At 38.7% G+C, this 144,179-nt stretch overlaps 1 protein-coding gene and 1 pseudogene across 2 annotated transcripts; both read left to right on the top strand.

Moving 5' to 3' along the window:
* Positions 1 to 3,355: 3,355 nt before the first annotated feature.
* LOC143752055 (tetratricopeptide repeat protein 33 pseudogene) lies at positions 3,356 to 4,503 on the top strand (annotated as a pseudogene). The gene has a single exon (XR_013207320.1). The product of XR_013207320.1 is annotated as a tetratricopeptide repeat protein 33 pseudogene (transcript).
* A 51,978-nt stretch (positions 4,504 to 56,481) lies between these two features.
* hs6st1b (heparan sulfate 6-O-sulfotransferase 1b) lies at positions 56,482 to 124,197 on the top strand. Its single transcript, XM_077245020.1, has 2 exons — positions 56,482 to 57,360; positions 122,147 to 124,197. Exons 1-2 carry the CDS (start codon positions 56,840 to 56,842, stop codon positions 122,847 to 122,849), a joined length of 1,224 nt encoding a protein of 407 aa, XP_077101135.1. The 5' UTR covers positions 56,482 to 56,839; the 3' UTR covers positions 122,850 to 124,197.
* Positions 124,198 to 144,179: the final 19,982 nt, after the last annotated feature.

Below are 144,179 nucleotides of genomic sequence, written 5' to 3'. Positions count from 1 at the left end.
TTTGAGGGATCTTTGGAGGACTGAGGAGATTGGAGCTTTAAATTTTATTTCTAAATTTCTATAATTAATTATTTCACACCGACATAATGGGTTGTTCTGCAGCAGAAGCGCGTGCTTACCATTGATTCAGCGAGAGTGAGGGCGGGACCAGAGCGGGACGTTGATTTCACGGCTTTACTTCTTGCTCACTACCTCGCATGTCTGGTCCCGAAATTGCAACTGCGCAGACTCAAGTCCCAAGATGTCAACGCCATATCGGGACAATGGCGGCTTCACTTCACGCCTCCTTCTTCTTACTGAGGACGTATTAAAGTATTGATTTATTTTAAAAAAAACTTACTGACCAAACTTTTGAGGAGCAATTTAAATAATTTTTATCAAATTAGAAAAGGCATCAGTATTATAGAATGACCCATGGAGAGGACAAGTCTCTTTGCTGAGGATCAGAGTCTCACTGTTGGACATACAGCCATCTGTGCAGACCATTCTGGAGATCTGCTCAACAGAGAGGAGGTTTTACACACACATTCACACAAACACACACCCAACACACCCATGCTGCATGTAAAATAAAAGTGCCAGCTGATTTGGCCACAATGGCTGCATCTTTAAATTGTCAGTTTACAGCTGTATGAACTATCCTAAGACAGATTTAATTGTAAATGTTTCTATCTTCTTGTCAGCAAGAAAACTTTGAGGAGGCAAATTCAGCCCTGAATTTTGAAACTACATGTCCAGCAAGCAATTTTGTTTTTCAAAGACGTCTAATAGCCATCCAAACACAGCCCTGACATCTAGGCTAAAACAAGGCAAAATTTAGACTGTCAGGAGGCGTGATTCCATTACAGATTTGCGCAAAACTTTTGCGTTTTTTTGTAAATTTCGACAAAAAACTATTGTCAAATGACTGCTTTTCCATTAACCAATGTTATGCGACTAAAACTTCCCTTTTTTCTCTCGCGATAAGTCATACCAAAAATCAAGGCAATGGACATTGGTAGGTGTCTATATATATCCCAGCCACTGCACTAGCCATTACTATTAATCGAAGGAGACATATGTGTATTATCCAAGCATTAATGGTAAGGAAAGACCCTTATACTTGAGAGCGGCACCCAGGTGTTTCTGGGTGTTTCTCCCTCATATCTGCTTCGAGGTCTTGATTGTGTCATTTCTTTGTGGTTTAGAATCCAGTATTCCTGTAATTCTTTTGTCTTTTATGAATATAATAAAGAACTCTGTCTGGTATTCTGTCCAAACATACCATGTCATCTACGTCAGGTGACCTGTAAATGCGCAAAATCTGTTTCCATTGCAGTTTTGTGAAATATTTATTTTTCGGATTGCCTGAAAAACCACCTCATGTGAGCGTAAAATCTTTTTTGCGATAAATAGGAGTTTTTGCAAAATTGACGTGTTTCCATTGGGGTATTTTCAATTCGCAATTTCAATTTGCGCAATTTGAAGAAACACGGCTAGGGAAAATGTTATAGACGCCTAACTATAGCCCAAGAATAGAAATAGCCAGTCTGACAAGAACATAGAACATGTCAAAGAAATTAAACCAAACACCTTGTAATAACTGTTGACTTTTGGCAAAACCGACATGTAACCAAATTCACGGTTATTTTGGCTATAAGTGCAGGCCTGATAGCGCTCCGGCGCCACGCCAGATTTCCGGCGTACAGACGTGTCTGCAAAAACAAACAAAAAAGCAACAGCAAATGAAACGGAGTTCGACCAATCATAGTGCTGGGTTCATTCCCCATATAGCAAGCGGGTATGATTGACAGATGCGTAAGGCCTATCATTAAAAAGAGACTGAAAATCGACAGCAATAAAGAAACCCGCTCGATCCCGCTTCCACTCCTGCGGCCGCCTCTGACTGAGTTCATGAGCGAGGACAGTAGGCTACAGTAGTCACGGTAGGCTACTTCTGACTCCTGAAGGTAAACGGGCTGGGGTGGATGTGGAAAGTTGAAGTATTGTATTGAGTTAACTTAATCTGGATTTTATTATCACACGGAGTGATCGCAATCGCATGGGTTATCTTAAAATACTCCGTCATTCATGTCACTCAGATAAGATGAAGACATCATACAGAAAGCTTAAGTATTGATGAACAATAAATCTAAATAAAATTAAAATCGCTATGGCTTACTGATTATGAAAGTGCTGTGATTTGTGGATTAGTTTACTGATAAGCGCGAGTCCGCAAACAGGCGTTTATTTATTCATTCTCAGTGTTGAGAAACGTAGCCTGCATGTGTTACGTTATTGTGTTATAATAACTAAAGTACCTAATTATGTTGTTACATAATAATTTTGTATGAAAACTAGCGCGTTACTAGTGGATAAGACACCGTTGTATCAGTGCTGCGCGCTCTCTCTCACACAAACACAGACCGCGCGCACAGAGAGAGATGATAATTGTAAAATAAAAATTGACGAACTGTTTTGTTCTTGGTTGTGGGTTTTTTCCTGTCAAAATGCCAGAAAGCATTTTTTATTATCCATCCCGTGTTTTTAAAAGTCGTTAAATGACGGACGTTTTACTATTAACACAGCCGTATGTCAGATTCTTCTAACATATAGGCTACTTGATATTCTTTTTAGAATAAGTGATTCGTTTTGCTATTATTGGTCCTGTGACAGGACTTCTGTCAATTCATTGTCAACTATTTTCTATAAGTATGTTTGTATTGGCTAACGTTTATTCAGCTAATGCGTGTCCTGTTTAAAATGTGCAATGTTCAAATGCAAAGACAGCACGTCTCAAATAAAAGCCCTTTTTTCTTTTCTTTTTATCAAGTCGGCTATCATATTTGGATATTGGAATAACAAATTAAGTAGAACTATCTTAAATGTACAAATGTTTTTTTACTGTTTTCTAGGGGTTTCTTAATTTTAGACTAGTTGACCAGCACACATTATTTTGCAATGCAATATTAATCATGAAAAATGAGGATTACAGAAAAAATTTCTGTAAAAAGCAGTAAAAACACTATTATCGCTATTTGTTCTTGACAGTCGTCTGCCATGTTTGTTTACTCTAAACTCATGTTTGACTGTGAGAGATTTTGCAAGATTTCCCGTGTTCACAGTCAGGACTCTGATCTGTTGGGGACCATCAAAATAAAGTGTTAGAAGAGGCTTGAGGCTTGATCACCTTTTTTTCTTGTGTAAGCAAGATTTAATAAACCATCACAATTGAAGACTACTTGCTCCCTGTTTTGTGGCGATGGACTAATTTTTGTTGTGATTTGCTAAGGCACATGGCAGATCCTTCACAACTGGTGGCAGCGGTGGGATCGCCACTAGGGGCAGTAGTGAGTTTTTTTTTTGAAAACCAAAACATACGTGAGTAACGCGTTGTTGCGACAGAACCACAATCTGTCAAGTGATGTTTTCGTGAATTCATTGCTATTTATGAATCAGGATGGCCTCATTCGGCTGGAAGCGTAAGGTGGGGGAGAGAGTTTCCAAGACGACAGTGGAGAAGTTTCAGCAGGACTCAGAGAAGGTGGATGAGGAGGCTGATGTGGAGAAGGAGGGAGTTGATTGGTTGCACGTGATCAAACGACGGCGAGAGGTGCTGCTGGAGGATTGTGCTGCTAAGAGCAAGAGACTAAAGGATGAAGGAACGCTGCTCGCCGAGCAGGGCAGAAACTGGGAGGCATTGAAGAGGTGGGACGACGCTCTTCAGCTTACACCAGATAATGCCGTTCTGTATGAGATGAAGTCACAGGTGTTGATCACCCTTCAAGAGGTGTTCCTGGCTGTGCAGTCTGCAGAGATGGCCACCAAACTCCGCCCCCTTTGGTGGGAGGCATGGCAAACTCTGGGCCGCGCCCAAATAAGTCTTGGCGAAGTGGAGCTAGCTGTACGGTCCTTCCAAGTGGCGTTGCACCTGCATCCGTCTGAGCGCCTCCTCTGGGAGGAAGACCTAGGCTGGGCCTTACAGCTCCGGGAAAAGCAACAAGCTCTCCGTGAAAGGGCGACACAGGAAGAAGACGCCCGGAGGCTCCTTGTGGAAGCTCCAGAGCTAAAGAGCGATTATGATTTTGAAAGCGATGAAGTGATTGAGGCTTGCACAGCCATGGCTGATAGACAGAAAAAATATGAGGACTTAAAGAAAATGGCGGTTGTTGTGGACACATGTGGGCTGACCAAAGAGGTGGTCGTCGAGGATGACAACAAACCCACTTCATGCTCACAGAGTGTTTTAGTCAAGGCAAGAGGACTCTGAGGGAAATGGAGGCTGTTTTTGTGTCTCCTCATCTGTGTATTTTGTTTAGATTATGTATGTACTGTTGATTTGATGATCCAGGGTTCTGATTGGCTTCCTCGTATTGTTCAACACAGTTGTTCAATTATCCCCAGTGAATTTGTAAAGTGAGCACCAGATTCCCAGAAGAATCTGAAATGCTTCTGGATCATTTTCACTCAAACAAGAGCATAAATTCCTTCCTTTAAAAAAAAAAAAAAAAAAAAAAAAAAAAAGGCAAAAGTCACAGGGCAAAAAAAAAACTCACTACTGCCCCTAGTGGCGATCCCACCGCTGCCACCAGTTGTGAAGGATCTGCCATGTGCCTTAGCAAATCACAACAAAAATTAGTCCATCGCCACAAAACAGGGAGCAAGTAGTCTTCAATTGTGATGGTTTATTAAATCTTGCTTACACAAGAAAAAAAGGTGATCAAGCCTCAGTAGAGAGGAAAAAGGTGGAAACCATTGTAACAGTTAAAAACAAGAAGGTCCAAAAATTGTACTCCATTCAGATTACATCACAGGAAACATCCAGTAGTCAAAAAGGACATAATCGGGCTTGAACCTCTCAAACTGACAGAGGACAAATTTCAACACCACCTTTCCCAGGGTACAATAGGGAAAAAAAAAACCTCTACACAAAACATACACTGAATTTATAAGAGATGGCCCACACCATGAAAACAAAGAAGAGGAAACATAACCATACACATTTTCACAACATCAACAACCCAAACCCTGAAATGAAGACCATACATTTAACTAAATTTAAAGCCATGGATACATTTTAGTTAATGCAAAAGAATCCTATTAAACAAACATCACATTGATCAAAACATCACATTTTCCTATGTCCCCCCTAATACATCAAAGTTGGTACGGTTTCATTTCCTTTAGAATTCCCATAAAACAGATCAACTTCCTGTTTGAATCTCTTTGTCACTAGGCTGGTCCATACCACAACACATCAGGTACTAAACATTTCAAGTCATCTTAATTACAAAATGAACTAACAATTTGAACCATGTTTTTATAAATCACAGTTTAGCCAACGAGGAATTTTAGCTGATTTTAATGTTTTAACCTTAAACCGAATAACTAAGCCTGTGCACTGACTCAGTACAATGACAAATAAAGATCTTAAACCAAACCATAGTAATGTCCTTTTATTTATAGATCAAATGCAAATATGAATAGATAAACTTGTGTGGCTTAAATACTGGCCATCACAGAAGATATTAAACAGACAGTCTACTAATACTCTATTGACTGGTAGTTGATATCTAGTTGCAAAGTTACTTATAGAATGTATAGAACTTATAGTTTCTACTTATAGAAACTTAAGGGCATTGGCACTGCTATTTGTGTACGAACGTTTGTGCACTTTTGTGTGTATGCTTGATCTGCACAGACATGTTTATGATAAAGAATGGAGTCTCCAAGTAAGCATTATGTATTTGTGGTCACTGGGTGATTTGCCATTAACACTACAAAGTGACTTTCTAGACTAGTCTATTATAGAAGAGAAGGAAAAGAGAGTTGCTTTAGCTTCTTGAATTAGATTTGTGCTCTTCCCTGGAGCGATATACGAAATGTGTTTTCATAATCGTTGCCCAGAAAACAAAAGCACAAAAAACAAAAACAAATGTGGTCTTTAGGGTGAGATTGATGAATGAGAGAGGTGTTTCCGAGCTGGGCATCTCCTCTCCAGGTCTCACAGCTTTGCTGAGCTCTCGCTGATAAAACATGAACACACAAATCCTATTCCTATAGCCATCCCAGACAAGCCCCAAAGCTACATCAGATCAGATTGCTCTGAAACTTGACTGTTTCTGTAAAGAAAATGAAAAAAAAAAAAAAAAATGAAAATAAGAAACTCTAAATAAAAGAGATGAAAGAAAGATCAAAAGAGAGAATGAAAAAGAAAAATGACAATAGATGATGATAGAGAAAGCCAAAAAAAAGAACAAACGAAAGCATAAAACTAGTGAAAATAAACATAAGGGCAAACAAACTATATTGAAAGTGATTGAAAGGGAAAGCGAAATAACAAAAGAATAAACCAAAAAAAAATTAATGATTGTAAGCAAAAACATGAAAGAGAAAACAAAAGTGAATAATTCAACCATGAAACTCTATTCAAATTCTATTCGGTTGTTTCAATGTAACTTCCACAGCCAATCAATTTCATGTATCCATTACTTTTACATCCACGACGAATCCAAACAAATTCAATAACTTTGCACGCAATGCAAATTAATGCAAAAAAACCCTCCACCTCCCCAGCACCACCTGCCTAGATCTGCTACAGGGGTCTCCCTCTCGCTGGCAGCAGCAGCAGCATTTTTCCATTAATTTTATGTTCTGAGCATTTAGCAGAATCAAGTTGTATTTGCTCTGCAGCAGCATAGCAGATCTAGTCCACCAAGACCAAACCTATGTACATTCCAATGTTTTATAAACTTACTAAAGAGAATATGAATGAAAGGGTAAATTAACAGAAGTGATAGCAAACTCACAAAATAATAAATGACTGACTGAACGAGTGAATAATGAACAAGAACATAAATTAAAGAAAAAAATAAACAAATGAAGGCTATAAGTAGATGAGCCACATCTACATCGACAGGATATTTTGTCTGAAAAGCAGTCCTTGGACATCTTCGGCACGGCAATACAGTGCAGCATCTTGTTCCTTGTTGCCCCTGAACCCACGATAGTCGAATGCGTCGACGTCGAGGTAACAAGACACGCAATGTGTATATATATATATATATGTATGTATATATATATATATATATATATATATATATATATATATATATATATATATATATATATATAACTATTATATATTTACAATGTTTTTTTTTTTTGTGATCAGTGTAATCTGGCCACGGCACGAGCAATCGACCCGAGCAGTTCTCCTTTTATTATCACTGGAGTGATGTCACCGCCCGAGGCTATAAAAGTTCCGGGTCAGTTTCAATGACGTGTCGCACACATATTTACAGCTGGTCACGTTAAAGACGTTCCCAATGCGCTGATCAGCGCAGCATCGATTGTAGCTTTTGAAAGGGGACAGTTACTTATTTTGCATCTACGATTCCACGAAGAACCTTTTACACACATTGAACCTTTTTCATTGCACAAAGGGTTATTTATCGTGGAAAAATGTTCTTTAGATTATTAAAATATTCTTAACACTAAAAAAAAATATGTTCTGTGTGTTTATTGCTATTGTTGAGCTGTGTTGTCCCAGCTTGCTGATCACATCTATTATTGTTGCACCTGCTTTAAATTATGTTACTTGCTTCTCTGAAGTCATTGTTATCAGGTGCAAAATTACTGATATTTAAATATGTTGATAAAATGAATGGACCAATATTTGCAATACTGGCAGTTTTTCTGTTTAAAGGAAGATTGTTCTCTGTGCAATACCCATCCCTGAGAATATTGGTTGAAGCTCCACTAATTTGCTGGTGAGAGAGAAGCGAATGAAATCAAGAGAGACATCATCCTTCAGTGCTAATTCAATAATGGTGACTGTAGTGACTAACATTTCTGTTGATAGACCCATATCATACCCCATTCCTGCAGAAGAGCAAGGCGATGCCCAGAGGAAGACCGACAGGTTCTGAGTGCGTTTCCTGTGTTTGACTATAAATAAATTGCAGGTGTGAGCTGTAAACAAACTGGGTGTTGTGTCGGAGCAGCGAGCTAAGACCACTTTAATGATTCGGAGGGGAGCCTTGGGGTCCAGAGTCCAAATGATGATTATCACACGCTGTAATAACTTCAGCTTTATCATTTCCCTTTCACAGATCCCTGAAGCTTCCAAGGAGAGGCATAATCCAGTCAGGATTTGGATGGATTTACTAGTTATTCAGCAAATAAACATCAAGCCATCCAAGGGAAGAACAACAGATGGATGACTGGATATATCTGCGTGAACAGGCCAGAATCATCAGGGAAAATACAGAGAATTGTGGTATAATGTTTAATACACCTATAGCACATATTTCATACTATTGATTTAAATGCAAAACTGGGATAAGAACCACTGCACTACTGTTCAAATGTTTGGGGTCAGTAAGATTTTTTTAATGTTTTTGAAAGAAGTCCCTTACACTCACCAAGAATGGATTTATTTGATAAATTCAAAACAGGTATATTGTGAAATTGTATTACAATATAAAATACCTGTTTTCTATTTAAGATAATGTATTCAGGGGGTGTCAAAGCTGAATTTTCAGCAATATTACTCCAATCATTGTGACACGATCCTTCAGAAATCATTCTTATGTATATAATGCCAGATTTGGTGCTCAAGAAACATTTATTTTTATAATTATCAATGTTGAAACCAGTTGTGCTGATTAACATATTTTGTAGAAACCTTTTTATGTTTCCATGCTTAACTGATCAATAGAAAGTTCAAATTAACAGAAACAGAAATATGTTGTAACGTTAATGTCAATGTCTTTGTAGCATAACTTTTGATCAGATTAATGTATCTTTGCAGAATAAAAGTATTACTTTGCACATATCACATTGCAATGTCACGCTACTGTATAAGCAATCAATGTGAGGCCTGGTCAAATCAGTCAGCACAGATTTCTAAAATGAGAGTCACAAAGTACAGTTAGCAAATGTGGGAATGGATTGTGGGCACAGTTTTTCAATATGTGGGTATGAATTGCAAATCTGAGAGCACAGATTGAGAACTCGTGGGTACAATTTGATAAATTAAGGGAATCATTTAAAACTCTGTGAGAGTGGTTTATAAACTGAGGGGACAAATTGCAAAACCGTGGCCATGTGTCTTTTTTTTGTCCTACAGGTGACTTCCCAGGATCTGTAGGAAACAGCTGTAGCAAAAAAAACGACTGTAGCAATTGTAGCCAAACAACACCAGCACAAAGATCTGGAGCTGCAAATAGAGATAGAATTACAGCACCCCTTTTTCTCTCTCTCGACTTATCTTGTTTCCTTCCTGTTTTATCAGTATGTCTCGATGTTTCTTTTTACTTTTTACTTTTAATTTATTACTGTGCAGAGATTGTGCCATTCAACTTCTGAACACAAATTGCAGCAAATTCAATTTAAGGCTACCAAGTCTGAAAAGACCAGTTAGACTAACATCTGTGGCTATCTATGGAGCTTAGTCAGGATAGATGTCATGTTTCATTTTTCGTTAAATGAAAACAAATTTGTGCAGGATAGAGTTACTGTCCGTTCTGTGCATGGGTTTTTTACTGTTGTGTATATTTCTCGCAATTGTGCATTTATATTTCAGAATTATCACGTCAAATTATTCATTATGATTAAATTCTATTTTTTTAATTATTGTTAATTGTAATTTCTCTCTTTATACCATGAGTTTGATTGATTAATACAAAATGTTATTTAATATTCTAAATTTTATTTTAAAAATGTAATAGTAAAAGTATTTATGAACGTATGAATGTGATTTCTGATACTGGTGTTCCCATCATGCACTGGGCCTTGAATAATTAATGAGATTGATTTTTCACTGTTTTCCAGCTGTATTTACACTGTTTCATCATTGCTTTTGTTGTTAGGATTAGTAGCTTGCCATTTTGTGACATTTGGAGTTCATTTTCCACTCAAAATGACACATTGAAACACAAAAACTATCCATCAAATGTTACCGTCATTGTGTATTGTCTACCAAGTATTGAGGTATCTGCGTTCCCATAATTCATGACTCCTCCAATGTAGAATATCTATTGTATTTATTAGATGTTTCTTAGTAAAACATACTTTAAAAAGGTTGTTTAATTCAATGTTATATTTAATGAATGAAATGTATTGCAATGGAAACTTAAACTAAATAGATATTACTCAACTTTTTACTAGACCAGTTAAAATAACGTATTTATTTTTTGTTAATTTCATTAAGTAGAGTTTAATTCCATATGTGAAATTTACTTAATTTTTCTTTGGCAAGTTTTTGCACGAATATGTTAAGTACATTTTACTTATTGTTTTTTTTTTCAGTGTGGATTTTGAGTTCAAGGAAAGGAGAGGAAGAGTTTGAGATACAGAACAGTACTTATAAACATTCTTCTCAAGTCATGGGAACGGAGCAAATCTCTAAGAAAGGTCTGATCCCATAATGCATGTTTTAAAGTGCTGATTTCCTGAATGATGGATTAAACATTATGGAAAATAATAGCATTAGACCTCCAAATAACAAAGACTCCACCAAGAAACTATTGTAAGAGTTACAATAAATATTTGCTACATGTTTACTGCATGTTCTCAGGTCAGAGACAGATGTGTGTGTGTCTAATAAGTATTATGAGCTTCATCACAATTCACACAGGCTGCTATCCTAAACAGGATTATCTCAGATTAGAATTAGTGTGTCTCAAATCATAATCCATTAAAACAGTAAGCCATTACTATTTTATGCTTTTTCCTGTGATATGTTGAAGCGTGGACTACAGTAACTGTGTACTTGCCATCAGTAAGATGTTTTTTTTTTTTGTTTTTTTTTTCAAGGCTGCATTCAATTGACCAAAGGTGACAGTAAAGACATTTAGGCTACGCTCACACTGTCAGTCCAAATCCAATTATTTGTTTATCCGATTGGGATCTGATCTAAAAGTATTGAAAGTCCACTATTCTATCCCCAATAATAATTATTACTGCTACCTTGCTGCTGCTGCGTAAATAGACATACATAAATCCTGTAGCAGAACAATCCAGGCGGATGTGGAGGGTTTCAGAGAAACTCTGATAGCATATCGCAGGACTAGCTTACAGTAAACAATGAACCAGACTATTTAAATGTTGAGCAAGCAATCTCACTGGCTGCAGGATCAGCAGAGGCCAATCCGATTGTGCTATGCGGTATCGATGTGATTGCTTGCAGATTGCATGTAAAATACCTATCGGCCTGCGCCCTCTAGAATTTCATAATTGAACTTATATCATTTATAATAAACCAATTTTACAAAAAAAATAATTTCTATAAATGGTAATATTATTCTGCTTTTCGTCTGCTCTCTTGCAATTTATATTTATTTTTTAGTTGTTTTTCTGTTGTCTGACTGTTTCAGCCATCCTTGGCTCTGTAGTGGGCACTATGACTATACAACCCATTTTAGAATCAGGTTTGTGAAGAGGCTTAATTTTAAGAGACTTAGCATTTGCATTCTTTGAATTTGACTGTTTGTATTGAAATACTTTAGTAAAGAGATATGCAGTTTCAATATTTTGAAAATTTAAATTCCCCAAAACCTCTTGAGGCTCTTAAACTGAAAATGAAAAAACACAAAATGCCAACTTATCTCTGAAACACTCGATACAAATGTCTTACATCTTTCATGTGCAAATGCAAACCGTGTTGTTTACGCGGCACATGGCCAAAACAATTAGACTGACGCCAGCATACAAATAGTGCTTCAACCAGTATAAATTAGTACACCAACGCAAACAGGAATTAATTGGATATTTCTTCTTCAGAAACTAAAAAGTGCCCCAGATGAGTGAAAAAAAGAAAGGCAACAGTAGTTCCCTTTGCACCAGAGCACAGACATCTACTGCCCTTTATACCATGGCTGCTCATGCAGAAACAAGAAAGAAAACAACAGCTGGGCTCACTCCACGTTCCTCCCCGGTTTGTAGTAATTCCAAAACTGTATCACTATTAATAATGTTAAATGAACATTCATTCTGCTGTGGATTAGCATGCACATTCAGTGATCATGTTAACTAGCGAGAGCATGAATAATGAAGTTTGTATGGCTTCAGTAAGAATGAATAGTATAATTGACTTGGTCCACTTTCCTTAGCTCAGCCAGGACAGAGAGAAAAGACCCGCATTAAAGGGATAGTTCACCCAAAAATGAAAATTAGCCCATGATTTACGCTGTGCGTCAAGTGCAAGGGTCACTCTTTTGGCGTAAATCGACTTGCGTACGGCCGTCTGCCGGAAGCTAGTTATTTTAGTCCATAAAGTTTTTAATATGGATATTTTTCTTACACGAACGCAACGCTTCACTTCAGAAGACCTTTATTAACCCCCGCAGGGCCAATTCGAACACTTTAATCATGAATAGATGCGCTTTAATGTACTTCCAAAGTCAACAGCCATGCACGCCCATATTATCAAGCTTGGAAGAGCCAGGACATTTTTATATATAACTCCGATTGTATTCGTATGAAAGAAGAACGTCATATACACCTAGGATGGCTTCAGAGTGAGTAAATCATGGGCTAATATTAATTTTAGGGTAAACTATCCCTTTAAAGGTCTTGAATTGTGTAAAACATTGCATGTTGTTTATATGTGTTACAATTGCTGTGTAATCACAGAGTACGTTGTTGCCTGCATTCTATGTCTTACACTTCGTGTTTTGTTTGTAAAATCAGTCACAAGCAACTTCTTACAAGCTAACTTTATAATAACCACATTTTTTCCCTATGTATATGACATGAACTCTTAAACTTACTTGTTTAACTTACCGATTCCGGTAAGTGTGTGCTCTTCACCATCACCTGTCACATATTCACAAGCTCCAACATCACCTATAAAACAGTAAAAGACTCTAATTATCATTCCGTTTTCATTGTCATCTGACAACCTAGTTTGCTTTCCTGCCTGTCCCGTTTCTTCCACACTCCAATAATAAACCTGTATTATACTTACATTTTGCTGTCATCATCTCTGGTATTTCCTGACATTCTGCACCTCGGCAAAACAAAGCATAATGTTTGTTAATCAAAGACACATCGTGGGCCCTATCATACACCAGGCACAATACAGCGCCAAGCGCGGCGTAAGTGTTTTTTGCTAGTTTCAGCCCGATGCAGTTATCATTTTCACTTCCTGTGCCACGTTGTTTAAATGGCAAATGCATTTGCGCCTATTTATGTGCCCATGGGCATGCTGATATGAAAACGAGGTGTATTCAGGTGAATTTTTGGCTCGTTGCTATTTTGAGGCAACTGAAATAGACTGCGCCATTGACCAAAATTGTTTATTTTTTGTTATTTAAACAAAAGTTCCGTCAAGTTCAAGTTCCGTCATGTAAATAGCAATCCGCCAAGGCGCGAGCGCAACTGTCTATTAACGGGAATGGGAGATGAGACTTTGGTTGGTTTATTTCATGTTACGCCTCAAAACACACCCAATACTCATTAAGAGAATAGGGACAACCCTTTTTAGACCATGCACCACGAGCGCCGACCATTTTTCCCGTCGTTAAACTAGCAAAAGGGGATTTGGACGTGCCCTAAGTGCGCTTTAGACCATGCGCTTAGATCTTTAAAATAGGGCCCTAAATCTTTATTCAAAAAAAATAATAATTCATGCTAAACCCCCTCCTTTTCATTAACGTTCAAAAGTTTGGGGTATAAATGGAGAATTTCCATAATTTTATACATGTATAAAAAGATAGCAAGTTGGATGATGGGACTGTCAAAATTTCGGGAGGAGAAGGTAAAAACCAATACAATACAAATGATGTATACCAGTTATGTTGTTATTCCTTTTTATTCTTTTTCTCTCTGGCTGCAGGTTATTTGGTTAATTAAAAATAATAATTTGCCAAATAAGCTTGTTACATGCACTATAAAAAGTATCTTCCTTTAACTGTTAGGTAGCTAATTCCACTCACCTAACTCTGCCATTTTTGGTGTGACAGTTTGCCTACATTAGTACCCATTAATGAAAACGTTACATCATAAAGTAGGTTGTCACTGTTTCAGTGAGGAAATGTACAGCATGCAATACATTTTCTCAATTCCATTTGATTAAAGATCATCTTGGTACATAAGTTTAACAATTTAATCAATTTAAAGCCGTCAAGAAACAGAAGTATTTTCTTCCGTATTGTGACGTACAGTATATCTGAAAGAAACGGCTTTTCGAACAAGAAAAAATGTAGGGTGGGACTATTGCTGTGATGAGTGACAGGTTGTCCTTCCCTCGTGCCAGTAAACACATTTGATTAAAGGTTATGAGGACAGATATATATTAAAAAAATGTGCATAAATCATTATAATAAATATTCCATATAAAAGCAAGAATTGTCCATTTTCATTTCATCGACTTTGAGAATTTGAGCACAATTTCTAAAGTGAGGAACTGCAAAACTACAATTTTACTAAAGAAGTCTCCTAAAGGTGACTTCCTTGGCTCTGTAGTTTCCATTTTAAAATACTCCTTTTCCTCTTTCATATGTTTCAGAATAATTGTGGTGGGAGCACATATTTGTGAGAGCACAAAGAATAGAAGGATATTACTTTATTTCAAGGAAGGGCCACTTGTCTTTTTCGAAGTTCAACAGTGTGAAGTACTAAAACCATTTATGAAAATGGTCCATTTCTCTCAGTGGGAGCCATTTTGGCACTGTTGTCCAAAATATGACTCACTTTTGTATGGAAACAGATAAAAGATAGGGTTCTTGCAGCAGCTGTGCAGGGTTTTAGATATTTGAGGCGTTTCTTGTAGACCCAGAAAAGTACGCTGAAACACCCTCCTCTGTGAGGCAGAAGGTCACACACAGGAGGAGGCAGAATTGTGTGAAATGCACATGTCGTCTCTACCTTTCTCTCCGCCAGTGCTAACGCCTCTAACGGCACAGCCAATTAACAGAGGAGAAGGGTGTGAGGACTGCTGTGTTGACAAAGCGTTCTCATTCCCCTATGAGTGGTGCGACTCCCAGAGTGCCGCCGTACTGTTTTTCTCACATCGGCCTATGAGGCAGTGCCTCGCTTTCTCGCCCAGGTGCACATTCTCCCTTTATTTGTAGTTAGCACTGCAGTCTTTACAGTCAAGGTGACCCAGCATTTGCATACAAAGTGGTGCAGTACATGCATGTAAAGGGACGACAAGTCTGTTTTATGCTGTACACCATTTTATTAACAATGCAGAGGATTTAGTGAACGAAAAATTTCAAAACATGACGATATCAATGATGATTCCATATTCAAAACCCTTTGGGACATTTAACATTACTCTTGATAGAAAACACATATGGATTTTTTTCAGTTACTCTGTTTGTAGGTTATTGTTCGTCAGTAGATTTTTTTTTATTCAATCTTACAGCTAATTTGTTCAAAATCATTCATTCTCCAATTAAATAAGTGACTGTCTTTGACTGAATTGCTGAATCATTCACCGATTCATTCAAAACACTGATTCATTAACATATTTATGAGTGTATTGCTGAATCATTCACTCTACTGATTCATTCAGAGCACTGAATTAGTCTTTATTAGTGAGCAATTCAATCAATAAATCAACTAATTTGCTTATTCAGTAATCAAACAAGTGGGTGTCTTTAGGAGTGAGTCATTATATCATTCACTCAAACATTTAGTTTAAAAGCCCTAATCTTTTCGGGAACTAAACAAGTGGCCGTCTTTATGGCCTTGTTTACACATGGTATTAAGATGCATTTTGGCCATTTGATCACAAATGGGCAATGCTAAATAATTTTTATAATATAAACCAACATGGCAGTGAAAGCGGACTATTGCGTAGATGACTTTACCTGTTTAATAGTCCCATTTAGCAGCTTGTTAGCAACCGCCTTTTTCAAGACATGTAAAAGTTTTAAAGAAAGCACGAGTTGGGTATTACTGGTGTGTTTTATGTCATCGAATAAAATATGATAATGTCTTAAGCTTGTGTTCACCACAGACCTTATCTGAAGCTTTTAACCAAAACCCCATTCAAACAACCCATCTGCATTGTGCTTTGAGCAAGAATGAAACCTTAAATTGTGGTTTGCTCAGTAGAGTTGTGCTATTAAACTGATTGATTTGACATATGATTTTGGACTGGTGGGTGATAAAATACCATTTACACTTATGGAAAATCCCGAGCCATATCTATTGAGAAGAATGTGAGGTGTAGGCTTTACTATCAATCTTCCCAGCTGAATTCGTCGTGTACTGCTTGTTGATCTAGAATGAAGAAATCACCTATACTTGTTTTGTCTGTGTCACGGTAGACATATTCTCTGTTCCTTCTAGTCTTGTGTTTATGTTGTTGGGTGAGTGCACGTGTGTAGTGGGTGTGAGTGTATGACATCACCTGATCCGCTCCAGCTGATCGTCATTCATCACCAGCTGCAATCAATCTCACGACTCCTTAAATACTTACCACTGTTCTATCATCCCTGTCAGATCGTTGTTTGATGTCCTGCGTGTTGGTGTTCCGGTGTTCTGTTCCTGCTTTGTGTTCCTGTTCCTCGTCGTCTGCATCTGGTTCTCCTGTCTTCTCACCGTCACCTCCGCACCGCACTTCTTCACGGATCCTGGCCATCGAAGTCCCTGCGTCACGGTGTTCCTCCTGCTTGTACTGTATTCCCTTTATCATCCATTAAACTGTTAACTCGCAACTGCTTCCTGTCCTTCATCCAGACATTATGACAGAACGATCTGACCGTCAAATGGAAGCAGCGAGTTCATCTTCGGGATCCTTGGAAGAATTTATCCAACATAGCATTCGGAGGATGGATTCTCAGCAGCGGGATATCGGCGACACGGGCCGGGCAGTACAAGCATTAGTGACGCAGGTGTCCGAGCTCACCCAGCAGATCCAACGCCTACAGAATCCCGCTGCGCCTCCCACGCCGGCCGTTCCCCCACCAACTCCAGAGAGACCATCGCAGACCGAGCCCCGCCTACCGGTACCAGAGTCATACGCTGGAGAACCAGCCTTTTGCAGAGCGTTTCTGACACGCTGCTCCATGCACTTCGCTCTTCAACCACATACTTTCAACACGGAACAGGCTAAAGTGGCGTTCGTGCTGACGTTGCTAACCGGGAAGGCGGCGCTTTGGGGAACGGCGGTGTGGGAGAATCAGAATCCATGCTGCGCCTCGTTCCAGACCCTCGCCGCCGAGATGAGAAAAGTATTCGATCGGGCTGTCTCTGGGAGGGAGGCAGCCAGAGCATTGGCGGACCTTCGTCAGGGAGAGAAATCTGTCTCCGACTTCTCGATCGAGTTTCGGACCTTGGCGGCGGAGTGCGGCTGGAACGAGGAGGCGCAGTGGGATATGTTCCTGCATGGGTTGGCTGACCACGTCCAGAAAGAGATTTACGCCCTGGATCTGCCGACCACACTGAATGGCCTCATTGATCTTGCTCTGCGGGTGGACGCCCGACTGTCAAGAGTCGAGCGTCGGATTCCGTCCACCCGTACCTTCGGAGGAAATGACGGGACACGATCCAGCGGCAGGGACGTGGTCAGCCCCGTCTACGATTCCGAGCCCATGCAGGTGGGTCGAGCTCGGCTTTCCCGGGAGGAGAGGGAGAGGCGGAGGTCCCAGGGCCTTTGCCTGTATTGTGGAGGAGCGGGACATTTTGCTTATAATTGCCCGGTAAAAGGCCAAGCCCGATAGTAAACTTGAGGCTACTATCGGGTGGGATCTCCGCCAGGAAGACCTCATCAGCGACTACATCTACCTCCACGCTCCTCCCGGTGAGACTAAGATGGTCAGTCCATCAGCACGACTGCCAAGCACTTCTGGACTCTGGGGCTGAAGGTAATTTTATGGACCACACTTTTGCACAGAAATTTCAGATTCCCCTCAGAACTCTCACTCATAGGATCGCTGTTCACGCACTCAATGGACAAGAACTCCCCACCATTTCCCTCTCCACTCAAGACATTACCCTTATCACTTCTGGCAATCACTCTGAGACAGTTTCATTCTACATCATGGATTCACCTCTTGCACCCGTCGTCCTCGGACATCCCTGGCTCCTCCAACACAATCCCCGGGTGGACTGGTTTCATGGATCAGTGCTGGAGTGGAGCAAGGAATGTCATAAGTCTTGTCTCGTGTCTGCTTGTTCGTCTGTGCCTGTTTCTGTTTTTCAGGAGGAAACAGGGGATCTGTCTAACGTGCCCGCAGAGTATCTGGATCTGAAGGAGGTGTTCAGTAAGTCTCGTGCTGCTTCTCTTCCTCCGCATCGTCCCTATGACTGTGCTATAGATTTACTGCCAGGTAAGTCTCCGCCTAAGGGCAAGTTATATTCACTTTCTATTCCAGAAAGAGAGGCTATGGAGAAATACATTTCTGATTCTCTAGCAACCAAGTTCATTCGCCCTTCCTCTTCTCCAGCGGGGGCGGGGTTCTTTTTTGTGGGGAAGAAGGACGGTTCTCTGCGACCTTGTATTGATTACCGGGGGTTGAATAACATCACGGTAAAGAATACGTATCCTTTGCCGCTGATGTCTTCAGCCTTCGAGAGGTTGCAGGGAGCGTCTATCTTCACAAAATTGGATTTGCGTAACACTTATCATTTGGTTCGCATTAGGGAGGGGGATGAGTGGAAAACTGCTTTTAACACCCCCAGGGGGCACTTTGAATATTTGGTCATGCCTTTTGGGTTGTCCAACTCCCCAGCAGTTTTCCAGGCACTGGTCAATGACGTGTTGCGAGATATGATCGATCAGTTCATATATGTCTACCTGGATGACATATTGATTTTTTCTTCTTCTCTCCAGGAACATGTGCAACACGTCCGACGAGTGCTTCAGAGGTTGCTAGAGAATGGGCTTTTTGTCAAGGCGGAGAAATGCGATTTTCATGCACAGTCGGTTCCGTTCTTGGGACACATCGTGTCGTCTGAAGGTATGCGGATGGACCCTGAGAAGATCAAGGCTGTGGTGAATTGGCCAACCCCGGATTCTCGCAAGGCCCTGCAGAGGTTCCTGGGGTTCGCCAATTTCTACCGGCGTTTTATTCGCAATTTCAGCCAACTAGTCGCTCCTCTGACTGCCTTGACCTCCCCCAGAACTACGTTCAGGTGGTCTGACACGGCAGAAGCCGTGTTTACCAAACTGAAAGGCCGCTTTGTTTCAGCCCCCATCCTTGTCGCCCCTGATCCCTCACGTCAGTTCATGGTGGAGGTCGACGCGTCAGAGGTGGGAGTAGGTGCAGTGCTGTCCCAACGCTCTCCGGCAGACGACAAGATGCATCCCTGCGCGTTTTTGTCCCATCGTTTGTCACCAGCCGAACGTAACTACGACATTGGTAACAGAGAGCTGTTGGCAGTTAAGTTAGCATTGGAGGAATGGCGCCACTGGTTAGAAGGGTCGGGGGTACCTTTTATCGTCTGGACTGATCACAAGAACCTAGAATACATCAGAACCGCCAAAAGATTGAACTCCAGGCAGGCTCGGTGGGCACTTTTTTTCGGTCGTTTTGACTTTACTCTTTCATACCGTCCGGGTTCCAAGAACATCAAACCCGACGCCTTGTCTCGCATATTTGATTTTTCCGAACGCCCGTCTACTCCCGAGTGCATTTTACCCGAAACTCTATTCGTTTCCACACTCACATGGGAGGTCGAATCGAGGGTCGAGAAGGCCTTAGAAGGGGTAACGCCTCCGCCCGGTTGCCCACCGAATCGTTTGTTTGTGCCGGAGGGATTACGGTCTGACGTTATCCAGTGGGGTCATGGCTCCAATATAGCTTGCCATCCAGGAGTTAATCGCACTAGCTTTTTAGTCAAGCAACGATTCTGGTGGCCACTTATGGCTCGCGACATTCACGATTTTGTTTTGGCCTGCTCGGTTTGTGCTACTGGTAAGACTTCCAATCGACCTCCAGACGGGTTACTTCAGCCGCTGTCGGTTCCTTCGAGACCCTGGTCCCATATCGCTCTAGATTTTATCACCGCCCTCCCCCCCTCTCAGGGGAACACAGTCGTTTTGACTGTGGTGGACCGGTTCTCGAAGGCAGCCCATTTTGTTCCCTTACCCAAATTACCCTCAGCTAAGGAGACGGCGGTGACGGTCGTTGACCACGTTTTTCGGTTACATGGCCTCCCGATTGACGTGGTTTCCGACAGGGGACCCCAGTTCGTGTCCAAATTTTGGCAAGAGTTTTGTAGATTATTGGGGGCGACGGTTAGTCTATCCTCTGGGTTTCATCCCCAGAGCAATGGTCAAACCGAGAGGGCCAATCAGGATTTGGAGAGAGTGTTGCGATGTTTGGTCTCCAAGAATCCTTCCTCATGGAGCCAACAGTTGTCTATGGTGGAGTACGCCCACAACACGTTGCCAGTGTCAGCCACGGGCCTATCTCCGTTCGAGTGTAGCGTAGGTTACCAGCCACCAATTTTTCCCAGTATGGAATCCGAGGTTGCGGTCCCCTCCGCTCACGCCTTTGTTCAGAGGTGTCACCGCACCTGGACTAGAGCCCGTGAGACTCTACTCCAGGTGGGGGCGCGCACCAAGGCCAAGGCCGATCGCCACAGGTCAAAGCCTCCCGTATACGTCGTTGGTCAAAAAGTGTGGCTTTCAACTAAGAACATTCCACTGCGCACCGTCTCTAATAAGCTTGCACCCAAATTTATTGGCCCGTTTCCTGTCACCAAGATCATTAGTCCGGTGGCAGTCCGCCTCAAGTTACCTCCAGCGTACAGGAGGGTCCATTCCGCCTTTCATGTATCCAAAATTAAACCCGTGTTTCATTCTCATATTAATCCGCCCGTCCCGGTTCCTCCCCCACCGCGGCTCGTAGATGGGGAGACCACATATTCGGTTAATCGTATTCTGGACTCTAGGCGGAGAGGACGCGGATTTCAGTACTTGGTGGACTGGGAAGGTTACGGTCCGGAGGAGAGAAGTTGGGTGCCTGCTAGAGACATCCTGGATCACTCCCTTATCGATGATTACAATCGACAGGTAACGGAGTCTGGGAACGCCAGGAGGCGTTCTTAGGAGGAGGGGTACTGTCACGGTAGACATATTCTCTGTTCCTTCTAGTCTTGTGTTTATGTTGTTGGGTGAGTGCACGTGTGTAGTGGGTGTGAGTGTATGACATCACCTGATCCGCTCCAGCTGATCGTCATTCATCACCAGCTGCAATCAATCTCACGACTCCTTAAATACTTACCACTGTTCTATCATCCCTGTCAGATCGTTGTTTGATGTCCTGCGTGTTGGTGTTCCGGTGTTCTGTTCCTGCTTTGTGTTCCTGTTCCTCGTCGTCTGCATCTGGTTCTCCTGTCTTCTCACCGTCACCTCCGCACCGCACTTCTTCACGGATCCTGGCCATCGAAGTCCCTGCGTCACGGTGTTCCTCCTGCTTGTACTGTATTCCCTTTATCATCCATTAAACTGTTAACTCGCAACTGCTTCCTGTCCTTCATCCAGACATTATGACAGTCTGTGTGTATGCCTTTTGTTTTGTTTCCACAAAGCAGATCTGCATGAAGAGTAAGAGAGCTAAATCGCTGATTAGGAGACATAATAAAGGTAAGCATCTATTTTCTGAACAATGCCAGGAGAGGAAAGGGAATTGCACTTGTATAAATGCTGTCCTTTATTTTACTCTGTAAACTCACTGTGCCAAAATGAAGCGTGATTTATCTTGTGTCGTGAAACACTGGGGTTTCTGAGGAGCTCACTCTTTCCAGGAGTAAACAATTGGATGCCCTTAATGAGCATAAATTGCACTGTTGTTTGTTCAAGGTCAGACGTTTACATGAGAAATTGGTCAGGGAACATAGTTATTTAATTCCCATTGCTTAGTGTGTAATAAATTATCCCTCCCCATGCATAACCTATACCAGTTTAATAATGGGATTTTTTTTCTAAGGGTTATTATGTAACCACACAGAAATCTTGCTAAGATGAAGAGTCGTATAACCTCTATCCCATTCCAAGGTAAATCTGTAAAGGAAAACTCTAATGTGTAAGTTCTAATGTGTCATATATGACAGTAATTATTTTTTATAAATATGGAGGTTGATAGTGGCATATTCTACACAATTTGTGTGCAGTCTCCATTTCACCATTAACTCCCATCCCACTAGCTGTATTTTATCTATAATTTACATTTTACCACTATTAAGCAAATTACCCAAACCTTAAAGAACATTTAATCACAGATCATTACACAAGTCTTTGCTTAAACCTCCCAATTCTTCACCTGAGGCTGGTGAGAATTTGATCATATTACGCAAAATGAGATATAAAAATCAGATAGTTTTTTGAGGTATCACACAATATAAACTCAGATAGATTTTTGGAGATGTTTTATGCATGCATTGTTCCCTGCAGAGAGATAAAAAATCAATGCTTTGCATTTCACTTGTGCATATCCATCAATCCGCTCTTAAATGAGAGAATGATTGCATATACTTAAGCATGTTTATCTGTTGAAGACTGTTGGCTGCTCCCCAGTGTGTAGTTCAGCTTTAGTTTGAAAACACTCTCTCACACTTGGCTTGCATTTCCTCATTAAGTTCCAAAACAAACCTGTGGTCGTAACTAAAGAAAAAAACAGAATTTGAAATTAATAATAACCAGACTGAAGGAGACGATGACCACTGAGCACAGACTGAGAAAATGCCGTCTTTGCACTCTAACTCAAAACATATGCTTTGAAAAACAATCTAGCTGAACTTTGGATTGTTACTGGATCACAGTTATGTATTCAAGCACCTTTTATCTCTTGGTTTTAAAGGGAGAACTTGAGAAATGTTCCAGAGTAACCACATAATTTATCACTGAATGGCAGATGATTCTAATGTTTGCTGTTTGTTTTTTTCTTTTAGTTTTAAAGTAGAACACTGAGTTATGCTGTCATAAAGACAGGAATTTCCATTTCTATTTTAGGACTTTAAATTATTGGAAAACCGTGTATCCCAAACCTTCTTAATGTGATTGTCTTCAGCGTGCAATTCAAAGTAGGCTTGTGATGTTTTTCAGGTTCAAATCCATTTCCAAAATCAGCAAATGATCAAAAAGACTAATGTGCTAATTTGATTAGCTAATTTGCAAGTTACTAAACCGTTTGAACTTTTTCTTATTAGTGGCACGCTAGCGGATATTTTAAACATCTTTGTTTTAAAAAATAAGAAGTCTTTGGCTTGATGGCATGCTTGAATGTACAGAATTTTTTTTGGATTGTGCTAATTTTTAATTATTTTTAATGTTTTATCACAAGTCTCTTAATTACATATAATCCACTGTTAGAAATGATGATACTGCGTTTGACCTAACCGAATATTTGACTTATTTCTTACATCAGAAACTCTCAACCGGCTGCCAGTCCTCCTGAATACTGTCCATTCAGAATGTCATGTTACCTGACAGATGATTGACAGTCATGGGTATGCTTTAACTTCATGGCAGACAGATTCAGGTTTGTTTATTATAGTAGAGTAATGTTGAATCTGACACGAGGGGGGAACTAGTGGGTCATCCGGGTACTTTTTGCATACTCTTTTATGCGTACTATGAATTCGGCCATACTTCTTCATCTTGTTACATCATGTTCTGTTGTTGGTTTGTTTAGATGTCTTTATCATTGAATTGAATTCATATTTCAGTCGACCACACCAGAGTTCATTTGGAAGTGGAACAGGAGGGTCTCGGTTAGCTTGTTTGGTGTACACCATGGTTACATATCAGTCGCTCACACTCGACATTACGTCGACGTGACACCTCCCGTTCCCTCCTTCAGGGAACTATAGGGTTACATTAGTAACCGAGACGTTCAGATGGCAGTGTTCAAACTTATGCAAATGAACCGCACTAACAGAGCAATCGCACCAGAATTCGTTTTAATCAAAGCAAACCTGCCAAAGTGTGAACACACCCTGAATTTGAGGCAACATTGTGCATTTTATACATCAAAATGAATCGCAACAAACCCAGAATTCTTTTTTTGTTTTTATAATTTTTTTTATAATTTCACACAATATTTGTGTGTTGTATGTTTTTGTTCTTTGTAGGCTACTAGTGGATCTTTAATTTAGTAACTTGGCTAACTGTGAGTGTGACTTTTTTTTTGTGCATTTTTCTTGCAAAGCATCCTTCGAGCATAAATATATTTTTTTAAATAGTGTTTACTTTGTAATTTCAAATTGTTTTCTGCTGATTTTGGTGTGCAACATGTATAAAAATGTGCTCATGGACAGTACGGTGTGTGATTCAGGCTTTCAACAGTGGACAGCTCCCTAGATGTCTTTATCTCAGAAATAGTTGCCCTACCACAATGCTTTAACAAACCACAAGACAATTTTTGATCTTCAGTTACAAGAGCAATGCATTAGCATATTTATTTTTCCATTAGGGCTGTTGTTAGTTGTGAGTAGCTGTCGTTGCAGACAGTGACTGACTGATATCTGTGGAGCTGTCGCACACAGCTTCTGTCACATGTCTCTGAAGTTTCTTGTGTCTCTTCTCACCAAGAGTGAGTGTCAGTCAGTCACGCCACTGTCGTTTCTTAGCATGATGTCAGATATCAGACAGCTTGCATGTGCCTCCACATTTAAGCAGTTTATTTGTGCATACATTACATTTGACTGTTCTACAGTCAATGTTCATGGAATGCTGACCGACTGTTAACCTGGAAATAATGGTGGTGTGGCTTTGGTTAATATTGGTTAAAGATTTGGGTTGATGACCTAACGGTTTTGGGTTTGAACCCCACACTTAACCCTGGGTTTGTTTGAGGAGGACTGCTCTTATAATAAGTGGTCTGTCACTTTGGTTAAAAGCATCTGCTTTGAATTGGTTTAACTCATGCCTAGTGTTATGTGGTCTGTATTTCTTTGCCAGTCCTGCTAGAAAATATGTGTGGTCAGAGTTCAGATGTTAATGTCACATGTCTTCAGTAGTAGTTCAGTGGGTAATTCCAACGCTTTTTGCTGGCATGTGGGTGGTTAAATATTTCAGGACAAAACAACAGGGTAAAAGGTGTTTCTGTGAAGGTTGAAAAGCAGTGTCAAATTTGATTAGATGCATATTGGTTAAGATCAAGTCTGATCTGTGATACAAAAACCCTTCCCTTCTGTTTTTTGATTACATCTTTTTCATTTTATTTGATTATTTATTTAAGTATTTTCAGTCTGTGAGTATACAGAGTATTTTATATTGTTTCGTATTTTTATTTTGTGCTGCTTTTTTTATTTTATTTATTCTATTTTATCCATCAATTCTCCAAACCTTGTATCCTCTGTAAGGTCACAGGGACGATGAAGCATGTTCCAGTGTTTTGGGCCACAGGCAGAGAAAACACTCTGGACAGATTGCTAGTCACATTCTTTTTTTTCCTTTTTTTTTTTTGCACACTTCATGAACAGCTAATTACTTATAGATGTTTGTCCAATTTTAAGACTCCATGTGTTGGCTCATTTAACTGTAAATTAATTTATACACTTTAAAAAAAATCCCGTTGTTTTTACGGAATAAAAACGGCAGCTGTGGTTACCAGAACTTTACCGTCAAAAATACAGTATCAACGTTATTGGTTTTACAGACTTAACGTAAAATTTACAGTAATAAACCGTATTTCATAATCTGATTTAATGTTAATTTACCAACCCATTGAAGTATTAATATCTGTTTTGTACCATTGTAATACACTGACAACCAACAATCACCACAGCAGTGATTAGAGTCACGTGATAAATCAAAGCTTATCACAAGCAATCTTCCACGAGAAAGTTAATACTATTATATAGAAGCTGCACAGTCTCATTCGCACAAACATTAAACACCATCACTGTAACACACATGAAATTATACAAATGCAATAAACATTAATTTAACAACATTAAATGTGACATAAAACCCTAATGTACATAACTGATTAGAAAAGAACTAAGAAAACTAAGAAGAAACATAGTTATTTCAATAAAAATACATAAAATGTGAAGTGTCACGCAGGGAATTGTGGGAATGTCAATTTACGGTTTTTCACTGTAAATTATACAATGACTTGTTCTTTTTCACTTTCAAAAACTGTAAATTTAACGGTATTTTACAGTAAAATTACATTAAATGTACCGTTAGTTCCCTTTCGAACGGTCACTTCGTATTGCGTAGCTATACGCAGTGGGGGAAACTCCTTTTCCTCGATTTACTGAAGCCTTTATGTAAAGCGCATTTGCAGCTGCACAGCTAGAACATGAGCGTCTGGCTCGCTCATAGGCTGCGCTGCGGCAACTGCACATCCAATGGCGCGGGCGCCTCTGACGTACGACCAATGAGAACACTCTGCGTCATACACGTCAGAGCCCGCCAAGGGGGCGTGACCTCAGTCTATAATAGCCCCCGAATTCGCCATTATAGCAGATTTTACTCCTTCAGCGACAAACTTCACGTCTCTGACCATTTATTGAGCCTTCGCCGTCGAACAAGCCTTCAGCCTGAGCCAGCTACAGTTCAGCAGACGACACATTTCACCGTGTTTCTCCTGACGCCGTCTCTCCTGTGGCTATCCGGCGATATCCTTTTCATTGCTCATTGTATATTGTTGTATTATTTGTACGAGTGTTGTTCAAATGCCTCGTGTTAAGACCTGCGCCACGTGCGGATGCAAGCTGCACGAGGCGGACGAACACGCTAGCTGCATTCCATGCCTGGGACTTCAACACGCGGAGAATGCACTGTCTGCCGGCGGATGTCCGGCCTGCGAGAGCATGCCTATCTCCGTGCTGCGAACTCGGCTAGCCCTCTCCCGTGACGGCGACGCCGCCTCTCCCGCGCTTCCTTCTCCGGCCCTACTTCAGCCAAGGAAGAAGAAGCGCCGCAGCCAACGGCATCCGGAGAACATGGATGTTAGTGAACGCACGCCGGCCTCGTCCCCGCGTGCCTCACTCTCTCCAACCCGTTCATCTCCGGTCCTGTTCGAGGGAGATCAGCGCCCCCCCCACGTGGCGGGCCTTGTCTCCTTCGGCGGGCCTAGCGAGCACGACGACAGCCTGTCTATCGCTGCGTCTGAGGAAGAATGGCCGGGCTCTTTCGACCCCGTCATGGCTTCCCAGCCGACGCCCAACGCCTCAGCTACCAGGACTAACTCCGACGCGGAAATGCTTCGGATCCTGACGCAGGCCGTAACGGACCTCGAGCTCGAGTGGGCCGCGCCCGCTGAACCCCCTCGAAGTCGGCTGGATGGCTGGTTTCTGCCAGGGCACCAACAGGCCCCTCGTCACAAGCCAGCGCCATTTTTTCCTGAGGTACACGAGGAGCTTACCAAGGCCTGGCGCACTCCTTATTCTACACGAGGCCCCGCAGTTTTCGCGACGCTCTCCTCCGTGGACGGAGCAGCGGAAAAAGGCTATGAGTCGTTGCCGCCCCTCGAAGAGGCGTTGGCCGCTCATCTCTGCCCGAACACAGCTGCTAGCTGGCGAACTAGAGCTGTGCATCCCAACAAGCCGTGCCGTAGCACTTCAGCCCTCGCCGGACGCGCGTATTCCGCCTCCGGTCAGGCTGCATCGGCCCTGCACACGATGGCCGTGCTGCAGGTTTACCAGGCCAAACTCCTCCGGTCTATGGACGAGGCTGGCCCGGACCCTGAGGCTTTTCGGGACCTTCGGAGCGCCACAGACCTGGCCCTGAGAGCTACTAAGGCCACAGCGCAGGCTATCGGGAGGAATATGGCGAGTTTGGTCGTGCTCGAGCGCCACCTCTGGCTTACCCTCACTGACATTAAGGACGCGGAGAGAACAAAGTTCCTCGACGCCCCAGTATCCAGCACCGGCCTCTTCGGCCCGGCAGTGAAGGGGTTCTCAGAAAGATACACCGAGGCACAGAAAGCGTCCCAGGCCATGCGTCACTTCCTGCCTAAGCGCTCTAGCTCGGCGTCAAGTGCTCACAAGCTAGCCCCGCCGACGCCTCGGCCAACAAAGCCCACGAAGCAGGCCTCTCAGCCCCGCCCTGCGGCTGATGCCCAGCGCCAGCCGAGAGCAACCAAGCGCTTCCCGCTTCCCCGACGCCAAGGCCCCAGACCAAGCGCCGCGCCTCACACAGCGCCGCCAAAGTCGTCCTAGCATGCAGGGGAAAGAGAGAGGGCACGGGTCCCGCACTCGCCGGACCACCCTCGAAGAAGTCAACAAAACTTCCCACAGCCCCTTGTTCAGTTCAGGTGGCTGGGGATTTTATTACTGCAAACAGGCCCGCAACAGTAAGCGCGTTCTTGCAAACAAACGCCGTTTTCACGGCGACCCATATAAAGCACAAAAAGAGTATGTTTCACAAACACAACACGTCGGTTCACGGTCCCCCTTCATCAGGCGGCCCCTCCCCCGTTATAATACTGCCTTCCCTACACGCAAATGCTTGTACAGTCAGTCCAATACTCAATGTGTGCACAAATCACAATATAAGGGTATCAGGTCCCCCTTCACTAGGCGGCCCCTCCCCTGTTGTAACACTGACTTCCCCACACGCGAATGCTTGTACAGTCAGTCCAATACTCAATGTATGCACAAATCACATGATAAGGGTATCCGGTCCCCCTACATAAGGCGACCAGCCCCAGTCAGTGTGTCAAGCCCTAGCCACACGTGTTCTAGCCTGGCAAGCTATCCCCGGTGTGTCGAGTTGGGTCATAAACACTATAAAGCGAGGTTACTCGCTCCAATTCGCTCGCAGACCCCCGAAATTTCAGGAGGTTCTCGAGACTTCGGTGAGAAGCAACGTGGGTCACGTGCTTCGCACCGAAGTACAGAATCTATTAGCAAAAGGGGCGATAGAATTAGTCCCCCCCGCGCTAAAACACATGGGTTTTTACAGCCGCTATTTTCTGATTCCGAAAAAAGACGGCGGTCTCAGACCCATTCTAGATTTGAGACATTTGAACAAAGCTCTCATGAGACGGCCGTTCAAAATGTTAACTATCAAACATATCCTCGCGCAAGTGCGCACGGGGGATTGGTTTGTCACAATGGATCTGAAAGACGCTTACTTTCACATTCAGATAAACCCTCGTCACAGGCCATTCTTGAGATTCGCCTTCGAGGGCCAAGCTTATCAATACACCGTTCTGCCGTTCAGTCTATCGCTAGCACCCCGTACATTCACGAAGTGTGTGGATGCAGCGCTTTCTCCTCTGAGACATCAGGGAGTGCGTGTGTTAAATTATCTCGACGACTGGCTGGTGCTGGCACAGTCGAGAACCGAGCTATTAGCTCACAGGGATTTGATTCTCAGCCATCTAAAATGCCTGGGTTTCACAATCAATGTTTCAAAAAGCAAACTAACCCCCAGCCAGAGTGTGATCTTTCTGGGTACAGTTTTAGACTCGAGAGCGATGACAGCGCGACTCACACCAGAGCGCGCGCTCTCAGTGCGAGCGCTTACAGGCACTTTCAGAGCGCGCGAGCACGCGCCACTGAAGAAATTTCAGAAACTGCTTGGTCTCATGGCAGCAGCATCGCCAGTACTCCGCTTGGGATTACTGCGCATGCGCCCGCTGCAGCATTGGCTGAAACGACGTGTGCCAACTCACGCATGGCAGTCAGGCAACTTGCGCGTTATGGTAAATCACGGTTGTTTAAGAACCCTGATTCCCTGGCGAGCGCAGAACTGGTACCACGAGGGGGTGACAATGGGAACAATTTCCAGAAGGAAAATGGTTCTTACAGATGCGTCCAACCTGGGTTGGGGAGCGCTGCACGAGGGCATGCCTGCATCCGGCCTCTGGTCGAGCACAGAGCAGAGCTTACATATCAACTGTCTGGAGATGAAAGCAGTTGGATTGGCCCTGAAAGCATTTCTGTCGAACCTCAGGGGTCACCACGTTTTAGTCCGCACAGACAATATATCAGTGGTGGCCTACATAAATCGCCAGGGGGGCATCAGGTCAGGAAACCTGCATGCGATGGCGAGAGACCTCCTCTTATGGGCACAAACCAACCTGAGCTCTCTGAGAGCAGCGCATATACCGGGCATCCAGAATGTGGGCGCGGATATGCTTTCACGGGGCAACACTCCCCTCGGCGAGTGGTCCCTGAACCCACAGACGGTCAGTCTGATATGGAAGGTGTTTGGCGAGGCCGAAGTCGACCTGTTCGCCTCGAGAATCAACACCCACTGCAAATTGTTCTTCTCGAAGGACAGGGACGCGCTGGCCCATGTCTGGCCCAACCGTCCCCTTTATGCCTTTCCCCCCGTCTCGATGATTCCACAAGTCATCAAACGGGTCAGAGAGAGCGGGTGCCCAGTCCTTCTGGTGGCCCCTCTCTGGAAAACCAGACCGTGGTTCCCGGAACTGGTTCAGTTATCGGACACAATCCCATGGCCTGTCCCACTGAGGAAAGACCTCCTCACACAGGCGAACGGGACATTGTGGCATCCGAGACCCGATTTATGGGCCCTCCATGTGTGTCCCCTCAACGGGTACCCAAAGACCTTCCTGAGAAGGTCTTAAGCACTATATCTGAAGCCAGGGCCCCGTCGACTCGGCGCCTTTACGCTTCGAAATGGTCAGGTTTTTCCAGCTGGTGCTCGAAAAATCAGACTGACCCAGAGTCATGTGAGATATCTGTAGTTCTCTCATTCTTACAGGAGCTGCTGGATGCGGGTCGCTCCCCGTCCACGCTCAAAGTGTATGTGGCAGCCATAGCAGCACATCATGTTCTGGTGGCTGGCCAGACCCCCTCCAGACCTCCATCTGTGCCATCTTGGGACCTCTCCACGGTCCTGGGGGCTCTGAAAGGTCCACCTTTCGAACCGCTCCAATCGGTTGATCTAAAACCCCTCTCGCTGAAGACCGCTCTCCTTATGGCTTTGGCATCTATCAAGCGAGTGGGAGATCTGCAGGCACTCTCTGTGAGCCCTGCATGTTTGGAGTGGGGTCCAGATGACTCCAGAGTCGTCCTCAAGCCCAGACATGGTTACGTTCCTAAAGTGCTCTCAACACCGTTCAGAGCACAGGTGGTGACGTTATCAGCCCTCCCTCCTTCTGCAGAGGATGGAGAGGTTAATCTTCTCTGCCCTGTCAGAGCGCTGAGAATCTATCTTTAGCGTTCTGCGTCTTTTAGACAATCAGAACAGCTTTTTGTCTGCTTTGGTGGTAGATCCAAGGGGGATCCAGTCACTAAGCAAAGACTGTCTAGATGGATAGTGGATGCTATTTCTATGGCTTATACCGCAGCGGGTCAAGTTTGCCCTATAGGCGTCAAGGCCCATTCAACCAGAGGTATGGCCTCGTCATGGGCTTGGTCATCTGGCATTCCCATTAGTGATATTTGTGATGCGGCCGGCTGGTCCTCGCCTTCCACATTTATGAGTTTTTATAATATGGAAGTGCCTTCCCTGCAGGCGAAGGTGCTTTCGGTATGATTAAGACCCGTTGGTGGCCGGTCTTGTCATATATTACTGTGCACAATCACATTCACATATATACATGAAACCCGCTGCTGGCCGGTTGTAGTTCATACATAAACCCGCTGTGGCTGGTTATATTTATATATATATAAACCCGCTTTTGGCCGGTTATATGACATATATAAAACCCGCTTTGGCCGGTTATATGACATATATAAATTCCATACATATATAAAACCCGCTTCGGCCGGTTATATTCCATAACAGATATCAACCCGCTTTAGCTGGTTAAGATTTCATATATAAACCCACTTGACTGGGTATATGTTCGTATACTAATAACCCCGACAGAGTCTGGGTTCATTGGTGTAGTATATTGGGTATTTCTACTGATGTATACTACTGAGACCTGACGGTGTCTGGTCTATTTTTACATAAATTATGCGGTTATGGCTTGTTCTGTACGCTCAGGGGTCCTGAGTTGCAGTGACAGCCAGTTACTCAGTGCGGCGTTTTGCATGGCGTCCCCACTGCGTATAGCTACGCAATACGAAGTGACCGTTCGAAAGGGAACTACTCGGTTACTCACGTAACCTCAGTTCCCTGAGTTAGGGAACGAGTATTGCGTAGCCAGCCGCACTATGGTAACATGGCAAGTTGTCGCTTCAGTCGTTAAACCTGCTATAATGGCGAATTCGGGGGCTATTATAGACTGAGGTCACGCCCCCTTGGCGGGCTACTTGAATTCGCCATTATAGCAGGTTTAACGACTGAAGCGACAACTTGCCATGTTACCATAGTGCGGCTGGCTACGCAATACTCGTTCCCTAACTCAGGGAACTGAGGTTACGTGAGTAACCGAGTAGATCTATCACAGTTATTTACCGTATATAGTAAGGAAACTTTCTGTTAACCAATTAACAGTTTTGCACTGTAGCATTTTTACAGTCTTTTACCGTTAAAATCACGATCATTTTTTACAGTGTAACCGTGCATTTTATATGAAGGACTTAATTAGAAAAGCACAGTTATATAAATTATTTTACATTTACGTTCAGCCCAAGGACATTCTGCAGAGATTCTTCAACCCTCAGCTGGTCTTTCTGGACTGACCGTGTGATTGTAATCAGTCGAAGGAATCCCACTTTGATGCTCTGCTTCTTCCCCACTGTGATTATATCAGTGCTATTCTCTGAGGATGAAAGAAGTCCTCGCTCTTCTTATGAACTCCTCATCTTTCATAAAATCAGTGTCCCTATTGGCCAAGAGTTCTTGTGAGTCACACCATTCAGAGGTCATATTTCTCCATGCTGAATAATTTATTTTTCCTGTCTTATGCTCTGCATCGTGGTCAGTTTCAAATCTGATACAGCACATATCTGCACATGAGCCGTTTAGCCATAAGCGTAGAGAATAAGATAAAGAAAACTGAAGTCTATATTTTATCATGATGTCTCTAGACGGTTAGATGATTGGCAGTGTTTCCAACCAATTGTTTTCACCATAATGGATTTTGCGAGCATGTAAATGAGTTGTTTAACCTTGTTCCTTTCAGTATTTTCACCGGTGCGTTATTTAAACGAAGGACTGTCATATGATTCACAATTTAAATTAACCTTAATCCCTCTCCCTCTGTCTCCTTCAGGAACCTTGTGGCTGTCAAATGACATTCCACAGCTGGTAATTAAGCCAGTGTATGCTTCACAACGTCAAACCTGAAGCCCTTATATTGTAACTATATGTCTTCTTCAAGGACACCACCTCTAACTACCCTATTGACAGTGCCATGACCCCATCTAAGTTTGTAGAGGCACTAATTAGGGCAACCTCCCTTGTGTCCGCACTGGAGGAATCAAGTTGCAGTGAATGTGTCAAAGCAGTGACCAAACTACTGCTGTGAAAGCCAAAGGCATTTTAATGCTGTGAAAGGCATTTTTCTGGCCTTTGCAAATATATCAGTATGGCACAACTCAAACGTGACTGTGCTGCTAATTTGTTGATAGACAACACTGGATATCATGGAGACAGCTGAAAAATGTTTATGTATATGGTGGATGGCTCTCTGGGATCATGCATCAGTGACAGTGACTTGATACATGTATGTTGTTTCCCGAAAACTAGCATGTTCATCCATTTCAAGTTGTCCTGATTCTCTATTCTGAAATCATATTTATACCCCAAACAGAGTGTTTATAGTACCACTCTCTTAGATGAAACGGTTAAAAAAGTTTATCAAAAAATTGACTTGCTGTCGAGGGTTGTTAAGTTTCTTTGGAGATTAAAACACTTTATTGATGTTTCAAAGGTTCTTTAGATCCGCATATTGATGTCTGGGGGATTTAAAAATGTCATATATTTGAAAATCCCATTTTTAAAAGTTAAAAGTGTTTGATTTCCTGTGTACATTACATTCATATATCATATATATCTTCAGTGTTTAGCAACTGAACCCATCCATCCATCCATCCATCCATCCATCCATCCATCCATCCATATGTCTGTCTGTAGCCTTTTTAAAACTACAGTGTTATGAATGTCTTTGAAATTTTGTGTAATTATTTTTCTTTACATTCAAATGTGACAACCCTGCCATTGAAAAACAGTGGATCATTGGATCGCTGTATTTTACTATTGCTGTGATCTCATGAATGACATGTTGTCCCTCCCTCACGACAGTAAACCCGTCACCTGAGAAGAGATGTTGCTGCAAGAGGGAGGGGAATTTATTTTAATTAAAGATGATGAGGGCATATCTAAAAAAATAAAGAATTAAAAATAATAATTATATGTCAGTTTTGTTTCAAGGTGACATTACAGTTTTTCTCAGTCACTTTGGTGCATTTCTCACAACACTTTTTACATTTGCACAACAGTTAGTCATTTGTGCATAGCAGTTTTTCATTCCTTCCAACAAATTGCAAATGCTTTTGTTTTGGACATGCATCAATTGCTTTCATACAACTCTGCTGTTTTATAACATTATCATTTGCTTATGTCATGTCAGTCAAAATTAACTATACTTACTGTATAAATGCTGAATAGTCATTCCATATAAAACTAATAGTCCTCATTGCATTGCTTGAGTCATCACATACAAAAATGTTGAACTAGTTGTCAAAATCTGTCGAGCTATTTTTTTTTCCTGAAAATGTCTCCTAAATTGAACAGTTTTTTTCAGGTGAACCTATGTGCAGGGGCGTCATGCAAGCCAAAATTCTGGGGGGGCACAATCGGAGGCAGTTTTTTTCTGACGGTTAGACTAGGCTAGGTATCGATAACGTTACACTGACACAACTTAAGTTAATGCTCTGAATTCGCAGCTAATATCAAATCCATAACTATTTGATCAAGTTAAAATTTCCAGGTCAACCACAAATAATCCCACTACCTTTTAATATCATCCGATAACTAATTAAATGCAGATTTGTTGCTTTGCCCACTTACCACTTCAAGACCATTTTTAAAACATTGCCAGCTCAACGTGCGAGACGAGTGAGTTGCTTGAACATACACAGCAAAGATTCTAGAGCGCTGATTTGATATACACAGACACCATACTAGGAAAAAGGGGCGGGCTGATGCTGACCGATTTATTACACATCCAGAAGAATCAGGCATGTGATTGGCTAAGGACAAAAAAGCAGGAATATATACAGATTTTCTTGTTTTATTAACATTAAATAGATAGTTCTCCCAAAAAATTTAATCGTCATCATTTACTCTCTCAAGTTGTTTTAAACCTGAATAAGTTTTTTTCTTCTTTTGAAGTTATTTGGAAGAATGTGGGTAACCAAACGGTTGATGTACCCCAGTGATTTCCATAGTATATTTTTCCCTATGGAAGTCAATGCGGACCAGCAACTGTCTGGTTACCCACATTCTTCAAAATATCTTCTTTTGTGTTCAGCACAATAAATTAATATCGGTTTGGAACAACATTACAGTGAATAAATAATGAAAGAATTTATATTTTTGGGTGAACTATCCCTTTAAGGACAAGCGTCTGCATGTTTATTATTAGGGCTACTGTCTCTTTAAGACTTGTACGCAACGCGTCTAATTTGACAAGCAGATTTCTCTCAATTTTCTCGGTTTGCTTTCAGTTTAGACATAACCAACTTTCCTTATGTATTTATGTGTAACCTTGTGTGTATTTGAGAGTACTAGCGAAATAAGACTCGAAAGATAACTTAGTCCAGTAACCAGGCGCTGTTAGACAGGTTTTTAGTGCATGTGCACGTCGGGTGTTCGCGCTCAGTTAAGCGCATGTTAGAACAGCGCATCTGCAGTGAATGACATGTTTAACCGGCAAGGCTTTAAAGCACATGCAAATAATTAACTTTTGTGAACTCACTGAACTGATGTGTCCCGTTCCTCTGCGCTAACATTTGATATTAGTATTTGTCGCGTTGTAGCCTAACGTTACACTAATGCTGTTGAGACGGAGGCGCCAGAACTGCAACTGATAGAATGCACGATATGTATTTCTACAAAAGCAGTCAGCAGCTTGTTTGGAGCAAGGATCATAGCGCAAATTTGAACTATATCGATATGGTCTAATTCCATATCACATTAAAAAATATATAGATATATTTTTTATATCGATATCGGCCAGTCCTACTGGTGGCCTAACGGCGATGTTTTTGTCAACTGACAACGATACGCGCAATGTAGCGCGAGAGCGACTGAGGTACGAAATTGAGCAGGTGAACAAGCTGAACGCAAATACGTCCTTGTTGATACTTGGAAAGGAAGGAAAAAATCTGTACCCACGTCACCCTGTTATGTCCTCATATCTCCTCTCCTTTTCACTCCGGCAAATCGGAAAATCCGGAAAAATCACATTCCTGAGAATAGGCTACATTTGAGTCGTTATAGGCTCTGGTAATTATGGAGCATAATAGGAATCCAAACAATTATCAGGGAGGAAAAATTTGAATGGGCGTGACGCCACTTCCTATGTGGCCAGACAGAGAGGAACGTCTGAATGTGCATGAATGATACAGTAGTATGTTGTAGGTTCAGTTCCAAAATGTACTGAAATATTGTTTACAGTTGTGCACAGCTCTACCCAAAGGGACTTTATGTTTGTTGTAAATAGTGGTGTATTTTTTTGTTTTGCACAATGTTGTGAACAAATTAGAATTGCAAAGAGCATATGCAGTAAAAATGTGAAACATCCATATTCAGTGTCTTGTACTCAGTTAACTCACTAAATACAGTAATGTGTAACTTTACTGTAGTTTTCAAATGGCTGTGCAAATAGTATATAGTGCTGTCTTGAGCATTTTCAGGTAGTGTCACCAAGATCTGACTTTTTTGCATTGGAAAACATTTACAGTGTAAACTGTCATAATGAAAACATGACAAAGCCTTGTTCATAAACAATGGTGTCAGGACTTTTCATCTTGATGACACTGACACTTTCATTGACATTAATACTTGCTTTTGAGGAATGAGCTATCCATTTTGAGCAAGTGACCCGCTTTTGCAGGTTATCAACTAGGTTTTGCAGTTTGTACTAATTGTTTTGAGAACTGCATTAACTGTTGTGCAAATGTAAATAGTGATGTGAGAAATGCACCAAAGCGATTGAGAAAAACTGTAAGATGTGGTAGGAAAGTATTTTAACAAATAAACTACAGCTTTAAACTCTTGTTTCAGAGGCTTTAGTCTCTGAATCATATCGAGATTGATTACATGAGAGTTTCAAGCATTAAACTTACTATAAAGAGAAAGTTGAAGTTAAATATAGGACCTCAAGAACATGTACGAGTGCATTATCCCAGAGTGTGTGGAAAGGTGAACACCCAGTTTGTCCCAGTTTGGTCAGCTCGCCTCTGGGCATTTCTGACTGGGCTGGGGTGTACAGTAGGACTTCAGAAGACTGTGTATGACTCTCTCCACCCACTCGCTGACTCCTGCCCATGCACCCGGGCTGATTAATCTCCATTTCCACTGCAGAGCATGGAGGAGTGTAGAGGGGATATCACATGCTCTCACTTATTCCCTGCATTAATACAGTGGGCGTGGGTCACCTCGCTGAGGAGTCTGTAGACGCTTTCTTTATCTCTCTATTCTCAGCCCACGTTCTGAATCAGCTTTCAGGGCTACAGAGGTTCCTCTCTTCCAGCAACTTTTGTTTCTGCTGAATATTATAAATAAACCTCAAACACACCTCTTGATAGGATGGGAGATTTAGTGTGATTTGTACAGGTTTAACTGCTCCATATAATCCCCTTGTCTTGCATGTCACTGAATGGATGTACAGTAGTTGCTCTTTAATGGCCTCTCAAATTTTGCCATTTTTCTTCCAGGCATTTAAGTTCCAGCAGGACTTTTCCTCAGGGAAGGATGTGTGTCGTAATATTTGTCATACGTGTTTTGTGTCATAATATTTATTTTTTATAAAGTTGTCTGTAGGAAAGAAAAGTCTCTGTTTCTATTAGACAGCAATGAGATTGAATAGAGAGCACTGCATTATAGCACTGTTCTCTTTTGTATGTCAGCAAATGTCTAATTTGGTTCTATTTTATTCTTTTAGAAGAAGCATCTGAGATAAAGTCAGTACTTTTGATTTTGCCGGTTTAAACGATGTAGGCATCGCAATGGAACAAATGGATCAAATTATGTCTCGCATTTATGCGTCGCATGACAAGAAAAGCACAATATGTCAGCATGTAATGTGCACATATGTTCAATACTGCCGTTTGTTGGCACAATCAAGTATTTATATCCAATAGCGCATTTTAGTGCGAATATAGAGGCAAGAGCCAAGAAACTGCTGCCGTTTGCTGAAAAATGTCTGTTTATTTCAAAAGAAAAATACTAAATACTAAGCTTTTAATTGTCTTACCCACAAATTATTATTCAGGAAATTAGCTAAATTTAAGTAAATGCACTACTTAAAAAGCCATTGCTGTCTCAGGAAAACATCAAAGACAGAATTAAGTTTTTGGCAGTACATTGGAATTTGTTTGTGGAGTGATGAATCATAAGGGAACACGAGTTGCATGGTGATGCTCCAGAGCACTGTCTTCAACAATCTGTCGAGAAATAATAATAAATGCATCTCTTCCACAGTCAGGGGTTAAAGTGGGCCGGAACGGTCCGGAACTGTGTTCCGGCACCTCAGGTAAATTATTAAATAAATAGATTCATTAATCTCAACGAATCTTGCTGGTCCCGAGATGGACCGACTGGGCGACCAACCTCCCTTCCTCCCCGCTAAACGCGAGTGATTATAAATGCGTGAAATGCACTCACGGTGGTTGAGCGCGGTAAAGTTAGTTTAATGTTCGATATTCCGCCGGACATTTCTTTCCCTTGCCACTGTTCTAGGGTCGGCAGTCTTACAAAGATATCAATAGCAGGATTAGTTTTAACATTATGTAACCATTATCGACATTACTGTAAATATTAGTTCAAAATCACTGTGCGTTAATGCTGCATATTTATACCCGAGAATGCTTTTTGACGCGTTTCCACAACGCATGCCTAAGGGAACGTCTGCCAATTCCACTAACTGCGTTAAACGTAGCCTATAATTTGTATTATTTAAAATTACTTTTCAAATTCCAAAGCTTGTAGAAGGTTCCTATTGGCAATGCTGATCTTGTAGCCTTGAGTAAATTAACTTATCTAAGAAAATTATTCATAAAACTCATCAGTTGAGCCTATGTTTACGCTCTTCACTGACAAAGACGAAAATGAAAAGACTAGGCCTATCAGTCAAAGTTCAGCTTTAGGAGGGGAAGAAATACGGCAGGATAAGGAGACTGAGAGAAAAAGAAAGATTAAGATGAGCAGGTATTGACAAATAATCTAATGCACACTGACATGGTTTTAAAGCTATTTATTATCCATTTTTTTGGCCTTCAAAAGTCTTAAATACCACATATGTAGGTCAGAGAAATCAAAATTTTCTCGGGGGAGCATGCCCCCGAACCCCCCTACCTCACATTTAAATGCACATGGCTTTGAGGGGTGGGGGGTAATGTGGGCTGATGTGGCTACAATGCCAGGGCTCAATTTTTGACCCAGTGTTCAGCAATTTTAACATAGTATCGTCATCATATCAGTGTTGATGGACCAACATAAAACTATTAAAATATCAAGTAAATAAGTATTGTGATATGTGGTGCCACAGTGAGTGACACTCTTGTCCCAAAAAGTATTGCTATACCACGATATTCACTATGTTGTCCCACGGTGAGTCATTTTTCCCTCTTGCACCTACACAAAATTTGAGCGTTCCCCCACCAAATCCCACTTTAACCACTGTCCACAGTGAAGCATGGAGGAAGAGGTGTTGTTGTGTGGGGAGCCTTTTTAGTTGTTGGTATTGGTGAGCTACTTCACTGTAATTTACTTAAATGATCACTATGCTTTACAGGAGAATATTGAAGAATGGCTTGCTTCCCACAAATGAAAAGTTGTTTTCTAAAGAGGAATGATCCGATGTTATTTTCGAATGAGACAATGCTCCTGCCCAAATTCTAAAGAGAACCAAGAAGTGGCTTGCGAACAAGTCCATCACGCTCATGTTTTGGCCTGGTCAGAGTCCAGATTAGTGATTTGTGATAAAAACTAAATATTTTGCCATTTTTTGGCTTGGCCCATCAGTTTTACTGGCTGCTGTTCATTACAAATGCATGATTAGCATTTTGTTTTAGTAAACAATCTCCAACCATATTTTTCATCTTTAATCATTTATTTATTTGCATTTTATACGGTTGCATGTTGAAATATCTGAAAAATCTGACTAGATTAGAATAAATTTCATTGGTGAGTATCAAACTTTCATCTCAATGACGGTAACATTAAAGGGATAGTTCACCCAAAAATGAAAATTCTGTCAGTATTTACTCACCCTCATGTTGTTCCAACCCCGTAAGACCTTCGGTTATCTTCGGAACATGAATTAAGATATTTTTGATTAAATCTGAGAGCTGGATCACTCCTACATAGGCTTCTTCAGGGATTGACACTTGTCAGCCCCGAAAAGTTATTAAAGACATCGTTAAAATAGTCCAAGTGACTACAGTGGCCCAATCTTAAGTTTATCAAGCGACGAGAATACTTTTTGTGCGCAAAAACAAACAAAAATAGCAACTTTATTTCAACTATTCATTTCCTTCTCTGTTTGCCCCTAGTCAGTTAACGTAGTGTGATTGCGTAGAGCTACGTCACACGTAGGCTCACTATTGGCCGACGCTGGTCATGTGGGTGATGCGTGTGATGTACAACAACAGAAGCTTAATCTATTACACTAGTGAACTGACTCGAGGCCCACAGAGAAGGAAATGAACGAAGGTCTTACGGGATTGGAACAACATGGGTGAAATTTTGGGTGAAATTTCATGGGTGAAATTCACCCCAAATTTCATTTTTGGGTGAACTAACCCTTTAATGACGTATAGGTAACAGTAGCACTATTATAACTCCTATTGATTACCAACAACAACTATTTATAGTCCTTATGATCCCTTACTTAATTTTTAATTTATTTTATTTTTTCTAATTGACTGTAATTAATTTACACAATCTTGTGCAAAAACAAAAACCTGGTTAATTATTGTTAACTAAATGAACAACATCTCAAATTAATCAGAGCAAAATCTGATGATGCAAAAAAAAAGCTTTTTACAAATTCATTAATTTTTGCAGTTCTTTATGCCTTTCTCTTTATATATTGGTTATAAATAAGCCCAGCAATATTTTCTGAAGCCCATGGTAATAATTTAACACTAAAATTAAACAGTTGTAATTGCATTCCACTCAAATAATACCCTTCATTTCTTATTCAGAATAACTGCATATTATCCAGCGCAGCATTTACATTTCTTTTGTACCTTTACACACCCTTTCTTCTTACATTCTCATTACTCTCCCTTGCGGTTTCTTCTTACAATACCACAGAAATGTAGCTTTAGCCCTGGAGGTAAACTACTGCTACAGGAGTTTTTGACATAATCAGCACAATAAAATCTGCCTTGTTAAAGATGATGAAATAGAGTTTTCAGCCCAGGCGGGAAGAGAGAATAGCACTGATCTCTGTAAAAGCATATAGCATAGCACTGCAGCACAGTATGATGAACTGAACTCCAGTAATGTTGCATAACAGCATCCTACAGTACAGCATACCATTCTCCCCCATGTAACAAATTCCCTTAGTGTTGCTTCGATCTACTCCTCTCTATTCTTCTTTATGGATTTATGTGGGTTTTACTGTTCTCAATATGCAGATTGCAGCTCTTAAAGATATAGTTCACCCCAAAATGATAATGTTGTCATTATTTACTCATGTCAGTAACCAGACAGTTGTCACGATCACCTGTCACCACAGCACTTCATTTCCCATAATCCACCCGCACCTGACTCCTATTACCCTCATCAGCACCTCGCCATAAAAGCCTGCACCACACTCTTCTTGTGGCTCTGGTCTTTGACTAGGACACTGATCCCCTGTGTGCTTCCCGTCTCCAATCCCATCTGATTTATTCTTCTGACTCCCAATCTCCAAGTCAGTTCTCCAGCAATCTGTAGGAGAGAAAGATATAATTTACCCAAGTTATCAGTGAATCGTGTGTGTGTGTGTGTGTGTGTGTGTGTGTGTGTGTGTGTGTGTGTGTGTGTGTGTGTCTGTGTGTGTGTGTGTGTGTGTGTGTGTGTGTGTGTGTGTGTGTGTGTGTGTGTGTGTGTGTGTGTGTGTGTGTGTGTGTGTGTGTGTGTGTGTGTGTGTGTGTGTGTGTGTGTGTGTTGCAACATACCCTTGTTGGACTGATCCATCGTCCTAGTCTTCATTTTCCTGCCAATACTCATCTTTAAGTTTTCCTGTTTATAAATAAACTTAATTTTTGTTATTCACTATTCCTTTGAGTCTGTGTTTCCTGACAACAGTTGACGGTAGCCATAGTATTTATTTTCCTAGGGAAATCAATAGGGCCCAAAATAGTTTTTGCGTTCAAAAGAAACACATTCAGGTTTGGAACAGCTTGATGGTGAGTAAATGAAAACAGAACTTTAATTTTGGGGTGAATTATCCCTTTAACTAACACTGTTTATTTAAACATTCTAACCAGCCCGATGCAGCAATAATGATTCAACCAATTAGCTTGAGTTTAGGGAGAATGTTCTGAAATCACCATTACTATTTCTGCAGTTCCTTTGACTCAGATATTTATCCTAAAAATTCCTTTGTGCAACTAAAATGGAAACAAATTAGACATTTGCTGACAAACAGTACAGCGAGAATACAGAGTTAGAATATTAATAAAGTCTACATACTGTAGACTGGATAATTTTGTCCTGGAATAATTTGATTTGCATTTTATAATAATCTCATTATACTTTTGAACTGGTATACTTTTTTGAATATACTTTTGTCTCTTGGTAAATATAAGCACAGTTTGAGACATTTACTTTTTTTTCTGAAGCTCTAAAGGAGATGCATGTGACATTTTTCTCAGGAAAAAAATCTCAGAAGCAGGAAGCTAAAATTCTGCTCTCCATTTCCATTATATTTATTCTGTGTGTGTGTGTGTGTGTGTGTGTGTGTGTGTGTGTGTGTGTGTGTGTGTGTGTGTGTGTGTGTGTGTGTGTGCGTGCGTGCGTGCGTGCGTGCGTGCGTGCGTGCGTGCGTGCGTCCATGCGTGCGTGCGTGTGTGTGTGTGTGTGTGTCTATGTGTGTGTGTGTACAAAATGTACATAAGGAGCAAAAAACATTTCCATTCTTAAAGTACATTTTGGACATTAGCTATACTGAACATATGTTGAAAATTTATCAAACTAAAATATGCATTGAAACTAAAATGTATCAAAATATATTTATTTTTAATAGATCTAATTTGTGATTCTTATTTGTTTGTTTTTTCCTACTGGCAATATAAAGCAAAAATGATATTATGACATATATTATATATATACATATATATATATATATATATATATATATATATATATATATATATATATATATATATATATATATATATATATATATATATATATATATATATGTATATATATACAGAAACTTAAGTCCAGAGAATGTTTGCAGTCCATTTGGTGTGATTCCAATGGAACAGAAACCTTCACAAATTCAAGGCAAGTTGCTAAAGATTCCAAATCATCCTTTTATGTGATCTATTCCCCCTCTAGAATGCTCGCAGTGATGATTACTGTAGAGGAATCGCAGACTAAGAGAACAGATGGGAAGGAGTGATGAGAATGAACTGTAGAATCTTACCCATCAATCCTGTGTGAACGCTCTCCAAGGATTCACATGTGGTTCGGCTTCCGTCTGCCGTGTTTCCAAGTATAGACACTAAGAACACACACACTCTTGCACATACCCTCACCCCTGACTCATGGGTGGGCTACAGATGTGCACCGCCAGATGAGCATCACTGTCCCACTTAATGCCTCTTCCTCTTTTGTCTTTTATATCACTCCATCCTCCTCCCTGTCCCTTCTATTACCTCTCTCTATCTCTCCTTTTCTTTCTCAGCAGCTCTGGCCTGTACACTATTCTTACATCGTAATCAGGAAACACTTCACTGCGGCCCCTTGAATGTAACATTTAATTAACCCTGCAATTATTGCATCTGGAGCTTATTAACATATCAAATGAGCAACCGCTGGGACGCAAAAAGGAACTGGGGCTTTCGGGAGGCATTGATTACCTTTTCAATGCACAGCTTGCTTCAATATGACTCATTGTGTTTAAAGCAGCCTGTTCATTTTCCCCTGTGCTCATTTTGTAAAATGTAAATGTGTTTTAGCAATTTTTCTCAGCTCATTAGCTCGAGGTTCACTTCAGCAGCGTGCAGAGATGCTGCGGCTGAAGGAGTTGGCGGAGGTGATGCAAAATCTTTCTGCAGGTTTGCTGTGTAGGGAGAATATATGAATAATTTCTTGCTTGTTTGTTTGTTTGTTTGTTTGTTGATTACGTTAGGGCTGATGGGGACGTTTCTGTCTTAAACCTGTCACGCAGACTCTGTGATCTGTTCGATCTGAGCTGTCAGGTGCTTGTCATTTCAGAGACTTCCATACTGTATCACTTGTTAAGAAGGGTGGCACTGCAAATTTGACATCTGAGGGAGAGCAGCTCTATAATTATAGGCTGCATGTTGTGATTTCGCTTATATATTTGTGAGGTTGGTGAGGTGAGCATCACTTCTACTGTTGCTCATACTTAGGGTTGGGGGATTGTTCGAATATAACACTACATCAAGGTGTTACTGCATGTTGATGGAGCACAAAATAGATCACAGAGAAGAACATTCAGCTTTGCCATCATAAGAATACATTATGTTTTAAAGTATATTAAAATATTGCCTATATTTTTGTATAATATTCCACAATATTACTGTTTTTACTGTTATTTTTCAATATATCAAATACGTGCAGCCTTGGTGAGCATAAGAGACTTCTTTCAAAATATAAAATCTTACTGAAACCAAGCTTAAAAACGATAACTTTGTATTTCTGTGTATTTCTTTGCTGCAACAGGGCACTAAATTTCAAATGATCTATTCTTTTTGAATTACAGCATGTTTGTCTTTGACCTCCAATGTTGTTCTTTGGATCCATGGCTTGGCACAGATGGCTTTAATTGTGATTTTGCAGGCATGATGAGTTCTGCCCTCAGAAAGACAATAAGCACTTTGGCACACAATACTATGTGTTTGTGGGTAGCGGAGCATATGGAGAGACTTGCAGTAGTGAAGAGGGGTACCAGGTGCTAGGGCATTGTGATGAAGTCTTTTGTTAACCAATGGACAGCCATTGGAGTCAAAGGCGTACCTTCATAAGCAGTTTTTTTCACAAGATTGCCTTGTCCTTTAGACAAAAAGAGACAGAGAGAGATTAAGGGGTGAATAATGCAATTATTTCGGAAAGACGACACCTTTGGAGCCTGGTGAACATATGTGTGAAATCTCACATATGGCGAGAGGTCTGATTGGCCATGATCTGATCTGATGAGAAAACCTGCACAGGTGTGTTTCTACCAATCTCAAAGTCCTCAGGGGGTCAGAGACAAACTCGTTCATGAGACACCCTTCACCATCTTTCAGCACGCTACACAAATAGCATTTGGCTAGGAGCAACAAAAAAAAAGTTTTTACAGAGTTGCAGAATTTACAGTCCTCTATCTATGTTATGTCAGTTATTTTTCATAAAGCCATTTAGCAATATGTCAAGGGCTTATAGTGTTCACAGGGGTCAATATTATTGTTTTTTGTGCCACGTGTGCCAAGTGAAATTCCAACTAAGGATAGTAATATTAAAATATTAAAAGTAAGGATTTTACTTTTAATATTTATTCACTATATGTGTACACTGTTATCTATCTATCTATCTATCTATCTATCTATCTATCTATCTATCTATCTATCTATCTATCTATATCTGTCTGTCTGTCTGTCTGTCTGTCTGTCTGTCTATCTATCTATCTATCTATTTGTCTGTCTCAAATCAATTGTTTGTATTCTCTGTCTGTCATTCATTCAATTGTTTGTATTCTCTGTCTGTCATTCATTCAATTGTTTGTATTCTCTGTCTGTCATTCACTCAATTGTTTGTATTATCTGTCTGTCATTCATTCAATTGTTTGTATTCTCTGTCTGTAAATCTCGTAAACCTCCAAGCTTAAACCCTGTTACATGTTTTGTTCACATATTTCTAACCAGTTAAAAATGACAATATCAATATGAATATCATTGAATATCAGTTACATTCAAAACCATAATGCCATTCTACATCCTGTTTGCTACTGTATCTCAATTTCAAAAAAAATTATTTGAATCTTGAAAGGCTTTCTAATTCAATTCTGAAGGGCACACAACCCTAGTGTGCAGTTTGCTTATGTCCGTCCGCCCGTGTTTCATTGTTTGAGCAAACTGATAATTCTGTCCCAAGATCACCTCATTGGTTTAGCCATAAACTCATTGGGCCAGTAATGTTTGAAAGCATCACTGCACTAGTAAGCTTTTAGAGAAGTCTGCCTATGTATGGCTTGGTAGTTGTGCATGCACATTAAACTGGAATAAGAGAAAGTATTTTACAGTCGCTAGGACACATTTCTCAATACTTTTTCAAAACTCTTCACAGTTCTCCAAACCAACTTTCAGCTCGGCACAGCAGTTCATTTCACTTTCAAAATGCACTAAAACTACCAAATCACTTCATACATGTCTCAAATCAACATATTCTTCCATCACACTAGCAAAGGTTGACAGACAACAAACACACTTTGTCACCCACAAAACAATGACCTAAAAAACACTAACAACAGGTAGCATTATACAATGTTTTCTTCTGTAAAACAAGCACACCTCGCTACTGTTTAGAATTCACTCCAATATATTTTACTGGAATGAATCAGACATGATGCATTATGCTTCAATATATTTTATGTGTTTTTTTGTTTTGTTTTTTGCACAGACTAATTACAAAATACAAGAATTTGTACACACCATTCAGCGATACAGATACAATAGGAATCAGCTGTGGTTGGTCCAATTGTCCAATTGTTTTTATAGCATTTCATTTTTAGATTCGAAATATATTTCATTACAATATTACTGTAGAAATGTAGCAAATTGCTGTTTGTATTATGTTATTGTTTTGAACATAAGTTTAACAGTTTTGAAAACAGTAGGCCTATGTAAGCATGTGCAAATTGGCCTGGAATTACACAGAGTTTTGGTGGTGGTGTGTCGATGAGAAAATAATTAATGTAATGTAATTTGAAAGATGTAGTCATTGAATGCATTTTGTGCCAAAGCAATGATAAATGATCCACAGTTTAGCCCACATATACTTCTGTTGTGCTCACTGTGTGAAGAGTTTTGAAAAAGTGACCTAAGTATTGAGAAATGTGTCCTAGCGACTGTAAAAACTGTAATATCAAAATGACACTAAATTATTTTAAGAAAGAAATAACCTGATTTAATAAGAGCCCAGAAGAAAAATTTCGCTTTTCAGAAGAAAAAAGCGCTTTCCGTCAAGGTTACTAGAAGCATTTTTACCATTTCTAGTCTCCTTTTGTGTCAGTCTTTGTAGGTGCATGTCATTTCATTATCTCCGAATGTGTACTACTTTATCCTGTGATGGAAAGTATGAATTTAACAACACTCTGCTTTCACGGCGGCTCAACAAGCCGCCTTGTCTCTGGGAGGTGTGTGGCTTTGTCTAATCTAATTCTACTTTGCCGCTGCCTTGGTCATGACGTCAGCCCTTTGTGTTTCAAAGGCGAACCCACAGAAACTCGGTGGGAGGGAAATATGAAAGGAGTTATTCTGCTACAAAGAATCTGTGGCCCCAAGCAAATTCATAATTTTCACACTGATACGCTGGAGACAGTGTCTTTGCACTTAGTGCCTTTTATAGCTTTTTGAAATGTTCCGGCGCTCAGGCACACCGAGTCAGAGGAGACATTTATTCTCATCTGTCACATTAAATGACCAAACTAATCATGCTGGGGAACATCATGGAACATTTGTAACCCTACAATGGTCAATAAAAATGAAAGTCTCTCCTATTGTTAAGACCCCGATATACTCAAAGCAAAGTTTTTTTGTTTTTGTTTTGTTCTTCACTTAGGGGTAAAAAGTAGTTGGAAATATGTGGCCAGAGTTATACTGTTTGAACATCTCAATCTTTAGATGAATATGTAAATGTGCGCTGTGTGCTTTTCTATCAATAACAAAACAAACAACTAAAAGGGCAGTGGTGAATAAAACAGCAGTTACTAAGAAATCTTCTGATTATAGCGATGGATATGTTTGCACTAGCTCTGCAATTCGGCCCTTCAGTCAAGTCAGTTATTCATATACCTGTATACTTTATACAGTGTATATGCGTTATATATGTATATTTTCTTTTAATGAAGCAGTTTTACAGTATTAAACATGAAAGAAAAAACAGTCTCAGTGTCTCTTTTAATTAGAATTATAACTTCATTTTCTACTATAAAGCTGTTCTGCAGTGTGTCCATGTTTTAACTCGCGGACATCCGACCTCGACGGACTGAACAGAGGAAATTAAGGGGAGAAGATTTCCATTTAAAAGAAGCGGAGCCTCAGTTTAGACCTATTATTATGTAATCGCCATTTACCAATGGTAGATCGAAGGTGTTTACAAGCCAGAGTGAACTTTTCTGGTTGCAAACTCCTGAAATGAACTCCAAACGAACTTAGTTTTTGCCTGATTTTGTTAAAAATGACGCCACACAATTTCACTTGAAATATATCGGGCCTTTAAAGTGCTCTAGTCAGATCTGTTGAGTTGGTTGCAAACAAGGTGAATGTCTTAATGTCAACACATTACCTGTCTCAACCAAAACATGGTTCAAATTCCACAAGCACAGATATGGGTAATTTAATGTCTCTGGTTAATTAGCAAACATGTTTAACCATTGATTGACCATAGCATGAGATGATTGCTGTCTTTCTTTGAAAATAACTTATTCAACTTCACTGAATGAAGTCTAACTTAGTATCAACTTCAATAGTCATTTAGGTGAAGTATATAATGTCCTAGGTTATCTGGGTGATCTTTAACTTGTGGACATGAGCCTATGAGATTAGATCACACTTTTATTAGAAATTTGAATACATTAAAATAAATATATCAAAGTGTGATTAACTTGCAGTACGGGTCACCGACCCTTTGGCAACACAATAAAATTATAATTTTTAACCCTTTTTAAAAAAAAACTAATAAATAGAAATAATTATTAATGAACCAAACCATTTTGTAATCATTTATGTCCTGTTTCGTGTTTTAAAACAACGCAAATGGTTAACAGCTCTGAAAAACCCTTCAACACATTACATGGTCTGTTTGTGACCTTTCTAAGCAGAACAAGTTAAACACATTTCTGAATATCTGCACATCACAAAGTCAGTACAAGGGTGCAGAATGTAACGGTACAGGAAGTGCTTCCTGTTCTGTGAATCAGTAGATGTTTAGTGTTCAGTGGAATTCAAGAGCAACATGCACTTTACTGCTTCTGTTTAAAATGAGCTGTCTGATGTGTGAAGGTGTCCTGATATGACATGAATATGATCTTCTACTGTTTTAATAAACAACGCTGAATGATGAAACAACTCTTATTCTTCTGAATTGAATTTAGTTAAGGTTTCTCTTATAAAGCTGATACTATAGCACATCTGCATTATTAAAAGTCGTAAAGGACAACATGGCTTTTATATTTTATTTTATTTTATGAGTGAAGCAAGGTTTATCATCACCAGTGACAAATTCTCACCCAAAAATCAAATCATTTATTTCCAATGAAAATCATTCACATTACATTAATACGATGCAACATTAATACAATTCAGCAGCAATGAGCTCAATGAGTTTAAAATTAATTTGATCAAAAAATGCAAACCATCTGCATTACAAAGGGGTGTATTGATTACAAAATAATACAAACGTGACACTAGACATTTTGCATGGCATCTAAAATGCTGTTTGTCTGGTTTAATGATGATTTAATGATCATCTTTGGGTTGGACTTTAAGATCACTGGTCAATAAGGAGAATAATTAAAGGCAGTTTAACTTAGAGTTGGGTTACATGTGTCCTTACTCATTATAGGAACTTGAACCACTTACTTGCTTCAATGCTTTCAACCCCAAAAGGCAAATAACTGCAGTTAAAGTCAGGGACACTCAGACAATGTTCTGTGCAAGGCTAAGTCAGATGTGATGAATTACACCAACAACGGCAATTGTCAGTCTCTGGTCCTTCTTACAAAAACATTTAATTAAATGAGTTCCCAGCTCTCATGCACTGATTATCACTGGGTTTCAATGAATGAAGACTTACCTTTAGAACAAGCATTCCTGAACAACAGTAATAACTTCGTCAGTTAGTATTGTGGAATTTTTGTATTGAAAAGGGCAGGAAATGGGAAATATAATCTTCACTTTGCAGGAGTCCAGATGAGCTCAAGTCACTAGACTCAGCCGTCTATAATGGAAACTCAATTAACCTGACTAGAGATTGAAGATGGATGTATATTTGCACAATCAATATTAGTCATTATCTTGCAATTTACAGGCCGTATTTACAAATTAGGTTACTGTGTGCAATGACTTCCTATAGGTCATATGACCAAAGTAAGTGCTTTTTCATCCATCCATCCATCCTCCAAACCGCTTGTCTTTTGTAGAATTGAGGGGATGACGGAAAAGGTATTTAAAAATGGTGCTTTATCCTTGTCAAAAAAAAGTAAAGGTATACCCAAAAATTTGAAAATACTTTCACCTACCCCAGCTAGAGAATTTGTTCCATTGAAATCACAAAACAAAATGCATCCAAACGTGTCCCTGCTCTTGATATACAATCAATGATGAACATCTTTGGTTTTAATGAGAAAAAATAAGAATCAACTATACGAGAGGGGTTTAGAACTCAGAACCTCTGGCATGCTCAACAAAAGTTCTACCGCTAGACCTCACAAACATCAGTAGATCTATGTATTTATTCACTAACATGAAGAATCTCAGGACTAACAACATATTGTATTAATAGATGTAAGGATAAAACCATCACATTAAACTTGAGTTCTATCTATATTTATAACTTTATAAAATATAATCACTGGCTTCCGGAGTTCCGGCCGAGGAGTGATCTCTGACCAAACACATGATGTATTGACGAGCGCTGAAGTGCAGGAATAGAGCAAAACAAAACACTGGTCATGAATTAGAAATCTAAAATAAGAGTTTTTCAAAGAGAAATTTTGGAGGAGCTGGAGTTTGTTGCTAGCCCTAGGGTCAGAGTTCACCCCGTAGCCGGAAGCTAGTGATTATGAATTTAAAAATATGGATATTTTTCTTACAAAAACTCCTGGAGCCATATAGATTCATTTTGTGATGGATGGATGTGCTTTTTTTCGGCTTCAAAATCCAAGTTTCCATTCACTCCCATTATAAAGCTTGAAAGAGCCAGGATATTTTTTTAATATAATATAATATAATATAATATAATATAATATAATATAATATAATATAATATAATATAATATAATATAATATAATATAATATAATATAATATAATATAATATTTTAATATAATGTGTTTGGCTGAAAGAAGAAAGTCATACACACCTGATGGCTTGAGGGTTAGTAAATTATGGGATCATTTTCATTTTTGGGTGAAATAACTTTTAACTGAATAATTTAGTGACAATATTTCAAAAGGATTTCTGTAATTTTGACAGATTTACCTGCTTTAGAAACATTACAGTAAACCCTGCTAAAATGGATTAGAAGTGAAAAGGAGAGACAATTACATTTGAAAGAATCTGTGTGAAAACAAACCTGGAAAAAGACGTGAGGATTTGGGAATAAAACAAGAGATCTTTATGCATTCCAGTGAATTATTTATAGGATATATCATAAATTAAATTGTGGGAGCAGACCACAATTGCGCAGTAGCCTATATGTTGTCTTTTTTCACGTTGTTACAGCAGAATACGCAGGGTAAAAGAAAAAAATCAGGAGGAAAAGTATAGTGACTGAAAAAAGCTCATGCCATTGATATTCTTATTATACCATGTCACATTAAAATACCAAGAGTTGATATTCTCATCTGAAAATAGAACATGAAGGAAATGTGTACAGATCATTCAGTCAAATGGATGGATAAGGTTTATTTGTAGAGCAACCTTGTGATTTGAAATGATTTGTTTCAGTCTTTTTGATTGGAACTTACCCAAACTGGTAGGGCCTCCCATAATCTGAAACACAGTAGGCTCGTTAGGAAAAAGGTGGATAGAACCATAATTCCGAATCGACCAATGACATGAGGGGGTGTGACAATCTGTTCTTTCAATTAGGGTTATCGCAATTTAATAAAACTAAAACCATAAAAACAGTGTTAGGCCTACTTGAAATGCATTTTGTGAAAGAACATTGTTTTGGTTGTACTTCGAGTCTGTGTGACCGTGCGGATGAATATGGTTTGCAAAAAAAAAAATAATTACATAGTGTACCTTTAACTAAAAATAACTAAAATACAAACTAATAAAAACTATAGACAGAAGAAGCAATAACTAATATTTATTAATGACAAAAACACACAACAAAAATTATAAACTCTAAAAATAAAACAAACAAAAATTCAAAACTAATTCAAAATATTTAAAAAACGATAAGCCTAGTTTCTTAATGATACTGAAAGCATAACATTGATTTCAATCAATTTTCGCAGTTGTATGGTAAAAAAAAAATGCTATAGTCTAAACATTAATGAGCTTACAGTATAGTAGATGGTGAAATGTTTTATTTTTCATATTGTATGATTTAGCAACATAAAATGCTGTGATGGCTCCGCTGTATAATATCATTTCATTTATTTGCTAATGGACTCTCTCGCATAGAAAAACATTGCTGATTGCTTCATTGAAGTGACGATAGAGAGAGTTCACTTTTGTATTATCAACAAATACGCCTGGGATCAAGCGATCCATTTCAGCTGAGCTGACATTAATGCAGAATTTTCCATAGATATGTAGTCAGGTGAACTGTACTGTGAGGCTGACACTAAAGGTGCGCTTAAAGCTCATATAATCATTAGTGTTTGAGATAAAAGGGGTTAAGGTCAGGCTTCCTACTGAAATTTTAGACTGATAAATGGAGTAAATGACTTTGGGGAAAATTGAAGGCAAAGCAGATTTTAATGGAACATCATTCAAAAGCTGTACAGGGTCTATGTGGGTTCGTTCACAGTCACGACAGCCACATTTAACATAATATAGGCTTACTTCTAAGCCTTATTGTCTCTGATAGTGTGTTCTGAAATGGAACATTTAAGACCTAAATATATTGCTTTACTTGCACTTAGGCTTAAATTCAAAAGCCTTAGAGGTTCAAAAGCCTTCCTGTGTCACAAATCAACCATGCCCATCAATCTCTGTCTCTGCTTTTAGATGTACTTTGAAAAAAAGCTTAAATGCCAGAACTATAAGATGTAAGAACACGTTAAAGGTTTTTAAAGAAAGGAAACCATTTGTATATGTTATCAAAATTTCATATAAAGACAGTTTTATATATATATTAATGTATCATACATTTTTATAAATAGTGTAGGATGGGGGAAGATGCCCCCCCTTAAGAACAATGGGGATTTACTTTTAAATGGTTACATATTTAGATATAAGTTTAGCATGTGCAGAATGATGATCCACTAGCCAATGTGCTATTCTAGGAAATAAACAGAAACATTTGCTAATTTAGTTGGTATAGCATAACATACATGTCAAATATTAAAAGAGTGGTAAGATGGCCCCTATGGGGTAATTGGCCCCCCTACCTAGAATAGGATTCGTCTGAAATGTAAAATTTTCCTATGAATATTTCATACAGGCATATGAATATTTACTTATTCAATTGCCCATATTTTAATTGAAGATATGTCATAATAGCAACACAAATGCAAATTTAATGGTTTCACTCAAATAGTTTTAAAGTGCCCTATTATGCTATTTTAAAGAACCCTAATGTAGTTTTGGAGTTTCTTACAACAGGTTTACATGCATCAAAGGTCAAGAAACTGTTTAATTTTCTCATAATATACATTTGCATTTCACCACATTTTCAATGATTCTCAAACAACTCATCAGATGAATCAATCTCTCTAAATCCCTCCTTTCCGCGAGCTACTCTGCTCTGATTGGCCAGATAGCTCAGTCTGTTGTGACTGGTTAACCGCGTCCGCGTACAGCGTGCGCGTCGAAAACAAAACGCCCATTGCCATAACAACGTCAGCTCTGCATGTCCTGAGGCTTCCTACACCGTAAACTAAAAACAGTAACGAAGAATAACGTAGATTTTACCTTATCAATCTCAGCGCGAGTCCGATGATGAAACTTTGGAAGAACTATTCATTTAACCCGAACCTCCATCGCAAGGACAGAGCAGGACGTTTCTCAGTGATACGCTACTTACTTAGATACGCTACGAACTAATCCTTTGACAAGTGCATGTCCATCAACAAACCGATTATTTTACTTGTAAGTAAGTGGGCGGCCAATATGCTAATGTTTCGTATTGACGTCACAACGAAACGGCTTATGACTCGTTTGAAAAACGAATAATTTCATTGACTCAGAGTCGACTCTTACCTTTGGAAGACAATGGGTCTCATTCATGAAACATTCGAGTAAATATGTGAGTGATTTGCGCGTAAAGAGACCTTTCCGAAAACTCTTCTCCTGATTCACAAAAAGGCCTACTTCGTAACCGTCAGATGTGATAGTGAAATGTATGTTTGTGTTAATGAATTCCAAACAGTCGTAAATGGCGCGTGCGTGCACGCTCATTCTCAATTACCATAAATCCCGCCCATTAAATCCGACTGACAACTATATATGGGCATCATATTATGACACAAAACGAAGGATTTCAACATGTCTTCTCAAAAGCGAATGAAAAAGAATAATTTCTCAGGTGCAGAAATTGTAATTTTCTCTGAAAATACACCTTTTGCGGAGCGCTCTAACTGCCAAATCTAGCAAAAGTGCTATATCAGCCATTGTAAATGTTTCGTGTTGTGCCTGATTTTGGAACAATTTCCATAACAATTTAGGGGGTATTAGTTTGCTCAGCCCTATTGAAAGCAGTTACTGTAATTATTTGATTAAAGTGTTCCGTTTTCAGATGCTATTCCTGGCTCTCATAATAAAAGCAAAAAGAAAAACGTATGTATTTACTATATACCTGTATAATATTTTTTTCAAAATGCTGTGTAAATATGTATCCGATTAAGGTGAATTAAAATGGAGCCTTATTAATGAGCAAAACGTTCGGATGTTAAGCGCACTATTTACTTGTGGCTGGGAGCAGGTGTAGATTTCTTTCGTATCAACTAACATTTGGAAAATACGAACATTTTAATGAATCCGAAAATTTACGCCAGAGCCACTTTACACACGATTTACACAAAAATTCGTTCTGCTCGTGAATGAGACCCATTAACTTTATATACAGTGACCTTTCAGATTTAAAACTTTGCACGATGTTTTCATTCAATTAGAGCTATGTTACACTAAATGAAAGGTAATTTTCAAAAATCCATAATAGGGGCCCTTTAATGAAAGCAAAGATATAGGCTATGGAATGTATCTTTGAAAATAAAATCTAATTCATGGAAATACTGTATAACAATGAAGTTAAATACAATAATTATTCAATTAAAAAATAATAACACTAGTAACAACATACCACGTGGGGCCCTCTGTGCCAATTCTGGCTTCTAATTCAATTCAAGGTTCTAGTTTTATCTTTTTACTTCAAAATAAAAACTATAACTTTTACTCCACAATTCTAAAAAACATTAATGTGTCCACAAATCCCTCATTAACATATAGAAAAAAACCAAAAAACATTTTGATATTCAACATAATACAGTGTCAAATAACACTATTTTCCAGAGACACAAAATTAGATCAATTAACCTCACAAATGTTGATATTCTGATAAAATTACTAAAAAAAAACCTTTCATCAATTCATCAAAAGTGCTGCGATGAAAATGTGTGCCATCTATGGTCAGGATAAAAAATTAAGGTAGAGTGGGGGTTTGGGGGCATCTTACCTCAACCTACCCCAGTATTCATATGTATGGATGAATTTTACAATATTTCATTGTCACCCGTCGTACTCCTCTGTGTCGCCCCCTATCAGTTCTGTGTGGCTCAGCGGCACTAACTAAATCTCCTCAATTACTACAGGATTGATGTTTTGGTTCTCGTAAGAAATTTATTTGTGCTTCTAAGCACTGTCTGGCATGAAGTGAATTGCTTATTTTCAGTTAACTTGTGTGCACCATATAACATTTAACTGTTTATTATTAGAGTCGACTTATTAATAGAAAATACGCTTATATATATATATATATATATATATATATATATTTTTTTTTTTTTTTTTACCAAGAAGGGGGGTCTGTGGAATTTTCCAAAGAACATGTTTTAAAATGTATCATTATATTTCGCTATCCTTGGCATCAAAAATATAAAAGAGCATTACAGTCCACATTATTTTTTATTTTTTATTTTTTTGCTTCTCAAAAAAAATGCAAACGGGAACTCCAAACGAAGCATTAAAGCCCTTAGTGAGAGTTTGATGTGTGTGGGGGAAAGTGGGTGTCGCTGTGTAGAATAATTATACGAGACAAGGGAGGTATTTTCTGACTAGTCGCTTCACAGAGGACTCAACAACTCAAGGTCTGAGCACTGCTGTTCCTTCATCTGCAGTAGCTTACGAGTCCCGTGAACGGATTTGATCTGGATTTTCGACAGGTAACGTTATAGGGCCGGTCGAAATGTGGATGTAATGTATCCAAGCACACATTGTCTCGAGATCCCGAACTCTTAATTGGACCTATGATGATCTGTCTACGAAGAGACGCGAAGGGTGCAAGCCACCACAGAAGCCTCGCGGACGGTTGTTGTCTGAGAAATGATAACAAATGAACGACACGGAAAGGAACATGGTTGAAAGGACCAGTAAATTTCTGTTGATCGTCGTCGGATCGGTCTTCTTCATGCTGATTTTGTACCAGTACGTGGCGCCCGGGGTGATAAACTTCGGCTCCCCGCACGGGTACCTTCTCGGTGAAGAGGACATGACCATTTTCCCCACTCCGGATCCACACTATGTGAAAAAGTACTACTTCCCTATTAAAGATCTAGAGCGCAATATCGATTTCGAAATCAAGGGAGAAGACGTTATTGTGTTTCTCCACATCCAAAAGACCGGCGGGACAACCTTCGGGAGACACCTGGTCCAAAATGTTCGACTGGAGCTTCCGTGTGATTGTAGACCGGGGCAGAAGAAGTGTACTTGCTACCGGCCGAACCGAAAGGAGACCTGGCTGTTTTCTCGGTTCTCCACCGGCTGGAGTTGCGGTTTACATGCGGACTGGACCGAGCTCACCAACTGCGTCCCGGGAGTTCTCAACAAAAAAGAGAGCAAGTCGAAAAAAATTAGGTGAGTTTGTTTGTTCGTTCGTTGTTTGCTTGTTACAGCCCTAAGTGTTTAAAACATTCAGTGTTGCGAAGAGTTACTGAGAACGTAAGTCAAATGTTGGGTTTATCGTTGCCTGTATAGATAACATTAAGGTTTTAAACTGTTTTTCTGTTTAAAATCACTTCACGACTTCTCCAGTCGTGCATAAACAACATAATTTCTGTAGCCTATTTGTTTTCGCTTAGAAAACGTTCAAGTTGCCGTTTACCCAGTCAAGCTTACAGTATCAGTTTCACGAAGGAAAAAATATACTTTAATCCGTCATATTTGTTACCGACTCCGAATGTGAGTTTCGTTTGGGCAATATCGCTTAAATTTTTTGCTTCATATACTGCTTCGGTACGGGATGGTGTTTCCTCATTTGTTTTACCGAAGTTATGCTGAAAGAGTTGAAAGGGACATTCCACGGCTTTTCCATTTTGAAGTATTTTGTTTAAAAAAAAAAACATTTAATCAGACAAAAAATATGATTTAGGTAGATAATTTTCATCTGTAGTAGTCTCTGGGACTTATGTATTGCTAATAGCTAATATATTGCCATATTAAGATGTTGTATTGTTGTGCCTTTGAAAAGGCTGATGGGAAGTTGACAGTTTAGCCATTAGTCATGTGTTCAAGCCAAGGTAACGTTAGTGGCACTACAATTCTTTTGTTCGAAAGATTTAATGCTTACGTTTGACATGTCCCTATTTTTAATAATCAGTTGTTTTCTATGTATCATGGTTACAGGACTGACTAAGACCGCACTGACTAATTTGACACTTGTCCTTAAAGCGTTTATACATCCTGATGTCATTATGACATTTAAAATAAACATATTATTAATGGAATATTACAATTAAGTTGAAACTTTTATTTAGTCCCTTGAACTTGACCTAAAGGGTTAGGGTTAGTTTTCTAACTACCACTGTAGTAATAGTTAGTTTATTGCTCCATCCCTTTGAGTTTAAACTCAACAAATTGACTGTAGTAACTATGGTATTTTGGTGGAAACTGTGGTTCCACCTCACGCAGGGCTTGAACCTATAAAGGGTTGAAGTTTATAGTTTTAACCAGTAAGCTATATCACCCCTATTTCGGTTTTGCATGTCAATTTTTTAAGCTGACCACAAAATTAAGTGGCTCAGTTGTGTTTGTCACAATGACTAAAAATACCAAAGCAGTTTCAGTTTATACACAAGGAAGCTCTCCAGCTGTGTAACCAGTTAACTCAGACGCACAATGGGGTGTGTTTTAGCAGGCCTGCAGGGAGAGCTGAAATAACATGCTGATATCTTGCTATTCCGGACAGCTTAAAAAGATGTCTTTCATGACTTCTCTGTGCATTTAAATGGATACTGTGACTCATGTTCCAGAGTAACTAAGTGCAAGGAAAAGTCATCCTAGAACTTGCCTTGCCTTTCATTTTCCCAGGTGGTTTTCTAAAGGAATTTTTTTTGACTCTGCTGGGGAACTTTGTGGAATGACTGAGCATTCCAGTGTACCTTTAGCAAATGGCCAGTTAACCTCTTTAAACCTCTAATTGCAGGATGTTTTACTTCAGGCAAGACCTTCTAGATCCATAGGTTTCTCAAACACTGAATAGCCACATTCTGCCAATTGTTGGCTAGGCTGATGGAAATTGGAAATTTCATGGATGGTTATGCCCAATAACTGAAAGAGAGGGTTTAAAAGCTGGCCCAACTAGCCTAATAGGTATCCCACTGGCTGAGTGCATCACACATGCCTTGATGCACAGGCCTAAGTGACTCGCACTACCAAGAGAGCCATCAGTTGTTACTGGCTGATCTCAACGGCGCCACACCATCAGCCACAGCCACACTTAAACAAGTAGAATGCCGTTCACACTCCCCTGCTGTTGACATGTTTTCAAGATGGAATCGCCATGTGTTCAGTGACTATAAAGTGCTTTATAGAACATAATTCACTGGGTTTTAATACAGAGAGATAATGTGACCCTGTAGGAAGGTTAAGTTCAAATCTCTAGGAAAGTTTTAAAATGGGCAAATGCATTGCATATTAAGAATGTTCACATGCTAATAAAATTGATGGTATGCACAATATATCAGTACTATATCAGTTATCAGACTATTAAAATATTTATTATTAAGATTATATTTGCCATCATCTAATTCTCACTTGAAGTTAATCTAGATACTTTTTTATAAAAACTCTAAATGTAATCTTTAGAAAATATCACATTGAATATCAATCTCTAGTCGCTGCTCTAGTATCTAACTCTAGTCACATGCTAACTATTGATTCTACTAGTTGACAACCTCCTCTAATGTGTTTTATGGTGGAGGCAGTTGCTTGTTAAGATTATCATAAAATTTAGAGTAAAGGACAAGGTTAATTATCTTTCCTTCCCCTGGGTGTGTGTGTGTGTGTGTGTGTGTGTGTGTGTGTGTGTGTGTGTGTGTGTGTGTGTGTGTGTGTGTGTGTGTGTGTGTGTGTGTGTGTGTGTGTGTGTGTGTGTGTGTGTGTGTGTGTGTGTGTGTGTGTGTGTGTGTGTGTGTGTGTGTGTGTGTGTGTGTGTGTGCGCGCGCGTGTGTGCACGCCGATGAGAGAAGGAGAGCAATTTGACTCTCAACCAGAAATAGAATGGTTAGTTGCACTTGAGGAAAATGTTGTAACTGATAGTTTGGATGGGGTCTACCGTCTCTGCACTACTGATTTAACATCACATGCGTTTGCATGGAGAGGTGTTGTTTAAATGACTCATTTGTGATTTGTGACTGACTATGAATACTTTGTGTATCTTGTGTTCATAATAGGCCTTTATCACACTACCGTGTTCACACTACCGTAGCACGGGATTGTTGTGATTTCAAATTCAGAACAGATACTTCTTCTAAAGACACCAATTTCATTTTACAATCATTGAGTATTGTGAAACAAGAAAAAAAAAGGTGTTGTAATATCTGTACACGTTTCGTGATTTGCTACAAGTCTTTAACCTAACTATAATGATAACAACATAGAGGAATAATATTCAGTTTTTCCCACAGGATTTTCTGAGACTTCATTCAAAGGGGGGTGTGCAAGCAATACTGTATGTGTATGCGCAATACTTTATAGTCTGACCACCTTATTTTATTAGAGAACTGCAAGATTACGATACAAACAACATAGCAATAAAGAGCATTCAAATTAGACAAAGCTTAACATATGAATTACGACTAAAGTCTATATTTGGGGGATTAAATTAAAGGTTTAGGGGAAACGTATTGTATTAAACAATGTTCACGTTTTTTCACAGTTTACTTCATAATGCAATCATCAATAATTAGATCAAATTGAAGTTGTTTAAATAAAGGAATATTTCCAGCCCATGCACAATACACGAAATTAACTGGTTTGGGTTGAGTTATATCCTCCGTGTTTGAGTGTAATGATTTGATAGCATTATAATGTAGTGTAGACACAAATTGATGTTAATATAATGCAAAATTAAAGAAAACAGCTTTAAAAACAAAATTAAATCAGTCAGATAATTCCTCTGGCTGTAACTTGAGCTGCGTGCTGCCCATTAATCTCATGGCTAGCAACACCGGTAGCGTTGACAATCGCATCTCTCAGATAATGTGACACAATAAAATAAAAGATGAAATGCATAGGGTCTATATAAACAGTTTTAAATATTGTCGTTTATTAAGTTTGACTAAATTAGTTTATTTAAATTTTCTTCTCAAAACTGGCGCTACTAAACACTACTAATTGGAGCCGGTTGTGAAGACGCTGACTGTTATAAAGGCCAATACAGAAATGCAAGTACAAGTTAGTATAAGCAGAACAGCTTCAAACAACCTTTAAAATATTTAAGCAAACTCAGCAGATTTCACAGTGTGTCTGTAAAGAACAACATTTTTCACTTTCTTATGAAAATGTAAGTGGTATGAGTGGCCAAAACCTGTGCCACAATGCAAGATTGATGACAGGTTGGCTGCTAAGGTGTTTTGGATGGTTGCTAGGTGGGTTCTTACTAGGTCAGGTCAAACAGTCCATCTGCTGGTTTGTGCTTCGATTTAAGTCTATACGTTGTTTTTCCCCTCTTTTTTCCCCATATTATTATTGGTCTGAGGGGATTTGTAAGTCTGATAAAAGATAAATAGTAATCAACAAGTCAAATTATTGGGGTATTAATCATGTCAATAGCACAAACTACTTAATACTTAGCATTTTGAAGAACTCTCTGCATTCTGCCCTCACTGTAAACCCTAACACTCAAAATAATTAATTGGTTTGAATAGGGCCAACTTAAATTATATAAATTAGTTAAATCAAATTAACTTTTATGAGTATTTGGAACTTTCTTTTTCTTTCAAGTTCACAGAACTGATATCATTTAGGCCTAAGTAAACTGAACTTTCATTGTTTTGAGTTTTATGAAATTATTTCTTTTGATTTAGAGTAGACCAACTTAAGTTCAACTGAAACTGGGCTGGGATTTCTATTTCCCAGCATGCTTTGCTGATGGCACTCGAAAGGGAGAGTAAATGTTAAAATTGAGTGTAATATCATGTTTTTTGTGCAAGATTAATGTTAAAGCAGCACTATGAAGCTGTTCAGTTAAGCTAAAAAAAAACTGCAGAGTTATTGGAATGGTTATATGACTCTTTTCGGGTTGAATGGTGGTCGTCTCGCCCCCCTCTGGTGCCTGTGAGTGGAAAAACCGCACTTGCAACTTTGGGCCGTCGTCAGCGTCAGGAAGTATCGCGTGATTTCAGCTCTCGCGATGTAACGAACTGCTTTACGGCACTGCACACATTACACACATACACGCCCCCATCCAGATCCGGCTAGCTATAAGAACAACGACGATGGCTTAACTGGCATATAAGAAGCAGAAAAGTAGGAAAGCATTGTCGGAGGAACAGAGAAAGAGGAAACGGCAGACTGACCGAGCAAGGAGTCAGACACGAGTAAATATCAGACCTGCGTTTTCAGAATGGAGAAAAAAACGAAGAAAGCGCGGTCGGAAGAGTCTAGAAAAAGGTAAAGAGAATCTGACAGCGCGAGGAACCGGACAAGAGTCCCACTGAGTCAGGCTTTCACTGTTAAAGTTGATTCCTGCGATTATCATGAGAACAGTTGTCAATATCTCATATAATTATCAGGACATAAATAAGCCTACATGTTGTCAATAGTGTAAATCAGCGCAATTTGCAAACTTTTATGATAAATTGCAATAATCATGTTAACAACATCATAATAAAGGACATTGTTATGAAATAATGCGACGTACATGATGTAACTTTATTGATGTCATCTGGCATTTAGGCTCAGGTAAGCCTAACGCGGTAGGCTACTTTATTATTATAAAGTGCAGAGGCCGTGAGTGCAGATCATAGACTGTCACGCTCGGCTTGAGTTGTATTTACGACAGTAACGTTAAATACAAGTACTCTACAGCGACTCGCTGTTTGACAAAAACGGAATACCTGCATAGTGCTGCTTTAAGTGGCAGATTAGTGACTAATGTTTTGTTAAACTCATTTAGAAGAATTTCTGTTAATGTTGATTTTAGGAGAGTTACTACCATGGTGACAAGTGGTGCATGCGGCTTGGTTTGAGAACAATGTTAAAAGCTTTGGATTGCTGTTCTTATTGTTGTTAAGCAAGTTACACGCTATTGTTAATATTGTTAACATTAGCAAATGAGCAAGTTAGCATATATTAAACTAAAATAGCTAGTTAAGTTTATACTAATACAAATGTTCACTTGGAAGTTTCATGAAAATGTTAAATTAGATGTATGAATTAGTTTATTTCAAGTAAAGAACAATTAAAATGTACGAGTACAAGCTAAAAATCTGCCAGTTCTGCTTACTTAAACTTTAAATTTCTTAATATAAAATTTTTAATTTACAGTGCTGTGCTTAATCCATCACCCACACATGTTAGTTTTCTCCTAAGCAAGCCGCTATTGACAGCTTTAAGTCCAATCTGTCTGTAGCCCTTAGCAACAGACTGTTTACATCGTCTGCATGTCATGAGAGTTGCTTATCTTACCGATTATAACTGCAGGTAAAATGCAGGGCTGGCATCCATAAACCTTACCGTTATCAGATAATTTGATTATGTTGCAGTAACGTTATTTATTAATCTATATGTAACTTCAGTAGCACCACAACTCTCTTCTTGTGCAGTTCAAAGTGGAGTTGTGATGAAACGCTGCCTGTCATAGATCTGGATCAGGCGGGATGGTGACATAGATTTAGACAGAGCTGCTTTTGTGCTAAATTTGGGTCTCGGGCTCCACTGGGAACTGTTCGGGGATATTATTTCTAGGTAAGGTGTCTTTGTAGCTTGAATGATTATAAGAGGATTTGTTCTGGACAAAATTGCTGATAATAATCAGTACATCAAATCTTCAGCCTGATTTTCCACCACAGCTATTATAAAACTAATGTGCAGCACAGGTTTATTATGAATTGCTTTGCAGTATTCATGGTGCTTGTGACGTTGTGTGATGAATACTTAGCCTACTAGAATCACATTTTTGGAAGACTTTCACTGATTAATAGGTTTCAGTCGAAGATGTAGCCTACTGTATGATTAAAGCAATTTGTGTATTAAAACTAAAGGAGACTGTAATAACGTAAAACTGTAATACAACAGAAATGTCTGTTGGCGTTCCTATTTGTCATTCTATGTAGTTCTAGCATTTGTGTGTTTTGAACGATATCTGCATCATCAACATATAAATAGCATCTGAAATGTAGTATTTCATATGAACAGCTTTAGAGATGTAAAAATGTTAATGAATAGTTTTAGGTTCGTAGGATATTGAATTCATTGAGTTGATTTTATTGTATTTAATCAACAAGAATAATTCAATCTGTTCAATTCCATCACATTTGTCTAATATATTTACCTCATGTCTCATTATTAATGGTTTTATTCTGCTCTGTGTGATTTATGATGCCATCACTTTAGTTTAGCCTAAAAATAATAAACTTCTTTCATTAAAAATAATGAAAATTCTGTAATTTACATAATCATAACATTTTTGTAATGGACGTTACAATGGACGTTGTAATGAATGTTTTGTAAAAACATTTTTTAAGAAGTGTTTAGTCTTAGTTTATTTATTTGCTTTTTGGGGGGGTTATTTATTTATTTATTGGAGTAAGTTTAGAGTCTAAAATTTATTCTACTGTTATTGAAAGTATGAAAAATATTTCTATGTTAACAGATTTTAAAATGTAATGACAAAGCTGAATTTTCAGCAGCCATTACTCCAGTCCTCAGTGTCACATGGTCTTATACAAACATATTTATGATATAAATATTATATAAAGGATTCATAAAGATTTTCATGGCATTTTAGCAATTTTTTTAGCCTTTTGGGCACAGGTAAAACATAATAAAAAAAATGCAATTTATATGTTGCTTGCAAAAAATTTTATAATGATGTAGTTTTGGCATTTACCGTTAGGGCCTAACAGCTGAACGTAACAAGCAGAAAAATTTATACAATGATCAATGAGACTGAGGGGGTCACAAAGGTTATAAATAGACTGACTGGGTGAATCCTCTTTGTCGCACTGGTGTAATCTTGAAGAGGGTGCATGGACTGGTAATAATAGTGGTGCTGGCTGCAGGATGATATTTACTGTGAGCAAGAGAGACAGGACAGCAGCCTGTGAGGGAACAGGCCAGCGGTAAGCCACTAACTACCTGTCCGCTGAGACAAATGAGGGCCAAATTCTCTCAGACATTCCCCTGCTCTTATTTTTTTGTTGTGCTCATTACCTCCCTCACTGTATCTACTCTTTCTTACCACTTCATAGCTTTTCCCTCCCTTTTCTTCTCTGCGAGCATGACTTAAATGTCTCCTTTAATGTAAAACTGCACAATTATTTTCTTTTGTGTTGCTTGTGTATAGTAAAATGATGCTAGCACTCTAAGGAAAAATATATAAATTGTGGTTACCTGGCATGTGAGTTTAATGCAGAAGTCTGGGCTTGGATTTCCTGTAGCCGGCATGAAACTGGATGAGCTCTGGATGAGCAGTGTTCTGTAGCGGGGATGAGAAGCAGAAGGTTCGTCGCTAAATTGAATCAGATGTTGTCAGGCTGTGATGGCTCACGGTTCAGTGAGAGCCACTCAGACACACTTTGGAGGTAATTGGAGGACTTTTCTGTTCAACCTCACTCGTTCTTACGTTGATTTATCTTAAGAGATACCGTACCAGTGTAGAGCTGATATTATTCTAATTTTAAACTGATGTTACACATTCAGACCCTTTTTCTGGGCCTCCTATCAGTCTCATGTTGAATTTTGAAGTCCGCATTGGAGCTTATTAGTGGTCGACCGATATTGTTTTTTTGATGGCCGATGTTGATATCTTAGAGCAGGGTGGCCGATATAAAGCTAATATATATATATATATATATACATATACATATACATATACAGGGCTCGAATTTCGGTGCGGGATTGCGGGTATTGCGCATCATTTTAATCATTCCCGCAGGTCTTGCTCTTATAATGCGGGAAATTCCCGCAAACATTCATTCAATCTAGCATGTAGGCCTATGAGTAAATTTAACCTAAATTTTAATAATTATAAGATCAAATCAGTCATTTTAAAACATTCTGCGAGACGCAATTTCACAAACAGCGTGATTCTGCCAATGCCGCGTCTTCTCTGTCTCTCAAAATAGGTTGCACAAGGCGAGCCAATCGCGCTGCAGCTGCAGGCGGTGATTCTAGACTCTCGCGTTTCAGGAGTCGGGACATTTGATGGAAATGTCACTTGCACAATCGGGCCATTGCATCGTCACTATTGTTTATAATTTGTGCGTCTTTTTAAGTCTTGCCTATTTAAACATTCAAGCGATTTTAAACCGCATAACAAACAGCTCGTGAGTAACAAAACAGTTCTTTTTCTTGAATTATAGCGCTTTAACGGTCAAAAGCACACAACATTGTCTAAATTCCGGTCTTGGGGAGTATCCTCTCAAACACAATCGGTTATGTCTTAAAAAAATAATACAAAAAGAAAATGCATGTGACACTATAATGAAAACAGTATGGGCCGTTCGCGTTACGTCTTTTGCGCGTTCATCCTTTGCTGAAACGTCTTCGTCTTCATGGAGAACATGGCTCATGATTGCTAAGCAACAGGGAGCCCTTTTTAAAAGAGGAGAAAGTGGCGCGGACTGCGCTTTACACGCAACATGTGAACGGGCCCTTAATGGATCCGTGCACTAGCTCTTAAAGTGAGTGTAGCCTAAAATGTGTCTGTCATTATTGTATATAAAACAACAAAAGATAGCATTAATTGTAAGGAATCAGGATTAATAGCCTATGTATTCAAATTATACAGGACTAAAAGACTATTCCGTGTTATTTTTTCCGTTTCTAGCATTTCTGAATACTAGTGTCAGCCCTAAACTTTTCTCTTTATTTCATGCATTTATTTGTGCTACTTTTTTCAATTTAATTCAAAGATTGAAATGAAGCTTCCTTTTGTTGTGTAAACAAAAAAAAATGACCCCATTGTAAAAACACAAATACAATGAGTGAGCAAACATTTAGTTAAACGTATTTTTTTTAAATAGTCTAAACCCCCCCCCCCCCCATAAGAATATATATATATATATATTACTTTATATTTATTTTAATCAATATTAAATTATAAAACAAATCCTTAAAATAAACATGCTTATACTTTAGATGGCAACTTCTTGAATCTGCAAGCCTATTACATTATTTTTCAAAAATAAAGTAATTGTTTAAAAATATATGAATATGTGAATAAAAAGGAAGTAAGCACTGTAACAGGGCACTCAGTAATCTGGTATTTTCGTGCACACTGGTAATCATATTTTTTCAAATAAAGAAAAGGTAACGCTAATTTTATAATACAGCACACAGTGAAAATGATATGAATATGACACAGTGGGCAACTGGATATAGCACAGCATATTTTAAAATGAAGGATTTCAAGTTTTTCGATCCCATCTCCTGTGAAGCTGATCTTCTGTTCACATTCACTCACTTCGCACAGACCGACTGTCACTCGCAGGAACATGTTTATGCCAGCTACAAATGCACACTTCACAATATATCACGGCTGGATTCGATTAAATTTGCATGGTTTGTGAAATTAAATGTTTATTACATATTCAGAGATTTGTTTAAATGATGTAGATGCGCATTTGCTGAATGTTGACAGTAAATGATAAAGTATTTTAGCCTGATTTTTTGCCTTTTCTGTTACAAATAATATAAAAGCAGCACTTTACTTTTTCACACATCATTTATTTTCTTTGTTTACCAGTTCTGTCTAACAAAGTATTAGATATGACTGACAGAGATCATAAACTAATGAAGATGGAAAATGTGATTGAGCGCTGTGTGATCAGGCGCTGGCGTTCTCTTCTCAGGTGCTGGTGTTCTCAGCGCCGCCCGTCAAAATAAAAGTCTGGAGTGCAGTCAAAATAAAAGTTCCGCTTCCAATACATCGGCCAATCAGAAAAACTTATCGGCCGGTGCCAATATTGTAAAAATGCCAAATATCGGTGAAAATATCAGCCTTGTGGATATATATCGGTCGACCACTAGAGCTTTTCCATTCCAACAACCAAACTGTTTGATTTTTACGTGACATTTGAGGTAAATTGGAGATAATTCTTTGAGTAATGAGGAATATAATATTTTTTTTCTCTCAAACTCAAATCCGTTTTGTTTTTTTGTAGTCTGAACACTGACCAGATAGGCCTATTGAAATTTGATTCAAAACAGATTTTGTTAATGCATTCTGAACATTTGTCGTTTTTACGATGCATTTGGATTTGGTTAACTGACCTCATGAAAAACATAATTAATGGCAGTCCATCAATTGCACATTTCTTGGCCATTGCACATTGAATTGGTGGTGTTTGCAAAGTTCAAGTTCAGTAAAGCTCAGTATTAAGGTTAGTTGGTCAGCGTATACACCTGAACTTTATGACATTAGGTGTGTCAGTGACTGTACATTGAATGATAGCATTAGGCACAGCCACATCCCTATGAGCTGGGACAGCCTTAGTGTGTTAATCCAATCAGATTAGCGAGGGATTAGAGGCCGTTGTCTCCGAAGAAAACCATGGAGTTATGCTAATCTCTTTAGCAATGTGTGCTGGGCCATTGCGTCTCTCTCTCTCATGAGACGGAGACAGACAGTTGGTTCCTGTGTTGACATGGGGTAATTTCATACAAAAAAGAACATCCACGATGATGTAACATGTTTTTGGACCAAAATGGTTGGGAACATGGAAACGTCTTAATGCCAATTCACACTGAACTGACAGACGCTGACCAACGGAAACAGACACTTTGCCGGGTTATGTCGGATAAGTGTGTTACCCCTATCGGCGTCTGTTGTTATTGGTCAGAGCTTGTTTTCACTAATTGAACATGTTGAATCCTTTTTTTAGGTTCGTGATATATACATTTGTAATGAATCAGAAACATGCAGCACAACCATGGCTGCATTTCCCAAAAGCATTAAGCCTAAGTTGATCGTAGAGACCAACATTGGTGGCAATTGTTCTACGATTAGCTTAGGCGTTCGATGCTTTTGAGTAACACCGCCCAGTATAGTTTAATTCCTAAATTAATTGAGTCAGTTATTTTTAGTAAATCAGAAACGTACAGTGCAACCAGTTTCCTGAATGCATGAATCTTATGAGTCGGCTCATTTTAGTGAATCAAAAACATAGAAAATTGTTATCGGTAACACTTTAGTTTAGGGTTGCTTGTATATTGCTAGTTGCTTATTAGCATGCCTATTACTGGTTTATTGGTACCTATAAAGCACATTTTGCTTTTTTCTACATGACGATATTCTACATCCTTTAATCTTACCCAATACCTAAATTTAACAACAACCTTACTAACCATTAATAAGTAGTAATTAGGAGTTTGAGGCAAAAGTTGTAGTTAATAGTTGGTGAGAATTTGGACGCTAAACTAAAGTGTGACCAAATTATCTTATTTGGAATGCAATTGCATTTCCCCCCCAATGTTTATTTCTGAAAATCGTAACTGGAAGTGTTATCGGAACCAGAGCCTTTAAATTCTTTACAATTTTGATCCCTACAGTGTTGCGGAAAGGGCTTAAATAAGGCCTCGGTTTTTAACAAGCTTGAAAGTTTTTTCTTAAATATGAAACTCTTGTCTGTACCAAACCGAGAAACGCTTTAATGTCTTATTCAGCATGACAGTTGAAATTGATGCTTACAAATGCGTCACACTTTTAATGACAAAAAGTCCTGCTCGAATACGCCCTGCGCTGCCTCAGTGACTAGATGACTGATGTTCACATCATTTCCCGGGACTCAGTGCTGTATGAAATTGAATTCAGGGAAAGCGAAGACCGCAAGATGGTGATTTAGTAGCTGATCATTGTATTCTACTAGGGAGAGAAATTTTATCAGTTACTCCCTTCGGGAAAAGCAGGCTTAAACCGAAGCAATCATATACGGACTTCACCACACAGGAAGTACATGAAAACTGGTCAATCTGTCAAATAAAAGAGTTTCTCATGATCTGTGTTCCTGTCGTTCTCATCTAGCATCAAGGACATTAGGGGGATGAGGAATTTATGTTGGCAATAATGACAGTCGTGCTTTTTCATTTTTAATTCAAACATTTTGCCATGAACTTTGATTTCCTTGGCCTCCTTTGTCTCGGTGTGTGATATGTCTGCAGTTGAATGACATCTCTTTTAGCACGTTTTCAGATCTATACCGGTGCGCTCAGGAAATGGGCCGTCCTGCCGTCTTGCACTAGATTGATGCTCTACAAAGGCAAATTACAAGGTAATGAGTGGTTAACAGGAGACACTCTTTAATTATGGCCTGATGGTCTCGAGTGAGTCTGAAGGACAACTATGGATTATTGTGTGCCTGTTTCTGCGTGTCTGGATGTTTCCAGTAGCTACTGGTCACCGTCTCACACTTTCCCCTGTATTTTTAGTCGATTCCAAATCTGGAGGCACATTTCAAGGCGGACTAATAATAACCCTGGGGCCTATTATGACAATGACGTGCAATCTGTCTCTTTCTACTGAGCGGTCGGCAGGACGCAAGCCGGCTGTAGAGATTCAGCTCGTGCTAGCTGAGATACCCTCGTTAAAAGTGGTCTTAATGAAACATGTGAAAACGGGTGATGAAGGAGAGCAGTTTGTGCGGGAACGATGACAGAATCAAAGCTGTGACCAAATGGTGGTTCCCAGTGGGATTTCATTATCGAATTGTCAAGCACATGTCAACATATTTGCACATGCACACTTAGTGGTTCATGTAGGAGTTGTTGTTTTTTTGCTTTTTCTATTTTTGGCTACATTTGGACGTCATTGGTGGTCGTGACATTGGGCAACACAAGCTGTGTTACACATATTTGTGCCTGCACAGAATCTGCAACATTTTTTCCCACATTTTCCTGATTGTGGAGAAAATCAGCTGTATTTATTTAAATACGATTTATTTTTTGCCTTTTTGCTGCTTCAGTGAGAATTTTGCATCGATTTTGCATTGTGCATATGTGCGATGTCAAGTATAGGGATCGAAGTGATTTGTATAGAACAGACCCCACAGTTCAAAACGGACATAATTTGCGGATTAAATACAAAGTTTAACCATCATAGAGTGAAAGTTTATCATTTGCATGCGTTTTAGGTCCTGTCTAGGGCTGCAACTAACGATTATTTTGATAATCGATTAATCGGACGATTATTTTTTCGATTAATCGATTAATCGGATAGAAATTCAATTAAATTTTTTTTTTTATTATAACTAAATAAAACCGTAAATCAGGGTATTTATGTGTAAAAGTGTACTTTAAAAAGTGCAAAAGCCACACATTGAGTTTTACTAATATCAATATTTGCATTGTTTTTAATGATAATTGCTGATGGCAAGTTGACAAACATGATTATTGTTAAAAAAATGATATCCAACATATTATGTTTTAACACAATTTTTGTTAAAACAAATTTACACAGACATGTTGTTCAGATGTGAATATCTGAACTAAAAACAAACTAGAAACATCTAAAATATATAATTCATTTAATTTTTATTTAAAATTAATTATATATAAGGAATATAAGGATAAAGAATATAATATATATTATATATATAATATATAAAAGAATAATATAAGGATAAATTGATTAAATAAATATAGAAAGACTGAAAACAATTGTGTGAATGTAGAGCCGCAGTAGATCGCGTTTGAAAAACAATTAAAACTTAATAGACAAATGCTATAAAAAGAGAACGGAATGGAGGTAACGTTACCCAGCAAGCTAACAGGCTTGAGTAAAGGACAGGAGAAATTATGCATTAGTGCACAAGCATTCGCTGAAAACCACTGAGTACAGTGACTAAAAAACAATATTTTACTTCTGCTGTTATTAACTGCCTTTGTATTTAATGCTTCACTTTGTAAACACCGTTTTAATTTAACCTATTTCTGCGGTAGCGCTATTTTAATCCATCACTTACGTTGCGAGCGAACTGATTGCACAACCTGATGCTCGAGACAAAATACAGACATCCCGGAAGTCCCGGGAGTCTCCCGCATATTGATTGCGGCTCCCTGATGCCCGCGAATTAGTTCAAACTCCCGAAATCTAGAGCGCGCAAGCAAGAGCGCGCATGCGAGACAGAGGAGACTGCTCCAAACCGTGTAGCGCGCGCGCTCGGCAGAGCGCCTGAGGGAGAGAGACATTGCGTGTGTGTGCGTACCAGTAAACGCTCCCCGTGACGTAAGCAGACCAACTAATCGATAATGACATTCGTTGACAACGATTTTCATAATCGATTATAATCGATTTTATCGATTAGTTGTTGCAGCCCTAGTCCTGTCAGTTTAAACTTTTAAGCCATTTAAAAATTTCAAGCACAAGACATGAAATATAACTCAATTTGGAATTTGTGTGCTGCTTTCTTTGCAAACAGCATGCAAAAACAGAATTTTCTTCTCTTTCACGTCTATTTGGGCTTGAACGGACATATGCAAAATTGTGTCAAAATGCTATACTCTGCGAGTGTCCTCGTAAACAGTCACTTATGGCTTAAGTGAACGTAAACAACTAAAACAGATGTGTACCGGTATTGGATCCATGCATTCGGTCTTAAAGTGACAGAAGCCTAATAAACCTACTGCTTCTGTGTCATTAATGTTAATCAAACTATAAAATACAAAGAGAATATCACTTTTGCAGCTTTAACAAAGGTTAATTACATTTAATGTATACAGTGAAGACTATGTAGTGCTATTTTATACTTGATTATTCAATTTCTTTACCTTAATGATGTTAGATTTAACTGAAAAACAAAGCACTTTATTTCATTTTGTATTTTTATTCTATGGTATTTATCAATGCTTGTAATTTGTTTATTATTTTATTTATTATATTATTTACAAAATCACAGCAATCGTTCTAAAATGATTAATTATTTCCAAATAGAGCTATTCAAGTCATCTGGTGTTTGTTTTTATAAATTGTTTTTATATCCCAATATATATCACAGATATAAAGATATAAAATATCACTGTCTGTTTTTTTCCAATATCTTGCAGCCCTACCAGTGAGTATGTTTAAGGTGCAGGAACAGCCTGGGGAATGTGCTATAGTGGAGAAGAACAAAGTTGTCGCAGAGTTCCCGTATAGTTGTTATAGAGCAGCACGGTTAGTTCTGATTTATTGGATTCACTCTTTTGCAGACGTTCACCTCCCACTGCCTCTAATACGCTCAGCCCGTCAACACGCATATAGTAATTCCAGGCTCCCTCTGGCTGCTTTCTGGCTTTACAGTAAGTCCTGGACACAGATCCTTCAACACTGCACCAGATTGATTCCTTTTGCATGCTGTAAATCTTCCCACACCCCTGCTAATGCCCTGAGAACTGAGCTGGGAGAGATACCTCTTCATTACCCCAACAGCGGGACATCCGAACCAACCTGTGACACAGCCGATTCTCAGCACAAACCGCATCTGTTATCCCAGAAGATGCTAAATAAAGGAAAGGAAAGGCTGCGCTGTGGAAAATGATGATTTGGCTTGAATCTGAAGGGTTTGGTTTTTTTTTGTTTACCCTTGTTGTTGCTGAGCAGATGTCTTCAGCCAGTGAGAATTGGATTCCATGAAATCTGGGCTGGCATTGTGGTATTAGACGTCTGGATGCTGTTGTCTGATATTTGGCTGTGCAGCAGTAGAGGGCTTTAAACCAGAAATGTTTCGATATTGTGCCTCTTGCGCCCACAGTTGAAAAAGTAGAAACATCTAAACGTTAGAAGGAACGCCTGAGAGATCGATGGAGATGGAGCATTTGCTGGGAAAATAAAAGCTTAAACTCATATTTTGAAGCTTCCCACCTCCCTGATTTTAAAACGTAAACCTAGCGGGATTGGGAGGGAGGGAAAACCAATCCACACGTCACTGGAGATATTATTACCCATTTATGGTACTATTTATACCTCCACTGGGCCTGCAGAGCACTGAGGGGAAGTGAGGTCACATATGTTGAGATTGCTGGAGGCTGGTTTACATTCTCCTGAACATGTTTTATTTATTAATACTATGATGCAGGTCAGTAACAGGCGCTTTTCTGCACAAATATCCAGCATGGTGTTGGAGGCGTGAGAGCCCCGGCTTGCCTGCAGCGAGTTGAAGGATGTGGGTGGTCTTTGGTTTATGCTCTTTACCTTGGCATGGATCAGCAAGGCAACAGGCCGTACAGACTTTCAGTGGTTTGAGCTGTGAGAGCATGCCCATGGGTTGTTGTTGGTGTTGAAGTTGAATGAGAAAAAGAGAGTGAGGGAGAGAGAGAGGAGTGATAAATAGATAAATCTAACCACATTGATGAAAAGATTTACATTGACCTCCAAAACTGTCTGTGAAGAGTAATTGTGGGAAAAGATTAATGGTCTGTTGCCTCCCTTCAAAATCACAAAAAGGGATTGTTTGCAAGACCATCTATTTATCTCTCTATCTGTCTGTCAATGGCAGAAACGTCAACAGGAAATTGTATATGCTATATGCTCTTGTATTCTAAATGCTTGTGCTATATATATATATATATATATATATATATATATATATATATATAATAAAATACAAATACGAACATAAATAAATTTAAAAAAAAACATCTGAAAGGCCAGTAAATTACAAGCCTGCGCACTGTACATCATACCCGAGGGATGATGGAACACCATGTCTACTACTTCATCTTCTGCTGTTTTGCATTATTCAGCCGTTTTCAATTAGGTAACAATTTTTTTTTATGTAACTACACATAGCACAGTGCCACTGGTCTCCAAAGCAGCTAAAGGATTCAGTTTTTGCTTTATAATCTGTTCTCCAAATAACTATAGAGGAGATTGAGTGCGTTTTACCTTAGGATGCGGATGTTAAAGGAACACTCTGACTTTTTTGGACTTTAGCTTATTCACTGTATCCCCCAGAGTTAGCTAAGTCCATACATACCTTTTTCATCTCCGTGCGTGCTGTTACTCTGTTTGACGCACCCACCGCTAGCCTAGCTTAGCACAAAGACTGGATGTAAATGGCTACAGCTAGCATACTAATCCCAGTAAGTGACAAAATAACGCAAACATTTTCCTATTTATATGTTGTGATTTGTATAGTCACAGAGTGTACAAATAACAAGGTCATATGAGACAGACATATTTTAACCGTATAAATACTGGGACCTATATTCTCAGAAGGCGAAGCACTGCTACTTGGGCGGAGTGATAACCGCAGCACCTGAGACACGCACCGTTGTTTCTAACATCAACAAACCCAACGTGACTAAGTTACCTCTAGCTCCGCTCATTTGTTACTGGGGTGATAGAGCGCGTTCGTGACAATACTAACAGGGGATACATGGAGCCCGGGAACAACTGCAATAGTAGTTACCACCATATTCATAATAGTGTCACTAACGTTACATTAGATCTAGCTAATGGCACTGTTACAGTAGGCTAGTCATCTAAAAACAGTTAACGGAACACGTACCGCAGCCACAGGTGATCCACTTTGTCCCGTCTGTGCTATCGATGGGATGGCCGTATCCTTCAGCACACGTTTCATGATCTGTGTGGCAAATTCCATTTTCTCAAAATAGTCGTCCTCAGTGAAATGTACTGAGCAAACACGACGGTCCTTGATGATCTCTTTAGGTGTGTTTGGATCGATATCCAGAGCAAGTAGCCATTGATTCATCAGATCAGCGTTTTTGATTGGAATTCTATGAAACATCATGGTATTACCTGGTAGGGCTGAAACAACTAATCGTTTTAATCGATTAAAATCGATTATTAAAATAGTTGTCAACTAATTTAGTCATCGATTAGTTGCTAAATAACTTTTATTTGCCGTAAGCGGCTCATTTCGTAAATATTTTAAATCTGCGGTGACCAAAGTGTGGCAGTAATGAGCCACCGGAGGTTTTACTCAGCCAGTAGAGATGCGACAAATATATAAATAAATAAGTGAATAAATAGATGTTCAGCTTCTCATCTGCGGTGCTTCGTGTTGCAGTAGCGCCGTCATATCTGGCTATAACATTACATATAGCCTATATAACACGCTCTCACATGTTTATTTTTTAGCATTTTTGGGAGGAGTAAAATGTAAATGTGGTTTCAACAACCAGATGCATTTACACTTGTCCAGTTTCGCCTGGAATGAGTCTCCGATCTCCTCCTGAAGTTGTTTGAGCAATCAGATTCAAATCCGTCTCTAATGCGTTTCGGAGGGCATTTACACCTGGTCTTTCACGATCAGATAGCTATCCGATCTGAGAAAACAATGCTACTGTGTAAACAGCTTTGTTTACTAACTTCGGGACAGTCACACCAGATCTATTTTGTCTCGAGCATCAGGTTGCGCAATCAGTTCGCTCGCAACATAAGTTATGGATTAAAATAGCGCTACCAAAGTAATTAAAACGCTGTTTACAAAGTGAAGCACTAAATATAAAGGCAGTTAATAACAGCAGCAGTAAAAGAGAGTTTTTTAGTCACTGTAGTCAGTGGTTTTCAGCGAATGCTTGTGCACTAATGCATCATTTTTCCTGTCCTTTTAATCAAGCCTGTTAGCTTGCTACGTACCTCCATTCCTTTCTCTTTTTATAGCATTAGTCTACTATTAAGTTTTAATTGTTTTTCAAACGCAATCTACTGCGGCTCTACTACGTTCCCATGCTTGTTTTCAGTCCTTCTATATTTAATTTATCAATATATTAAGGTTTAAAATGTAAAAAATAAAGGTTATATTAGTAAAACTCAATGTGTGGCTTTTGCACTTTTTAAAGTACACTTTTACACTTAAATACCCTAATTTAGGGTTTTATTTAGTTATAATAAACAAACAATCAAATTAAATGTTCTAAAAACTTTTATCCGATTAATCGATTATCAAAATAATTGTTAGTTGCAGCCCTATTACCTGGCCTCTCCTGTTTATTGTCGCAGCTCTTTACAATACAGTGAACACCCATGATTGTAAACTATGCTTTTACTATCTAGTAATATTTGACTCTATTACTCCAACTCTGAGCGAACTCTCTGCTCCTCAGCACGGTGCGTCTCAGTTGCTGCGGTTATCACTCCGCCCAAGTAGCAGTGCTTCGCTTTCTGAGAATATAGTTCCCAATATTTATATACAACTATGACTATACAAATCATTACATGGCAGGTTTCATGTTGTGATTTGTATAGTCACAGAGTGTACAAATAACAAGGTCATATAGGACACAGACATCTTTTTACCGTATAAATATTGGGTTATTTTGTCATTTACTGGGATTAGTATGCTAGCTGTAGCGATTTACATCCAGTCTTTGTGCTAGGGGGGGTGGTGATGGCACAGTGGATAAGTGTGAGAGACCCGGGTTCGAATCCACTGTGAGACACCAATGTGTTCCTGAGCAAGACACTTAACACCTAGTTAATCCAGAGGCGTGCGACCTCTGAAATATAGCAATTGTAAGTCGTTTTGGATAAAAGCGTCAGCTAAATTAATAAATGCTAATGTAAGCTAGACCAGCGCTGGGTGCGTCAAACAAGAGTAACAGCACACACAGAGATGAAAAAGGTATGTATGGACTTATCTAACTCTGGGGGATACAGTGAATAAGTCCAAAAAAGTCGGAATGTTCCTTTAAAGGGATTGGGACCAAGAAATAAAAATCTGTCATTATTTACTCACCCTCATGTCATTTCAAAGCTGCATGACACTTTCCTCTGTAGAACACAAAAGGGTTTTCTGGAGAATATGTTGGGCTCTCTTTTGTGTAACAAAAATGAATCGGGACCGTCAAGCTCCAAAATGACCAAAAATGCACCAGAGAAGTAGCACATCTCATGCACTATATTCCAAGACCATATTATTTGTGTGAGAAACAGACTGAAATATGAGTTATTGACTTAATAATCGTTGTCCCCTCCAGTGAAGTGTTAACCTATGCGACTGGATCTCAAGAAGTGCTTGTCAGTCCCATTACCTTGAAAAGTGTGGCCAGGCCTTTTGTATAAAAAGGAAATCATACAAGTTTTGAATGACATAAAGTTGTGGAAATTATGACATAAGGTTCATTTGATGAACTATCCCTTTAAGGAGCTTGAGGAAGACACTCTCAGAGTTGTTTGTTGGTACTGTGTGTTTGTTGAAATTTCTTGGTGTGGCCCTGAGTGAGGGTTTTTAATATGTCTGGATTTTTATTGCCATTGGGAAAGGCTGGAGCTTTTGTGAACTGCCTAAATTGACAAGTAGATTGAATTTGTGCAAATGGATGATGAAATGCTATTGAAACATTCATTTTCCCATTGTGCTGAAGATGGGTTGGGGCTCCCACCCACATGTGCCGATGCTGCTTCACTTGAGAAAAAACTGTCACAGATTCGTCATCTCACAGCTGTTCCTCAGAGGAAGAGAGTTCCCAAAAACGGACGCATTTCTCTTTATGATCAAACCACTATTGAAGTTGTTCCTCAGAACGAAATGAAAAGAAACCAAGGGAACAAGCATTCTTAATACAAGATCATCCTGTCTTATGTTATGAAATGTTCTGAGGTGTTGTCCTGCGTTGCTATAATAAATTTAAAAGGGGAAACTTGGGATATAATATATTAAAGGCAGTGCAGGAATCTTGCAGTATGGAGGTATGTGAACTACGCTGGTCTGTTCGATGAGCATGATAATTGAATTGTTGGAAATGCAAATCCATTTCAATGGCATTTGCAGACAATGACCACTGCAAGAAAAAGAAGACCCACCTGTGAAAGCCATGAGTATGTGCAGGGAATTGTGGGTAATCATTGCTTTACAAGCAGACAAAGACCCTTTGAATCTCTGTCTTTTCAGTCTTTTCTATCTGGACTAAAAGTAGTTAAGACCTAGCATGTCTGTCAATCTTTTCTCTCAGTCTCTCATTCACTCTTTCATTTTGAATAGATTTAGTCAGTGTAGAATTTTTTTTAGTAGGAATACATTGATATTGAAATTGAAAAGTCGACTTAGAATTTTAATACTGGCCATTTAAGGGTTCTCAATCATAACATGAAAACACCTAAGCAATTTTGTAATAAATAATATAAATTAATAATAAATTTACAAAAATAAAATAAACCGTTTTAAGTGCTACAAGTGAATTTAGGCATCACAACATTATGTACAGTACAAAAATTGACATTCATTTTGAGATTTGCAAAAGATTGCATTTAATTGTGTTATTTGTGTTTTTAAATTTTAGCTTTAAGTTGGTAAATCTATCGCTATCCCTTTAAGTTAGCGCTTTGTATGTTTCACTTATAAGACTTGTTTGTATTGGTTTAAGCAAGGTTCTAGTTGGGCGAACACAAGTAAATCCAACCATCCATCATTCTCATCAGCCAAGCATGTCTTTACCTCAGCAAGCTGCCCGTTCCCCCTAAACTCCTGAGTAGGTGCTTTGGAAAGTTTGTACATTGAAAAAAAAAGTGCTGAAGGGGATTTTCCTTTTGAAGCGTAGCGGCCACGGCTACGTACAGGCCTTTGCTATATAATGACGTGATTGAAAGCTAAACGTGCAGGCTTTCGAGAAGATCAAATGATACGAGTTGCTTATTCCTCCAGTGCACAGTGTTTTCCTTGGATTAGCACTGATGTGCAGGGGTTTGAATATGTTAGTAGATGCAGTACACGTTGCTTGCAGGCCTTACACTTCAAAGACATATCACACACTATTTCAGGCTGTTTTAATGGCCACTGGTGGAGGAAACTGGATGTGATTTATAGGTTGTGAGTGAAACCACTTGATTTACTTTACTGCGTCTTACGTCATTTCGAAGGAACTCTGCTCCATCTTTTTTTGCCAGCCAGTGTTGAATTGGACTTTGGCAGCCCTGTTGAAGCCATGGGGACTGTGACCAGGGGATTTTTTTTTTTGTCATAGTGTTCGGGTTTTTCCAAAGAATTATAATTGATGATGCAGCTTAGCAAGAATAAAAAGTGCTGGCCTCTGCCAGTAAAACTGGATTGCGACAGAGAGAACTACAAAAGAATCATGTCTTTCTTGCGTAGCTGGGTTGACTTAATTTTTTTATCCACTACTGTACGATATGTGAAGCTGTCCGGTTTTGTTTCTTTTTCAGGTGAATTTAAAGCATCCGTCCATCCCCAACATGGCAGAGTACTTTCCCTTTTAGTTTAATGCTAATCTCAAAGTGTTTACTCACTGCTTTAAGATGTAATTGCCTTTGGTAACAAAATATTAAACCTAGGTATGCACAATATATCAGTAACATATCAGCTATTAAACAGGTTTTTGCATTCTCATATCTTCTGTTCACATTTAGATTACATTTGCTGTCATTTAACCTCCCAGTTCACCTTTAAAACAATAATTAAAAAACACTTGTAAATACAATATTTAGACATTCAAATTTTGTGATTGCTAAAATAATTTAAAATGATTGATTTTAGCCTGAGATTGGTCGTTTGAATGAAATTTTGCTCATTACACCTGTGCACTAAAAATGGCTGGGTTAAAAACAACCCATTTGGCAACCCAGCACTGGATAAATACTGGACAGAACACATGCTGGGTTGAAGGAAGCGTGGGTTGCACACTTTAATCCAACTTCTGCTCATATTGACTAAAAGCTAGGCTAATTTTGGTTATTGTAACACTTGATTAACAGGAGATACTTCAAAATGGCCATGTCGCTTCTCTCACTCTGTCTGCAAGGCGAGCGAACCTAGCAGATGTGAAATAATATTGGTTACTCTCTCTGCAAGACACCTGTGTGCATGACTTCATACATGCACTAAAAATGACGTGTGTGTGTGTGCCTTTGTGTGCGCTCTTGCGTTGTTCAGTTGGGTGTATGGAGTTCAGTGCAGGATGCAGTGGTCTCTGGGTCCCACTGTGCTAGTGAAACATGAGGTGATCTGTGATTTATTGTGTCAGTTATCACCTTCTGTGTCCCAAGTAGCTGTTGCCCAGATGGTCTTGTCGTTAAGAGGTGTAAATTACACATTTAAATGGAGTCATTCCAGAACTATGTATGCGCATACATGCCTTTTAAAATGAGTTTTTTTATCATTCTATTGTACACATTAAAAATGTGTTTACTTTTTTGACAAAGTAAACCTCATTGGTAATGTGAACTCTGCAACCATCTGCAAATATGCCATTTTGTGGCACATTTGCCATTTTGTGGTATGTCACAGAGATTTTGCTTATTTTGGTCCTGTTATTGAGGATTTGTGTGTGTGTGTGTGTGTGTGTGTGTGTGTGTGTGTGTGTAGTGTGTACATATGTGTGTTTGTGCTGATCCTAATGCTGGCAGCTGCATCCTTTTATCATTTACTAGGGTCAGCAAACCCAATGAGTCTTTGAATGATGGCTTTAGCCTCCTTTAGCAGGTGTTTAATGGAAGAATGAGCCAAAGCCTCCTTTTACCTTCAGTTTCATTAAACCTTCAGACTGGAGCTTTTAACAGCAGCTGAGGATGGACTGAATAAAGCCAAAATCATATTTAAGCATCTTTCAGGGAAGAAATGGCCTTTCAAAGCATTGAGAGAAGGAAAACGGCTCATCTGGGATTCTTCCTAAAGGTTTTGGGTCAAATAGGATTTACAGAGGGTTCTTCTCAGGACTGCTTTGAGCTTCATTTAAGAACATAACATGTTTCTATTTGCCTGTTTTTTGGGCAAACTTGCTTTGATATATAATTGTATAATATTATTTTAGTGTTAGGGTTCCTACGCAGTTTGGAAAAGTATGGAAAAGTATGGAATTAGATTTGAGTAATTTCCAGGTCTGGAATAGTATGGAAAAAAGAAAGCAGAGAATGGAAACGTATATTTGCATTTCCAGACTATTGCCCCATTGAAAATCTAATGAATTTAAAAGAATTTAATGAAAATAAATGTATCATACAAGAAGTGTGTTTTCATGGCTGCTGTTTAGTGATTCTTTAGTGATTGTCAAACACAACTGAATGATTGTGGCAGGTTATAAGCGTTTTGAGTTTCTTCTCATGATATTCTTAGCACTGTATTACTGAGCCTCTAAAAGGACCTTTGCAAAAATAAAAAAAAAATACAGACTTTCGTGTGCGCACGAGAAACCATTAAACTTACCATAGACAATATTATGCCATCAGCCCATTTCATGTGATGGTTTCTCCAGCGCCACAGAGGATGCATTAAATTGGATATTAAGCCGTGATATTAGAGGTACTACCCTAAGGAAAGCCAAATCTTGAGCAAATAGGCCTAGATTTCTATTACTTCATGTGCATCAATGCTCTCTTAGTAAGATGACAGGGACACACAAAGGACATAGGTTATACAGCCTTTATAAAACTAGAAATTGTAATGCGCAAGCATGCAAAAAATTCCTGTGCGTTCACGAGTTCACATGTGCATTAAATCAGATATAGTATTTTATGCGATATAGTAATTTATCCCCCCTTTATTGAAAACCCGCCTAGAGTGAGGTGATGGGTTGGTGGAGGTATGCTGGGAAACTGTCATGAAACCGAGGTTATACCGGCTTCCTCTTGTGCTGATTGGTTGAGTACCTGCATGTGCTCCTCCCGAAACTTTGTTACATAAAACTTCATGATGTGAATAGTTTCTCAAGGGCACGAAAAAGTTTCTTGTGTGCATGCAAAAGTTTGTATACACTACTGTATATGTCACTCCTTGTGCATACACAAATCTTTACAATTAATGGCTAAATCAATGTGAGGAAATGTAAGCTGATATTTCCTACTGACACACTACAGCAAAATATATAAATAACTTAAAATACTTAACATTTTTGGGGTGAAAATACTAACGTGCCTAAGACTTTTGCAAGGTACTGTATATTTACAGACTTTTGCATTGCATGCACACAAGAAACTTTTTCGTGCCCTCGAGAAACTATTAACATGGGCACGGGAATTTTTTGCATGCTTACGCATTACAATTTCTAGTTATATATATATATATATATATATATACTATAACCTATGCTGAAAATAAAATTTTTGCTTTGGGGGACTCCTCCAAAAAAACGCTTTCATTTTCTCATAATATACATTGCACATCACCACATTTTTCAATGATTCTCAAACGCAGGTCCCATGATTCAGTCTCTTTAAATCCCTCCTTGTCAAGAGCCTACTCTGCTCTGATTGGCTAAGCGTACCAGTCTGCTGTGATCGGTCTACCACTTACAGTGCCCTGGCGGAAGCTAAACGCCCATATTACGCCCTATAGCGATTGTACACCCTGTAAAGACAGTAACGATGTTGTCGATTTTACCATATTAAGCTTGACTCCGATGATGAAACATTGAAAGAACTAGTTATTCAACCCGAACCTCCATCACAAGCACGCCTTGAGCAGGACGTTTCTCAGTGATGCGCTAGTAGAACACCCAGTAGAAAATATATACATCAATAAATAATCATACTTACTGAAAAAGTGGGTACTGTCCCATCTTTAATGGATACGTGTTTTGTAAACCTCATTTATACGTAATGGAGATTTGAGAAGCATTCAGCAAAAGGTTGAGCTACTGTTGTAGCGCTGTGGTCATTTTAACCAGACTCTTCACATCCTCATCCTTTGGAAGTGTTTACAAAGATAATTTGCTTTTGCAGAGCAGAAAATGGCATCTTCTCGACACAACAAGAACCAGCTATAGTGTTTGAGGCCGGGTCAAGTTGTTCGCCGGCGTACAACGTAGAACATAGGTGGGCATTAGGCAAATGTGTTACCCAGTGACGTGTGCCCTTCACGGCAGTGGTATTTGAATTCCTGATGACTCGTTTAGACGTTTAGACCATTTGGCCACCTGAGAGAAGAGGTTCGATACAAACCAATGTCCCCATTCACATGCTAACAACTATTCCGTTTCACCCAGTATTCCATATAGATAGGGTATCGATTATAGCTGTCATGTTAAGAAACGTCAAGGGACAGGGTTATTTTTTTTAAACAATTAAAATGCAATGATGGCTGAAGGGTCTTCCCCTCGTTTATGTCAATAACCAAACACTGTTTGAAAATTGACCTGTGAAAGACAGAAATTCAATGAAAAGCACTTAACCAATGGTCAATTAGTAGATATGCATGCTGAGTGATTTTCCCAATGGTCAAGGAATGCTGAAAACCTTTAATGGTTTCTTTACATTTGCCCTTTAAGTTGTACAGTATTGAAGGCAAAAAACAGCATTCACAGTGGTGTTAACTTCTAAGTGAAACATTTACATTTTGGCAGTTGCTTTTAATCCAAAGTAACTTCCACGTGCTTTCTTGGAATTAAACTCATGATCTTGGAAAAATATTGAAAATATATTTTATATTATATATATATATATATATATGTATGTATATGTATATATGTTTTTTATGATATGTTTTTTAACTGGAAAATAAGACAAAATTACTGATGAAGACAATTTGATGTGTATTCAGCATGAAATATTGTAGGGCAGAACTTTGGCTTGATTGGCTCATTTAGCTATAAAATGTTTGGCTAATGTTATATTTCATTTAAGTGGTGGAGAAAATTAGCCTACATTTAATATTTTAAAAGCAAACTTTTTGCTCTTTAGAATAATGTGCATTCATGATTCGTGCAACAAGACCAGAAACATTTATTTAGAAATTCAATGTCAATTTGTTTTCTTGTCCTGAAAAGCGTTTCTTTTTCTTCTATTGTTTTTGTAGCAAGGCCTGGCTTGGTTTCTCTTAATTACATGCTCGTCATACGCCCCTAACTGTAAGGCTGTAATTAACTGGAAAGCGTTTCGGCGGGCAGCTGTTTGTGGTCTGTGGTGTGGGTTGGGTACGAAGCATGACAGCCGAGACTCTGGATTAACAAATCACTGTGTCATGATCTGTTGCTGAGCATTATGATAACGGTGTTCATGATGACATGATATACAGACAGAGTTTTCTAAAGTCAGGCAGGGCTAACAGTGGCAGGTGGCACCATGGCCCAGAGAGACTCTTTTGTCCATTATTACATTATTCCACTGGTTCTCTCTGCAAGTTCCTACATTAGTTGGTTTAGAGCCATCTGGATCCACTCGCTCTTGTCTTAAAGCTCCTTTTCTTCCGTTTAAAGGTCAGTGGTCAGCAGGAATCTGAGCCTGCATGTGGGCTAGAGTGGTTACCGCTATTAACATCAGGCGTAGAGGTCAAAGGGTTAGTCCCTATAGGGACTTATTTTATGGCATGCTGCCTCCTTGTCAGAATGATCCCAATTTTTTTTTTTTTTTTCAGATAGGACATCAAGCCCGATTGGTTGAAAGCAGAATTGTCTTGCTCACCACAAAACTGATTTGATTTCAGTTCAGTGAGTCTTGACACAATTCCAAAGTGATTCTCGATTCATCTCAATTTTTCAGCTACATTTGTATGTAAATCTTTTTCAAATTAAGACAAATTCTTAAAAAAGCAAAAAAAAACAATTATATTGTTAAAATATTATTTATATATTTAAACAAAAAAACATTTCTGGATAAAACCAGATTAGCTTGATGCATTTTTTAAAGTGTGTGAATCACTGGTGGGTTAAAAAATGGATCGACTTAGTTTCTGCAAAGCAAAAATGTTTAGTTATTTTGCTAAAGTTCTTTGTGGAGATGCAGCTAACGCCCATTTTTATTTTTTATTTATTTTTTCTAAGATGAGCTTTGCCATTTAAAGCCCATTAGGTTGATTGATTGTGTCTGTGTTATGGTAAATGGCAGCGTTGGGTTGATGCCCCTTTTCATAAACTCCGTTTTTAATCTTGCAGAAAGGTTCACGCATCTGTTCATTTTTCATCCTGGCGGCTGGCTGAGGTTCATCGTGGCTGGGGGCACCATATGGTTGAATTATCCTAAAGCCACTGGTTCATCACCTGTTTTTTCCCTAATTTAAAAAAACAACACTGGTTGAGAGTGCTTGAGTGGGCAGAGAGGAAAAGGGCAGAAACACAGACTTGTGAAAAACAACATACACTAAGAAAGCCTTCTCTGTCTGACTGAATGTCCTGCTGTTCACGAGGAATTCTAGGCGTGTTTGACTCGTGGGCTGTCACTTTTTTTAAGCTAATAACGGTGAACCCTGTCTGTTAAGTTAGCATATGTTACATATAAAATGCAAGTCTCAAGTTCAGATGGCATCCTTATTGACTGTTAGCGAACCATATGATGATGGGTTATATTCATATTGCACTGATATTAAAATGATTGATCATATATGTATAAACCAGTAATTATTTTCATGGTATGGCTGATAACCGATGAATGGCAGGTATTACAATTCTTTATTATTTTATCTAAATAAATTAACAACTAAAATCTAATTAATGTTAGATTTGATTCTTTTGTTTTGTTATTTTTTCTTTTTATATCTTGTTTTTTTCTTTGTTTTTAAATGTAAAATAAATCAATGTAGTATTTTTTGATTACACAATTTGCATATTTACAACAGAATACGGGGAACATGCCAACTTTGAAGGCACACTTATTAATATACAAAAAAAGAGCAAGATTTGAAATGGAATGGACTCATTTTAACAAAGATATAAATCAGGACAGCATTAAAATAGTAAATATTTTGACAGAGGAGCAGGGTTTCCCGCAGCATTTTGTTACTAAGGCGGCCGCCTAAGCAACACACGCCTGCCGCCTTAACTACGTCGTCAAAAAAAATTATATGAGCGATATCCGCCGAGTTACTCTGTCCTGTTTTCTCCATTTCAATCTTTAAATATGTGATAAGCCTTCGTGTTCGCTTCAGTCTTGTAATCAGCGCGTTCTTCCGCAGCGGCGCCAAGCACGTCAGAACAAACAGAAGACAGGGTGTGTGTGTGTGTGTGTTCATCTGAGCCTCATTGGTATGTCACTGCTCATCAGTGTCAGAATATTTGAGATGACCAATCAAATCAAAGTAGGCGGGCTTTATGTTCGCAGCGCGAATTTTAGTAGAGAGCGACTCATAGACAGGAGCGACTCGACGCGCTTCAGTTTACGGTCGGTCAAGTGCGAGAAGATGTAAGTTGCTAAACTAAACATTTCCTATTTGACAGTTTTTTTAGGTCATAAATGTTAAACGAATCACAAAAATAATCAGGCAAACTAATAAACTTTTGTCTATTTTCGCCATTTTGAACTGAAAATAGACCACTATGTGACGTGACTCATGTAATGTAACCTTAGCCTAATAATTAGTTTACTGTCATTGTGAGGGGACAAGACACATTAACCAGGGTACCTGCGGGATCTTAAAAGCATTGAAAAATAATCTCAAATTAAGGCATTACAAGCCTTGAATTTGGTATACAAAGTCTTGGATTTCGTTACAAAAGTATTTTTTTTTTTTATTACTAGGATTAAGTTCACCATAACAAAATTAACTGTTACTAAAGATTCATGCAACGTTGAGTGCACCTCGCACTCCACGTCATAGTAGAAAGCGCGAAAGCGTGCGCACCGTTACTATGGTTACTAGGCAAGTGAGTTACAGAACAAGATTTAAGTTTAATCCGCTGTGGCCACAAATGCCAGAATTCAATAATTTAAACCCCAAATCAGAGCTTTTCTGTTAAAAGAACTTGTTTTCTACCCGGACTTTTCAATAGTAGCTGGAAACCATGCGCGCGCGCTCTCTACACTGCTCAAGAAGCGCGGATGATCTGAAAACACAGACAAGCTGGAGTTCAGCAATCTTCATTTGAGATTTTCAACTTAAATTGAAGTGTCATTCAGTCGGTCTATGTTCTGTCACGAGCCGCTTGCGCTACAAGTGCGAAAAATGCAGGCTGATATCCAGCAGTGTTTTTAATGTTGATGCAATGTTTCCCGAATATCCACACGATTTCAAATGTGACATTGATTTTATACAACAGTTAAAAAACAAAACAAAAGGGTAACATTAAGTGATTTACTACATTTAAAACAGTATAGTTAGGCTTATTGCTCTATTTTGCAACGAAATCTGTGGCTTTGAACGAATCGTGAGATTCAATGAATGACTCGATGACACACATAAAGACAATGAATTACCGCAACCTACTGGCGATTTTAATACAATATTTTTATTAATATTACACGATTTTTAACATTGCCTATTTATTGAACATTGTTTTATTTAATGAATTATTTATTTTTTAAAGGTATTACAAAGGTAAAAAAATGAAATGGAAAAATTGATTAAAGAGGGCAAATATTGTCCCTTTATGGAAAAGGTGTGACTGCAGTCTAAGTGGAAGAGGGGTACGCACTCTAAAAAATTGGAGAACCACAGATAACATTACTATCAGATGTAATGTTATTACCTTGACAAACTAATAAGATATAGGACTCATGTTTCAGTAATTGTCTTAATTTGTGTCAGGAGTTATGCAATTCGACGACCCCCCATACACCATGGAGGATTTCATCAAGCATATCATTTCAAAGAATTATTAGAATGAAATGCATGTTGCTATAAAAAAGTAATAATTATTATTTTTGTTATTAAATAATTGATTATAATAATAAAAAAATAAAATAATAATCGCTAATTTTTATTTTATTTGAGCACCTTTTAAAGGTAGCTTCCATATGCTGCTTTTTAAAATGATGGTATTGCTGTTGCTGTCAGTTTATGGCACGTCAAGGGGAAGGTAAACCTCTGATCAGATCTTCCTGTGTAAGTGGTTGGTTTTTGGAATAAACTTTCTCAACCAAGTGGACAAAGTCTGCTGATGCGAGACTAATAGGACTTTGATAAACTGGTGATGATGACAGTTAACTCCATACTGCTGGTAATCCGGAGTTCATAGGTCTGTGCATTTGATGTCCCTCAGTTCTCAGATTATCCCTGTGGATCCTGTTAGTGTGATGTTCACACTGCTAATCTGAGTGTGAGCCCGAAACATGCAGCACACATCTCATATTCAAATCCACACATGGCCACCTGCTCATGAGATCACAGCTGCCATAGAGGACAGGAAAAAGATTTCATTTGACCTCATCAGATGTTATTATTTTTATGCAGCGAGCGTTAATCTCTCATGTTTTCTCCTTTTGTCTGCTTCTCGCTGTTTTTTTTTATCTCCCAGATCGGAGAAGAAAAGATCTGAAACGAACCTGTCACTTTTTGCAACGTTTGCTTGTAAAAGGCAGATTTCACAAATTAGAACCTGTACTGATCTTGCTCTACTGTTGTCTCTTTTTATCTCTTTGGAAAAGACTACCTTGCGTTCCATTTATGTGCTGCTTTAGTGCTGGTCTACCTGGTTTTATTCAAATCATTTGCCTTTAAAGGGATAGTTCACCCTAAAATGAAAATTGTCATGTTTTAATTAGGGGCCGACCGATTATCGGCCTGACCGATTATCGGCGCTGATATTGAGCATATTTTTATGGTTATCGGTATCGGCCATTTTCCAAACCGATTTGCCGATAAAATAATTTAATTTTGAAATGCGCTACATTTGGCTCTGACACAGCCACCTCTGTCGGAATTCACCAATCTGTAGACTAGCCCAATGCAATGTCCCGCACATCTGATTTGTTGGGAGTCACGAGTCCGGCCAATCAATGCGGAAAGCTGAAGGAACTGAAATTTTAGCACTCAGACCGACAGCACTCGCTGACTGGAGCTGCTGCACTGATCACACATCAGTTGTCTTGTCTCTCAAAGTTAAGGCAGCAGCAGACTTTGCTGAAGTAGCAACAAATTACAAAACTGAAGTTGCAAAACTCAATATAATAGGGTCCTGTGATGTCCGCGATGCAGGAAACACGGACTGAATCGGAATTTACTGTATAAAGCGGAATGACACGGAATTTGTCAACTCCTTGATGAATTACTAAAAAGCAGGTCAATACAAATCAAATCGAATTTCAAACCGCAAAAAGACTATTTAATTATGAATCCTGCGTGTCTCTAAATGAATGGTGCAGACGCGTGATTTCATTTACCACACACACAGACACACACACACACACACACTGGAGCACGCGTGACACTTGCGCTGTTTTCAGCCTCAGCCGCATCCTTATATGAGGACATGATTGCATAAGCATCATCTCCAGAGCCGCTTAGTCACTTAATGAGCTTTTTAAAGCTTCAACTGAGAAAAGTTATCGTCATATCATAAACACACAGAAACTCAAAGATCTCCACGGCAACCTGGCAAAATAAAAGTTCGTTTTTTCATAGGGCCCTAAACATGTAATTTTTGTTCAACTGTAAATAAATTGAATAAGTTTGATTTAAATTAATTAGAAATGCTTTTTGATTACTAAAATTTAATTTAACCATTAAAATAGAGTCTTTAAGTTTTACAGAATGCTGCTGTTTTTTTTGTTATTAATAATAACAATAATAATAATAATGTTATTATTAACAGTTCTCAGATTTTAAGATATGTTTAAAATAATTTAAAGAAAGTATTTGTCAAAACTCTTTGTTATTCTTAATTTTGACATTAACTTGACATTAAAATGACACTCTGGTGTCATTTTTACACAGACATAGGCTATATATCGGTTTTAAAATATCGGTTATCTGTCTATTTGATCTGTAATAATCGGTATCGGCATCGGCCCTGAAAATAACATATCGGTCGACACCTAGTTTTAATCACCCTCAAATTTTTCCAAACCTGTATGAATGTCTTTCTTCTGTTGAACACAAAAGAATTTTGAAGAATGTCGGTAACAATTTAATTTTAAACATGAATTATAGGCATTCAACATTACAGTTTAATTGAAAGCTATCAATTTTAAAATGTATTAGGCTTAAAAAAATATAACAACTTTGAATTTAAATAATCTTAAAACAATCCTCACATAATAAATGTCATAATAAATGTATTTACCTGTGCCCTTCCTACCTGTATAACTGGTAGGAAATATACAGAAATTGAATAGTTATCAAACAGTCTGCATTGCATAAATTAGAAATTCAATATAGAATAGATTAATTATTATTAAAAGCTACAAAAGTTCTTTAGTCAAGAGCAATGAGTAATTTTCTCTGTTCCCTTAGTTCTTTGATTAACATTAATGACAGACAGCATTAGTGGCTGTTGTCACGAAGTCCTGCCGCTGCTGCACATGACGTGGATCTGACACACATCCCATTTTCACCCAACTCTTCACGTTCATTTAAGACTGCTCTTATGAGGAAACGTTTGTCTTCTCACACTTGAATGGTTTAAAAGCATTTGCATAAATAAGTGTGTGATGATCATATAATGTAACAGTAGCCAAAGGATGCCGGGAAAAACAGATGTTGTGTTAATTGCGTTAAACTGAAGAAAAAAATAAAAATGTGTACAACGTTAACGTTGACCGCACTAATTTTTATATATATACACATTTAGACCACTTAACTTAGTGATTGCTATCAGGATGCAAAGAGACTTTCAACCAGCATAACAAATATGTTTCTGGAACAAATCACTTTCACTGCCTTTAATTATGAGCAATAGTAAAAGTGCCTGTTTAAAACTAATTTCTTTCTATTTTTCTCTCTTTTTGTTTCTCATGCCGACCATCTCTGCATCTCTACTCAAGGTAAGGACATTTTATCTTTCTCAGTTTCATTCCCTTTTATAGTGTGGTATCTCAGTGTGAGGTATTTCAGGTATCTCTGATCATGTTGCCAATAATGACGCCTCATGGGATCCAGGGTCCTTCTGTGTCAGTGGTCCTGCCTTGAGACCATCTGGGTCTTTCGCTTTTGTCTGTCATCAAAGACTAAGATTATCCAGATATCTTTGATATGGACGACTGCGGATGAACATGCACAGGGTTATACAGGGTATTTTCCATTTGGTAATTTTGCTTACTTTACCGTTCAAAAGTTCGGGGTCTTTATAGAGAAAAAAAAAATACATTGTAAACTTGCTATATGTTTTTGCATATATGCAAAATATGCTTCATTCACAGTGAAATATAATTTGTAAAAAATTGTATGACTGCATAACTGTTTATCAATGAATGCTCTGATTGGCTGTGATTTTGTTACTCAATGAGGACCAAAACAATTTTTTGAGGCTAGAAACTTTAACAACTGGTAGTGACTTTAAGCTGGTCAAAGACTGCTTAGTTCAGATTTTTTGCTATTATTTACAGCTTACTATTATTAGAGCAGATGATTTCACTGCATATGACGGTTAATCCAAGGGTATATCTGTCATCTGGATGATCTCCATAAACTCATCTGTTGCATTCCAGCTTGCCCTTCCCTTTATAGTCAGCAAATGGTGGAGGATTGTGGAAGGTTTTCTGTTGCTATGCAAATGCGTATTTGGTTAATGCAAAACAAGCCATAAATAAACCAAAAAACAGTGGCCTGAGAGTTTGAGTAGCATCCAGGGAAGTGCGTAGGCTCCTGTCAGAAGCTGCTCTCCTCATTGGACAGTGCAGTTGTCCATCATTTTGGGCAGCTGGTTGGTGTGAGTGAAATAAGGTCTATTTTCTGATTTCTTAAAACAGTTTAATTCAAGTAAAAGTTCTGCAAGTGAGGAGGTGTACCTCAAAGTGGAGTTTATTCTTTTACACAGAAAAATCGGTAAAGTTACCAGAGAGTTACAACACAGTGTCTCTACCAAGAGACAGTCCTTTCACTGAGGGATCAAAGTGCCAGCACTTTTGTCTCAAGCTTACAGAGGCTAAAGAAGAGACCGTAAGATAGAAAGCGAGGTTTCTCTTTGCTGTTGCTCAATTTTCATTTACTTTCCACTGACTCCCCATCCGTGTGTCTCTCATACTCTCACTTTCTTTGTTTTGCTGCCTCTCTCTTTACATGGAGATATGAAATCTGGTAATTGCAAAGTGTGAGGCTCTGTGCCAGATATAAAATTTCACAAAATTAAAATTCTGTCATTATTTACTCACACTCTTGTTTGGGGTCTTTAGAAGTGCAGTCATTAGTGTACAGGGAGAAGAGCAGTGGGGAGAGAACGCACCCTTGGGGTGCGCCAGTGCTGGTGGTGAGAGTCCTGGATGTGTGTTTCCCCAGTCTCACTCGCTGCTGCCGGTCCGTCAGGAAGCTGGTGATCCACTGACAGATAGAGGATGGTATGGAGAGCTGGGTCAGTTTGGCTGTGAGAAGATCAGGCATGATGGTATTGAAGGCCGAACTGAAGTCCACAAAGAGGATCCTTGCATAAGTCCCAGGTCTGTCGAGATGTTGCAGGATATAATGCAGTCCCATGTTGACTGCATCATCCACAGACCTGTTTGCTCTGTAAGCAAACTGAAAGGGATCCAGCAGGGGTCCAGTGATGTCCTTCAGGTGGGCCAACACCAGTCTTTCAAACGACTTCATGACCACAGACGTGAGAGCGACAGGTCTGTAGTCATTAAGTCCAGTGATTTTGGGTTTTTTGGGGACAGGAATGATTGTGGAGCGTTTGAAGCAGCAGGGAACTTCACACTGCTCCAATGATCTGTTGAAGATCTGCGTGAAGACTGGGGCCAGTTGGTCAGCGCAGGCTTTTAAACAAGCAGATGAGATGCCGTCTGGGCCTGAGGCTTTCCTAGTCTTCTGTTTTTTGAAGACTCTGCTCACGTCCTCCACACAGACCTTAAGCTCAGGTTGGATGGCAGGAGGGGGGAGTGGGAGTGCAGGAGGTGATGGTGAATGTGTGAAGTGCAGGTCAGACCGGGTGTGTGGTGTGAATGAGGGCTTTTCAAATCTGTAATAAAATGAGTTTAAATCATCAGCCAGGTGTTGATTGTCCACAGATCGGGGAGATGGTGACTTGTAGTTGATGTTCCTCAGGCCATTCCAGACTGATGATGGGTCGTTGGCTGAAAACTGGTTTTTCAGTTTTTCAGAGTAGCTTCTTTAAGCAACTCTGATCTCCTTTGTCAGTCTGTTTCTGGCCTGGTTATCCAAGATTCTATCCCCACTCCTGTAGGCACCCTCTTTGGCTTAACGAAGATGTTCAGCCAGCTGTTGTAGCGCCGCGCTCACACACACGTCTGGAGGGATGTATACATTCACGAGAATGAAAGAGGAAACTCCCGAGGCGAGTAGAAGGGTTTACAATTTATGAAATGTGCCTCTAAATTAGGAGAGCACATCTTCTTCAGTGATGTTACATCTGAACACCAACTTTCCTTAATGTAGAAACACAATCCCCCACCTCTCGTTTTCCCCGTTAGCTCCGCGATGCGATCCGCTCAGAACAGCTGGAACCCCGGCAGATGTATTGCATTGTCCGGTATGGCTTCACTCAGCCAGGTTTCAGTGAAGCACAGAGCAGCAGAGTTTAAAAAGTCCTTGTTAGTGCGGGTGAGGAGAAGTTCGTCCGTTTTGTTAGGAAGGGATCGGAGATTCGCGAGATGAATACTGGGGGTGCAGTGCGCAGGCCGCGCTCGCGGAGTTTAACCAGCGCGCCGGCGCGCTTCCCGCGTTTGCTTCTGACCGCGCGTTTGAACAACAACGCTCCCCCTCCGACGAGAATGTCCAGCAAAACGTCCGAATAATCAAAAACTGTAGAAAAGGTTTCTGGTGTGTGTTTCCTAATGTCCAGTAGTTCGTCTTTGTGGTGGGTGAGTAACATAAGGGTGAGTAAATGATGACGGAATATTCATTGTTTAGGATTTTTTTGGGGTGAACTATCTATTTAAGGTTTGTGGGAATCAGATAAGGAATCCTACAAGTCAGGCACTTCTCATTTTTGCTGTCTTACTATCTTTCATCTGAGCAAAGTCATTTTTATTGTCTTTTGGTGTAGTTTTGTGCTATTTGAGTGGATGAATTTGTTAGCATGACAACTTTTTTTCAATTGGAACTTTTTACACGACTGATTCAGAGAAATTATGTTTCCTGTATTCTCAGAAAAGCGTCAATCTGCAGTAAAGACATTTAGAATACCGAGACTGATCCATGTAACAGGGCTGCAGTGTCTATCATTTCTAAGCATTAAAGGTGTCCTTGTTTCTTACATTTCAGTCAGTTGACACTACGGCTGCGTGATATGGCCTAAATTTTTTCACAAAAAATCCAATTTGCGATTTAAATCGATCCCCCGAAAAACATAATTTTGTTTTGATTTCCCCTTCTGGGATTTGATCTGGATTTCCACCTTGGGGTTAAAGTGCAATCAGAAACAACAAGCCAGGAAGACAAGATGGCAGGCCCTGCCTTTGTAAACTGTGAAAATGTAACATAACATAACATAACATAAAATGGGGTGTATAAATTAAAAAAAAAAAAAAACTTGCATCACAATAAGTGTATTATGATTGTCAAAAGATTTGTTAACTAAACAGAATTTTATTAAGTTTAATGGCAACACAATGTTTACATGGTGCAATGACACCATGTTTTTACTGTTTTTATTATAGCTTGACACAAATTTCACAATTTCAGTTCAATTATTGTGATTTGATTCTGATCTTGATTCAATATAGTTTCCTTTCGATAAATGTTAGGCACAGTAGATGCGTTAATGTGTTATGTGAATTTTTCTCAACAAAAAAAAACTCACCTAATTCTGTAAGAGCCTTGTCAGCTGGTATTATTATTAAAGGTTAAAAATAACATCTCAAATTAAATTTGTTTTTAACAACATTGTAATATTTGAATGACATAGGTAAAAATATAATAAATATGTAATATAATCATATTTAGCAAAATACTCCTCTCTATAGCAATTTTTAAGTCCAACTAACATGCTATGTTTAAATGGCTTTCCTGAGGTAAAAGTAACGTTACGTGACATAATGTTCTCCAGCTGTTTTATGGACCTCTTTCCGCGGTTGAAAAACACTGATCGACCGATTTTATTACATTTCGGTAAGTTGCACTGTATCTTTCAAATGACCTAGGCTATATTCGTGTTTATTTACTATCAACTAGTAGTAAAGAGTAACAGATGATTGGTTCATGTGCTGCTTGAACTGAGATCTGTCAGTGATCTGTCTCGTCACATTCACAAGCCCCAAAACGATGTTTATTGTTTGAATTTTGTAATTAAATTGACAAAATCTAAAACTGAGAATCTGTTTCACATCAATAGTAACCTTCTCTGTCTTGTCTGTCGGTGTCAGTGTCCTCTTTGCTTCGCGATTGTTCTCTGCGTGAGAAAATGGATGTGTGGCGTGAGAGCGTGTAAAAAGTGACAATTGTGTGAGTCTGACGGTGAATTCGTGAGAGTTGGCAGCCCTGCGGAAGTGCGGATTCAGTTTGTAAATGTTTTTGGCGGGTGTGCTTGTGCTGCCGCGGTCTTGTTCATTTGCCATGTTGTATGTGTATCTCTATGGCAAACTCTGAGCCCGTTCAGAACTACGGGAGCCCAGAGGGGAGCGTCGGCGAATGTTAAAGAGAAAAACGATTTTCGTTCAAACAAGTCGACGTAAACTATACATTGGAGTTAATCGATAAAACTGATTTATCGCCCAGCCCTAGTTGACACCGCCCCAGGAAGATGTTTACTCTGAATGTTCGCCACTGGTGAAATAGCGTCTCTTTGAACAGATCGTTCTCCTAAGTACCATGTCCTTCTAAGAGGACTGACCTGTTTGTGTGGATTCTGTTTTTTTTCCTATGGTGACTTACCTTTTACTCTCAAGTTTTTTGAGTAGCCTGAAGAGAGCTGTCAATCTAGTTGATTGGCATTGAGACTACATTCGCACTTGCCTTTGGGATGGGAGTTTTCCTTCTGTCCATTCATGTGTGCCATTATCCTTCCCCGCAGCCCATGGCACTAATAAATCTGTCACGGCGGCTTGTGAAAAGTCACGTTCAGCTGTGTGTATATGTGTGTGTGACCTGGGGGAATGTAGCACCTCATTCTTCAAACGAGACAACAGAAGCGCCAATCTTTGAAGCCTGCGGTTGTGCCGAAATTGAACCCTGTGTGACTCTGTGACCCCAGTATGGGAGGAAGCTTGTACACTGACACTCCCTCACAACTCAAGTAGAGGAACTTCCGTCTCCCTCACGTGCTAACTGTTCATTAATGTTTAACATGCAGCATATGCCAAACACGCACACAATACTGTCACCCTGCCAAGTAGTAGTGAATGTATTGCAATGGTTAGGTTATTCAATTTCAAATAAATGTTTATAACTAAATAAATAAAACTTTCTATTCATCAAACAGTCCTGAAAAAATAATCAAGATTTCCACGAATATTAAGGCAGTACAACCGTTTTCAATATTGATAATAAGACATGTTTCTTGAGCACTAAATCAGCATATTATAATCATTTTGGAAACATCATGTGACCTATCACAGGAATAGGGATGACCAAACGAGTGTCCGAACTTTACTGAACAGGACCTGTGCTGGACTCTGCTGTGTGTAATATGTGAATTATTTTTTTGAAAGTTGAACATAAACATTCCTTTAAAACCACCTTTTGTGTTTAATTGAAGAAAGTATATAATGACAGTTTTAATTTGTTGGTTAACGATTTTTTTATTTAGTTTTGGCACGAATAAGCTCTTCTTCTCTTATCACTTGTGTTGTACAGCAGTGCAGAGCTCAGGAGCATGACTGCGTCTGCACATCTGTGCCTGCATTGTGTGCGGTTTTCGTCTCTCTAACAGTCATCTTTGTGTTTTCTCATTCTCTCTCTCAAGGCCTGTTCACACCAATAAAAAACACAAAATAAAGTGATTTTCCTCACCAAAACTAGTCCTGTGGGAATTCTAGTCCTGTGGGAGTCTTTCTTCTCTGAGAGTATTTGCATGCAGTTTAGCTTGTTTTGTTTTACTCTGATTGTTTGTAGCTTCTAAAACTCCCCAAAACAGAAGTGATTCACTGGGATGCACAGTTTAAAATCCTGTGCTGTAAGTGTGTGTGTAATGCAGCAGCTCCAGGCCTGATTGGTGAGTTGTGTTAGTGGAGGTGACGGGCTGACATGAGGTGAGGGGTCTGACTGTGGCAGGATCTCCACCCCAGAGCTGCTCTGTGGTCCCAGCAAATGTTTCTCATTCTCAGCTGTCACCCGCTCCTCACAGACAGACTGGCACGCAGGGATCTCCCCCGCCCAGAGCCCTGGAACGCGACATGTCGTAATGCTCCACCCCCGTGCCGCCCGTCCGGGTCTTTAGAGACAGAAACGGAACACAAGCTCCTGAGAAATTCACAAAGTATGCTTGTGAGCCGCCACATAGACGCTGCACTCTTTTTAAACCGAATAAAAGAGTAAGACCACCACTTTCTTTCTCGCCCCCACTCCAATGGAGTTGCCGGTTCAGTCCCAGAATGCAGCTCAAGAGGATTTGGGAGAAGTATAGATTTAAAGATGAGTGCTGCATAATGACCTGTTCATTTATTAATTATCTGATAAAAGGAGAACTACTCTCCCAATGAAAACACTTCCTGATAACATGGGTAGCTAATCAGGGGTGTACTGTTAACTTCTATTGTTTAAAAAAAAAAAAAAATGTTCACAACATTTTCATGGCCCACAGACTATTTTGTTGTATAAATATCTGAACATGCAATATATCGTAAGAAAGAACAGAGAGAACATTTATTCTATCTTCATGCATTCTAATTTTTTTATCAACATCTGAATTTGTGTACATTTCATTAAAAAAAGCTACATTTTTAACAAAAAGCTGAGAAAATCACTTTTTTTTTCCAACACTACGTCCTGATCAGATTCAGAACAATGATTAAAAACATAGATGTAGCAGATAGAGTCCATCAACACCCCCAAAGCTTGCACAGTCCTATAGCTCGTCCTGGGTTGAAATTTCATTCAGTAACTTTTTTGATTTATATGCTGTTTAATGTTTGATGATCATGTTTTTTAAATAAATGCTTATGTGCATAAGCAATGCTTTTATAATTGTTTTGATCCGGAGATTCTGTACTCTTTCAGAAGATGCGTAATAGCGCCCTCTACCAAATCCCCATGTCCTAACCAGACGCGATGCGATGAGATTCCAGCGTCAAACTATTTCTCTTTCCACACCAGACGCAAAGCGATGAAAATCACAGCCAATCAGAAGAATGTACATACTGAGATACTGAAACAATCGTTGTCATGGAATACACTTGTCTATTAACAATCTTGCGTAGCCAGAGACTGACGCTCCGTGGCCGTGACGTCTGAGGCTGAGACTAACAATGAGTTGACAGTTTGAATGTTCTTTTTCACTTTTATTTATTTTGAAGATCTGAGGTGAATTGTTGATTTCAATATGGCTATAAAAGGCACACAAAATGATATTCAAACGCACACAAAATATTCAAACACACACAATTGCTTTTAACACTAAATAAAGCACATAAACAGTACCTGAGATTATCATACTTTCTGTTGTTGTTCCAGCTGCGATGTCGCAGAGATAGAAACCGTTTCTAAAATAGAATCATCACACGTCGCCGTCGCGGCTGGTTAGGACAAAACCTCTGATTAACATGGAAAAGATACCTTTCATCGCATGTCGCGGGGTCGAGCCGCATCTGGTTAGGACACGGTGTATAACAGTGAAAAATATGGATTGCCAGAAATTTCCATCAATGACGGGGAAGCGTTGTCTCATAAATGACAGAAAATTCTGTCAATGGCGTGGGAAGAGTTAAGCTAATTATAATTTCTACTGACTAAAACTAACCTACTTTAACTTGAAAAAATAGCCGATTAGCTTGATTTATTTGCTTGCAAAATTTTAATTAGATTATAATAAGATTTTTTTTTTAAAACAATTTTCAAACCTCTTATTCGTTTGGGGTCATTACCAAGAAAGGTTTTGTCAGATCTAGCTATAGATCTGGGGATTATTGTTAAATATAAATAAATGAAAAACTTCAAGATATCGGCTATCTTTTTCTTTCTTTTTTTTCGATATCTACAACTATTGGATATTTTATCGTTCCTATTTATTTTTGATTCATTTGTGTGTTTTTTCTTGAGTATTGTTTGTATTTTATTTTATTTTAATAGATTTGTCAGGTGTTTTCCGACTCACTATCCGTTTTCTCTTGTCCCATAGAGAGAAATTCAAGAGATTCAAGTTTGCAAAACTCCAGATGTGCACAGTGCTTTTTTCTCTTGTCCCTTCCTCTTCCTCTTCCTACACATACCCATAAATCAAAAAACAGACAGTCTGAAAATAATTGGGTTGTTAAAGGCCAAGGCTATCTTTTAGACGATTTTTATTGAATCATTTTCTGAAAGTAGTCCTACAAATGAAAGCAGGCGACTGTCAGATCGATAGAAATCATGTGGTTAGTCAGACCATCTCTCACATGTGCCAGAGGGAGAATAGTCTCTTCTACACAAACTTCCATAGACATTTACTTAGCAGTCTAAATGTAAAAAAAATATATATTTTGTATTGTTTTCAATAATTATTATTTTAATGTATGGCTATTACACATTGCGATGTGAATTCGATTCTGTCCCACAATGTTTCCTGATCCCATTGCATACACTTTTGCCACAAATAACATTTAGCTAACTAACTTGTTTAAAAACACTCTTAAATGGCAAAAATGCCAAAATAATAATAAAAAAGTTTATATAGAAATATTTTGACTAGTTTTATCTTTTTACATGTCCTTCTCTTTTCACTATTGTTTCTGGTCATGTCTACCTCAGCTATGAATAAATTAGCTCGAAAGGCTAAAACTGTGCTTTTTTAAATAGTAAAGTAACATACAGATTTATTAAAACGCAGAAACCACAGTCTTTATTAATGTCCTCCGCTTGCTCTCTGTCTCTCACACACAGGCGAGGCGAACATTAGCGAAGGGAGGTAATTGTGTCAGAGCCTTAGAGGGAGGTAAAATGGAATAATGAGACTCATTATCATACTAAAGAAGGAGAGAGAGAGATGGAAGACGGGAAGAACAGGAGGGAAGGACGAGGAGGTTTGCGAGCGAGAGCATCTGTGCTCTGGTTAACAGAGTTTAGCTGAGGAGCAGCGTCAGTCTGGCTTTGCTGAATATTCTTTCTTACGCCACCGAAATGAAAACACTTTTCCCTCTGCTCGGTTTCTTTGATCAACCCGCTCCAGTCTACTTCCACAATGGATGAATGGCTGGGAAATAAGACTAGTGGAGCGTGTTACTGCCGTGCAAATGACAGGTGAAGGGCAGTTTCCTCTCGCTCACTGGCAGGCCTGATCCGGTGACAGACTTTGAAGTGTAGAGGAATCTCCTCTTCATGTTGAATCGAGGTGGATAAAGCACTTCAGACTCTGAGATGTTTTTGTCTCCGCTCTGAAGTGGGCGAGATTACAGCGTTTTGAGTTTTTTAATCCTAACCGGGCGTGAGATTAGAAACACCAGCACAATGGAGCAGGAAGTAGAGGAGGAGAGTTGTTCAAGGACAGAAGTTTGTGTCTTTGAGGCAAATATGACAGGCAGAGATGTCAGACGTTTTGCTTCATGATGCTTTAATATCAGAAGCCTAGCTGTAATATCTCTCACATTTAAGACAATGGTGCAATATTTTGTGAAGGAGCCTCCTTTTTTTGTTTCTGTAGTCCCTTGTAACCAGACTTTTGAATGTTAACTATAAAAATAGATTTTTTATATATATATAATTGAGCGTACAATAATAATTGAGGGGTATGGTGCATCAAATCAGCTGCTGAAAATTCAGCTTTGCATCATATGAATAAATTACATTTTAAACTATATTCAAATAGAAACGTTATTTTTAAATTGTACTAATTTTTTACAATTCTATTGTTTTTACTGCATTTTAGATATAATAATAATACATGCGCTTCTTTCAAAAACAATTTTAAAAAATCATAATTATTCAAAACTTTTGACCAGTATAGTGCTTAGAGGTGTGCACGAATAATTTGATCCGTAAAATAAAAATACTTTTAAAATGTTGCTACATGTTGCTTTGCTGGCCGTAAATGCAGTGAATCCATGATGAATGCAGGTAAACTAAAACTCAGTTATAACTAAATGCATTTGGTAGCGCAGTGGAGCGAGTAAACAATTGTATTTGATCACAGATTGTGAACAAACATTGTTGGGTGAAACTGAGTTATCATAACATCACCGCCACAATGAGAAATCACATGATATCCAAACGTTGAACCATCGTTATTGACCAGTCGAATGAGGAAAGACAGCTGTCCATCAGCCAAGAAGATAACTTATCTGATAGCAAAATGATTGTGAGACATATGCTTCCTTTAGTTTAGTCCAGGGAGATGGGTTTAAAAACAGAAAACACAAAACTTCGCTTAGCACACCGTTATCTTGTGTCGGCGTAGAGCGTTTTCTCTGCAGCCGGCCTTATTGTTATCAGACTGAGGAGCCGATATTCATGAGCATGTGAAACAATATAAACACGATAACCATATGCCGACTCAAGTGTATATGTACTGTATATTCTGTACAATATTTGGCGCTATTAGTGTAGTGCCACAATCTGCTTTCTTAGTGTGTTTTTTTCATTTGCACTGTTTGAGCTCAATGCTTTTGTTCTGTATATATTATTTTAATGTTTTCAACTAAAAGAAACTTGCATTATGAATTAACATGAATGAACAATAGTTTATGTATAAATTAACATTAATCTAAATAAAAAATGCTGAAAATATGGTCATTGCACTGCAGTGTTGGTTCGAAATACCAAAATTGGGTCAAGCCAGCCAATGAGAATGGCACTGCAGTTTTTCAGCCAGCACTTGCCGTTTTTGTGTGCTTTGTGCTAAGAGAGTCATTGAACGGATTGTGGATGGTCTGTGGGTGTGCTGTCTTAGGCTAAGATTTTTTTTTAAATGTTGTTTAGGGGTAATTGCGTTATGATATGTATATTTAGAGCAAGGCACAGATTCACAGATGTTGGCACTCAAACCTGTGATCACAATGAATCATCACTGTATACATTTATATGTCTATTCCTAGATTTCTTATGACCTTTCCCAAGAGCAAAAATAGATAGAATTCAAAATGCAGATGAAGTTTTTAGCCACCTGATTGCTATTTAATAGATAAATGATAACTTTTTACTTTAATGTTTTGAAGTATCTTAACCAAAAAAGAAAATTGTCATCAGATCAGTTGTTCCAAACCTGTATGAGTTTCTTTCTTCTGTTGAACAGAAAAGAAAATATTTTTAAGCACATTAAAAATATTTATTTTTAATGTGAAAAATGTTAAATGAAAAATATTTAATGTAAAACTATTAAATTGTATTAATAAATGTTGAAATTAGCATAATAGCTATATAAATGCTCCAGCAGAAGTATTGTTCATTGTTAGTTCATGTTAACTAATGGTAAATGAAACCGAATTGTAAAGTCTTCTATTCTATTATCAAACTCTTTTTTCCTTCCTTTTTTCTTTTTAGTTCTACAAACATACGGCACTAACACTAGGGCTTGTTTAATAGTCATAAAAGGTGAGAAACACTAACACATTTGTGTTTATTATCAGTTAAAGAGATGCTATTTGTGCTCTTGTGGTGTGCTCTTCTCTACCACTGAGCCAATGAGAATATAATTTGATTACCTTTTATTGTGTGATGCCAAGAGCTCTTGCTGAAATTATGACTCAGTTTTAATAACATCATTACTCTTTTATTTCATGTAAATGAGTCATTAGCTGTGCGATATATCTACCATCTTTGGCTTTATTATGTTTTGGCTTTTGTTGTTTATCTGTAATCGTTCATATGAAATATTACTCTTGTGTATACCAGTAAATTTGGTTTAAATTTATTATTTTCCACCAAACCTTTGATTACAGGGTGGGTGGCATGACCTAAATCTTCTATCACGCTATGATGTTTTATATATTGCATAACCACGAAGCTGTCTGGGGGGGGGGAATGTGGGAAATGACTATACTGTTTCTTTTTTTTTTAAAGCAGGCCATGGATGCATTTAACAGACAGTGACCACCTCCTGTTTGACACTTTTGTTGTATCGACACTGTAACCAACAAAGAGCTGTTTGTCGTGATTTCAGTTTTACTTTAAAGCCTACTGGCTCTTTTGATGGATCACAAGGAGGACCAAGCACACTTCAAATGTCACTTGCTTCTCCAAGGTTTTGTGATTTGAAGAAAATGCTGAGCAGGCCACATGTCACCTGTCTCTTCACCTGATAGCCCGACTGCTATCAAACCCGCTGAGGCATAGATGCTGTGCACGGTGCCTTCCCATACTGTATGTTTGTGTATCGGTGCATGTCCATGATGTTTCTTGAGTGCTTTGACGATATGCCTTATCTTTGCTGAGTGGCTGTGGTCGGGTCTCGCTAAGAGTGCTGAATATCTGTTCTCCACTTCCGAGACATTTACATGCGTTTGACCGCTGTCCTTGGTGCTGAACAACTGTCTGGGTGAAAGCTGGAGTGATTGAGTGGGGCACTTGTACTCACACAGGTGGAAGTGAGGGACCTACCTAGTGTGTGTGGTGAAGTGATGCAGACATAACTTGATCACATTGTTAATCCACATTGAATCCACTTCCTCTCTGGCCCCAAAACATGCTGCTCTTCAACTATGAATTACTACTATGGCATTTTTCCTTCCGACCAAAATTTCGTTATTTCAAATGTAGCCTCGTTGCGCGTGGTAAGCGCGCTCATAATCCGCCGGAGCCACCACAACATTGCCCAACATCAAATGGCAAACGTAATGCAAGCGGAACGAAACTGCTAGTTATTATGTGGTTGACGGACCGTTTATCAGTTTGGACCAAACCAGCGCGAGCCGATCTTGATCAAGCGACACGGTTACTACACAGCGCTAATAAGAGATCAAGTAAAGGAAGAATTTGAATTTGCCACAGAAGTAATAACATTGCTGCAAGATCTAGTGAGAAATATTCACATTTCTCCGTTATTAACGGATCAAACAGCACTGACGTGGAAACCAGGAAGAAACATTGTGCCATGAATTAACTATCCAATGTCCACAGATCAGCAACATTCACCATGGATTTACTGTAGTAACACTAACTGCAACCATGGAAGTTTGGCAGGAATAGTAGGCTATAATGCCTTCAAGTAACATTACGTTGGTTTTATTTTGGCATTGTGAATACAATTGCTGCCCTCAAACTAATCTGAACTAAAATAAAACTTTATTTATAACTACTACAATATTGCATTTAATTTTTTCCAAGGAGCTGTTTTGTTTTATATGCTCCTAAGAAGAGTCAATTATAGCTCCAGAATTGCTCAATTATAGCTCCAGAATTGCTCAATTATAGCTCCAGAATTGCTCAAAGTAAAACAAATATCAACCCTGAGGAGGAGGAGGTCTGTTGTATATTCCCGTTCCTGTCTTGCATTACAATTCACTGATTGATTATTTGCGTGTATAAAATGATATATATATAGAATTGTTATAGCTTTGGTTCCAATAAGTGATAAACTGAAATAATTGATTTATGACACTTGAAAATATATATTAGCATCCAAAGAATGTGTGGGCAGGTTATATAGTAACATACATAGTAATTTTAGTAGTCTTAGTTGCTCTTAAATTATTGAAAAAGTAGGTCGGTTTACACATCTCCCAACTACTAGAACCAGCAGTGTTTTGGTGGAGAAGGGGTAGATAATGGAGGGATTCTGGGAAGGAGAAGAGAGATTCAAGATTCACTGGAACACAAATTGGACTGAGGTGAAGGTGTCGTCTGGCCGCTGATGAGTCTGCACTTATTCCCATCCACACACACACACACACACACTCCAGGATCTGCTATCTCAGGTGTTAGATTATGCTCATATTACACGGACAGATTACTTGGAAGGGTTTGAAATGATTAACTCGGATGAAAAGCAGAACCCAGAGCTTCTCTGATTTCTTCATTAAAGAGGGAGTCACTCCTTTATCAGGATATTATGTTAGGATACAACTGACTCGCTGATTTAATGAGTTGTTCATTCATGATCCGTTCCAGTGAGTGAGTTGTTGAATCAGCTAAGATGCTTTATTTTGATTCAGTCGTTTTTAGCAAATGAATCATTATGATTTATCTGTAAATAAATGAATTGTGGTCTGATAGATTCAATTGATTCAAAAGATCGATTTGTTTTGTGGATCACATAACGTTCAATGCAGTTGTTTTGCTTTTTACAGTTTGTCATAGGAAAAACCATTAGAAAGTTCTGAGAAAACATAAAAGTATTAATTTACATTAGTATTTCTGTTTCACTTCTGATGTACATTTTACTTTTAATCACACTAAACCCATTTATGTACCAAGAACAATGTGACCTCATTACAGGAGTAAATATGTATTCTGAATTAGCTGGATCCTTCGATAAAGCGCTTATCAACAGCTAACACATTTTTTGAGTGGGACTATTTCTCATTTGTTAGATAAAATAACAGCAAACCTTTTTTGTTTTGTTTTTTTGTCGGAGAAAAGCATTATTGGAAGGGAAACATGTTTGGTGACCAGGTGTGGCATAGAAAAGTGTGTTTGAATATGAATGAGATTTGTAGGAGTTGCCATTGTATCACCCTGTCACACACTGTCTGATCTGTAGACAGATTCATATTGACAGGCCTGATAGCGCTCCGGTGCCACGCCGGATTTCCCGCGTACAGACGTGTCTGCAAAAAACAAAAACAAAAAAAAGCAACAGCAAAAGAAGCGGAGTTCGACCAATCATAGCGCTGGGCTCATTCCCCAAATAGCAAGCGGGTATGATTGACAGATGCATAAGGCCTATCATTAAAAAGAGACTGAAAATCGACAGCAATAAAGAATCCCGCTCGATCCCGCTTCCACTCCTGCGGCCGCCTCTGACTGAGTTCATGAGCGAGGACAGTAGGCTACAGTAGTCACGCTACTTCTGACTCCTGAAGGTAAACGGGCTGGGGTGGATGTGGAAAGTTGAAGTATTGTATTGAGTTAACTTAATCTGGATTCTATTATCATACGGAGTGATCGCAATCGCATGGGTTATCTTAAAATACTCCGTCATTCATGTGACTCAGATAAGATGAAGACATCATACAGCCATGCAAATTATAAAAAGCTTAAGTATTGATGAACAATAAATCTAAATAAAATTAAAATCGCTATGGCTTACTGATTATGAAAGTGCTGTGATTTGTGGATTAGTTTACTGACAAGCGCGAGTCTGCAAACAGGCGTTTATTTATTAATTCTCAGTGTTGAGAAACGTAGCCTGCATGTGTTACGTTATTGTGTTATAATAACTAAAGTACCTAATTATGTTGCATAATAATTTTGTATGAAAACTAGCGTGTTACTTGTGGATAAGAAACCGTTGTATCAGTGCTGCGCGCTCTCTCTCACACAAACACAGACCGCGCGCACAGAGTTCTTGGTTGTGGGTTTTTTCCTGTCAAAATGCCAGAAAGCATTTTTTATTATCCATCCCGTGTTTTTAAAATTTGTTAAATGACGGGCGTTTTACTATTAACACAGCCGTATGTCAGATTCTTCTAACATATAGGCTACTTGATATTCTTTTTAGAATAAGTGATTCGTTTTGCTATTATTGGTCCTGTGACAGGACTTCTGTCTATTCATTGTCAACTATTTTCTATAAGTATGTTTGTATTGGCTAACGTTTATTCAGCTAATGCGTGTCCTGTTTAAAATGTGCAATGTTCAAATGCAAAGACAGCACGTCTCAAATAAAAGCCCTTTTTTCTTTTCTTTTTATCAAGTAGGCTATCATATTCGGATATTGGAATAAAAAATTAAGTAGAACTATCTTAAATGTACAAATGTTTTTTTACTGTTTTCTAGGGGTTTCTTAATTTTAGACTAGTTGACCAGCACACATTATTTTGCAATGCAATAGGCCTATTAATCATGAAAAAAATACAGTGCAGTGCAAGTGAAATTTAGGATTTGGGTCGAATTCAAAAAACTTCAGAAGTCAAGAATTATGAAGATAGGCATGTGTTTTGAGGCATTCTCAAAAAATAATGACAAAAATATATGACAACAATATAAGAAGACTAGAAGAACAATCGCTCATCGCTTTGTGTCAGAAATTAGCGGAGGATAAACTCACCCTTACGCATCTGTCCCAGGGAAAAAAGTTCAGGCTCAGGATTTTTTCTACTATCACCCTATCATTGATCAATGTCCCTCGGTTAGCATGGAGGATCAGTGGGCTGATTAAACTGATAATAGGCTTCTGTTCTGCTAGAGTTACCAGATGCGGAAATCAAGTTCATTTACTGATCAGCAGTCTGATCAGTCTTTTTTTGCTCTCTTTGAATTTTTTTTTAAATTAATTTGTATATTTTGTTTCTTTTCAGTCTTTCCTTCCTTGCAATTTAGATCAGTGACAGAATAGGCCGCACTGAATTGCTCACTAGCGGCCAGTTGCTTAAACATAACCATTATGTTAAGACTGTGTCTTTAGTACTAGTATGACCGACTAGCGGGTAGTCAAGGGGCGACCAGTCTTACTTTTTGGTATTACATATTAGACCAATCTACACTTTTATGTAACTAACTTTAAAAAGTTATGAATAGTCTTAAAGAATAAAAATATGATGACTAGCTTGTGAGACAATATTCTTAACAGTTTATCCAACCGGCCCCAGTCTGATTCATTGAAAAGAACTGAATCAAGATTTGTTTTTGAATCGTACACTATAATGTTCTCTTTTTTGTTTCCTTCCCCCCCCTTTTTGTCTTCCGTACTTTGTAATTTTTTTCTCTTTTTTTCTTTTCCTGCATCTTATCTTTTGCTTTTTCCCTCCTATCATTTTTTCATTCCTTCCATTTTTTTCATTTTTTTTTCATTTACTTTCCACCTTTTATCTGACCTGTTTATCTTTGTCCTCCTTTTATACTTCCATTCCTTCCTTTTCTTTTATTCTTTTTCTGTTCTCTTTTTCTTTCCTGTTTCTTCTTCCTTCGCTTTAATTTGTATCTTTCCTCTTTTTTTTCTTCCTTTGCTTTCCTTTTCTTTCTTTACACGCACGCACGCACGCACGCACACACACACACACACACACATATATATATTAGAGATGCACCGATTACAATTTTCTAGGCCGATTCCGATTTTTCATGAGTTTGGCCTGCCGATACCGATTTTAGCCGATCCCGATTTCATTTTTTCTAACCACTTTACAGCAAACACAAATATTTATTTTCTATCTTTTCTTTAATAGAACATTTTACATAGAACATTTTTTGAACAAATTAAATAAAATAGAACTATATAAATTATTACTCCTGGTGTTGGAAATCCACACATATCTAAGTGCAGTGTTATGGTATGGAAGAACCATTTTCTTTTCCATATATTCAACTAAAAAAATAAAATTGATATTTACTTATTTAGGAAACTAAACTTCTGCATGAAAACAGTTAATGGCAATAAAATAATATATAAATAGCAAATAAAAATTAAATAAATATAGCCTTGCAGTATAAAGATGTTTCTCAAAACACACACACACACACACACACACACACACACACACACACACACACACACACACACACACACACATACAGGCCTATTGCAATCACTTGTACATCAATGGCAATTTTAATTTCGCAAACAGGTTTTCTCTCGTCTGCGACATGTCCAGCCAGGCTAAACAATCACTTTAATTGAGCGCGAGCAGCGCAGCAAAAATAGACTCTGCGCGAAACCCCACTTCACTGCTGCTCACGCGATGCTCCTGCTCAACGCTCACGCGCTGCTCCTGCTCTTGGTGTGAATGCACCAAGCGGCAACCTCCCTGTCTCTCTCTTGAAACCAACACGGAAGTGAATTAAACTGCAATTCATCGCCTGGCCGCTTGAGGCTGGCAGCAAAAGTGAGTCAAATCTGAATCTCCCCCATGTTAAAATGCCCAACTTTACCGCAGAAATAAATATGTTTACAGCCTGGTGTCTTAAGTTGTTTTGGTCTATACAGCTAATTTTGCCCTTCATTACAACTGTGAGGGGGGTGAATTTTTTTTAGAACTCATCCATTTAAATTATATTAAGCCTTAAAATGCTGCATAATCAAGGGCGTGGCCACTTGAGTGACAGGTGGATTGCTGCTGCTGTTACTAGCCGTTTGTCTGCTCTCTGTTAGCCATCATAGCTGATTCAAGCTGCTGAACTTGTCATCTCTGCCGTGTTTGTACTTTTTTAGGGATTATTTCATAAAGTTTATTACACGCCGCCCACCTTCGCCCACGCCATTGGATTCCGTCGTTGTCGAGTGTTGAGAGAACAACCAGCGCTGTTCTTCAGTTGTTTTCCTCTGTGAACATGCACTCATGGATGTCTGACAATATCGTTTTTTTTTGGAGTTCAGATTTAAAAACGTCTAAGATATAGAGGCCACACTCGTTCTGCTGTACCGTTGATCTTACGTAGCATATAGACTATAATATGCTTATTTAACTTTTTAGTGTTCAATAAAAAGTACCGTCAGATTAAATCCTGCAGGTGTCAGTGCTTTCTCTTCGTCCCTTAAATGAGCGCGGATTTCTAGTGCATTACTTGAACTTCTTAGGTAATATCAGAATTTAAAATGGACTGAATAAAGCTCTCTACGAACTTGACGTGCGATGCCGCGCTGACTGAGATGTATGCGCATGTATGAATCACTGTCACAGACACACTCAGAGCAAATATTGTAAGTTACTGCATGAGAATAATAATGCATCACAACACACATAACGTTAGTCTCATGGTTAGTTATGTCTTTTAACTATTATAGTATTTCAAAGGGCAAAAACATGAACTTTAACTATTGGCTTTAGGTCTACTTCAAGTCAGCTGTCACTTTAGCGTGAGGCCAGTAGCACATTAGCTCCTTTGCCTGAGCAAACTCGATCATGTCGAGCTAGGCAGGCGGGTTTCAGCATCCAGGCACCTCAACTCCACCCACGTCCCGCCTTTTTGCCCATTTTCATTTATCCGAGAGTAACGCACCTCAACTCCACCCACGTCCCGCCATTTTGCCCATTTTCATTTATCCGAGAGTAACGCACCTCAACTCCACCCACGTCCCGCCTTTTTGCCCATTTTCATTTATCCGAGAGTAACGCACCTCAACTCCACCCACGTCCCGCCTTTTTGCCCATTCATTCATTTATCCGAGAGTAACGCACTGTGACGAGCTTCCAAGATGGCGACGAGCGACTCCGCCCACTTTAGGCTTCAAAAACGCTCTTCAGAACCTACGGGTGAAGTCATAGACACTACGTCCATATTTTTTTACAGTCTATGGAATGCACTCATTGATTAACATGATCGGCGGGGAAAAAAAACCCGCGCTGCTCACGCTTGCGGTGTGAAACGGCCGTAATTCACAAGGTTTCCTACATGTGCATTCCGTGTGCACGTGTGATGCTGATGTTGCATGATGTTAATCATGCGGCGCCCGAGTGCATTTGACCGGCAAAAAAATTGGAATATGTCAGACTGACCGGCCGGTCACGTGAAAATCGGCCGATTCCGGTCACCAGCCGATCAACCGGTGCATCTCTAATATATATATATATATATATATATCAATAACATATCCTTCGCTCTTTCCTTTTATTAATTTCTTTCCTCCTTTCTTCCTGATGACATTATACATTGAGAGTTAATATATTCTTAGTTAAAATATACACAACTTTTAATCTTGTCAGACTCAAGAATTGTAATCTTGTCAGACTCAAGAATTATGCTCCTTTTGTTTTGGCTATACTTTGGCTTTTAGCTGTGTGTGTGTGTGTGTGTGTGTGTGTGTGTGTGTGTGTTTGTGTGTGTGTGTGTGTGTGTGTGTGTGTGTGTGTGTGTGTGTGTGTGTGTGTGTGTGTGTGTGTGTGTGTGTGTGTGTGTGTGTGTGTGTGTGTGTGTGTGTGTGTGTGTGTGTCTGTCTGTTAGGGGTGTCGAAATTAATCGTTTCTACGATGCATCGCGATGCAGACGAGGACGATTCGGTATCGGTTCAGTAATAGACCATAACCGGTTATACTGGCGCTTTTCTGACGTCATTTGTTGCGTGTGTGCTTTGTCGCGTTAGCAGACAATGGCAGAGGAGGTTAGACGCGAGTGCGAGTAATTAAAAATGCTCCGAATACTTTAAAAGCCTACATCTATTCTGGGCACATTTCGGCTCTAATGAACAACCTGGTAAGCACGACCTGGAGAAGACGCACTGTGCGCGCTCATGTCATGCACACATAGAGCTGATTTAAGTATCCGAACCCGATGGTCAAATTACAATTATTCTGTGTTGTTACGCGTGATTATAAATGGAGATCGTCACCTTCAACAGCGGGCTCGGCGACGGTTGATGCGTGCATCTCTATGGTAACATTATACACTGATGAATGAGTGCTGCTTTTAAATGAACATTTCTTTACAACAAAATTGATTTGACATAATTTCATTTACTAAATGGCATAAACTGGAATGTCACTGTTTCTGTCAGTGCAACTTCCCGAACAGGCGAACACGCGCGCACACGCACACATCACTTTAGGAGTAAAAATTTAAATTGCAGATGCAGTGCACCGCGATGCATCGAGATATCGAATTGAACTGAATCAATGACATGATAATCGTAATCGAACCGAACCGTGAGACCAGTGTAGGTTCACACCCCTAGTGTGTGCGTGTTCAAGTGTGGGAGATCGACAACTGGCCCTGAAGGGTCTCCAAGGCCCATCTACTTTTATCAACCTTCAGGCATATGAAGGTCTGTGTCTGACCTTCTACCAAGGACCCTCAATGCATTACAGCAAGACCAATGTTTCATTTGAGCCTCCACTTTTTTTCTTGTTTATCTTTATGCTGGTTTCTCTCAGCGTCATCATGATTAAGATGCTGTCTGTGCTTTAAAATGACAGAATTCACAAATGTCTCCATTTGCACGATCTTCATTGAATAGAGTGAAAATAGACTTTGCAATTATCCAGAAGGAGCTGATGTGTGACAGGCATCCTGGAGAGGTCAGAAACACTTATTAACATCAAACTGTGCCAATGTGCGTCATGTCTTCCTTATGTGTTTGTTGTCTTTCTACACTAAGTAAGATATTCTTTGTTTATTTGCACATAATAATGTGAACACGCATGTTAAACTCTTGCATTTCTCCTATGTTAACTATTGATGGTTGAAATATAAAACGGATAACAAGCTAAAGATAAAAAATATCAGCACACAGTATATTCTGACTAACATAAACCAATCCTAACTAGCAACACAATGCATACTGGTCTAATTTTTCAGCATGGCAGTAAAATGAATGTGTATAATAATAATAATAATAATAATACATCAGACTTGTATAGCACTTTTCTGGACACTCAAAGACGCTTCACATGGGGAATAAAACAAAACAAAACAAAAAGTGGTTTTAAGGAAAAGCTAGTTTGAACTGGTGCGTTTTGAGTACTGATTTGAAGTTTGTTAGTGAATCGGAGTTTCTAATGGATTTAGGGAGTGAGTTCCAGAGGGTGGGGGCGGCAATAGCGAAGGCTCGATCCCCCAAGGTCCGGCGGTTAGGGCGGATGATCGGGGTAAGGCGGTTCGTGCCAGACGAGCGGAGGTGGCGGGTGGGTTGGTGCTGTTCCAGGAGCTCAGTGAGGTAGGGCGGTGCCAGGTTATGGAAATATGGTATATTCTAGTATAAATTAATAAATAGCAGTACATAGTACAGTTTAGCCTGAAGAGGATGGATGTGCAACACAAGCAGTGAAAAAAGGGGAAAAGGCTCTGGCCTCCTTCCAAACAGCCTGAAAAAGAGGAGCCAGAGAAAGAGATTGAGGATGAGGAGGGAGCAGAGAAAGGAACGGCATCTGTTCGCGCCTCAGTAGTTTTAAAAAAACAAGCGGAGGGGGAAAAACGCTGAATGCCAGAGACTGTGAGTACACCTGTCTGTGTGTCACCATAGCAACCTAATTAAAAGGCCAATAGGATGAAGGCAGGGTTGGTTAGAGACTCCAAAGAGAGGAGCTCAAAAACAGTTCAGTGGGAAGATCAGAGTGAGACTGCAGAAAGAACGCTTCAGCTCGGGTGATTTGAGAGCGAGATAGAGAGAGATGGTCTGTCTTCATCGGTCCACATCAGACATTTTTTTAACCATATTTACAATTGCTTATTGCTTATTATTTCATAGTATTATAAAATCGTTTTTGTCTCTCTTGTACTTTTATTTATTTATTTATATATATATAAATTTAGTTTAGTCACACTTTAGTTTAGGTTCTAATTCTCCTTAGTAACTAACTATTAACTACGACTTTTGCCTCAATAAACTCTTAATTACGGCTTATTAATAGTTAGTAAGGTAGTTAAGTTTAGGTAGTGGGTAGTATTAAGGGATGTAGAATATGCAGAATGAGGCATAATAAATTTAGTGCTTAATCGGTACTAATAAACAGCCAATATCTTAATAATATGCATGCTAGTTCATAGTGACAAATGGACCCTAAACTAAAGTGTTACCATTTAACTTAATTTATCATGCAGTAAAAGCACACTCAATCTCATTTCAGAGAAATGGACTAGAACAAAGGTCTCATGCATTTCACTTCCTAGCCCCTCTGTCTCGCTCTCTCTTTCTCTGAGATCTCTTTGTCTGTCTGGTAAGACTATGGTCTAAAGATGCCTGGGGTTAAACGTCCCGTCCTCATCTTGCAGAGACACTCACTGTTTAAACCCTACCCCAGGAATCCAACACTAAAACAGACACCTTTGTTCTAAATAATTAATGTAAGAAGGAAATCAGATTAGTTTAATAAACTAAACAGACAGGGGAAGCAGAGCTGTCTTTGGTGATGAAAATAATTCAATTTTAGTCTGGACTGTATGCATTAAATACCCAGGACCGAAGAGATCATGTTTTCATTTTATTCAAAGCAGTTCGGTAGGAATAATGGGTTCTGTTGGAATTGCAGTGTGTGTCCGTGAGAAGTCAGTGAAGGTGAAACGGAGGATCTTCCCCTCAGGCTGTTAGGGGTCTCATCACTATAAACATTGCTCACATTCCTGCTACTAATTGGATCAGAACCGTAGAGTTCCTGGTGGAGAGCTCTTTTATTGTGCTTTTAGAGTCTTATGTGGGTGGTGGTCTGATTCTTCTCTTTCTCACACACTACTATTTGGTCTGTTTTTAAGGGAACATTGTAGTTTCTTCCTATTTTGGTCACGTCTGGGTGATACATTGGATATTTATGACGTATTAAAATGATAATAATATATATTTTTTTAAATGGTTGTTATTCTGTTGTGAAACCTAATAAAATGTTATTTTTAAAAAATATAAATTATATTTACATTGATTTGACAATAATAGTAATAATAATTTATTTATATTAATTATATATCATTAGTAGCCTAGTTATAGTAGTAATCGTCATTGTGAAATTTAACATTATATTATTGTTTTTGTTTTTCTTTTTACTGGCCACCAGCTTTCTTCAAGATTGGTAGGCTTTTTTTATTGTTTTGATTTGCTTTTGTTGTTTTTTGGTTCTAGTTTTTTTTTAGTTATCACTCAAAATATTTAATGTAAAACCTGAAAACCTTTCTCTGAAAACTTTCCCCATAGCGCATCAGGAAGGAGTAAATATTCAGGGTTGGATGTTAAAGGCCAGGTCGTCCTAGACTCTCTCAGGAGGGCATCATATTATGAGAAGGATTTATGAAATCCTTCATTATTCCCTCTCGAGTCTCCAATCTTGCCTTAGTCCCTCCTGAATCGTCAATCATACATAAACATGAAGAACCGCATGCAACAATAAGCTCTAGCTTTATTAAAGTCTCTCCTCCATCTTTATCACCTGTTTCGCTGCTGTCTGTCTCTCCACCCATAACTCTCTTTTTATTTAAAGTTCAACTGCAATGTTCAGTATGTTTTCCTTAATACATGGCTTTTTAAATTGCACAGCACATGTGAGCTCAGCTCACATTTTCCGTCCGTCGTTCAACGTCACATTTTTTTTTATGTATGTTATGTCTTTCTGCTAATATTTCACAGATTTAATTCTGATTCCTAATAATCTGATAACACCTAATTTATGTTAGCATGTGATGCTCATTTTGGAGTGTGCAGATGTTCCGACTTAAAAAAAGCTGAAAAAGTTCCAGATGAAATCATAGCTCTGCTTCCGCACCGCTCACATAATCTTCAGACTACTGATGCCCCATGATGGCCCGTCACAATTCACATCATGACAGCTTTTTAATGACACCCAAGAGGTCACGCAGGGTTCCTTCAGTGTGTTGGTTTAGTGCTTGATCTGTCCTTGCACATTTGGCAGATCTTAAACCTGCCGGGAGTCTTTCCGCCTGCTAGCATCTCAACATGTAATTTATCACCCGTTCTAAAGAGGAACACCTGTGCTGGTTTAAGATAGCTGCTTTACGAGACCCCGGGTAGGACCTGCAGGGGGTCCACACATCCTTACTGACTTATTTACCACATTTCCAAGATGTTCTCTGTTTTATTTGTGGTTCCTCTTTCGGTTCCTCATCTATTTGGGGCACTATTTCTCATAAAAATCGAATTTTTTATACCTCTCTCCTCATTTTTCTCCCTTATTCCTCTCTCTCATGGACACACTGCCATCCTTATCTCTGTCTCTTCCTCCCACATCCCAAGACGAAAGAATCACCGCTCTCTTGTTAGTCACGCTCTCTCAGCTGTAACGGCTAGCATGCGACAGTGAGCGCCACGAATAAGGTGGAATTCACATTCATCCTGGTGAAAGCAGTTGGGGTGCCTTTGATAGTCACAAAAATCTAGTTGAAATCCTCCATTCCGCCATACTTTAACAGGTTTGATGCAGTCACAGATTAAATTTCCACCTTCTGAAACTTGGGGAGACCCTCTTTCATTATCTGGTTTCACCTTACTTCTGGTTCCCTATACACTTCATCATGTTTGTGTATATTCACAGATCAGAGTAAAATTAGCTTTTGTTTCAAAGGATTCTATAGCATCAAAGGATTCTATAGCATCATTTATCAGATGTCTGGATTTTCATGGAATTTGGTTATATTTTAAATGTGTAAAACGCAGTGATATGTGAAATGATTTTGATATTCTACCTCATTTATTGCATATTTTAGCCTGCTTACTGTTAGCATGAGCATTGCGTTATATGCACTGCTGTTCAAAAGTTTTATTTCTTTTGAAAAATTGCTTCTTTTTTTAAGCAAGGATAGATTAAATTGATCAAAAAAGTTTTTTTATATATTGTTAAAAACATTTCTATTGCAAATAAATGCCCTTTTGAACTTTCTATTCATCATCCTGGAGAAAAAAGTAGCTTGGTTTCCAAACAAATATTAAGCCACATGACTGTTTTGAACATTGATGATTGAACGATTGAGTAATGGCTGAAAATTCTGCTTTGCCATCACAGGAATACGTTACATGTTAAAGTAATTTAAAAATACAAGACCACTGTTTTAAATTGTAATAATATTTCACAATATTACTGTTTTAATATATTTTTAATCAAATAAATTAAGCCTTGGTGAGCATAAGCGATTCCTTTCATAAACTTACTGATCCAACTTTTGAATGGTATAATTAATATAATTCATTCAGACCTCTCATTGGTCTATAGTTTGGTTCCAGTCATTTCTAAGACAAGAATCCTCCAAAAAGAGGTTAAAAATGATCACTGACACCATTGTGTGTAAAATCAGCTTTTCCATTATGAAGATGGAAAATAGCTCGTTAATAGGGCTAATTTCACACCACACACAAAAGCTCATATTAACAGGTTACAACATCTAGCTTAGAATTATACAGTTCTATCTCCGTTTAGGGTAGTTCTGAGATATTGAGCACCAAAGTTTTTAAATCCCTGCTGTTTTGTGAGATGGAACCTTTTTATTTTATTAATAACTACTAACAAAATATTTGTTTTACAAAAATAACACCACACAGGCATGAATAAACACCTAATGGATAAGACTATGTCAAAAACTCAATTTCGACCAAAAGTGGAGATAGAACCATATAATTCTAAGCTCACGACTAGTTTGATGAAACAAGGCACATTAACGTCACTTTTTATTCAACAGTTCTGACTCAGTCCAGATGAGTTGAGCAGTTTATAGCTACACTTTGGAGTTTTATTCTGTGTAGATAAATTGCCTTAAGGATGTAAATGTGGACCGCTCCATGTTCATAAGATTTAATGACAACGTTTCAATTAAGAGTCTATAATAATTCTCAATGGCTCACTCCCATAAAGTATGGTGCAATTTTTGTGCATTAGTAAAATAAATGGAATAAATAAACTTGAAAGCAACTTTGTGTCTCTTTGTGAAAGAAACAACAAGGCCCACCAAACCCTGAATATCATGTCAGTAGAATACATCATCTGGTGAAAGGTATAATCATATCTCTACACATGCGGTGGATCAGTTCAAAATGACTTGTGTTGTGAGGCCTTGCATCAGAATTTGAAGGATCAAATGCTTGTAATCATAAAAAAAGTGTGTGTGTGTGTGTGTGTGTGTGTGTGTGTGTGTGTGTGTGTGTGTGTGTGTGTGTGTGTGTGTGTGTGTGTGTGTGTGTGTGTGTGTGTGTGTGTGTGTGTGTGTGTGTGTGTGTGTGTGTGTGTGTGTGTGTGTGTGTGTGTGTGTGTGTGTGTGTGTGTGTGTGTGTGTAATCATCCTTGTGTGGTCAAGAAGAGGTAATGTTCAGTTTTGTGTGTGTACTCAAATGTCCACACTGAATTGTCAATGCTTTTCTTGTGTGTGTTTTCTTTTTTATACTCTGCTCTTACAGAGAAATGGATTTTCAAGTGGACCATCTCCAGGATGACGGACTAGAGTAATTTTTCACAGTCTGGTGCTTTTTGCAGGCAAAATAAAAGAAACTTTCATTTCCCAATTCGCACTCAGAGCAATGAAAACAGAGCTTAAAAACCCAGGACAGCACAACCCTCCCTGATGAAATTAAACCAGTCAGGGGTAGCATGTTAAACCAGTAGAAGTTTGGAGGCTCTGGAAAAGTGAGGGAACCCTGTGTCAAGAGTCAGTGTAGGTAGTGCATCAATAATGCAGCAATGCTTCACTTCTTTAGTTTAAACGCACTATTGGGTGGAAGTACTGGGAGTGAAACTTCCTAAGAAGCCAACAATGGAGATGAATGGCCTTCTGGGTGTGTATGTGAGAGAACAAAAACAACTTGGCCCCAACCAACACTATCAGGGTTAACACACTCATCCAAACCAAACACTGGAAGTTCTCTCTATTTTTCTTAAACTTCTGCTGTCTGTTGTGTGTCTGAAAGAGGAAAAAGTGCCCCCACAGCTGTTTTGTGTCGTGTCTGTCAGAAAGGGTGACTGGTCTTTGTGCAGTCATCATATTTTTGAGAGGCTGATTTGCATGTGGAGTCGTGTCAGATGGAGAGTTGTGACGGCTCCACTGTGAGCTGTCAGCCCGAGGAGGAGTCTTCAGCACACTCTGTCTTCAGCTCTGACCTTGAACTCCAGACTCTCCAGCGGGCTGTTCATTCCGCCTCTCTCAAGAGCCACATTTCCTTTCCCATGTCTCAGTGGGAGAGAGCAGGGTTGTAACCTCAATAATGGGATTTTTAATGAAGTTGTGGATTGTTTTAATGTTTTTGTTAAGTGTGTTTGATTCAACAGTGAAAAAGCATGGATGGAGATGAATGATGAACCACCAGACATACCAACCCCCCAACCCCAAACCCGTCTATAATTGTACAGTGTTTTAGGATTACTCGACTGTTAATTTAGGCAACCCATCAGTCATTTGATTTAAAACTATTTAGTTTTACACATTTATACTCTTCCTGACATTGAGGTTTTGTAGTACAAGAGGATTAAAAAAATACTTAAAACAACATCCGCCAGATTCCTACACTTCCTGTTGACTTTGCCAAAGCAGTCTTGCACACATACTGAAATCCTTCCACCCAAGCTGGCCTCTGCTTGGTCTTAATTTAATTATGAAACACTTTTATAAAAGAAACTAGTGTTCAATAGCTTAATTTATGAGTCTGCACACTCCAGCAGTCCAATCTCGTAGTATGACCCTCAGTTACATTGAGAGGTGCCCTAAGTCTCAGTACTGGGTCCATTCTCATTAATAATGTGGCTGTTTCACTGTTTGGTGTTAGTATTGAACGACCTTGCACAGAGCAGGCAGCCAGTTATTGGCTGGGATTTGGATCTGCCATGTGTGTTGATGGGGCCCAGAGTTTAATCGCTGTGGAAACATGAGAGTTATTAAAACAGGAAGCCTTGGCACTGCAGAGGGATCTCAGATGTCTCTCAGGCTCACTAATGATTATAAGCCTGCAGCCTTGTCACCAAATAGTGGGAAAGGAAAAGGGAATGAACAAAAAGAGATTTGAAGATCCTGAAAAGACTGAGTCAAACAAATTATTCTATTGATTTAGGAGAAAAGAGGAAAAGATCAACAGAAGTCTGAAGAAGTCAGAAAGTCACTTTTAACAAAGACCTTACATGTCTGAGAGTCTTCTTGCTGTGACAGATAAGGTATTGAAATGTGCATAACCGTGCTATGCTTTTGTTTGGGCCTGGTTAATACATGCACACTGTCACCATGTGGTCAGTAATGGAACTGTATGTGCAGTGTAAGAGCATTTGAGTGCACAATGTTGGCTGGATTGCCGTCTCTTGGCCAGAGGCAAGATGATTGCTCAGTGTATCTCAGCACCCAGTGATACCTTTAAGTGCAATGTGGGTCACCAGCAATGAATTTCAGCATTGCCCACTGTTCTTGTCTAATCAGAGATTTCATGCTGTTTTTCGAATGTGTAATCAGCTCTCTGGCATTTTGAGGGGAATCTGTTACCTTGGCACATTTGGTCACAGGGGTGTGAAGAGGTAATGTAGGGTGAAGCACAGCTGGAGCGGGTGATGACAGGGGGGCGTTGAATCAGTAACTGAGAGCTAAATCTCTCTGTCGTCAGTTTGGTTGAGATTAATCTGTTGAAAACCACCTGCTAGGTTTTTGGCAGTGCTTGGTCTTCCTCCCACTCCACAAATCCTTTGCATGGTTCCGCCGAAACTTGTTTGCCCCCTGGCCTTTGTCCCTGTAGCATAAAGCCATGAGTGGCAGAATGCTCTGGTAAATTATTGTTGCATGATTTTTTTGTTCTTTCAGGAAAGGTCGCTATAGTGTGCGTTTAAGCAGTGTAAGATCTAAGGTCTTTTCTTGAGGTGGTTTCATCACCATCATTATCTGACTGCTCTCGCTTCAAAACAGTCTTTCACTAAAATACTCCGAGCCATGCCTGTTTTTTCACTTCAGCTCCATATAATGAAGGTTAAAGATGTTTGCAGATGTTTGGGTATAAGGATTTTTTTCATCTCTTGTTAAGGGAGTGTGCATGGGCATACAAGATGTTGTAGTGTGTGTGAAATTTGAGTTTGTATTCAATTAATTTAAAACGGATTCACAGAAATTAATTGAAACTAACTAACTTTAATTGCCTTTTGCTATTAACGTGTATGCATTTAGTAGACACAAAGTTAATTAAAACTGATTAACTGAAATGAATCAAAACTAACCTACTCTAATGTAGTTTTTGCTGCTTACATTTATGCATTTTAACAGATGCTTTTATCCAAAGTGAATATTTGCAAGGTAAACTTTTTTTTTATTAGTCAAACCCATCACCATGTGTTGCCCTTGACATGCTATATCAGTAGAGCTTGTAATATAACATTATGATATGAATTTATAAATTATATTGATTTTTAAATTATATAATTATTTTAATACATAATAGCACACAAAGTATATCGTGTATATACCATATATATTCTCCTCCACTGTATATCAGGTTTCCTTGATCACATCCAGACCAGGAATGTTCCTAGTTGTTGTTTTTGTAGCATATACAATGATGTTTCAAGGTCAATCGTTCACAAGAGAATCTAAGCAGGCAGGATGTGAAGTAGTGGGGAAGGATTAAGACATTGGTGCCCCAGGGCATGCTGGGAAGACTGAGCAATTCAGGCATTTATTGAGTCACGGTTTACACCTGTTACATCCTGTCTTCCAAATCAGAGTATTAATTGTAGGATAAAGTTACAGACCTACTATACCCACAAAACGGGTTGTATTGTGATCATTTTCTTTTGTTCTACTGTACATGAATATGCTATTAATATCAACAGAACACGTAAAGCATGGCACTAGCAAAGCCAAGGTCATTCAGTTCCAAGGGTATGCCTTTACTGATCAAATGTCGCTTTGGATACAAGTGTCTGCCAAATTCCTAAATCTAAATATCATAATCTTGTATATTATTTGTTTGATTTGTGACTAATGGAGTTCTCCTATCCTGTTTCCTACAGAAAGTTCTACTACATCACTCTACTGAGGGACCCTGTTTCCCGCTATCTTAGCGAATGGAGGCACGTCCAGCGCGGGGCCACGTGGAAGACGTCCCTGCACATGTGCGACGGACGGACCCCCACACCAGAAGAGCTGCCGTCCTGCTACGAGGGCACGGACTGGTCAGGGTGCACTTTGCAGCAATTCATGGATTGCCCCTACAACCTAGCCAATAACCGCCAAGTGCGCATGCTGGCTGACCTCAGCCTGGTAGGCTGCTACAACCTCTCAACGGTCCGCGAGAAGAGGCGTTCGCAGCTCCTGCTGGAATCAGCCAAGAAAAACCTGCGAGACATGGCTTTCTATGGCCTCACGGAGTTCCAGCGGAAGACGCAGTACTTGTTCGAGCGCACCTTCCACCTCAAGTTCATCCGGCCTTTCATGCAGTACAACAGCACGCGGGCAGCTGGCGTGGACCTGGACAACGACACGATACAGCGCATCGAGGAGCTCAACGATCTTGACATGAAGCTGTATGATTACGCCAAAGACCTGTTTCAGCAGCGCTACCAGTACAAGCACATGTTGGACCGGCGGGAGCAAAGACTACTGAGAGGACAGGCGTCTTTCCACAGCCCGTTCCGAGAGGACGGAGTTGGGGGAGAGGGTATGGCACGCCTGCCAACCGAGGACTACATGAACCACATCATCAATGGATGGTAACCGCCCACCCCTCTCCAGAGAGACTGAAAAAGAGACACAGTAATGAGGAGAGGGGGAATAAACGTACCCAAGTGGAATACCCATTCCCAGGCTGGAGAGTTCATTGTTCCATCCTTTGGTCTGGAATACAGGACCAGAAAACGTTCTAGAAATGTGTCTGTGAGCGTTTCGCTTAGTGCAGCATCTCAAGGCCTTTTTAAATGAAAGTTCTGGCATAACATTTATATTAAATTATCGATTTTTTTTTTTTTTTGTGCCACAAACCATTTTTTCTCGACCTCAGTGCTGCAGTGTTTCACAGAAAGAGTGACTGAAATTAACAAATAGGTATTTCAATACCTGATTCACATGAATATCAAAAAATCTATTGATTGTTGAAAGATTGTTTTTTTTTTTATTTACATAAATATATGTAAATAAATCTTAGATTGCCTTTTTTAAAATCCTGGTGTGAAGTGGATGGTGCAGTCACAATTGGCTGAGAATTACTAACAGGTGTTGTGAGTGAGTACGATTTTATAGATCTTAATATATATAACAGAAGATTCCCTTTTTCAATGAGTGTTTTTATTATTTTCCCCCATTTGAGTGTTGAACAGATTCCTTTAAGCCCTGGAGATTGTGTTGAAAAGCCATTCCTGAAAGTCAAATGTATCCAACTGCAGTTCTGTCAATACTGATACCTTAAAAAAAAATGCCATCATGCACTGTTTTGTTTGTTTTTATTTTAAGCTTGTGCTAATTTATACAGTATGCACTGTATGCATTCTGTGCTGTGAACCTTTTACCCATAATCCAGTATATTTGCATTGTGAATCACATACTTTAAATGAACCAAATCTTTCTCTTCCTTTTCTGATCCGGATTCACACTTGCCCTCATTAATTGTTGAGTTTGTGTGCATGTAAAACATGTTAATTGAACTTGCACTGAGCATGTTGAGGCTTGACATCGCTTACAGACAGTTCTCATTTGGCTCTGTTTACAGAGACTCCTTAACTCCCATCTTCGCACTTCCCTCCTTCTGAAAATAAATGGACTGCTATTGAAGCCCATTGAAGATCCATGTTAAAATGCTTATGGGAAAAGTGTGAAGAAATGGATCATATGTTCCATCTGTATGTATCAATTAGAATATGGAGAACAATCTTGATTCCTGATTAAACCAAGATATTGGTGAGGAAACTGTGATGTGTGTGTTAGTGTGTGTGTGAGAGAGAGAGAGAGAGAGCTAATTTGAGGTGTCGAGTTTGCTTTCCAACATGATCATTACTGTGAGTATTTCTGTTAATTCATGATACCTGTATCATTAAAGGAACCAATAAAAATATATTTCCCATTTTTATGACACGGTCGTGTTGTCCTTGTATACTCTGTGTTGTTGTTTTTTCTTTTCTCTAAAGAGCAGCATAGCCATTACTCCAGTCTTCAGTGTCACATGATCCTTCAGAAATCCTGCTGATTTGCTGCTCAAGAAACATTTATCAACATTGAAAACACTTGTACTTAATATTTTGTGGACATTTTATTTAATAAAGTATTTCGTTTGAAATGGAAATCTTTTTTAACATTTAAGATAACATTGAGATCTTTTAACATGGAGATATAATATATATATATATATAATGCAGATGTTCATGTGTGACCTATTATTTAAAGTTAATACATTTTAAAAATTTTGTAAACATTTTTATTCAGTTAATTTGTATTGTATAATTTTAGCGTACCCTGTATAGGTGTTTTGTCTTTGTGTGGATAACAATGTGCTCTGTTATGTACAGTAGCAAAACATTTTAATTCTTGAGTTTTACTAATTCTGGAATATTAACATTAATGACATTCAGTTAGTACTCCGTTTACAACCTGAACACTCTTGAATGTGAATCTTAAACACTTTATTCTTAGGAAACCCAACAACACTGAATGAAAGTGTTGGAACTGTCACAGGTTTCCCCTCAGTGTCTTTAAAAAAAAAAAAAAAAAACGTGTTTCTGTTTTGAGTTCATCAGCAGTTCTCTCCCGAGTGTTAATTATCTTTTGGAGGACATGTGACTGTTGGTGTTAGCGTTCCATGAAGTTTGTTATGACTGGCATATTTCCTGTGGAAGACAATTTTGTTTGACTTTTTGTCTGACTTTTTTCAGTGACAAATGGTTTACTGATATGATTTCCTGATTGGTCTAGGGAAGGAAAGCAACAGCAAAAATAGATAGTGGTGAAATGAATGTGCAACAGCATGAAGCCACCCCATCTCCAGACCCAGAATTGTTTCACAACAATCCAAATAACCACATAATATTTCAATGAAGAAAGTAGTTTTTAATTTACAAATTAAGCAAAAGAGGGTTATCAGATTCGGAATGGGGTATTGCCAAAACAATAAACATAAGTCGAACTCATTAACCAAACTACTTAAACTAAAAGAAAAGAAAACAAGAGTACAGCAAAATAAGCTAACTCCCTTGCTAACAAACAGGAGAAAAAGTTCTAAATAAATGGCACCCACCTCCCTACTAACTCCACAAATAAAGAAATAAACGATTAACTAGCAAACTTCAAGTAAACCAAGAGAAAAAAAACAGGAATTAAACCATACAATGAATAATCATTGAAGTTAACACTCACTTCTGCCTTTTAAGTCTTAATTGAGTGTGATCAAAAGAGACTAAGTAGAGAAACCTCTACTTCAATAAGTAGAACACAAATGAGGTAAAGATACACAACACCACAAACTACTTGCTTGAACACGACATCAAGTCTGGGGTTGAAGATGAGACCCCAACGCTGTTGCACACAGTCAAGCGACCACCAACACAGCTCTGATGATGGTTACAGAGAACAGAGACAGCATCTGAAATCATTAAAACTAGATTTTAAGCATCATGGTATATTTTCAGTCATGTTACAAATTTGTTTTTAAGTTTGAAAATACCACTTATTTCTTTACCTGTCCGAGACAGATTTCTCAGAGCAATCTTACCAGGTCAAATAAAACATGGTCATTGAAATACTATATAATTAATATATAATTATTATCATTCAATATCACCACGGTGAACCAAAAACAACAACAACATGTAGTCAGATGTGTGCTTTTCGCAACAACAACAACAAAAATAAAGACATGAATAAACCATTGCAAAGCTCTTTCTCCCTGGAGCCAAACCCTTGTCTCTCTTTCCTCCGTCACAGTTTCTCTTCCTCTGAGAGCGGAGCTGAAATCATCCGCTGTTCCTCTGAGAGTTTCACCTCTCACCTCTGCACTGAGATGCTGTAACCACAGTGATCCAGCCCAGCAGACGCACAGGGACGGCCACTTACCTCACTGCTCTTTATATTGTTCTTTGTGTGACCCGTGGGATTGGCTTTTGTGTTGTGTGGGAAACAAAAGACCAACATGGACTTCACAGGTTAGTTCGGACTGCAGAGGACACAATGTTGCTGTCACAGTTTCATCACTTCACTTGCATATGTCCAATTAAAAGAGCAGTCAGTAGTGGACTAAGTTAAAGGCAAAATGTAAATACAATATAACTAATCATAAAATAATTAAGCATTTAGTATAGTATACGATCTTAACTTTTAAAAGGTAAAACTGAGACCTACACTATTGCAGGTTTGGTACTGTGTTCCCAGACTGCAACATAGTATCGGGCCTGATCCGGCCCACATGTGGAATCCACATGTTCCAGATGTGGCCCGGATCTGGGCAGACGCTATGTTGCAGTCTAGGTTAAAATTCTCAAATCTTGATGCAAAACTACTGTATGAACTCAGGAACAAATAGATGGAGGCTGGAGCTGTGACAGAGGCATTTGTTCAGGACATATTGTGCTCATGAGTGTTGTAAAAATTGAATGTTATACATTTAATGTGTTATAAATTATTTCTGAGGATAATATTTAATCCTCAAATGGAATAATTCAAATGGAATAATTTGGGGCCAGTAAGTTTTTTTTTTTTAAATAAATTAATACTTTTATTAAGTGATGGTGCTTTAAATTGATTAAAAATGACAGTAAAGACTATTACTATTACTAGTACAGTATTTCTAAACAATTAATGCAGCCATGGTGAAGAATAAGACTTCTTCTTAAAAAGAAAATCTGACAGACCCCAAATTTTGATAGGCTGCATACGTTTAGAATAAATAAGCAACAATCCAAGAAATGTTACAATTATAGCTGTTTTCCTCTATCCAAACACCAGCTTTCTGTCAGATAGGCCTGAGTAATGTCAAGTCAAGTCACCTTTAATTATATAGTGCTTTTCAGAACATAAGGATTGTTTCAAAGCAGCTTTAAAGTGATAAATGATTCAATGATGCAAACAGTTGATTTCTGCTGTACAGCAGCTTGAAAAAGAAAATAGTGTCAGCTAGTCAGTTCAATGTAGTTTCAGTTCCGTTGATAATGATAATCAAGTGATAAATCAAGTAGAGGAAAGGGACTGATATAAAAGTGAAACTAAGGGTGTAAGAAGACATGTTAACAGAGGGAGGAATATTGTAGCTGAGTGTGTAGCCTATATTTAGCCCCTCATATCATATTTGCCTTGTTTTCCTCACCCTAAGCCTGCCGGCTGTGGCGTCCCACAAAAGACTGAATTTCCTCACTCAGATTTTGTTTTAGCTTCAAACCCCCTCAATAACATAAGACTACAGAACATCTCACTTCTCCATACAAAACCGACCAAAATGGGCTGTTTCAAGCCATTAGTTAAATTGAATCATATATTTAAGCTTAAGTAGTTCTGCATGTTCTGCACACTTGCCCGTGTAATCAAGTCAGGGAAAACCTAGCCTACTAAAACAGTTAGTTCAGAATCATGCTGATGAGCATCAGACCCACCACTGGTTATGAATTGAATTTCAACCCAAAACGGGGAAAAGCTGTGCTCTTCACGGACACTAGAGAGCACTAGAGGACAAATAATGGAATTGATTTTTATGTCATGTTTGGCCTGCCGTCATTTTTTTCTATTGTTAACCTTATATCTGAATGTTTGTGAAGGTACACATCTGTATTTGTCAGGTTTGAGTCTATGTATATACTTATGTTGTGTAGGAGAACAAAGCATCTGAATTCCTGTACTCTCAGAGAATGTAGGCTACTTCTCAGTTGTTGATGAAGTGTTCTTATATCTGTGTAATGAATGTGTACTGTCCATTTGTTTCCATACATTCGCCATCTTTGCTTTGTCCTTTTATCCGGTTGTACTATAGCCTAATAACAACCACTAAAAAACTTTTGGTTATAAAAAAAAACAAAATAGGCCTACACGTTAACTAGGATCAACAACTCTTGGTAGCCTACCTAATGCTCAACCAAAATTCTCGGGTTTGATGGCTTCTAGCTCACATAGTCAAATGGGATAGCTGTCATAATATCGCTGGAAGAGTAGGTCATTTCAATACTGCAACTCCTAATTATCTGACTTGCCATACTGTGTAGTAGGCTAAGTATTCGTATGCAGAGAGTCTATGGGTTTGTGTGATGTGAAAATGAAGACTTTCACTTTCTGGTATTGAACTGAATTCAGCCTACTTGGCCACATAATTCTAGATGGATGTCACATGATTTCAATATGGTAACTTCATGTAAAGACAATGAACTATGATTTTTCTTGTGATTAATGTCCATAAGATGGCGCTGTATGTTCAGTTTTGCCATATGCCATTACATAGCCTAAACATTGGGAACGGGTTTAGGGCTACTAACAGTGATACACAGTGAGACAAAATAAAATTGCTTTTCACAATTTACAAAGATTTTTCTTTACTTTCTTTTGTCATGTTCTTCACTTACACTGTCTCATTGGTTACCAAGTAATTTTGATAAAACCTTATAGACTTAAAAACTTGGTTTAATGTAAATGATTGATGGTGTATTGACGCATTAGTTACATTCTGGTAATTTTGAACAAAGTTTCACAGTGTACTTTTAATGGGAAATTTTACCCAAACATGACCAAACAGTTGAAGGACCCCACTGACTTCCATAGCATGAAAAAAAAAAAAAAAAATATATATATATATATATATATATATATATATATATATATATATATATATATATGGAAGTAGATGGTGCACATCAACTGTATGGTTACCAACATTCTTCAAAATATCTTATTTTGTGTTCAACAGAAGAAAGAAATTCAGGAAATTTCAGACTCATAGTGAATCGGTTCGTTCTAAGCATCTCACACTCTCCTTTTCAAAACTGTAATACATAGCTTACTTTGGAAGATGTTCTCTATTATGTGAGTCAGTGTGTTTATAATGTAGCTATTTAGTTCCAATTGACCTGTTTGATACTGTCACCCTCATTGTTAATTTATTCAAAACTCATCAAAATTGGCTCTAATTAAATTATAAATTATATAATTGGATAGTTCTATTTTATTTATTAAAACAATAATTGCCCTTTAAACAACTTGTAATTAGCTAGCAAGGCTGAAGATTTACTGGATAATCAGCAAACACCACTGTGCATTTTCCCATTTGTGAATAAATACCTGAAAAAATCAAGGACACTGCAGCTACCACAAATGCATGCTATTATTGTACAGCTGCAATTGCATGTTGATCTCAAAGCTAATTCCAGAATGAGCCTGAAGGAGGCCAGACTTCAGCATTAGAGCTGGTGAAAGAAGATGGTCAGAGAAAGATACTGATACATTTATCTTTCCTCAATGGCTCCAGTATCTGTGGTCTCTGTTTGTAAACCTGCTGGGCTAATGAAGAATAAGACATGGGAAGATTCATCAGCGCTGTTTGTGCTTATCAAACACTATTAGATTAATGTGATCCATTCAGCTGTCCATGTCTGCGATCTGCAGTCCCACTTATTTAAGAGGAATTTAAAGCCTCTTAAGCTATGTTATAGAAAAAGTGACAATGCATTCATTTTCATAAATCTTGGATAGTGATTGAAATGTCATCTGGCCATATCAGGTAACTGATAAATGTCTTAGCTTGTATGTAACTGTTTACAAGCATGAAATGTGAGTCAGTGTAAGTGCAATTATTTTTTATTTTTTTTTGAGAATGCAATAAAAGAAAAACTGTTGTGAATAACTTGACTCACATTTAATGAAGAAAACATGGGTGATTACATGCAAAATCCATTACCATGATGTGTGTTTTGTGTGTGATTTCCAGGGCGTTAGGTCATGGTTAGTAATAGTAGTAGTGTTTTTTTAGCATGCTGAATTGAGGTTGCTATGGTGTTACTTACTGGCAAAAGACTGAAGTGCACTAAGGCCCCATTTATACCCTAGAAAATAATCATGATCAGGTCAGAGCCAACGTTAACAATGTAAGCTCTTAAAGGGTTATAGACCTGAGGTAGCACCACTATAGGAGTAACCTCTGTTGCACTTTCCTTGTGGGACCTGGACACATTCTTGGTGGGCCCAGAGGGAGGCCTTGTGCAAAAAAAATTCCGTCATAATTTACGCACTTTCTTGTTCCAAACCCGTAACACTTTCATTCATTTTCGGAACACAAATGAAGATATTTTTAATGAAATCTGAGTGATTTCTGTCCTTCCATTGACAGCTACGCCAATACCACTTTGACGCTTCAAAAAGGTTATAAAGAGATCGTTAAACGTATCCATATGAATTAAAGGGTTAGTCCACATTTTATGAAGAGACACGGTCGCTTTATCTGATGAACAGATTGAATTTAGGCTTTTATGCACATCATTCATCAACGCACGCATTAGTTATGATAAACAGAAGCTCAAGCATGTTCGCTTGACGTGTGAGAACCAATGAGCTTCATTCTCTCGTTACACAGCACGTTTTAGCTACAGCAACAACCAATGAGGTTTGTTCTCCTCAATCATCAAGCATGTTCGGTTGAGGTTCTGTTTATGTTTGCTGATCAATGTTTATGTGAATAAAAGTAAATTTAATCTGTTCATCATATAAAGTGATCATGTCTCTTCAGAAAATATTTACTAAACAGCTCAATTCATATGGATTAATCTCTTTATGAACGTTTTGAATCGTCAAAATGGTAGTTGGATAGCTGTCAATGGAGGGGGAAAAATTGCTCAGATTTCATAAAAAACATCTTAATTTGTGTTCTGGACCAGAGTTGAATGAAACTTGGAAGGACATGACGGTGAGTAAATAATGACAGAATTTTCATTTTGGGTGAACTATCCCTTAACTGTAGTTTGCCTTTTTCTTCATTCTATTATGGAATGTTGGCATAAACATGTGGCAGGATAATTGTGGCAAAGCATTGGTAAAATCTTTCTTTCGGTCTAGACTGGCTAATATTCTGGTCAAACGTGCATAGTGCTATAAGAGCTCGCCTCAGCACTTACCTCTGAATTCAGACCTGCATTACTCACATTTCAATTACAGATCACATTACTCCCATCATACCTTGCTAGAATACCAATTCATTGGGATGATTACCTTTCTTCTTGCCTATCATCTGTATAAAAAAAAATTGAGACTTTCAGACCCAACAGCTACTCATGGAGTTTCTTGTCTCCTGAGTGTTGAATGGAGAGAGAGAGAGAGAGAGAGAGAGAGAGAGAGAGAGAGAGAGAGAGAGAGAGAGAGAGAGAGAGAGAGAGAGAGAGAGAGAGAGAGAGAGATGTTATGTATTTTATTCCTCATTCTCTCACAGAATCTCCTCAGAGAACAAGAACTGAATTACAATGAAACCCACATAATGAAATTCATATAGAATTGTTTGATGCAGTATCCAGACCTGTATTATGGATTTCTTGCAAAGATAAACACACACCTTTGTGCTTGGTCAGTCTGTTGAATATAACTGGATTACTGGACCAATAAAAACTGCCCAACAAAATTCATTAAGTGTCTTATTATATAAAATATGTTTGGATTTACATAAAACAAATCGAAAACACTGTTCAGACCACATTGTGGTGCCAAATATATAAAATGTGGTGCATGTCCAGTCAAATGCCTAAATTTGAAATTAAATTCTTTGATAAAAAACAAAAATGATCATGGTTTCCACAACAAATATGCTTGTGCTGCTTAATATTTCTGTGGAAAATGTGATGGGTTTATTTTCAACACTGCTTTAAGAAATGTTTCTTGATCACCAAATCAGAAAATTATAATAATTTCTGAAGGATCATGTGAGACTGAAGACTGGAATAATGATGCTGAAAATTTAGCTTTGCCACCACAGGAATAAATTACATTTTAAAATATACAGTTATTTTACATTTTAATGATATTTCACAGTATTTTGATCAAATAAATGCATTGGAAAGCATAAGCGACTTTAAAACATTTTTAAAAAAAAAACTTTAACCTTGACTTCAAACGTCTTGCCTGCATGAATCAAAGGTTTTCTTTCAAGACAATCCTCTGCACCAAAAACTCAAAACATTTAAGGCAATATTAGAGGAATAAGTGACAGCAAAAAATTTCAAAGAGATTATCCTATAAATTAAGGTACAAAAGAAGACATTCTTGAAGACGAATGTTGTTGAATAAAGAGTAAGAGAGGGTGTGCGGGGTGTCAAGAGTGTCGCCTAATACACTGCATGTGGAAGAGTATGGTGGTGTCAGATCGGAAAATGAACATTCTGTGTGTGTGTGTGTGTGTGTGTGTGTGTGTGTGTGTGTGTGTGTGTGTGTGTGTGTGTGTGTGTGTGTGTGTGTGTGTGTGTGTGTGTGTGTGTGTGTGTGTGTGTGTGTGTGTGTGTGTGTGTGTGTGTGTGTGTGTGTGAACAGCGGGTGTTCATGATGAGGTCTGGGTCAGCTCACTTTCTCTCAACGGAGAGCTTAAGTTTGCCTTTGGGGAAAGTACAATCTCTCCAGCACCCCACGTACATTTTACATAACTCATTCATTCTGACGTGAAATGCCCTTCTGCAAGACACTGAAAACATCTGACACTGCTACAGGTGTGGGCTTTGTCTATCCGTGACATGCATGATTATATTTCAGTTAGAATTACAAACACAGTTACTTATATGTTAAATAATGTATTAAATGCATTGAGGGATTTCATTGCAGAAAAAGAACAGATCTACAACCAAATATAAACAAACTAAAAATGTTTGGTTTGATCAAAGTCAATGAGGTCTTGAGGAATCTGTGTTTGCCAAGTTTTCAGAAGGTTTTCATTTTGTTCTTTGGACCATTGGGGAATATTTGACAGTCATATCACCTCTGTGGTGAATTGCTTACTTAATCTGACTTCACACAAAATTCGTCACCGCTTGCAGATTAAGAAAAAGCTGTTTTTTTCTCTCTTTTTGACATTGATATGCTCAATAATTTAATAATTTGGTGCTGTTATTTTTGGTCACACTTTAATATGGGGAACACATATTCACTATTAACTTTTGCCTCCATGAACTCCTAATTTGCTGCTTATTAATAGTTAGTAAGGTAGTTGTTGTAGTGGTTTATGACACTTGTGTTAAATTTATGCCACAAATGTGGCTGTAATTGAAAGCACAACACAGGAGAGTATAACAAAAAAAACGTCTTTAATTATTAACCTTCCAAGGAACACGCAGGAGAATGACAGATATCCACTTGAAAGACAACCACGTTACACAAATGGCGCTTTCCACTACACAGTACCAGCTCGGCTCGACTCGACTCGCCTTTGTTTGGTTTTCCACTGTGTAAAAGTTGTTCCAGTACCTGCTTTCGGGTACTTTTTTTCGTATCACCTCCAGTGAGGTTCTAAGCGGGCTGAGGCAAGCTGAGACGATACTAAAATGTGACGTGAAAACAATGCAGACTGCTGATTGATCAGAGAGAATCGTCACTATTCACCGAGTCGAGTTGAGCGGATACTGGTAATGGAAAAGTGGCATAAGACAAACAAAGAAAGAACTACTGGTTCAAATACACAGTAATCAAGGTAAAACAGAAAAGGTGAAGGAACTAATTAACAATCATGGGAACACACCAGGAACTAGAGCTCAGACACTTCAAAACTACTCACCACCAACCTCCTCTTAAAAGTCATATAAGGCTTCTAAGGATCAACTTTGTTGATGCTGAACAACCCAGCAGGCACACAACGTCATAAGACGTTGATATTTGTTTAAATTTTGGTCGCGAGTGGTTTAACGTCAGTTCAATGACTATTGCCGACGTCAGCTGACATTGATATTTTGTTGTTTTTAGGTTGTGTTGTAAAGTTACCAAAATTCAACGTCAGCTCTTTGACATCATAATGGTAACGTCCACAAAACGACAAATTCTAACGCTGATATTTTCTTGGTTGTGGTAATAATTAACCAAAATCCAACTTCAAGACAACGTCTTAAACCAACGTCATTATGAAGTCAAAAACTGACATTTAGTCATGAAGTATTGTGACCAAAACACAATGTCTCCTAAACTTCATAATGGTGACGTCCACACAACAACAAATTTTAACATCATTAGACGTTGATCTTTTGTTGGTTTTAGGTTGTGGTAATAACTAACGAAAATCCAACAAACATCTCAAACCAACATCATATTGACATCATATGCTGACATTTAGTCATGAGGTACACTGTGAAATAAAAAATAATAATTTTACAGAATATAACTTTTTTTTTTACTACAAAATAAAAAAATTAAAACTATTTAAATTAGAAGACAAATGTTGTAACTTGTTTGCAATTATGGCAGTGTTTACAATGAGTGTTACTATAATCTTTATATCACGGAATGTAAATATACAGTATCTGCGTAGCACAGCACTACTTAGTTATTGACATTTTGATAAAGAAACGTGCATGAATGAGGAATAAAGAATGGATTGTTATTGTCCTATAGAAGGATGTATCGTTATTGTGAATTAAAATGTCTCATATTGTTAATTATGAAAAACATTGTCATGAACACTAGTTCAACAGTCCGACGTTGGATGTTGACGTCAGAACCCAATGTCAGACTGAGGTCAGAATTATGAGAAACACTGTCATGAACACTAGCTCAACAGAGAGGATTTAAAACCTGGTCGTCAGAAACCAACATCAGATTGACGTTGGGTTCTAACTTCTGACGTCAACTCAATTTTCATTTTTAACCAAAATGCAACATCTGTCCGACATTGGATGTTGACGTCAGTCTGATGTAGGGATCTGACGTCAACCCAACTTTCATTTCCAATCAACTGGAATTCCACTGGAATTCCAATCAACCTATCAGATTTGAGGGACAAGTTCACAGTTTTTTTAAATTGTAGGCTTCCAACCTTCCAGGCTTCCAACTGTTAGGTGTTTCTATATCAGTGTTATTCACCTTTCTTTTCCCTCTGATTTTAGGGATAAGTTATGGATAGGGTTAGGATTAGGGCTAGGGACAGGGACAGGGTTAGGACTACATTTTTGGCCAGGAATGTTGTTCTAGGATCATCAAAATATTTTGATCAGGAACACAGGGTGCGAACTACGGGGGAGCTTGGCTCCCCTTAATAAGACATGGGATCCCCTGAAAACATGATGCGTGAAATATTGGGGGGGTCTCAAAAAAAATATTGAGAATGTTTTATTTTGACGTGCAATTTCAGTTTTGTGTAATGTGATCATCGTGGAGTATTATGTGTAAAATAGCAAAAATATCATTCATTCATACGGCCATTTAAACCTAATTCACTTCAATAAGGATAACTATACATGCTATTCTTGTCATGAGGATCAAGGTGTGGTGGAGCTGCGGTGCAAATTCCAATCATGTTTATGTTAACTCAAAGAATCATAGAAAAAACATAAACGTTGGAGGCCATTGATCTGTGCATGAAGTCCTTGAAATACATTCTGTGTTAAGGTAAGGCATGTTATTCCCAATTATGTGTTGTGGCTGGGTTGTTATAGGTCTGTTTGATTCTCGATGTCTTAGGCCTAATTGAACGGAGGAATTATGGTATTCTTCTATAGCCTGACGAGTAATTTAACCCTTGTTCAAGTGAACTCAAAGACAGCCTATTTATAGACTATTTGTGGATGGCTGTTTGCAGTTTGACTTATCAATTTGTGTCGATAAAGTATAATAGGGTGAATCCTGTACTGTATATAGTGCTTGCATAGTGCATACACTTTTAGCTGTTATGTATATTTGGAAGTCGCGCATTCCACGTCCTGTCTGAAAGGCGCTTCAGTCCTCGGGCACGTGCAAGTGCACGAACACACACCCGTTTATGTGTTTTTATGTCAACACTAGCAATGCCAAAAATGAATTCGCAGCAGTCAGGTGGTATAAGCAAGAGCTCTGTAAAGCCCCTTTCACACAGAGATTCCGTAAAATACACGGATAAAGTGACCAGGGATTTGACCTGGGATCGTTTGACTTTGGTTCGTTCACACTGCCAGTGATTTTCCGGAATCAGAGAGTGCATTCACAAACAACCCGTAAAAATCCCATAAAGACACGTGACATCGATGTGACATAATTTCTCAGCAGCGTCTATAGTTTGCTCATGAGCTGAAACCACGCTTGTGCATTTTTTCTCTGGTTCGATCATAAACTAGCGCATTACGTACCATTTCACGCTGGCGAACGATCCCAGCTTCAGTGCCATCATTACGACACGGCATTGATTAAGATTTTTGTTCACACAGCGCGCGTTCCGGGACTGAACACGGCAATGTTACTAGGTCCCCAACCCGGCATCGATCCCGGCATTAATCCCTGGTCGTGTTTGCGGTCACACAGAAGGTGATTGGCAATTTCCCGGGATCAACGCGCTATGTGAAAGGGACTTATGTTGTTTACCTTGAATATTATTGTAATGTTATGTACTTTGAGACATGAAGTAATTTAACGCCATCTCTCGTGATGCTTTGCAGAATCTGCTGTGTGCGTTCCTGTGTTTTGGAGGAGGTTTGGCTTCTTGAGAGCACTCTGAAGGGAAGGTGGGTTCTCATGCTTTCAAAGCTAACTTGCTATTGCTAGCCTCTCCGCAATTGCCTATCCTACCTTAAACTCTACATCATGTGAATGTAATGAATTATCAACATTATATTGAAATGTTTCTGGAAAGAAGCTGGAAGGAAATAAAGAATATATAAAAAAACACATTAGGGGAATAATTAACAGATTCTCTAATGGTTATTTTAGAAAACCGCATGTGCCGTTTTAAGGCATGAGTGTCTGCCTACTTTCCTACAAGATGGAATTGCAGCAGCAAGTGGCTATTGTCTTTGTTCAGTCATGATCTGACAAGCCCCACGAAAATGGTTTTAAATTACAACATGCTCAAACAACCTGTGAAAAAGAGGTGAGGTGGCTGACAGCAATTTTATCAGCATGGTTCCTTCTCCGCAGTCCCTCACAGAGACCTTACTGCCATGAAGAGTATGTTGCAGAGAGAGTGGACTCGGCAGGCGGCCCCATCTGAGAGGAGGACGGGTGGCAGGGATGCCCATCCATTGAGATGAAAGCCACTGCTTTACTGATTAAACTTTGCAGGCTGCAGTTCGGTCTCAGTGACGCCATGTCAATTACCCACATCTCTGTCCACCACCTGCCGTCTTCTATCCTCAAATTGCTTGTAATTAATGCAATTTTCCTCATCTGGCACAACGAGGAAGCCTCACATCATTAGCTCATGCTCAGAGAATTGGACAGTGGATTTAGGTAACGTGCCCTTTGTGACTCGATTTGCTATTCAGTCCTGCTGTGTTACCTACATGCCGAACAAAGGTAATTTAATCAGTCGAACACATCATTGTTTGGTCGTTTTTTCCACTCTTTGTTGTTAGAAGCTGACCTAAAAGCCTGTATTGATTTGAAAGCTGATGACGGTTTATTACGCCACATTGTCTAATGGGCATCACAGCTGTTTGGCGTCTTGCGTTTCAGAATGACATGTTAAACACATTGATCACAAGCTTATTGATCTTGTTTGATTAGTTTGCCCAACAAAGCAAAGCGAAAAGTAGCACATGTTGTTATATTTAAATGAGCAGAATTGAAATTTCAACACCAGGAGAACAGCTTGGGTTTTTCTGTGCCTATAGGATGACCTATGACCCTGGCCTTGTGCTGCAGTGTTTCAAGGCACTAGAATTTGTATAAGTTGCATATGTCCTTTACAGGCCAATGGTCTCAATACTCATCTTGGGTCAGTCAAACAAAAAATCAGGAGCAAGATTATTAAACAGTTTAAAACTGTTTTTAAACTGTATTCAACTGTTTCTGTAGCTAGAAAGTTAGAGCATGGTACTAACAATGCCACGGTCATGAGTTTGATTTTAAGAAAAAGCTTGAACTGATGAAAGGCATTGAATGCTATGTAAGTCAATTTAGGTAAAATGGCTTGCCAAATCCGTTGAAAAGTTTTGGCTCATTAAGATTTTAAAACATTTTAAAGAAATTAATAATTTTATTCAGCAAGTATGCATTAAATACATTAAAAAGTTTAAGTGAAGACATTTATAATGTTAAAAGTTTGGAAGTCTTTAAAATTGCTGGTTAGCAGGTTTTGTATTTTATTTTTCACCATAAATAAATGATTAAGCTAATATGCTAACTACAGAGGCTGTATGAATTGAGACTTAATCAGTGGAGGTTTTTTTTTTTTTTTTTACAAACTACCCCTCTTAGATCCGCAGAGACTATGAGCACATTTACCAGACAGAGATGGAGGATTCCCTCTGAGCTGTCTCAGATGACAAATCAGGTTTAGACGTTCTCCACGGGGCCAGACATGCACTTCATCACTTCACAAGCACTTCATCATGCCAAGAATTACAGAACATAATAAAAAGAAAAAAAATCAGAGAGTGAAAGACCACAGCCACATTCAAAATCAAGTAATAAAGTGAGCAGTGAAAACACTTTAGTGTCAGCTGAACTATCCATAAAACGACGTCACACAATGCGACATTCTTATTCAGATGTGTAAGCTCTCCTTTTTAACATCAAAAAGAACAAATAGAGAATATAATTGCTTGAAATCCCCTTCCTAAAATCTTGGGATTAATGGTGCATATAACCCTTTTCATCTTTCATCTTATGAGTATTTTACAAGAGCAAAACTGCAGGGATCATTTTGAGATGATTATGTTCATTTGGGCTCAGACCCATTGAAGATTGTCTTTCATCAATGTAAAGAATTGAGGTGTCTTTAATGCGTTTCTGCATTTAAATACATATGGACAGTGCACAACTGAATATGAACTACTAGGGTCAAGAAACATTTTTAAAAGATAAATGAAAAATCACATTACGATAACTAAAGATTTCTATATCTTCAAGTTTCAGTCGAACACTGCAACAATATTACAGTAATATGAGTCCTCTGATGAATACATACTGTACATATCTCCATCCTTATTTATTTATCTTGTTTTCCCTTAATCCAAACATGCACACACCTTTTCCTTTAAAACATATCCTCATTCACATTCATGACGTTAGAGCCGCTGATAACCGTCTGTATCAGTGTCAGAGGGAAAGGTATTGCATTTTACCTCTTGATAAATGCAGCCCTGCATTACTATGCTTATTTCTCAAAGGCAGAAAACTATTACACATCAGCAGTGCACCAATCATCAAGGTATCAAGGGATGACTGAGAATGTAATTTCGGAAGAGGTAAATGTTTGGCATTACCTGAGCTTATCCAAAGGGATTCGTCTAGAGAGGGAATAGAAGCCCTTCTAAAACAGAAAGCAAATATTGACATTTTCAAGGGAAAACACTGATGGCTGTCCAGGTGTTTGATTTATGCTCGACTTGCCTCGGATCAATGTGAGATGTCCCCTGTGTCTCTGTGCTTTGATTCCTGATAAATGCCATTATGACTTCCAGCACCAATCACAATCAGCTTCTGTATTTATTGTGTTTTCAGAACCAAATAGAACATTTTAAAAAATGACCTATTATGGTTTTTCACATTTTCAACTTTCTTTAGAGTGTAATCTTTAGAGTGTTGCTGTTTGAGCATGAAAATGGTCTACAAAGTGAAAAAGCACAAAGTCACTCCAAAGGTAGATATTCTCTATATCAGTGCGCATTGTTTCTGAACTCCCTGAAACGCATCTTGAGTTTTCTTCTTTTGTCACAATATTCCTCATTTAAATAATTCCCCCCAAGGCATAAGCAAATAAGGGATACAAGGCCTGGTTGATTTGCGTTAATAGTGTGTTGTCCCCATGTCCAAAAGATGCTGTTTTTCCACCCTGGATCTAATGCAGTTATGGTAAGGTGCGTGACATTTCAGAAACATGCTCAAGGGGTTGACCAATCATAACACACTGGTCCAGCTGACCAATCAGAGCACACTGAGCTTATCTCAAGGAGGGGCTTTATAGAGACTAAACAGGGGTGCGTTTCCCAAAAGCATCGTTGGCCAACTATGATCGCAATTTCCATTTAACTCTATTGGTAACGACGGAACTTGCGACCATAGTTGGCTTTGGGAAACGCACCCCAGAGCGCAGAGCGTTACTGACAGACTGGGAAGAAAGGTGTTGCAACAGTTTAAAAATTTTAATTTTAATATTTTTTTTTAAATATGAAAACCTATTCTAGTAGACTCCAAAAAAAATTTTTAAAGGATTTTTTTAAAAGGTGCTCATGCGCAAGATGCTGAAATAGTAGTAACACATGCACAAAAATGCATAGCACACACAAAAAAATACTTAAAGACATTTTTAAATAAATACTTTTTTATTACGTTAATTACACCTTTAATTATATCACCTTACATTATATCCTTTCTGTGTTTTTATTTGATAGTTTTCAGTTCTGAATAACATTAATTAATTTTTAAAACTATGGCCAAATTATGTTTTTTTTTTTTTTTTACTTGGCTCGTTATATATTTTGGATGATTGAGGATGCATTGCGGATGAACAATATAAAAATGATATCTCACAAAAGAAAACACTCTTATCGCACATATTCTATCAGGGAACAGATGTCTGAGCAACATACATTTTTATTCTGTCAGGGTTTTAAGATAACCTGTCAATTCCACGGATTCTAAACCTAGCTGGAACATATTGTGGACAATATTATGTCCTGTCTACAGACAAAGCTTGATGAAAAAGCCAATCCAGAACAACAGATTGATGAGGTTCCTCCCACAGGTTCCCACCAGCTCCCTGAAAACGCTTTTATCAGACAGTGCACCGGTGGTCTGACAGGGACAGACAGCTCTTCGGCAGTCAGCCTGGCAGGCTGATGAAAAGGTTTGTGAGATGACAAAGGCAGCGGAACAATATTTGATGCCCTAGTGACAGCCCACAGTGTGTCCTGGTGAGATTTCAAGGTGATTTCTGCAAACGAGAACTGACCGAGAATTTCTCCATCTTGAAATAGCCTGGAGACCAACCCCATGGCTGTTTGTTAGCTGAACACCCAGCACTCACTTGTAATACCTTATATATGAATACAAATGGACCAGCTTTTTTGTTTTATTGCATCTTGTATACAAATAGCATTTGCATACATGACCAACTTGCTGACTCTCTGTCTGGTGCGTGTCTACAGGTGGTGATGTATCAGTCTGTCTGCAGTAATGTAGCTCATCTATCAAGGCCAGATACACCAGTCTGAGACAGAAGATGTAATCTAAGACCTTCCGTGTGCACTGATGGACTGAATAAGCAGAATGGATCAGCTCTAAATGGAAAGCACAGCGATGGAATAAACCTGCCAGCCCTGAACCCATCAGATCTGGAGCCAGGACATTAGTTTGATAAGGCCTGGACAGAGACACATGTAGATAGATTGGCAAGGCCGGAAAAAAATGTGTCCTTCGGTGATGGACCCAAGAGATAGTAACAGAACATTTCCTGCATCATAATTATCTATAGCATGTAGCGTTATCATAGACCAGGTAAAATTAAATACATAATAAACCACAAAATGTTGGTGACAAACATGTGCCTTGTCTATTCTGTCATAAAAAAATCAAACATTCAAGAAACACTGTATAAAATGCATTTTCCATAACCTTTTATTATGTTTATTAAAGGAATAGTTCACTTAAAAATTACAATTCTGTCATCATTTACTCACCCTCAAGTTGTTTCAAACCTGTATAAATGTATATCTTCTGCTGAACACAAAGGATATTTTGTAGAATGTTTGTAATGTTTTGTAGAATTATTATTTTTCAGGTTTGAAACAACTTAAAGGTGAGTAAATGATGACAGAATTGTAATTTTTAAGTGAACTATTCCTTTAAGGAATTGATTGTGCATTTTTAACTTTTTGTGTTTGAATTTGCTATTTGTTTGTATTGATTTTTAAATTATTTTGTTTTCTGTGGTTTAGCATTAGTGCAAAGTCTAACAAGAGTGAAAAAGAAAAGAAAATAATAATAGAAATAAATTAAAAAGCACACTTACAATTTTTGTTGTTGGTGTTAGCAAGGTTAAAATAACTCATCATAAAAACATAAAAAGGGAATGTACTGTGGGAATGCACTTTCAATGTCAAACTTCAGAGTAAGAAAAGGCACAAGGTGATTTTCTTACCATGGTAAAAAGGTTCATATCGTCTATGAAAAATGTTTCTGGTGTTATGCTGCTAAATGTTCATGCAAAAGATTTCCATTGAAAATCTTTTTACAATTTGTTGAATTTAATCTGATACGGAGCCCCTAAACGGTGGTGGAAAAAAGGAAAAAGATTATTTCAAAATGTTTGCGTTCTCTCGCAAAAACTATTGCATTGCCATTCCCCCAAGAAAGGTTTGCGAGTGAATCCAAATTTTCTCTGGGAAACGCTAACATTTTGCGAGCAAATACAAAGTCTCTCCAGGGAACGCAAAACATTTGAGAGGGAACGTAAAAGCATTGGGATGTAATTTTTCCTCCAATCTCATATTTTTGTCCAACATCATGTCCCTTTAAGGGCTCCGTAGATCATTAGTATGCTTTTTGTTTAAATAAAATATTAAAACAAAGGTTTTTCATACCTTTTTTTTGGGGGGAGAATGACCCTTATATTACTAGTCAGAGTTTGGACACCAACTCATTGTTATTTTGTAAACAAAAAACAAAAAAAACAAAAAAAAACATTTTGAAATAGAGCAGCCAACATAAATTTTAATTTGATACAGAAGTAATAAATATCCCATTCGAATTAAGATACCATCTCTAGCTAACGAGCTAATATAAAGCTTTTACCAGCTTTTAGTGACTTACATAGCATTCAATGCATTTCATCAGTTCAATCATTGTCTTGAAATCAAACTCATGACCTTGGCATTGTTAGTACCATGCTCTAACTTTCTAGCTGCAGAAACAGTTTAATACAGCTACTATAAACCCCGACAGAGTAAAGATCTGCGTGTGAAAGCCCTGATCTCTGCGCTGGATCAGAACGAAGGCCTCCCATCTCACACCTCTAATTGCCATCAGTTTTTTATAATCACGTTTAATGGGCTGTAGAGAGAGTCCTGTCACTGACCTTCTCAGACCTCCCTTTTCTCATTAAAGCAGACAGAGAAAGAATAGCCAATCTCTCCTCTTCTCCAACACACTCTGGCAACAGTTAAATTTAGCAGAATGTTATTAAAGCCTGTCATTCCAGTTCTCTGTTTGTTTTTAGGATTGCATTCCCATCAATACTGCTGACATGATGATATTATTTTATCACTGAGGTAACAAAATTGATGTAGACTTTATCATGTTTATAGTCCAAACAAGAGAACGCATGTCTTGAGGATCACGCTAATTGTGAATAGCAGCTGCTGAAACAGTGATTTATTGCCAAACGTGGACGACCGCAAAACAATAACCGCCATAACCACGGATCCTGCGGATTTTATGGAAGACACAAAACATGTTCTCTACATTTATATGGATCTTGTAAAAAAAAAAACACATTCACCTTCAGAACACTTATTATTCACACAGAAGCAATATTCTGATTTTATATGCTCACATTCACCAGTTATGTAAGCTAGTTGTCACATTTTTAATCCATTGAATTAAATAGTACAAAATAAAACCCTACACCAAAACGTATATTAGTGTTGTTAAATCCATTAATCGCATTTAATAATACAACTTTGTGTTAATGTAATATACGTGTTATACTGTATATATATATATATATATATATATATATATATTAAATAGCATTGTGTATAATATTCTAATTAATAATTATAAAAGTTAAATTAATAATGTAATTTATAAGTAAAATGAAAGTAGGAACCATTAAAATATTACATTTCCGCATTTGGCAGACTATTCCCAGACAGCAACATAGTATCAGCACAGATCCAGCCCACTTCTGGTATGTGGAATCCACATGTACCAGATGTGGCCCGGATCTGGGCCGACACTATTGGCGCTTTTCCACTGCGTGGTACGGCTCGGTGCGGCTCAGTAGGGTTC

The sequence above is a fragment of the Siphateles boraxobius genome, unplaced genomic scaffold (genome assembly GCF_051911475.1).
Source record: "Siphateles boraxobius isolate OS27281-9 unplaced genomic scaffold, OSU_SipBor_1 26, whole genome shotgun sequence".
Taxonomy (NCBI): Eukaryota; Metazoa; Chordata; class Actinopteri; order Cypriniformes; family Leuciscidae; genus Siphateles; species Siphateles boraxobius.
This window is presented reverse-complemented; position numbering and strand designations above follow the sequence as displayed.

Bases quoted from the DNA above. Each gene is read 5' to 3' on its own strand.
- hs6st1b (XM_077245020.1), top strand. From the start codon at position 56,840: ATGAACGACACGGAAAGGAACATGGTTGAAAGGACCAGTAAATTTCTG. The intron at 57,361-122,146 runs GTGAGTTTGTTT...TGTTTCCTACAG, and splicing joins AGCAAGTCGAAAAAAATTAG to AAAGTTCTACTACATCACTC.